Below are 116764 nucleotides of genomic sequence, written 5' to 3'. Positions count from 1 at the left end.
AAGTTTACAAGTCCAACATGACAATTTATATTACAGACCCAAATTAAATAAATATGTCTAACACATGCGAAAATTCTAGGAGTTAATAGAATTACACAAACATTAATAAACAACCTGCGAAGGAGAAAAGCAGGTTAACCACAATAAAAATCCTCTTGTAGCCTGAAAAATAATGAATAGGAGTGAGCGTTCGACTCAGAGAGTAAAATATCAATTTTAACCATAATCTCTATAACTATCTAAAGCTAATGCACCCTGTAGAGTGAAATGCAACATCGACAATATTTTCACATCATAACAGCAAAAAGGTAATTTGGAGCACTCGCATACCCGATAATGTCCAACAATACATATATGGGAGCTGATCCCCTATACAGCTCTCTTAATCCAACCTGTGCCAGCGAAGAACTCAGCTCGGACTTCCACTTAAATAACCAAATCGGGGTCTCAGCGAAGAACTCAAGCCATGTCTACCTCGAAGGACTGGATCCCAGTGAAGATCTCAAGCCGTGTCTACCCGTCCTATCCATAGCCAACACCACACCACACGCATGCCAACGCATGCACACTGCTTCAAATTACCACAACAACATCCATGGCACTTTAACAGTTATGAATGCAATATAAAAAGTGCTTAGGGTTTAACTACATAGATATATACATATAAGATGCATGGGCATGTTTAATGGGCATGCTTAAACATATAATAATATCGAAATTACAATTAAAATTAATATTTAACTCATAGACTCAACCGAAGTCACTGTGGCGGCTGGGTGGAGGAAGAAGGCTATCCCGGCTCACCTGACAATTTTATTACAATCATTTAATAAATTTGACTCAATACAAACAAAGAAAAAGACCAAAGACGTCCTAGTCGTACCAAAAATCTGGCAGAGTCTCCCCTATACCTAGGACCTACCCAACCTGCAAATGGGTTTAAAACAAACTTTTATATCCACCAACCATACACCCACAACTCAATCATATCACGCAGCCCCTCCAAACAGTCATCAATCATAATATGTAAAATTACAGTTTAGTCCTTATAATTGACCCTTTTTGCAAAAACTACCCAAATAAACTCTAAAAATTCTAAAACTCTACCTCGCGGTCCTTAGCAATTTTACTAGGCTAATGCAAAAAGAATCATAATTTTTTGAGCTACCACGAATATTTTACGGATTTTTAATCCCATTTAAGTACTAGAAAATTACGAAAAAGTAAGGTTCGGATTTACCTATGCCGATTCCGGCTCAGGAGACGCACTCAGGATGTCTGACAACGGTGGGGTGGCCAAAATCTCGATCCAATTCTAAGACTTTTTCGATAACTAGTCTGTCTGGCCGGAAATTCACAGACCCGAACAACTGTCGAATTTCTGCGTATTAAAGATACCTACACGAAGCCCACAACACAGGAGTTAGTACATAAATTTTATGAAATTTTCTAAGCTCATTTAATGCTCAGAAAAATACTACGAAATTTTATAGGACCCACTGAAAAACGATGTCAAAAAATTTCAAAATTTATATTGCCTCGAAGCTCTCGACAAGTGGAGCGCTCTGGTATTCTCGGTTTCCTCATGAGGTTCATAGTTTGCGAGAAATCTAGCCCAAAAGTCGAAATAGGCTAAAACTTTTCGGACACAAATTGGACAAATCGCTCAATGGATTTTGGTGTTCATGGTGTCTATGGAAAGCTCTCGAGGTGTAGATGGTGTTTGACACAAGACCCGGCTCAATCGGTGGCCGGATCGGCCGGATTTCGGCTGAGAAGTCGAAACGGCGCATGGGAGCAAAGGGAGCTTCGCGCGTCGTTTCCGGCCGCTTTGAAGGCCGGCCGGCCGGCTGTGGGGAGGCGTCGGGGCGGTGCGCCGGCGAGGTGAGGAGGCTGGGGTGGCGGCTGGCCGGCGAGGGGAGGTGAGAGGAGAGAGAGGAAGAGAAGAAAACGCGTGCTGGAAGAAAAAGAAGAAGAAGAAGAAGCTGGCCCGATTTGGCCAGTTTGATCCGATCCAGTTCGATTTGGAAGGTTTGATTCAGGGTATCCGAAATTAAATTTTTATTCTGCCTTGGGACCGAAAACGACGTCCAAAAATTTCGAAAAAATTGTAGAAAACTCAGAAAAATTAGTAGACTCCAAACATATTTTTAGTTTTACCACGTGGTCTTTAAATTAATTTTTAAAAATCATCAAAGTTTTATATTTTCGGAAAATCGAACCCAATTTCTAAAACCCGAAAAATTTTCAAATAATTTCCTAAAATTTAAATAAAATAAAATATTAATATTTATCCATAAAATAATAAATTTAAAAATTAGGAGTGTTACAAGCTTAATTTTATGTAAAACTGAATTTTATAAATAAATTAAATATTTATATTAAAATTTATAAACAATTTTTTTATGCTTTTATGTGCAATTGATAAAAAGTGCTAAAATAAGTATGGATTTTGTATGAAGTAAAAAAAAAAAACTTTAATTGTTAAATTAAATTGGTAATCACAATATAATTGCGCAATACAAAATTACCATCTATATATTCCTTTTGATTTTATATATTTGATTAGAAAATTTTGAAGTGAATAATAATAATTATTAACAATGAAATATTCAAAAATTGACTTTTCTCTACTTAATGTGTGGGTTATATAAGAATAAATATTTTATTATAATTTTGACAGTGATTTATTTTTATTATTAACCCGTATGTGCGTGTATTCTACATATAAAAAAAATAATGAAATATTAACTATGCAGATAGGATTAATTTTTCTTTTTAAAAAAAAGGTCAAGGTTAGGAACAGAGTACCTAAGCCGTGGCCTTGATCAATAGAGAAATGATGAAAATCAGACCTCAGTAATGGAGCTGTAGAAGGAACAGAGTGGCGTTAATGGATTTGTGTCGATGAAGAGTGAGAGGCGCACATTAGCGTCTTGTTTCTGGAATGGGAGGAGGATCTGGACTCCTAACCTATTATGTAGTGTATCAAGGTATAAATATAATAGTAAAAAAAAAACAATAATGGAAAAAGGTTTATTAATAAATCCAGGACTTTTAGAAATTTGTAGGGATAGGGGATTGACCCATTTGTTAGTTACCATTAGTGCTCTATATAGTATGGAGAAAATTTTTTTTTCGCAAATTTTGCTTTTCTTAAAAAAAAAAAAGTTAGGTTTTAGTTTAGATATTTTATAGTTCATGAATTAAGTGAATTTAATATAAGCTTAATTTTATGTAAAACTGAATTTTATAAATAAATTAAATATTTATATTAAAATTTATAAATAATTTTTTTATGCTTTTACGTGCAATTGATAAAAAGTTCTAAAATAACTATGGATTTTGTATGAGGTAAAACAAAAAAAACTTTAATTGTTAAATTAAATTGGTAATCACAATATAATTGTGCAATACAAAATTACCATCTGTATATTCCTTTTGATTATATATATTTGATTAGAAAATTTTGAAGTGAATAATAATAATTATTAACAATGAAATATTCAAGAATTGACTTTTCTCTACTTAATGTGTGGGTTATATGACAGTGATTTATTTTATTATTAACCCGTATGTGCGTATATTCTACATATAAAAAAAAAAAACAATGAAATATTAACTATGCATATAGGATTAATTTTTTTTTTTTAAAAAAAGGTCAATGTTAGGAACAGAGTACCTAAGCCATGGCCTTGATCAATAGAGAAATGATGGAAATCAGACCTCAGTAATGGAGCTGTAGAAGAAACAGAGTGGCGTTAATGGATTTGCGTCGATAAAGAGTGAGAGGCGCACGTTAGCGTCTTGTTTCTGGAATGGGAGGAGGGTCTGGACTCCTGGCCTATTATGTAGTGTATGAAGGTATAAATATAATAGTAAAAAAAAAAAATAATGGAAAAATGTTTATTAATAAATCCAGAACTTTTAGAAATTGATAGGAATAAGGGATTGGCCCATTTGTTAGTTACTATTAGTGCTCTATATAGTATGGAGAAAAATTCTTTTTTGCAAATTTTGCTTTTCTTAAAAAAAAAAGTTAGTTTTTAGTTTAGATATTTTATAGTTCATGAATTAGGTGAATTTAATATAAGCTTAATTTTATGTAAAACTGAATTTTATAAATAAATTAAATATTTGTATTAAAATTTATAAATAATTTTTTATTCTTTTATGTGCAATTGATAAAAAGTGCTAAAATAAGTATGGATTTTGTATGAGGTAAAAAAAAAAATTTAATTGTTAAATTAAATTGGTAATCACAATATAATTGCTCAATACAAAATTACCATCTATATATTCCTTTTGATTTTATATATTTGATTAGAAAATTTTGAAGTGAATAATAATAATTATTAACAACGAAATATTCAAAAATTGACTTTTCTCTACTTAATGTGTGGGTTATATAAGAATAAATATTTTATTATAATTTTGACAGTGATTTATTTTTATTATTAACCCGTATGTGCGTATATTCTACATATAAAAAAAAACAATGAAATATTAACTATGCAGATAGGATTAATTTTTCTTTTTAAAAAAAGGTCAAGGTTAGGAACAGAGTACCTAAGCCGTGGCCTTGATCAATAGAGAAATGATGAAAATCAGACCTCAGTAATGGAGCTGTAGAAGGAACAGAGTGGCATTAATGGATTTGTGTCGATGAAGAGTGAGAGGCGCACGTTAGCGTCTTGTTTCTGGAATGGGAGGAGGGTCTGGACTCCTGACCTATTATGTAGTGTATCAAAGTATAAATATAATAGTAAAAAAAAACAATAATGGAAAAATGTTTATTAATAAATCCAGAACTTTTAGAAATTGATAGGGATAAGGGATTGGCCCATTTGTTAGTCACTATTAGTGCTCTATATGGTATGGAGAAAAAATCTTTTTTGCAAATTTTCCTTTTCTTAAAAAAAAAAGTTAGTTTTTAGTTTAGATATTTTATAGTTCATGAATTAGGTGAATTTAATATAAGCTTAATTTTATGTAAAACTGAATTTTATAAATAAATTAAATATTTATATTAAAATTTATAAATAATTTTTTTATGCTTTTATGTGCAATTGATAAAAAGTGCTAAAATAAGTATCGATTTTGTATGAGGTAAAAAAAAAACTTTAATTGTTAAATTAAACTGGTAATCACAATATAATTGCGCAATACAAAATTACCATCTATATATTCCTTTTGATTTTATATATTTGATTAGAAATTTTTGAAGTGAATAATAATAATTATTAACAACGAAATATTCAAAAATTGACTTTTCTCTACTTAATGTGTGGGTTATATAAGAATAAATATTTTATTATAATTTTGACAATGATTTATTTTTATTATTAACCCGTATGTGCATATATTCTACATATAAAAAAAACAATGAAATATTAACTTTGCATAGATGATTAATTTTTCTTTTTAAAAAAAGGTCAAGGTTAGAAACAGAGTACCTAAGCCGTGGCCTTGATCAATAGAGAAATGATGAAAATCAGACCCCAGTAATGGAGTTGTAGAAGGAACGGAGTGGCGTTAATGGATTTGCGTCGATGAAAAGTGAGAGGCGTATGTTAGCTTCTTGTTTTTGGAATGGGCGGAGGGTCTGGACTCCTGGCCTATTATATAGTGTATCAAGGTACAAATATAATAATAAAAAAAAACAATAATGGAAAAAGGTTTATTAATAAATCCAAGACTTCTAGAAATTTGTAGGGAAATGGGATTGGCCCATTTGTTAGTTACTATTAGTGCTCTATATAGTATGGAGAAAAATTCTTTTTTGCAAATTTTGCTTTTCTTAAAAAAAAAAAAGTTAGTTTTTAGTTTAGATATTTTATAGTTCATGAATTAGGTGAATTTAATATAAACTTAATTTTATGTAAAACTGAATTTTATAATTAAATTAAATATTTATATTAAAATTTATAAATAATTTTTTTATGCTTTTACGTGCAATTGATAAAAAGTGCTAAAATAAGTACGGTTTTGGTATGAGGTAAAAAAAAACTTTAATCGTTAAATTAAATTGGTAATCAATTAAATTGGTAATCACAATATAATTGTGCAATACAAAATTACCATCTATATATTCCTTTTGATTTTATATATTTGATTAGAAAATTTTGAAGTGAATAATAATAATCATTAACAACGAAATATTAAAAAATTGACTTTTCTCTGCTTAATGTGTGGGTTATATAAGAATAAATATTTTATTATAATTTTAACAGTGATTTATTTTTATTATTAACCCGTATGTGCGTATATTCTACATATAAAAAAAACAATGAAATATTAACTATGCAGATAGTATTAGTTTTTTTTTTTTTTAAATGTCAAGGTTAGTAATAGAGTACCTAAGCTCTGGCCTTGATCAATAGAGAAAGAATAGAAATCAGACCTCAGTAATGGAGTTGTAGAAGGAACAGAGTGGCGCTAATGGATTTGCATCGATAAAGAGCGAGAGGCGCATGTTAGCGTCTTGTTTCTGGAATGGGAGGAGGGTCTGGACTCCTGGTCTATTATGTAGTGTATCAAGTTATAAATATAATAGTAAAAAAAAAAAAAACAATAATGGAAAAATTTTATTAATAAATCTAGGACTTTTAAAAATTTGTAGGGATAAGGGACTGGCCAATTTGTTAGTTACTATTAGTGCTCTATATAGTATGGAGAAAAAAATTTTTTGCAAGTTTTGCTTTTCTTAAAAAAAAAAAAGTTAGTTTTTAGTTTAGATATTTTATAGTTCATGAATTAGGTGAATTTAATAAAGCTTAATTTTATGTAAAACTGAATTTTTTAAATAAATTAAATATTTATATTAAAATTTATAAATAATTTTTTTATGCTTTTATGTGCAATTGATAAAAAGTGCTAAAATAAGTATCGATTTTGTATGAGGTAAAAAAAAAACTTTAATTGTTAAATTAAATTGGTAATCACAATAAAATTGCACAATACAAAATTACCATCTATATATTCCTTTTGATTTTATATATTTGATTAGAAAATTTTGAAGTGAATAATAATAATTATTAACAACGAAATATTCAAAAATTGACTTTTCTCTACTTAATATGTGGGTTATATAAGAATAAATATTTTATTACAATTTTAACAGTGATTTATTTTTATTATTAGCCCGTATGTGCGTATATTCTACGTTTAAAAAAAAATGAAATATTAACTATGCAGATAGGATTAATTTTTTTTTTTTAAAAAGGTCAAGTTTAGGAACAGAGTACCTATGCCCTGGCCTTGATCAATAGAGAAATGATGGAAATCAAACCTCAATAATGGAGCTCTAGAAGGAACAGAGTGACGTTAATGGATTAGCGTCGATAAAAAGTGAGAGGCGCACATTAGCGTCTTGTTTCTGGAATGGGAGGAGGGTCCGGACTCCTAGCCTATTATGTAGTCTATCAAGGTATAAATATAATAATAAAAAAAACAGTAATGGAAAAGGTTTATTAATAAATGCAGGACTTTTGGAAATTGTTAGGGATAAGGGATTGGCCCATTTGTTAGTTACTATTAGTGCTCTATATAGTATGGAGAAAAATTTTTTTTGCAAATTTTGCTTTTCTTAAAAAAAAAGTTAGTTTTTAGTTAGATATTTTATAGTTCATGAATTAGGTGAATTTAATATAATCTTAATTTTATGTAAAACTTAATTTTATAAATAAATTAAATATTTATATTAAAATTTATAAATAATTTTTTTATGCTTTTATGTGCAATTGACAAAAAGTGCTAAAATAAGTACGGATTTTGTATGAGGTAAAAAAAAAAACTTTAATTGTTAAATTAAATTGGTAATCACAATATAATTGCGCAATACAAAATTACCATCTATATATTCCTTTTAATTTTATATATTTGATTATAAAATTTTGAAGTGAATAATAATAATTATTAATAACGAAATATTCAAAAATTGACTTTTCTCTACTTAATATGTGGGTTATATAAGAATAAATATTTTATTACAATTTTAACAGTGATTTATTTTTATTATTAGCCCGTATGTGCGTATATTCTACGTATAAAAAAAAATGAAATATTAACTATGCAGATAGGATTATAAGTATGGATTTTGTATGAGGTAAAAAAAAAACTTTAATTGTTAAATTAAATTGGTAATCACAATATAATTGCGCAATACAAAATTAAGAATAATAATTGTTAAATATTTCGTTGTTATAAAAAAAGGTCAAGTTTAGGAACAGAGTACCTATGCCCTGGCCTTGATCAATAGAGAAATGATGGAAATCAAACCTCAATAATGGAGCTCTAGAAGGAACAGAGTGACGTTAATGGATTAGCGTCGATGAAAAGTGAGAGGCGCACATTAGCGTCTTGTTTGCGCAATACAAAATTAAGAATAATAATTGTTAAATATTTCGTTGTTATAAAAAAAGGTCAAGTTTAGGAACAGAGTACCTATGCCCTGGCCTTGATCAATAGAGAAATGATGGAAATCAAACCTCAATAATGGAGCTCTAAAAGGAACAGAGTGACGTTTTAAATTGGTAATCACAATATAATTGCGCAATACAAAATTACCATCTATCCGGACTCCTGGCCTATTTTGTAGTGTATCAAATTATAAATATAATAGTAAAAATAAACAATAATGAAAAAAGGTTTATTAATAAATCTAGGACTTTTAGAAATTTGTAGGGATAAGGGATTGACCCATTTGTTAGTTACTGTTAGTGCTCTATATAGTATGGAGAAAAATTCTTTTTTGCAAATTTTGCTTTTCTTAAAAAAAAAAAGTTAGTTTTTAGTTTAGATATTTTATAGTTCATGAATTAGGTGAATTTAATATAAGCTTAATTTTAAGTAAAACTTAATTTTGTAAATAAATTAAATATTTATATTAAAATTTATAAATAATTTTTTTATGCTTTTATGTGCAATTGATAAAAAGTGCTAAAATAAGTATTGATTTTGTATGAGGTAAAAAAAAACTTTAATTGTTAAATTAAATTGGTAATCACAACATAATTGTGCAATACAAACCCTTTTGCAACCCTTTTGCAACCCTTTAATTCTGAAACAAACCCTTTAATTCTGAAACAAACCCTTTTGCAACCCTAACTTAACCTGAGAAGTCTTAGAACTCGACAAATCATCACTTTCCGTTTCTCTATCATCAAGAATAAAGCTCATATTTCGAATAAAGCCTCTTATTTCAACAATTTAAATCCGTATCCAGCAAAGTTGTAGCTACAACAAGCATCCCTGAACCTATCCACACCCAACTATCAAAAAACAAAAACAAACGAAAAACAATAATTACTAATACGCCAAAATAGAATCTCTATCAATCAGTAAGCTCTAATGCAAGTATCAACAATGACTCTCCTCTACCTTAGCAATGAAATATTAACTATGCAGATATGATTAAAAAAATTACATAAAAAAAAACGTGGTCAAGGTTAGGAACAGAGTACCTAAGCCCCGGCCTTGATCAATAGAGAAAGGATAGAAAGGATAAAAATCAGAATGGAGCTGTAAAAGGAGAATGGCGTTAATATATTTGTGTTGATGGTAGAGTGAGAGGCGTTTCTGGAATCGGAGGTTTCGGACTCAGGGCCTATATATTAATAAAACCAAAATATAGTGGAAAAAGGTTTATTGATAAATGACTGTTGGACATTGGTAGGGATAAGGGAACCAATTACTATTAATAATTATAGGAAACTAGGAATTGCAGTTCTTAATAATTTTAATATATAACTAATCTTAATTTATATTTTTTTAATTTTAATATATAAAAATATTATTTTATTTATATATATTTATTTTTTATTAATTAAATATTATTTCATATTTTTTATTTTTTTATTTTTTTTATTTTATAATAAACATAATAAAAACATTACTTAAAGATATAATTATTTTTTATATATTTTATTTTTATTAATTAAATATCATTTCATATTTTCTTTTTTGCAATTTTCAGTTGATATTTACTATTTAGTTTTTAGTTTATAAATTTGATAGGTGAATTTAATATAAGCTTAATTTGACGTAAAAATAAATTAAATAATGTTAAATCAAATAGTTATATTAAAATTTATACATAATTTTTTTATGATTTATGTGCAAATTTTGATAAAAAATATTAAAATAAGTGTGAATTTTGTAAAGGTGAAAAAAAAAATTAATTGTTAAATTAAGTTGGTAACTAAAATATAATTGTGCAAGACAAAATTAACATCAATATATTCCTTTTCAATTTTATATATTTGATTACAAAATTTTGAAGTGCATTATAATAATATTATTAAATAATTTTAATAATTAATAAAATAATTATTTATACATACTTTAATTAAGCCGCTCAATGCTTAACAAAATGACCGTGGACATATAATTTAAAAAAAATTAATTAAATTCTTTTAAATTTAAAATAAAGGTTATATATTTTTATCTTTTTAATGTATATATATATATATATATATATATATATATATATATATAATTAGAAAAATAAAAATAATTATTTATATATAGAGAGAGAGCAATTGTTCATTACAAATGAGCCGATTAATCTGTTTTTAATATATTCCTAACGTCTATTATTATTTATTAATTATAAACTGAGAAATTTAAAAAAAGAATTGTCGATTTTGTATTTATAAACAGACAGTTACTTTATTTCTAATATTTCAAGTACTTTAAAAATTAAATAAATCCTAAATTATAAACGGTATATTTTTTCATTTACAACTTTAATAATAAATAATATACATATCATGTAATTAAAATAATAATATTAATTCTACAATGAATTTAAAAGTTGACGCGTTTCTATATTTACTTTTGAATATGATAAAAAAAAACATTTAACTAATTTTTGCATTTATAAATAAAGTTGAAACCCATTTTAAAAGTTTAAACCTTCGCACCATTATTTATTAAGAAATTTTATTAAAAATAAAAATTTATGCATTTGTAATTTATATTTCTCAATTATTTTTAAGGCATTATATATATATATATAATGTGTGGTATAAGAATAAATATTTTATTATAATTTTAACAGGGATTTATTTTTATTATTAGCCCGTATGTGCGTATATTCTACATATAAAGAAAAACAATGAAATATTAACTATGCATATATGATTAATTTTTTTTTTTTAAAAAAGGTCAAGATTAGGAACAGAGTACCTAAGCTCTAGCCTTGATCAATAGAGAAATGATGGAAATCAAACCTCAATAATGGAGCTGTAAAAAGAACAGAGAGACGTTAATGGATTTGCATCGATGAAAAAGTGAGAGGCGAACATTAGCGTCTTGTTTCTGAAATGGGAGGAGTATCCGGACTCCTGACTTATTTTGTAGTGTATCAAGATATAAATATAATAGTAAAAATAAACAATAATGAAAAAAGGTTTATTAATAAATCTAGGACTTTTAGAAATTTGTAGAGATAAGGGATTGACCCATTTGTTAGTTACTATTAGTGCTCTATATAGTATGAAGAAAAATTCTTTTTTGCAAATTTTGCTTTTCTTAAAAAAAAAAGTTAGTTTTTAGTTTAGATATTTCATAGTTCATGAATTAGGTGAATTTAATATAAGCTTAATTTTATGTAAAACTTAATTTTGTAAATAAATTAAATATTTATATTAAAATTTATAAAAAATTTTTTTATGCTTTTATGTGCAATTGACAAAAAGTTCTAAAATAAGTATGGATTTTGTATGAGGTAAAAAAAAAAACTTTAATTGTTAAATTAAATCGGTAATCACAATATAATTGCGCAATACAAAATTACCATCTATATATTCCTTTTGATTTTATATATTTGATTATAAAATTTTGAAGTGAATAATAATAATTATTAACAACGAAATATTCAAAAATTTACTTTTCTCTACTTAATATGTGGGTTATATAAGAATAAATATTTTATTACAATTTTAACAGTGATTTATTTTTATTATTAGCCCGTATGTGCGTATATTCTACGTATAAAAAAAATGAAATATTAACTGTGAAGATAGGATTAATTTTTTTTTTTTTTAAAAAAGTCAAGTTTAGGAACAGAGTACCTATGCCCTGGCCTTGATCAATAGAGAAATGATGGAAATCAAACCTCAATAATGGAGCTCTAGAAGGAACAGAGTGACGTTAATGGATTTGCGTCGATGAAAAGTGAGAGGCGCACATTAGCGTCTTGTTTCTGGAATGGGAGGAGGGTCCGGACTCCTGGCCTATTATGTAGTGTATCAAGGTATAAATATAATAATAAAAAAAACAATAATGGAAAAGGTTTATTAACAAATGCAGGACTTTTGGAAATTGTTAGGGATAAGGGATTGGCCGATTTGTTAGTTACTATTAGTGCTCTATATAGTATGGAGAAAATTTTTTTTTTCAAATTTTGCTTTTCTTAAAAAAAAAAAGTTAGTTTTTAGTTTAGATATTTTATAGTTCATGAATTAGGTGAATTTAATATAAGCTTAATTTTATGTAAAACTGAATTTTATAAATAAATTAAATATTTATATTAAAATTTATAAATAATTTTTTTATGCTTTTATGTGCAATTGACAAAAAGTGCTAAAATAAGTATGGATTTTGTATGAGGTAAAAAAAAAAACTTTAATTGTTAAATTAAATTGGTAATCACAATATAATTGCGCAATACAAAATTACCATCTATATATTCCTTTTGATTTTATATATTTGATTATAAAATTTTGAAGTGAATAATAATAATTATTAACAACGAAATATTCAAAAATTTACTTTTCTCTACTTAATATGTGGGTTATATAAGAATAAATATTTTATTACAATTTTAACAGTGATTTATTTTTATTATTAGCCCGTATGTGCGTATATTCTACATATAAAAAAAATGAAATATTAACTATGCAGATAGGATTAATTTTTTTTTTTTTAAAAAGGTCAAGTTTAGGAACAGAGTACCTATGCCCTGGCCTTGATCAATAGAGAAATGATGGAAATCAAACCTCAATAATGGAGCTCTAGAAGGAACAGAGTGACGTTAATGGATTTGCGTCGATGAAAAGTGAGAGGCGCACATTAGCGTCTTGTTTCTGAAATAGGAGGAGGGTCCGAACTCCTGGCCTATTATGTAGTGTATCAAGGTATAAATATAATAATAAAAAAAACAATAATGGAAAAGGTTTATTAATAAATGCAGGACTTTTGGAAATTGTTAGGGATAAGGGATTGGCCCATTTGTTAGTTACTATTAGTGCTCTATATAGTATGGAGAAAAATTTTTTTTCCAAATTTTGCTTTTCTTAAAAAAAAAGTTAGTTTTTAGTTTAGATATTTTATAGTTCATGAATTAGGTAAATTTAATATAAGCTTAATTTTATGTAAAACTGAATTTTATAAATAAATTAAATATTTATATTAAAATTTATAAATAATTTTTTTATGCTTTTATGTGCAATTGACAAAAAGTGCTAAAATAAGTATGGATTTTGTATGAGGTAAAAAAAAAAACCTTAATTATTAAATTAAATTGGTAATCACAATATAATTGCGCAATACAAAATTACCATCTATATATTCCTTTTAATTTTATATATTTGATTATAAAATTTTGAAGTAAATAATAATAATTATTTACAACGAAATATTCAAAAATTGACTTTTCTCTACTTAATGTGTGGTATAAGAATAAATATTTTATTATAATTTTAACAGTGATTTATTTTTATTATTAGCCCGTATGTGCGTATATTCTACATATAAAGAAAAACAATGAAATATTAACTATGCATATATGATTATATTTTTTTTTTTTTTTAAAGGTCAAGATTAGGAACAGAGTACCTAAGCTCTAGCCTTGATCAATAGAGAAATGATGGAAATCAAACCTCAATAATGGAGCTGTAAAAAGAACAGAGAGACGTTAATGGATTTGCGTCGATGAAAAAGTGAGAGGCGCACATTAGCGTCTTGTTTCTGGAATGGGAGGAGGGTCCGGACTCCTGACCTATTATGTAGTGTATCAAGGTATAAATATAATAATAAAAAAAACAATAATGGAAAAGGTTTATTAATAAATGCAGGACTTTTGGAAATTTGTAGAGATAAGGGATTGGCCCATTTGTTAGTTACTATTAGTGCTGTATATAGTATGGAGAAAAATTTTTTTTGCAAATTTTGCTTTTCTTAAAAAAAAAGTTAGTTTTTAGTTTAGATATTTTATAGTTCATGAATTAGGTGAATTTAATATAAGCTTAATTTTATGTAAAACTTAATTTTATAAATAAATTAAATATTTATATTAAAATTTATAAATAATTTTTTTATGCTTTTATGTGCAATTGACAAAAAGTGCTAAAATAAGTATGGATTTTGTATGAGGTAAAAAAAAATCTTTAATTGTTAAATTAAATTGGTAATCACAATATAATTGTGCAATACAAAATTACCATCTATATATTTCTTTTGATTTTATATATTTGATTATAAAATTTTGAAGTGAATAATAATAATTATTAACAACGAAATATTCAAAAATTGACTTTTCTCTACTTAATATGTGGGTTATATAAGAATAAATATTTTATTACAATTTTAACAGTGATTTATTTTTATTATTAGCCCGTATGTGCGTATATTCTACATATAAAAAAAATGAAATATTAACTATGCAGATAGGATTTTTTTTTTTTTTTTTAAAAAGGTCAAGTTTAGGAACAGAGTACCTATGCCCTGGCCTTGATCAATAGAGAAATGATGGAAATCAAACCTCAATAATGGAGCTCTAGAAGGAACAGAGTGACGTTAATTGATTTGCGTCGATGAAAAGTGAGAGGAGCACATTAGCGTCTTGTTTCTGGAATGGGAGGAGGGTCCGGACTCCTGACCTATTATATAGTGTATCAAGGTATAAATATAATAATAAAAAAAAACAATAATGGAAAAGGTTTATTAATAAATGCAGGACTTTTGGAAATTGTTAGGGATAAGGGATTGGCCCATTTGTTAGTTACTATTAGTGCTCTATATAGTATGGAGAAAAATTTTTTTTGCAAATTTTGCTTTTCTTAAAAAAAAGTTAGTTTTTAGTTTAGATATTTTATAGTTCATGAATTAGGTGAATTTAATATAAGCTTAATTTTATGTAAAACTGAATTTTATAAATAAATTAAATATTTATATTAAAATTTATAAATAATTTTTTTATGCTTTTATGTGCAATTGACAAAAAGTGCTAAAATAAGTATGGATTTTGTATGAGGTAAAAAAAAAACTTTAATTGTTAAATTAAATTAGTAATCACAATATAATTGCGCAATACAAAATTACCATCTATATATTCCTTTTAATTTTATATATTTGATTATAAAATTTTGAAGTAAATAATAATAATTATTTACAACGAAATATTCAAAAATTGACTTTTTCTCTACTTAATGTGTGGTATAAGAATAAATATTTTATTATAATTTTAACAGTAATTTATTTTTATTATTAGCCCGTATGTGCGTATATTCTACGTATAAAGAAAAACAATGAAATATTAACTATGCATATATGATTATATTTTTTTTTTTAAAAAGGTCAAGATTAGGAACAGAGTACCTAAGCTCTAGCCTTGATCAATAGAGAAATGATGGAAATCAAACCTCAATAATGGAGCTGTAAAAAGAACAGAGAGACGTTAATGGATTTGCGTCGATGAAAAAGTGAGAGGCGTACGTTAGCGTCTTGTTTCTGAAATGGGAGGAGTATCCGGACTCCTGGCCTATTTTGTAGTGTATCAAGTTATAAATATAATAGTAAAAATAAACAATAATGAAAAAAGGTTTATTAATAAATCTAGGACTTTTAGAAATTTGTAGAGATAAGGGATTGATCCATTTGTTAGTTACTGTTAGTGCTCTATATAGTATGGAGAAAAATTCTTTTTTGCAAATTTTGCTTTTCTTAAAAAAAAAAGTTAGTTTTTAGTTTAGATATTTTATAGTTCATGAATTAGGTGAATTTAATATAAGCTTAATTTTATGTAAAATTTAATTTTGTAAATAAATTAAATATTTATATTAAAATTTATAAATAATTTTTTTATGCTTTTATGTGCAATTGACAAAAAGTGCTAAAATAAGTATGGATTTTGTATGAGGTAAAAAAAACAACTTTAATTGTTAAATTAAATTGGTAATCACAATATAATTGCGCAATACAAAATTACCATCTATATATTCCTTTTGATTTTATATATTTGATTATAAAATTTTGAAGTGAATAATAATAATTATTAACAACGAAATATTCAAAAATTTACTTTTCTCTACTTAATATGTGGGTTATATAAGAATAAATATTTTATTACAATTTTAACAGTGATTTATTTTTATTATTAGCCCGTATGTGCGTATATTCTACGTATAAAAAAATGAAATATGAACTATGCAGATAGGATTAATTTTTTTTTTTTTTTAAAAAAAGGTCAAGTTTAGGAACAGAGTACCTATGCCCTGGCCTTGATCAATAGAGAAATGATGGAAATCAAACCTCAATAATGGAGCTCTAGAAGGAACAGAGTGACGTTAATGGATTTGCGTCGATGAAAAGTGAGAGGCGCACATTAGCGTCTTGTTTCTGGAATGGGAGGAGGGTCCGGACTCCTGGCCTATTATGTAGTGTATCAAGGTATAAATATAATAATAAAAAAAATAATGGAAAAGGTTTATTAATAAATGCAGGACTTTTGGAAATTGTTAGGGATAAGGGATTGGCCGATTTGTTAGTTACTATTAGTGCTCTATATAGTATGGAGAAAAATTTTTTTTGCAAATTTTGCTTTTCTTAAAAAAAAAAAAGTTAGTTTTTAGTTTAGATATTTTATAGTTCATGAATTAGGTGAATTTAATATAAGCTTAATTTTATGTAAAACAGAATTTTATAAATAAATTAAATATTTATATTAAAATTTATAAATAATTTTTTTATGCTTTTATGTGCAATTGACAAAAAGTGCTAAAATAAGTATGGATTTTGTATGAGGTAAAAAAAAAACATTAATTATTAAATTAAATTGGTAATCACAATATAATTGCGCAATACAAAATTACCATCTATATATTCCTTTTAATTTTATATATTTGATTATAAAATTTTGAAGTAAATAATAATAATTATTTAAAACGAAATATTCAAAAATTGACTTTTCTCTACTTAATGTGTGGTATAAGAATAAATATTTTATTATAATTTTAACAGTGATTTATTTTTATTATTAGCCCGTATGTGCGTATATTCTACATATAAAGAAAAACAATGAAATATTAACCATGCATATATGATTAATTTTTTTTTTTTAAAAAAGGTCAAGATTAGGAACAGAGTACCTAAGCTCTAGCCTTGATCAATAGAGAAATGATGGAAATCAAACCTCAATAATGGAGCTATAAAAAGAACAGAGAAACGTTAATGGATTTGCGTCGATGAAAAAGTGAAAGGCGCACATTAGCGTCTTGTTTCTGGAATGGGAGGAGGGTTCGGACTCCTGACCTATTATGTGGTGTATCAAGGTATAAATATAATAATAAAAAAAACAATAATGGAAAAGATTTATTAATAAATGCAGGACTTTTGGAAATTGTTAGGGATAAGGGATTGGCCTATTTGTTAGTTACTATTAGTGCTCTATATAGTATGGAGAAAAATTTTTTTTGCAAATTTTGCTTTTCTTAAAAAAAAAGTTAGTTTTTAGTTTAGATATTTTATAGTTCATGAATTATGTGAATTTAATATAAGCTTAATTTTATGTAAAACTGAATTTTATAAATAAATTAAATATTTATATTAAAATTTATAAATAATTTTTTTATGCTTTTATGTGCAATTGACAAAAAGTGCTAAAATAAGTATGGATTTTGTATGAGGTAAAAAAAAAACTTTAATTGTTAAATTAAATTGGTAATCACAATATAATTGCGCAATACAAAATTACCATCTGTATATTCCTTTTAATTTTATATATTTGATTATAAAATTTTGAAGTAAATAATAATAATTATTTACAACGAAATATTCAAAAATTGACTTTTCTCTACTTAATGTGTGGTATAAGAATAAATATTTTATTATAATTTTAACAGTGATTTATTTTTATTATTAGCCCGTATGTGCGTATATTCTACATATAAAGAAAAACAATGAAATATTAACTATGCATATATGATTAATTTTTTTTTTTTTAAAAAGGTCAAGATTAGGAACAGAGTACCTAAGCCCTAGCCTTGATCAATAGAGAAATGATGGAAATCAAACTTCAATAATGGAGCTGTAAAAAGAACAGAGAGACGTTAATGGATTTGCGTCGATGAAAAAGTGAGAGGCGTATGTTAGCGTCTTGTTTCTGAAATGGGAGGAGTATCCGGACTCCTGGCCTATTTTATAGTGTATCAAGTTATAAATATAATAGTAAAAATAAACAATAATGAAAAAAGGTTTATTAATAAATCTAGGACTTTTAGAAATTTGTAGGGATAAGGGATTGACCCATTTGTTAGTTACTGTTAGTGCTCTATATAGTATGGAGAAAAATTCTTTTTTGCAAATTTTGCTTTTCTTAAAAAAAAAAAAGTTAGTTTTTAGTTTAGATATTTTATAGTTCATGAATTAGGTGAATTTAATATAAGCTTAATTTTATGTAAAACTTAATTTTGTAAATAAATTAAATATTTATATTAAAATTTATAAATAATTTTTTTATGCTTTTATGTGCAATTGATAAAAAATGCTAAAATAAGTATTGATTTTGTATGAGGTAAAAAAAAACTTTAATTGTTAAATTAAATTGGTAATCACAACATAATTGTGCAATACAAAATTACCATCTATATATTCCTTTTGATTTTATATATTTGATTATAAAATTTTGAAGTGAATAATAATAATTATTAACAACGAAATATTCAAAAATTTACTTTTCTCTACTTAATGTGTGGGTTATATAAGAATAAATATTTTATTACAATTTTAACAGTGATTTATTTTTATTATTAGCTTGTATGTGCGTATATTCTACATATAAAAAAAATGAAATATTAACTATGCAGATAGGATTAATTTTTTTTTTTAAAAAGGTCAAGTTTAGGAACAGAGTACCTAAGCCCTAGCCTTGATCAATAGAAAAATGATGGAAATCAAACCTCAATAATGGAGCTCTAGAAGGAACAGAGTGATGTTAATGGATTTGCGTCGATGAAAAGTGAGTGGCGCACATTAGCGTCTTATTTCTGGAATGGAATGGGAGGAGGGTCCGGACTCTTGGCCTATTATATAGTGTATCAAGGTATAAATATAATAATAAAAAAAAACAATAATGGAACAGGTTTATTAATAAATGCAGGACTTTTGGAAATTGTTAGGGATAAGGGATTGACCCATTTGTTAGTTACTATTAGTGCTCTATACTATAACGGAAATTTTTTCTTGCAATTTTTCCTTTATGGATTTGATAGTTAATAAATTAGTTGAATCTACAATAAATTTAATATAATTGTGCAAGACAAAATTATCTTCTATATATTCCTTTTTTTATTTTATATATTTGATTATAAATTTTTGAAGTGCATAATAATAATAATAATAATAATAATAATAATAATAAATTAATAATTTAATAAAATAATTATTTTTACGTGCTTTAATTAAGCCACCTCAATGCGTAATAGAGTGACACATGATGTATAATTAAAAAATATTAATAATTTTTTTACATTATGTATATATATAATCAAATTCTTTTAAATTTAAAATAAATGGTATATAATTTTATCTTTTTAAATATATATATTTTTTTTCCTTTAAAAAAATACAAATATAATTTACAACAATAACATGAAAGATAACAAAGGATTTTTTTTTAGTTTTTATAATTATAGAAGCTTAGAAAAATAAAAATAATTATTTTTGTATAAATAGAGCAACTTTCTATTATAAATGTTCGGATTAATATTTTTTTTATATGTTCCTAATATGTATGATTTTTTTTTTATTATAAATACACTGAGGAATTGGAAATAGAGTAACTATCATTTTATAATTTATGAACAAATAATTACTTTATTTATAATATTTTAAATAGAAATATAACTTTAAAAACTAAATAAGTATTCGTTCGTAAATTATAAGCAGTCTATTTTTCTATTTATATTTTGATAATAAACAATATAAAATAAAAATAAGTACAATATGAATTTACGACCATATTATCTTTCTATTCATAAATTACAGAACGTCATGCAATGAAAATAATAATATTAATTATATAATGAGTTTAAAAATTGACGCATGTCCATTTATTAATTATCAACACACCGAGGGATTAGAAATAGAGCAACCATCATTTTGTATTTTTGAATGAACAGTTACTTCATTTCTAATATTTCAAATATAAATATGACTTTAAAAACTAAATAAGTGTACATTTGTAAATTACAAACAATCTATTTTCCAATTATCACTTTGATAATAAATAATATAAAATAAAAATAAGTACAATATGAATTTACCAACAAATTACTTTTCCATTCATAAATTATAAATGATCATGCAATCAAAAAAACAATATTAACTAAGGAAAATTACAAAAAAGTACTATTGGTTCTACTCATTTTCACTTTAAGGTTTATGGTTCACTTTGTGACAAAGTAATATCCTGAGATTTGCACGTTAGTAAATGACAACTTTCCATTTTCTCTCCATTAAAATATGTTGATGTGAAACAAAAAGGTGCTAATATGGAATTAAAAAAAAACATAAATTATAAAAAAAAATATTATATGGTTTCACTTATTTTTACTTTAGAATCCGTGGTTCATTTTGTGATAAAGTGGTACTCTAAAATTTGCATCATTAGCAAACTAAGTGAAATATTTGACTCTCGAAAATAATCAGAATTTGAGATCATTCACTTTCGGAATACCATGGAAAAGTTTATGCATATTTTCTTCATTTTTTAATTCTAGTATTCTATGATGCCTAAGTTTATAGGCCAGAAGAATTTGATACAACATCTAGAAGTGCTATGGAGTTCAAGGGGTAGCTTTAGCCACGAACTCCTCAATGCAGTGTTGATAGAAGCTGTGTCTAAAGTAAAGAAAGGTACCAGCCACCTCATAAATGGAGGAACAGGTGGCTAGCCAGCTAAAAGTACTATTTTAATTTAGCCACTTCAATGATAAAATTATTGCTCCTATCCAAATTCTTAATAATATTAATTTAATAACTCACTCGAGAGTTTATGCTACTTCAATCATCCTTGATAATAATTTTGAAAGTGAATGTGCAAACTCCATATTTAAAAATCTATTGATAATAATTCTGAAAGTCAGGGTCTTCATGTAAAACTCCAAATAACATACTTCACTTACGGAATTACCATACCTAAAGTGAATAAAATCTATTTCTTGCAAGGAATATCTTAATTGGCAATGTGTGAATTACTTTTTTTTATTATTAAGAAAATTAAAAATACTATTTTAATGCCACATCAGCAAAAATTAATAGCGTCAGATAAAATATTGTGTGTGCTAATAGAGCGTTACCATAAGGTACTATTTTTTCACAAAGTAAATCTCAGACCCTGAAGTGAAAATAAGTGAAACCACATTATACTTTTTTGTAATTTTTTTTTTTAATTCCACATTAGCAGATTTCTTTTCCACATCAACACCTTTTTGTTCCACGCCAGCATCTTTTAATGGAGAGATGACGGAAAGTCGTCCTTTGTTAAGGTGCGAACCTCAAAATATCATTTTGCTACAAAGTGAATCACAGACTCTAAAGTAAAAAATGAATAAAATTACATGGTACTTTTTTATAATTTCTCCTATTAACTATATAATGAGTTTAAAAATCGACACGCCCACTTCTAAATTTGCTTTGAATATTAAAAAAAAAAATTTTAGCTAATTTTTTGCATTTATAAACAGAGTTCAAATCCATTTTCAAAAGCCTGGTAGTAATCCGTTTGTGTTGATGTAAACTTTGCACCATTATTTAGTGAGAAATTTAATTAAAATTTGAAATTTATTCATTTATAATTTATTTTTCTCCACTATTTTTAATTCATTTCTAATGTCTATAATTTATGTTATTAAAAAATAAAATAGAAAGCCAAATAAGCATGCAATACAACTAGTTACTATTAGTGCTCTATATAGTATGGAGGAAATTTTTTTTTGCAAATTTTGCTTTTCTTAAAAAAAAAAGTTAGTTTTTAGTTTAGATATTTTATAGTTCATGAATTAGGTGAATTTAATATAAGTTTAATTTTATGTAAAACTGAATTTTATAATTAAATTAAATATTTATATTAAAATTTATAAATTATTTTTTTATGCTTTTATGTGCAATTAATAAAAATTGCTAAAATAAGTGTGGATTTTGTATAAGATAAAAAAAAAAACTTTAATTGTTAAATTAAATTGGTAATAACAACATATATAATTGCGCAAGACAAAATTACCATCTACATATTCCTTTTGATTTTATATATTTGATTAGAAAATTTTGAAGTGAATAATAATAATTATTAGCAATGAAATATTCAAAAATTGACTTTCTTCTATTCTAGTGTGTAAATTATATAACAACAAATACTTTATTATGATTTTAATAGTAATTTATTTTTATTTATTAACATGTGTATATATTTTATATATATAAAAAAACAATGAATTATTAACTATGCAAATAGAATTATTATTTTTTTTTTTTAAAAAGGTCAAGATTAGGAATAGAGTACCTAAGCCCGGGCCTTGATTAATAGATAAATGATGGAAATCATACCTCAGCAATGGAGTTGTAGAAGGAACGGAGTAGCGTTAATGGATTTGCGTCGATGGAGAGGGAGGGAGGCGCGCCTTAACGTCTTGTTTCTGGGATGGGAGGGTTGGGACTCCTGGCCTATTATATACTGTATCAAGGTACAAATATAATAGTAAAAAAAAACAATAATGGAAAAATGTTTATTAATAAATCCATGACTTTTGGAAATTAGTAGGGATAAGGGATTGGCCCATTTGCTAATTACTATTAGTGCTCTATACTATAAAGGAAATTTTTTCTTGCAATTTTTCCTTTATGGATTTGATAGTTAATAAATTAGGTGAATTTACTATAAATTTAATATAATTGTGCAAGACAAAATTATCTTCTATATATTCCTTTTTCTATTTTATATATTTAATTATAGATTTTTGAACTTCATAATAGTCGCTAGTTATTTTTTAAATATATATTGTATATTTTTTGTATTCGTTATATGTATTATAATTATATTATTAATGATAATATAAATATTTTTCATTTTTTATGATATATATATTATTAAATTAATAAAAATAAAAATATATTAATAAAAATAAGAAATTAGTTTGGTAAAATTTATTTTGAAAATTTGATTATTATAATATAATTTTATAATTGTGAGTGTTTTATAAAAAAAACAATAATGGAAAAATATTTATTAATAAATCCATGACTTTTGGAAATTGGTAGGGATAAGGGATTGGCCCATTTGCTAATTACTATTAGTGCTCTATACTATAAAGGAAATTTTTTCTTGCAATTTTTCCTTTATGGATTTGATAGTTAATAAATTAGGTGAATTTACTATAAATTTAATATAATTGTGCAAGACAAAATTATCCTCTATATATTCCCTTTTCTATTTTATACATTTAATTATAGATTTTTGAACTTCATAATAGTCGCTAGTTATTTTTTAAATATATATTGTATATTTTTTATATTCGTTATACGTATTATAATTATATTATTAATGATAATATAAATATTTTTCATTTTTTATGATATATATATATTATACGTGCACTTATTATTTTTAGATTAAATTAATAAAAATAAAAATATATTAATAAAAATAAGAAATTAGTTTGGTAAAATTTATTTTGAAAATTTGATTATTATAATATAATTTTATAATTGTGAGTGTTTTATAAAAAAAACAATAATGGAAAAATATTTATTAATAAATCCATGACTTTTGGAAATTGGTAGGGATAAGGGATTGGCCCATTTGCTAATTACTATTAGTGCTCTATACTATAAAGGAAATTTTTTCTTGCAATTTTTCCTTTATGGATTTGATAGTTAATAAATTAGGTGAATTTACTATAAATTTAATATAATTGTGCAAGACAAAATTATCCTCTATATATTCCTTTTTCTATTTTATACATTTAATTATAGATTTTTGAACTTCATAATAGTCGCTAGTTATTTTTTAAATATATATTGTATATTTTTTATATTCGTTATACGTATTATAATTATATTATTAATGATAATATAAATATTTTTCATTTTTTATGATATATATATTATACGTGCACTTATTATTTTTAGATTAAATTAATAAAAATAAAAATATATTAATAAAAATAAGAAATTAGTTTGGTAAAATTTATTTTGAAAATTTGATTATTATAATATAATTTTATAATTGTGAGTGTTTTATAAATATATAAATTTAAATATTTGTTATTTTGTTAGTTTATATATTTTTGTGTTAAATTTCTTCAATAATAAAATTTATGAATTTATCAAGACTAATTAGTTTTAAACATTATATAATTTTTTTATAAACATATATAATTAGCATGAAAATTTTAATTTTTTAATACTATTTAAAAGTTTACACAAGTAATAGAAAAATAAATTCAATTTAACATAATTTCATTTATTGTTGAATTTCTAATTATTTTCAATTTGATTTTTTAATTTTATTTGAAAAAATTATTTATAAACACTCATATTAATAAATATCAATATTATTAAATTTTATTTTATATATAGTATTTTACATAGTTTTATATTTTCTTATGATATGAAGAAAAATTTTAAAAATAAGAATGACAAATATATTAACACTGATAAGTTATTTATAAATAATAAATTAATAATTAAAATTTTCTTTCTATATAAAAAATAAAAAGTTAATACTAATAAAATAAAAAACACTGACATTGGTATATTATTATTTTTAATTTGAATAATTATCTTAAAAAACATATAAATAATTATTTAATTTACAATAAAATATTTTATGAAACTAAATTATAACGTATTTTTAAATTAATTTTTTTTATAATTATTTTTATAAAAGTAAACATCAAATTTTTTAAGTATTGTTGAATACAAATAAATAAAAATTCTATTAAATTATATATGTTTATATTCATATGAAAATTAGACTATCTTTATATCAAAATATCAATTTTAGTTTTTATTTAAATATAAATTTATTTAATTAAAATAATAATTCTATATTAAAAGTGATATTTCTAATTCTTTTCATATGTATTCACTACTTATCATGCTATAATAAGATTATAATATTAAAAAAAATTTGAAAAAATACTATATTTTTCATATATACGCATTTAGCATTTTTTAAACTTTTAATAATGTATCATTTTAAAATAAAAAAATATTATAAATTTGAATCATTTTATTACTTAATTAATTTTATAATTAAACTCAAACTTAATATATTATGATAATTATTATTTTTTAAAATAATATATTTATCTAATTAATTTTTTCTTATATATATAATTTATTTTACAAGCTTTGTATGTAATTACATATTATTTAAAAATTTTATATTCATATAATTTTATTATATATTACATATTAATTAAATATTTTTTTTACAAATCAACAATTATGAAATATATATATATATATATATATATATATATATATATCAACGAAGGTAGTAGTATTTACATAGGATTTATAAATTCAATTTTAATTAGAATTAACTTATATATTAATGCAATAATTAAGAATTTTAGAAGTATTTTTATAATTAAAAAAATATAAATTTATTTTACATGAAATATTTTTGAAATGAACTTACACGAAATTAAATTAAAAAAAAAAACTTCAAAAGTATTAATAAAGGAAATTATATATTTAACTGGAAAAAATTAATTTATTTTCTTCTTCATTTAAGTAAATTCAAATGTAATTGTATTAAAATATTTTTACATAAAAAATTATAAGTTTGAGGTAGAAATATATTAGGATTCATTAAAAAAGTTATTTATATAAATAAAATGCCTTCTTATTTTTGTAAATAATATAAATCATAAAGGTATTTTTATAAAATTTTATTTTAAATTTTATTATAATAAGAATTCAATTAAGTAGAATTTAGATATAAATACAATTAAGAATTTTACATTTATATATACTCTAAAATGATATAGATAATTAAATTTTAAGTAATAAAAATTTTAAATTTATATAAATTATAAAATTAAATTAAATAATAAAAAATATAATTATGAATATTATAAATAACGAGGGAAATTTGGGAAAAGCTAATGTTCTCCCTCCCTTTACACATTTATATATTATATAGATAATATAAATTAAATTAATAATTTAATAAAATAATTATTTTTATGTGCTTTAATTAAGCCACCTCGACGCTTAATAAAATGATACATGACATATAATTAAAAAATATTATTTATTTATTTATTTATATATATATATATATATATATATATATATAATCAAATTCTTTTAAATTAATTTAAAATAAATGGTACATATTTTTATCTTTTTTAAAAATTATATATCTAACTATTAAAAGAATATATAAATGTAATTAACAATATTAACATGAGAAATAACAAAGGATTTGTGTATAAATAGAGCAACTGTCCATTCGAAATTAACGGATTAATATGTATTTAATGTGTTCCTAACGTCTATGACTATCTATTGATTATCAATACATTGAGAAATTAGAAATAGAGCAACTACATTTTGTATGTATGAATTGACGGTTACTTTATTTTTAATATTTCAAAGAAAAATATGACTTTAAAAAATTAAATAAGTGTCCATTCGTAAATTACAAATAGTCTATTTTTTTATTTATAACTTTGATAATAAATAATAAAAAATAAAAGTAAATATGGTGTGAATTTATGATAAGAATATCTTTCTATTCATTAATTAGAGACAGTTATGCAATTAAAGTAATAATATTAATTATATAATGAGTGTCTGTTTCTAAATTTGCTTGGAATATTATAAAAATTTAAATAATTTTTGTATTTATAAACAAAGTTCAAATCATTTTCAAAACTCTGCTAGTAATTTATTTATATTTTGATGTAAACTTTTGCGCCATTATTTAATGAGAAATTTAATTAAAATTTGAAAGTTATCCATTTATAATTTATGTTTCTCAACTATTTTTAATTCTTTTCTAACATCTATAATTATAAATATACTAAATAATCATTAAATTATTTTATTAAAAAAAAAAAGCCAAATGCCCAGAGAATACAATTTGTTACTATCAGTGCTCTATGGTATGGAGAGAATTTCTTTCTTGCAAGTTTTGCTTTTCTTAAAAAAAAAAAGGGGGGGGGGGGTTTAGTTTAGAGATTTTATAATTCATGAATTAGGTGAATTTCATATAAGCTTAATTTTATGTAAAACTAAATTTTATAACTCTTAAATTAAATATTTATATTAAAATTTATTCATTATTTTTTATGCTTTATGTACAAATTTTGATAAAAAAAAAAAGCGCTAAAATAAGTGTGGATTTTGTATGAGATGAAAAAAAAAAAAAAAAAACTTTAATGGTTAAATTAAGTTGGTAATCAAAAATATAATTTGGCAAGACAAAATTTCCATCTATATATTCCCTTTGATTTTATATATTTGATTAAAAAAATTTGAAGTGAATTATTATTATTATTATTATGTAAAATAATTTTAATAATTTAATAAACTAATTATTTTTTACATACTGTAATAAATTTTTTTAGCAAATATTTTTTAAATTTTTTAATTGAAATTATATTTTACCATATCATTAATACTTTGTTAAAAAAAATCATTTATAAGAAAAAAATCAATTTATTTCTCACGTAATCATATTATTTTTTATGTAATTTTTATTTCTTTTAAAATGAAATTTATTAAATTAAAAAAATTTTAATTCTTTCTTTATTATGTTTCAAACATATAATTGATAAAAAAAAAGTAATTAAATTAAATTCTTATAATTTCTAATTTTTAAATAAGGGTAAATTATTCAATTTGGAAGTGTTTATTCAATTGAAACAAATATGATATTCATCACCTTTTAAATTTTCAAACTTCTAAATCTTTCTAAACCTATTTTTGATGTTGCAGTTATAAAAATAAATACATTTTAATATCATATCATCAGTGTGGATGCTTAAAAATAATAATATAAAAATTTTAAATTTTTTATTAGTGATGAATATGCATACAACAAGTTATATAATTGAAAATTTTCAATAAAATTAATTAAAATATATTTATAAATTTAAAAAATTGAAAAGTAAATAAGTAAAAATACATAACAAGTGGAAATGAATAATTTAACATAATTGATATTAGTATTTAGTGGTACGGGGAGCATTCGGTTTAAACCGAATTGAACCGTCAAAACTGAATAATTATATTTTAGAAATTAAATTGAATTAAAATACATAAAAATTTCAAGTAAACTGAATCGCCATAATTTGGTTTGGTTTGGTTTGGTTCAAAGAGATCAGTTTTTTAGTTTTAATGGATTTTTTATTTATACTTGATTTTTAAGATGTTTGATCTAATTTTAACTTTGATTTAAACTTAATAACTATTAATTAATGAAAATAAATAATTTATGTATGTAAAAATATATATAATATATAAATTCTCCATAAAAATAAAGTAATTTGAAAATCAATAAGTAATTCGGTTTGATTTAATTCAATCGATTTTTTCTTTTAAAAACTAAATCAAATTGATATAACTAAAATTTTTAAAATTTAAAATCACACTGAATCAAATACCTTAAAAATCAAACTAAATGACTAAATTAAAGAAAATTAATTTAATTTATTCGATTCAAATCAAATAGAATTCTGCTCTATTTAGTGATAAAGTATTTTAATATATATTTTACATAAATATATTTTTTGCATGTGAACGTGCCCAAAGAAAAAATGGATGTATGAATATGTACACATGGGCCTCAATCTCTCTTTTGTTCTCGTAATCCGATCCTACCCAAAATACAAGAAGCCGGAAAGATAAAGTGAAGCTGATAACGAAACTAACGATTATTAAATTAAATATTTATATTAAAAAATATATAAAATTAATTAAAATATATATAATTAATATATTACTTTTTTAATATAAATATTTAATTTATTGACTATTAATCTATTTTTTATATGATATAGAGTTTACGGTTACCCATGCTTTAAAATTTTAGGCCCTTTTATACTATTTAGAACTTATGAAAAATGGAAGGGTTTTAAAAAAAAAATTATAATAAAATTAAAAAATAAATTTTCATTTTTATATATGTTAATTTTTAAATTGGGAGTTTATAATTTTTTTTTAATTTAATTAAAATTTTTAAAATATTCTTAAATTATTTTTTTATATAACAAATTTTATAACAATTACTTTGAAAAATATTTATTTATAATAATAAAAAAATTAATCATTTGTTATAAAATAAATGAATAACACATGTTTAAAAATTATAAAAATAAAACAAGTTTTTAAATATATTTATAATGTTTTTTTAATTATGAAAGATATGATTTTTTTAATATTTAATTAAAAATTATTTTTAATTATTGACATATTAATGTACTTATTATTTTTTTATTTTCATGAAAAATAAAAATTAATTTTTTTTTTAAATTGAAAATAATTTTTCACACGTAAATGAAATTAAAAAACCACAATAAGACAGTTTCAGTAAAATTTTCTTTTTAACAAAATTCCATTTTTGCATGAGCTACAATTTTTTATCTATATGGAATTTTTAATTAAAAGTTTGTTTGTATTATATGATTATTTTACCATTTTAATATCAATCAAACGCTATTATATATATGCGCATTAAATTAAGGATTCTATTCTATTATAGGAATAAGTAAGGATTAGACTGAAGAATTATGTTCTATTATATCCTCATTCATAAATACCATTTCTATTAATAGCACAATTATTATAGAAATAGAAATTTTTTTCCCTCTCTTTCTCCTTTTTTTTCTTTAGACCTATATTTTTAATCAGTGGCTATCTCTAAATTTTTTTTTAATAAGTTTTTAAAATTGCGTATATTTAAAATAGATCTAAGATTTTTCTCAATATTAAAGAAAATTATTTTATATAATTATTATATATATAATGGATATATTTTAATTATTAATTATAATGTGAAACTATAATAAAATTATTATATATATAACAATTTTATTTTAAAATTTCTCTCATAAAAAATTATTTCACGTAAGTATAATAAATAATTTTTAACTATTAATTATAATGGGACTCAATAACTATAATAATATCATTATACATATAATAGTTATACTTTAAAAATTTGTTCATAAAATTATTTTTTATAATTATTATATATAATAAATAAATTTTAATAATTTATATAATAATTATTAATTACAATAAAATCGTTATATTCTAGACCGTTAAATGTTATGTGAGATGTTGACGTCTATATTGTATTGTGACATCATCAAGCCCAAAGCTAGTGGATTATGTGAGATGTTGACATCTATATTGTATTATGACATCATCAAGCCCAAAGCTAGTGGATTTGGCCCACATCACTGGGTTAGGGGTCGTAAGGCCCCTTGAAGGTTTGACAACTATGCATAAAAAGAAAGTGTCAACGAGTTGTCTCCAGCGAACGAAAACTTTAAGCCTTTGTTTGGATAAGTGGAATGGGGTGAGGAAAGAAAATAAATAATGAAAAATAAAGTGACATTATAATTTTTTTTATTTTTGAAAATAGAAGGAAAATATCGAGAGAGGAAGGAAAATAATATTTATTTTATGTTTTTTATTTTATCTCCAAATTGGAGAGAAAATAAACTAACCAAGACAAAAAAATATATACTTAATTAAGAAAATTACTTACATACCATTTTTCTTATTTCAACTTTTTAAATAATTTATAAAATTGACAGTAAAATAATAAATTTAAAAAGATTACTATTTTCTTTCCTTTCTTCTCTCTTCCTAAACAAGGAAAAATAAATTTTATTTTACTTCTTATTATTTTTCTTTCATTCCCAAATAAGAAGAGAGAAAATAAAGAATAGAAAATAAACAATATTTTTCTTTGTTTATTTTCCTTTCTCCCTCATTTCGTATCCAAACATAGTGTAAGGGGCTCGAAAGTTATGTGGAATATATCGAGTTTGAATTTTAATTAGAATAAAATAAATAAATAAAAAAGTGTGAACAAAATCAATGTAGTAGAAGAAAAATCTCATAAATAACAAATAAATATTGCAGAGTCCCCTTCAATTGAGCTAATAATAAGAGATTATAGTGGCATTGGCAACCATTTGGTTCTAACTCTAATTGCCAAACTCAACTTTAAACCCATAGACCACGTGCTGGCAAATAAGGTTTAAATTATTTTTTTTAAATAGAGTATTATTTTAGATATTAAAAAATAATTAAAAAAAAATCTTTTGTTGTTTTAAATCCCTTATAATTTAAATAGAAAAATATCACACATGATCACTCAACTTTATGGATATTTCATAAAAGTTATTGAATTTTAATTTTTTTCCTATACCTTATTAAATTTTAATTTAATTTTATAAAAGTCATTATGATCGAAAATTAAAAATTTTTGAGTCAATTTACTAATTTGTCAACTATTTTGTAAATAAAATTATTTTATTTTATTAATTTCTTAAGAAAACAAAAATAAAGTGAATAAAACACATTCAACTATTTCTCTTGTCATTAAATTCTTTCGATTTTTTTATTTGTTCTCTACCAACAACCATTAGTTAAGTAATTTTATTTATAAAATAATTAATAAATCAATAAAATAACTAAAAAAATTTTAATTTCTAATATCAATAATTTTTTAAAAATTAAATTAAAATTTAATAAATTTTATGAGTGGCATGTTGCAACTGACTTCCCGGGAAGGGAGGTGCTTGGCCATCATAAAGCCATTAATATATATTTTTTCTTAATTTCTTCGCAATTAATCTGTTTCTTTTAATTAGTGCAAACATCTACCTTTATTTGACATTTTCTAAAAGTTATTTTATTTATAATTTTTAACTCTTTTAATATTAATTACTTTTTTAATTTTACAATTATTTATATTCAAGATAATAATTATTTTTAAAATTTTTTTAAAAATACATTTTACCACCTCTTTTCTCTTCTCATTATTAGAAGATATAAAAAATAATTTAATAAAATTAAGAGATATAAAAAATAATTTAATCTAATTAAAAAATTTGTATGACAGACAAGTAAAATGTGATAAAAAGTGTATGGTACATATTGCAATAAAAATGATCATTTTGAACAAATATATGAAATATTTTTGTATTTCTATACTAGTTCTTTTGTATCTAAATTTATTATATACTTGACAATATCTTTTTTATATTTATTATTATATTATTTATTATTTTATATGTTTATAAATTATTATGAATTTATTAAAAATAAATTTTGATAAAATAAAAACTTATTTCTTTCAATTTTTTAAATAAAACATATAAATGTTAATTTAATTAAAACAATAGCTAAAGTCGATAGAAGTTGACAAAAACCGGTAGGAACAAACACAACTTCGAAATAATCATAAGGTTTTTGGTATGAGGCTTGCGCCTGAGATTAGATATTTAAGCTGCAACATTGGAACCTAATCCCTAGCCCAAATCTCTGCAATTCTCAAATCCCTAATTTAAAATTTTGCCCAGCCGCAGTATGAAAGAGCTTGGCCAGTCCTTCGGAAACTCTTGGAGTCTACAAAGGACCTCCGATTGATTACAGATGTTTTCAACTCCACAATTCGACAATTTTTGCCAAGGTTAGACTACAAAAACAACACTTCCTTCCATGGTTAATTACGCAACAAGCCCTTGAGACGGTACAAAATTAAATAGGAAGCCGATTTAATTAATTGCACACAGAATATTGCAACCGTCCAATAATAAAAATTTGTCAAAGAAAAGAGTCAGGCAAAACATTCGCATTGAAGATATGCGATTTCATAGCGACAAGCAGCTTTGAAGGGCCATCATCCAGAGACAGAAAATTATATTGATTACTATAAGATACTGGTTTCAACAATTCCTTCTCTAACTTCAAATTCTATGAAGAGAAAACCTAAATACTTGAACTAAACAGCAAACACAAGACAAAATACATCTAGGCACGTTCACCACGAATACGCCTAGCCAGCTGAATATCCTTGGGCATTATAGTTACCCGCTTGGCGTGAATGGCGCAGAGATTGGTATCCTCGAACAGACCCACCAAATAGGCCTCCGCAGCCTCCTGAAGTGCAAGCACCGCATGGCTCTGGAACCTCAAATCCGTCTGCCAGAAAACAAACATGTACAATTAGGGATCGGCAATAAGTTTCCCCAAAAATTGATACTACAATTTAAACGGTGATAAAGAATCTAGACCTTGAAATCTTGAGCTATTTCACGAACAAGGCGCTGGAATGGCAACTTGCGGATCAAAAGTTCAGTGCTCTTTTGATACTTTCTGATTTCACTGTTCGATCAATAGACAAATAAAAGTTGGCATTAGAACTAAATCAGAAAGGTGAGTTATGCCCAAAGAAAAAAATCAGACAGTTGAGGATAAGTATAAGAACAGAAATTAGGGCAATTACATACCGGAGAGCCACAGTTCCAGGGCGGTAACGATGAGGCTTCTTGACTCCGCCAGTCGTCGGAGCAGATTTCCTAGCAGCCTATGCGCAATTAAATACCACGAATTAAAGGAATATAAATTCAGCTTACACATTAAAACCGAAAACTGAACATTACAATAAAATCCTGAAACCCTAGATTTAGAAGGAAAACGACGAGAGATATAAAATGATCGCATTAAAATTGGCAAGCGATAAACAAATTTAAGCGAGAACGAGAAAACTATATTAACCCTAGAAAATTTTTAAAATAAATCCTATTCTCCCTCAAATATAACATACAGAAACAATAGAAAGCATAACGAAACATGCCTTTGTGGCGAGCTGCTTCCTGGGGGCCTTTCCACCGGTTGATTTGCGAGCAGTTTGCTTCGTACGAGCCATGACTTGTCCTTGTAAAAGACGATTCTAAATAACGAGAGAGAACAATGACAAAAAAGACGGTAGGAGCACTTTAATATAGAGAGAGAACAGAAGTGGGGCGCTTTTCTAGGTTCGGTTAAATTAGAAGACTATATCGTGCGAGGATAAGGATTTTGAAAAGGCCTTCAATCCGTGTGGTAGGCCTTTGATTGGTTTGCTTTTGCTCCTAACGGATTGCCAGCGTGGACAAATTGTGTTTCTTTCGAGCGAGGCAAGACGGACCGTTTCGCGGCTGCGTAAACTCACCGTATAAAACTCGCCTCCTTTTTATTTTTTTCATTTGTTTTGTATTATATACAACGTAGAAGGCCCTAGAGCATCAAAATTACAGATCCAAGCTTATGAGCAAGCTAAAATTCTATAAAACTCGCTCTTCCCTTCCTTTGGTTAACAACAACATTAAGCGGTTTAACGCAACCAGGAATTGCTAAAAAATTAATTAGTGTTTCGCTCTTTCAACAAGCTCTTAACCATAAACTTAATTTTATACATATATATATATATATATATATATATAGCGAAAGTGAAATCTATAATAATTTAAAAAAATGTAAAAATATATTTTAATATGTCTGTCAAGGATCGAGATTAATCCAAATTGATATTGTAAAACTATAACATCAAAAATTTTTTTTTTTGGAAAACTATAACATCAAAAAATGCAATAAACTCCTCGCTCACATAGTAACTTCCTTTTTTTTCAAAAAATAACCCTTCTTACAAACGTATTAGACGAATTGCCGATAATATAAAAATTGGTCCAAATCTACAAGGTAATCACATCTCACGCGACTATAACCGCTATTAACGATTGAAGAAAAGGACATCAAATCGTAATCACAAGGCATGCTACGCCCAAGGACAACTCGAGTGCTCTCCCCACAAACAATTTCGTTACTCAAGGCGCACCCCAACCCCCCCCCCCCCCCCAAAACCACAACTTCGTGGCCATGGCCTTCCACGAAACGCGCTTTACCCACGCACATGATGCAACAACCAACAACTTCAATCATCTCATCAAACACAGTGCGAGCTTTTAATAGAAGTTAAAACTTCTGAGTAACAGCCAATAATTCCGAGTGCAACATCACATTAAAATACAAGAAACTTGAATGGAATTCAGAGGTTTTATGTTTTCCACAGTTTTATCAAATTTATAAGTTCTTTACAAAGGCCAAATGGAGAAATATAGAAAATTAACTAATTAAAAGGGGACCCTGACCAACAAACAAGTATTAAAAATCTAATTAAGCACGTTCACCACGGATCCGCCTAGCTAGTTGGATATCCTTGGGCATAATCGTAACCCTCTTGGCGTGAATAGCGCAAAGATTGGTGTCCTCGAACAGACCCACCAAGTAAGCCTCAGCGGCCTCCTGAAGTGCAAGGACTGCGTGGCTCTGGAACCTCAAGTCCGTCTGACATAAAACAAAGTAACAACAACCACCCAATTAGCTATGAATTCAACAAAACAACTTGGGTTTGCACCCTTAACCAAACACAGACGAATGAAGGACGTGTACCTTGAAATCCTGAGCAATTTCACGAACAAGACGCTGGAAGGGCAACTTACGGATCAAAAGCTCAGTGCTCTTTTGATACTTGCGAATCTCACTGATTGTTCCATAATAATGTATTAGGGTCTCATAATATAACAATTTAGCCAAAGAAAAAACGTCAATTAGAGGGGAAATGCTTTACCGAAGAGCCACAGTTCCAGGACGATAACGATGAGGCTTCTTCACGCCACCAGTGGTGGGAGCAGATTTCCTAGCGGCCTATGTGAAAACAATTTACCAATTTAGCATGAATCAGAAATTACGATCTCTGAGTCTCGGACTGTATACACCAATAGATGTAAACAAGTCGCAAGAAAAACAATAAGAAGCCATTTCAAACAATCCAATGAGAACAAGAACTAGCTTTACCAATTAAGCTACACAGACAATCCTAATTTCCAAATCACAATTCGGAAGTAGGTTAAACTTAAGAAAAACACAAACGAAACATACCTTTGTGGCAAGCTGCTTCCTCGGAGCCTTTCCACCGGTTGATTTGCGAGCAGTTTGCTTCGTACGAGCCATCTCCCACAAGAAGACAAAAGAAACTTCCACAAATTCTGTAAATCACAAACCGCACGATCTCAATCAGATCAAAATATTGGGCTCGACAATTATCAACACCAAATCCTTGAATAAACAACTGCCAGAATCACCAAGAGAAAACACCAACAATCTCCGCTTACCCTTGACAGATTGCTAAAGCGACCACAAACAGTGAGGAATACCCTTCAAATCCTTCAGAATAAAATCCAAAAAGAGGTGAAAATTTAAGAAGCGGAGGCCTTATATAGAGAGAGAAAGGAAAGGGCCTAGTCGGCGGTTAGGTTGGTTTAATTGGGCGACAATGATGTGGACGAGTTGTGTTTCTTTGGTGAGAGCCAAACCCGGTGAGTCGGGGATTAAACTCAGCAAGTCCGGCATCTGATTGGTTGCTTTTTGTGTATCAGGATTGCCAGCATGGACGATTTGTGTTTCTGTTATTATAAAGATTGCCTCTGATTGGTTACTTTTTCTGTCAGAGAGGATATCCAGCGTGGACTACTTGTGTTTCTTTTGTGAGAGAATGCTTCAACACCATGAAAACTCGATCGAACGAGTCAACGTATGAAATAACAAAAATAAAATTGGCTAACGTAAGATTATTGATTTCTTTTTTTAATTAGTTTCCATGGAGATACATATCCATAGCTTCATCACTAAACTATCTATACAATACCTTGCTGTCCATTATTTATTTATCTTTTATTAAAAAACTAGCCGTAATAATATTTTAATTTATATTTTTTTAATTTTAATATGTAAAAAATACAAAGTGTTAAATTTTTATTAATTATTTTATATTTTATTTTTAATATTTTTTACTTCTCAATTATATTAATAAAAATTTCATAATAAAAATAATTAAAATTTATAATATTAATATAAATATATATAATTAATATTAATTAAATAATTTATAATGTAGAATACAATATTGCCAAAGAAAATAACAAGTGATAATATTTTATGACACTTGTCTGTTATATATATATATATATATATATATATATATATATATATATATATATATATATAGATTAAACTCATTGCCTAAAAAGCTTAATTTGTATAATAGAGAAAGTACATTTTGTTGTAATGCATTTTTTTATTGTAACTTTTATGGCTAATGAGTATTAATAAAATAAATAAATAAATCAGTAATATAGCAAATAATTATATTATTCTCTCCCCCCGTTCTTTAATTATATTATTCTCCAACAGCATGTAGGCTTTTTTTTCCAAAAGATTGCACCATAAAAAAAATAACCATATGAGATTAACTTTAAACTTATTTATCAAAAGGAGTAATATGTACCGAATTAGAGGAGAGAGGCTATTTTAGTAATTTTCTTCACTCTCTCTCATGCACTCACACCCACAAAGTGTGTGTATATATGTATATAAATATATATATTAAAAAATAAAATTAAATATGAATGTAAACCCAAACTCATTTTTTTAAATGAGGGTTAAATTATTTTTCAGGTAGAAAATATAACTAAATTATAATATCCTGAATTTTTAGATAATTATTATATATGAAAATTAATTGATTTGTTAGGCCTATAAGAGCCATTGTGTAGTTATTGTGTTGTAGGCTTAAGACCTTTTGGATTGAAGAGTGCTAGTTGAGTTATTTTGCAGGTTTGGTAAGTTTTAGGTATAGAAAAAATTCTATTGAATTTCCGACATAAACATTGGGTGTCTTAGGCTCTTTAATTTTTAATTTTGAGTTAATATTGATAAGTTTTTTAAATATGATTTTTTAGGTGATCCGAGTCAATTTTTCTCATATTCTCAGCCGCCCCAGTGACATTTAGATAATCTGTGAGTAGATATTGATTTTATTTATAATTTTAATATTATTATTATATATTCAAGATATGCTCATGCATTCACTTATATATATATATGCCAGGCACACCCTTGTGTTGTATATTTTATTGATGAAATTATTGTGGATGTCGCCTTAAGGTAATTTGGAGCTGTGTGTGTGTTGGTGTGCATGTAGTGTGGATATTGATATAGGTAAGATGGGTAGTCACAGCTGGAGCTTGACTCACTAGGGCTTGATCCTTATACGTAGATAAATTGGGGTGAGTACAACTTTAAGCTGATCCCGCTAACCTCTGCACTTGAATTATTAAGAGAAAATTAAGTTTAAATTGATTTCGTTGGCAGATATTTAATTAAGAGAGTTGTATAGGGGATCAGCTCCAATATATATGTATATGTATATATATGTTGATGTAACATACTGATGTGTAAGTGTTCCAAATTATCTTTTGTGCGAATATTATTTGAATTGTTTAAAATTATGTGTAAATGTTGCATTTCATGCGTAAGAATGCATTAGATTTAGATAGTTATAGAAATTATATTTAAAGTCAATATCTTACTTTATGAGTCGAATGCTCACTCCTGTTTAATAATTTTTTTCTCAAGTGATAGGTAGACTTATTGAAAATTATCTTCTTTTTTTTTTTCTCGCAGGTTAAACCAGAAAAATTCAGTTTACTTTTATTATCTTTTGTTAAATTATAGAACCTCGCATATCCTAGTAGTGCATTATCCTTATCTGGAGTTGTATTAACTAAATTTTTGAAATTGTAACCTTATTTATATAGAAATATTTAGATGCATGAGATATTAATTTCTTTGGATGAGAAAGCTGAGTTCCTATTTGATTATTTATCTGCTTTGAAGATTGTGAGGGTGAGCTGAGCTCCCCATATTATTGTTTTATTGGTTTACAGGTCGGGTGAGCTAAGGCTCCCCATTGTATAGTCCAATTTTATGACCAAACCCTGTCCATTTGATTTTTTGAAATTAGACTATATTTTATAGGCTTTATGATTGGGTTAGAAATAATTAGGTTTACTACGAGTTTTAGAGATCTTATGTTGACCAAAGTCTTAGTGCTGGTCCAGCTCAAAAAATGGACTGTAACATAAACACATTTAGTCATTTTTGCAAAATTTAATGGGGAATTAATGGTGATTTTAATTGTAGAAATTAACTTATAGGTTTATTAAAATATCAATGACTAGATTATTTGGTATTAAAACTATAGATATTAAGTTGTAGGTTTTACCAAATTTCAAGAACTAAATTATCGATAAAATAAAATCTCAATGACTAAATTATTTTCAAATTGAAATTAGAGTTAAGGACATTTTATTTATTTTTACTAAAATTAACAGTAATTTAATTGAAATTCTAATAGCATAGAACTAAATTATTTGATTTTAAAATTATATGGACTAAGTTATAAGTCTAAGCAAATCTTAGAGATTAAATGTAGGTAAAACGTAGGGTAATTCGCCAATTATAGCAGACAAACGCACAATGCCACTGCACACGAGAGTTACCATTATCAGGAGAGCCATTCTATACAAAATGAAGCATTGAAGAGGAAAGTTTAGACAGATAAGAACAACCAACGATTCAAGTCCTCACAAAGCTCCGCAATACCATAGCTAACCATCCCAACCTGAACTAAACAAAAATACATGCTTGACTATGAGTAAATAGCCGAAGAAGACACAACCAAAAGAGGGGATGATAGCAAGGCTCACAACATTACGGTAGCTTTAAGGATCATCACAAATACAAAGCACATTTCGTCAGAGCATCACACTGCATGTAATTGTTAGCGAAAACAGCCACACCAGTTGAGCCTTTGCTAAGGTTTGGTGAAATTAACTCACTAACAACCTTTGACATAATATTAAATAAAACACATTTACTATTATCTGGAGGTGAGCAGGGTGAACCCACTATTCGAGCATAGGAAAGCCTTTATCTATAGAGAAGGGCCACAAAGTTGATAAAAGAGAAGGCTTGGTGCCTTAGAAAAACAACAAAAAGAGAGAAAAGTCTTTCTCAACTATTTTTCTTACGACTATGCAGAGAGGTCCTCTCAAAGCAAAGTTTATTTGGTCAGATATAAAAGTCAATATAGGTTTAATATTCTATATTCTCCTTCATTTTGGTGCATAAGGGATGCACTCACATGTGAACTCTATAACAGTATTATGGTCTTGTTTGTCATTTTTTTTTGTGCTTTTTGAGAATTTCAGCTCTTAATCAATGAGTTTGACTCAAATTTCAAGTATTCATAATTTGAATTTCACTCGCAATTTACTTGTTATTTCAAAATGCATTCACCATTAGCTAGAAAATCATGCATACCCCAGTTATTTTGGCGTCTCAGCCACTAGTTATAGATTTGTCATTTGATCTACCCATTCATTGGTCAATTTTTTAATTTTCACATTCGTTCTTTTCTCGAGCTTTCCAAGGGTTGAAGACCTTCATAGCTTAGACTATGGTGCTTGCAACGGCAAGGAAAGCTAAATTGAGACTCTGATGTGTCTTTTCTGGTGGGTCTTGGACGTTTTGTTGGTGAGGCTATAGGGAACAGATACCAAAAGCCCAAATTGGAGGTACATGAAAACCTAGACAACAGTCTATTTCTGATTGATCTGAATTTAAGAGTTCAAGTTAATTAAGTTCATATCGAAAATTCATCTATAATTGTATAAATTTTTTTAATTTTTTTTATAAATAATTTATTTCAAAAAAACTCATTATGATTTTAATTTTAATTCAGTGTGAGTTTTATAAAATTCGGCCATTAAAATTATCTTAAATATTTTTTTTAAATAAAAAATTGATTTTAATTAAAACTATATCAATCGATTCCTAATTAATTTTGATATAATTTAAAGATAATTTTAATTAATTCACAGCTCATTGCAGAAATAAAATGAGTGAATTAAATTACAAAAATTTCAATCAAATTCGTGAAAGAAATCTTCATTTTTTATGATATTCGAAATTTTAAATTTAAAAATAATTTTAATACCAATTATTAAGCTAAAATTTATTTTTCAATAACTCATCTTCTTTGATGCAGTGATATAATAAGTTGGAGTCTTCTCCGCCGTTAATATGATTGGCGATTGTGGAAAAGTCCAAATAAATCAGAAGACGCGCATTTCGAGGGTTTTCCGCGCTGGAAACGGCAGAAAGTACGGCCCATGGGCCCTTTCTAACGCGGTCATTTGGCGATCTACTATTAATGACCCCGCCTCAGTAACTTGCCAGGGCATGTATTCTGGTGGAGAGATTGTTGTAATATTTTTTCACTTAGGTAAATTTTATAGTGTGCTTTTGAATTTTGCCCTATGTTTTATTTAATTTTTTTTATTTTAATTTATTATTAAAAACTCTTTAAAATTTTATTTTTTTTAAAAAATTCCTTTAATTTATAATAATAAGTTTATAAATTAAAAGAAGCTTTTAAATTACAGTGTAATATTTAAAAATATATTTTTAATATTTTGTTATAAAGAATAAATCATCAATTTTTTTTAGAAAATAGGTTATTATAATGATATTAATATTTTTATATTAAATTCAGTAATTAAAACAGTCAATTGTTTTGAGTGTAAAAGAAGTAAAAGGTTTTATTTTTTTTTAACTTAAAACTTGCTATAATATGTTGAAGAGATATCTATGAAATAAAATTAAAGTCGATAAATTTTTTATTAATAAATTAAAATTAAAAGATTGAAGTTAAAATACTAATAAAGTTTAAGGAAATGTTATAAAAATTATTTTTTTCTACTTATATAAATGAAAATGTATATTTTTTTTTAAAAAAATGTATTTTTTATAATTTATAAAGATATTTACACATATATCCCCTAAAAAAATCCCTTTGTATATGCTTAAAATATATTTTAATAAAAATATAATATTTAAATATAATTAAAAAATTAATTTAAAATATTGTATAATTATTTAAAATTTTAATTATTAAATTATTATCATTTTCATAAAAATACTTTTAATAAATTCTTTAACTTTCCTACAAATTTAACGAATATAAAATAGTGAAGATTTTATTTGGAATATATATATATATATATTAAAATATAAAATTTTTAATAAATTGTAAAAATATCTCATATTTACTTTCAAAGTACCAATGAAAAAGCAATAACTAATAAATATTTTTAATATTTCACTAATTTATAGTTATTTCAATAAATTAAATTTTATTTTTATAAATAATAATAATAATTATTATTATTTATTTAAAGGGAATTTGGTTGAATTTTTTTTTAAATTATTTTTAAAAATAAATTAGGGAAAAAAAAACAAATATTTTTATTTCTAAGACAAAGAAAGGTAAAACCCTCCCTCACCTATTGAAGGAAAAAGAACGTAGTAAGCAAAAATTCTTTTGCGTCTCTTCTTCTACTGTTCCTTCCACAGATTTCCCATCCTCTTCTGTAAATTAGGGTTTTTCAATCTCTCTTTCACCGTCTGGGCTCTTCTAATGTAAGCTTCGATTTCTCTCACTTTTAAATTTGCTATATTAGTTCTTTCTTTGTTTGATTGATTGTTTGTTTTTCTCTGTACTCTCTGCTAGTTCTTCTCTTTGTGCCTATCATATTCGCGAGTAGCATTTTCATTTATTGTTACTTTAAGTTGATTTTTTTTTAGCGATTGAAGCTTGCTTTGATGTTCACTTTGTTTAATTTTGGTCTTGATTTCTGGTTTTTCAATGCGTGCTAGTGAAGTCTTGCTTCTTCGGACCTCGTGGGTTTAGATTCCTAGGGGTTCTAGTGGTTTGCGTTTTAGTGATACTGTATAGGTTGGTTCAGAGATGGATTTTGAATGCTTGATTTTGTATTTGGTTTGAGGTTTGGAGAGGATTATGGATTCGTTTCCTTTGTTTGACTAGGGGGAAAATTGAATCTTTAGTTTGTTGTTGGAGTTAATTGAGTCTACAAATGCTGATTTGTGCTTGGCAACTTGGTTTATGTACAATTGATGTATTATCGCAGGACGATATTTATTTGAGAGGGATACGAGTTACGCAGATAATTGAATATTTTATGGATGAATTCATTTGATAAATACAAGGATTTTTCCTCATTCCAACTATATTTGGTGTCATATTTGCTGTGCTTGTCTTTGATCTATCAAGGCCCCTGAGATTTGGTGTTTTGCATGGTTGGCTTTCGTTGAAATTTTGGATCATAGATTAGCTAATGGGTTGATTGTAATGTAATATGCTTAGAACAAAAATGTCCATTTGGACTGAGAAAGATCATTTTTAGATTGTTCATAGTCTATTCTCTCAACCTTTTCATTCTCATATTTTCATATGGTAATACTTAAGTGAAGTGGGGCCATTAGGGTTAGAATTTGATTCTACCAATCATAATTGTATCAGCATTTTAACACATGCTGATTTTGAAGTGCAAAATCCTGAGACTCTTTGTTTTTCTCTTTCATTTTATCCCCTAAAATGTTCATTTGATATGTCAAATTTAATTAGGCATTGTTCTACCCAAGTGTAATATCCATATACTACTCTCCAGTCATAGATTTTGGAGCAGCTAGACATAGGCTTTTGCACAAACAGATGCATATGCATTTCTACTAACACATTCTGGTCATGCCTTTTCCCTCCCATTTTTGAATCTTTGGACACAGAGTTGAAGAGTGCCATTTAAGATTTTTACTCCTATTAAATGTTGGAAATTTCTTCTTGTGATGTAGGATAAATAATGTATTTCTTATGCAGGAAAGTTTGCAAAGGAAGCGCTCTTACTTCATTCTGAATGCCCATGGTAATGTTTTGGCATAGTAGAGGAATTACTTGCTCCTTTCTTCTTGTGATATTCTGTAGAAGAATTTTTGAATAAATTTTTTTTTTCTATCCTTTAAGATGCAGGATTTATAGAAGTAACTGTCCAATATTCAATTGACTCAGCACTGCACTTGAGGTAGAGGTTGTAGCAATTGTTGCCACTTGTGGGCTGCAATGGATGATGGTGGGCATCGTGAAAATGGAAGGCATAAAGCAGATCAGTATAAAACAGCACAGGGTCAGGTATATAGAAGTAGTCTTCTGCAGGCAACAAGTATTTGTTTTAACCTAGGGAGTGAGGTGGTTAGTCGGAGTGAAGGTTTGAGTAGAGGCTATGGATTTGACCAATAGTGCTTTATTCCTTTATCAAAGAGAGAGATAGACTTAACATAGATGCATTGTAAATTGCTGCTTCTGATTGTTGTTATTCTCTTTTTTCATTGCAGTGGTTGATCCAAGCTCAGCCTTCAATGAAACAGATCATGGCCATCATGGCTGAAAGAGATGCTGCTATTCATGAGAGAAATATGGCTATTTCGGAAAAGAAAGCAGCTATTGCGGAGCGTGATATGGCATTCCTTCAGCGAGACTCAGCCATTGCTGAGAGAAATAATGCCATAATGGAACGAGATAATGCTATAGCCGCTCTTCAATATCGAGAGAACTCCATGGCAAGTGCTAATGTGTCCTCTTGTCCGCCAGGATTCTCACGTGGGGTGAAGCATATGCACCACCCACAGCAGCATGCTCATCATGTGCCCCACTCAAATGAAGCTTCATATGGTACTAGGGAAATGCAGACAAACGACACTCTCCCAATGTCACCTGTTGGTTCTGAGGCTGCAAAGTCACGGCGTGGTAAACGATCCAAAGATGCCAAAGATGCCAAGGTGATGCCACCTAACAAAAAGACTTCCAAATCTCCAAGGAAAGTTAAGAGGGAGAATGAAGACTTGGACAAAATCATGTTTGGCAAATCACATGAGTGGAAGAATGAGCAGGATATGGCTGGTGAGGGTGATGATTTGAATAAGCAGTTGGTTGCCTCTAAGTCTGATTGGAAAGGTCAAGATTTGGGGTTGAACCAGATTGCATTTGATGAGTCGACCATGCCTGCACCAGTATGCTCTTGCACTGGAGTGTTTAGGCAGTGCTATAAATGGGGAAGTGGTGGATGGCAGTCTTCATGTTGCACAACCGCTCTATCCATGTATCCATTGCCTGCTGTGCCAAATAAGCGGCACGCCCGTGTGGGTGGAAGAAAGATGAGTGGAAGTGCTTTCAGCAAACTACTTAGCCGGCTTGCCGCTGAAGGCTATGACCTCTCAAATCCAGTTGATCTCAAGGACCACTGGGCCAAGCATGGGACTAATCGCTACATCACAATCAAGTAGAAGAATTTCGAATTGAGTGGATAGAAAATATAGAAATGGCATGTAGTCTTAAGATATGCTGTATGTATCCTCAATTTTTCATATTTGCTGTCGGATAAAATAATAATAATTTGATAACAGGCACAAGCAACGGTATCAGGTAGTTGTATTGAAGTGGGGTGTATTTGAGTAGTTTATCCTTGTAACACTAGTTAATTGTGAGGGGTCTCGTTAGTGTTGGGCAATTAGAAGTGTTAATTTACAATAGAATGGCGCCATGTAGGCATACGAAAGTTTTGATCATGTTTCAGATCATTTTTTTTATTGTTTTTTCTTTAAATCATTCAGATAACTTCAGATTCTAGGATATACGGGACATTATTGATGCATATTATTAGAGGACAAAGTAATTACACCTGACAAGAGTAATGGGGACGATACAATGATCGATTCTTCGTCTGTTCTTCAGAATCTCTACGACTAGAGATCCTTTATCAAGATTGCATGCTCACAGTTGCCTGGACTAGATTAACCATGCAGCATTAAGAGATAAATGATGTTAGGAACAACTGAATGTAAAATCAAATAGTGAATTTGAATAACTGAAACTGTATTGCAATGAGAATGGCAAAATAGCGGTTTACAATTAAGCTTTCTCCATACAATTATCTATCTCCCTCGCCTTCTTAATTCATAGCAAAGAAAATAACGAACAAGAGATCCCGGAGACTACTCCCATACTAGCAGAGCTAGTCCAAGCAGATAGCCGACTTCAAAATAAAAATTCCCTACTTTTTTCTGCTATGCAAGTTCCCGTTAACGCAGGTCTCTCATCCCACCATTCTGTTGGTCCATTCCATGTGGCACTGCCCCTGCAGAACCCTTTAACTGAATAAGTTCCCTTGTGTCCAAAACTTTCATCTCTATTTCCCATTCCTAGTTCATCCCTTTTTCTTCTGTGATATACTCTTAATGTTTTTGGCCATGAATCTCATCTTCTAAAGGCCTTTAGCTGAATTCCTATCACAAAACCTGTGAGATCACAATCAAAATAGGTGGATTTCATACTACATCATACCTCTTGATCATGGATCAGGTTTAATCATGAATCAGGTTTAGATAAAAAATTTTCAACAGCTCCTATAAATAATTTCACAATTTAAAGCAGACCTTATTATTGTTTCAAGTCCCCTAATACAGTATGTATGCTGGAGCAATCTGGTCTGACCAACTGTAGCATCATAAACAACAATCACTTGCAGCCAGCATTCTGCAGCTGAGCCCAGAGTAGAAACAATTGTCCAAAGGGAAATTAACCAATCTATTTAGGTTATCATTTACAGTAGAAAAATTAAGATTTACCAAAATCCAAAAAAAAACTACTAACCTGCAAATATTATTAAATTTAAAAATTTAATCAAAACCAATAGCATTAAAAGGAAAATTCTTTTGAGAGTTTGCGATGAAAACCAACAGTGTTTGTGTCAGATAACATGTAATCAGCACAAAAATGTATCAGACAGGGATAACTGTGTGATAATTTACATTTCTCATCACACACAACACTGTATAGACCAACGAGAGGACATCCCCAAATTAGAGAAAATAGTAAATAAAGAAAAGCAAAACACGAAAAAGCCTCAGACCGTCCTAGTTCATAAAATTATTTCAACATTTATGCAAGCTTGTTGACTTGCATTTCGATTGAACTACAAAGAGTCATCAATGGCTTCAGGACTGAAATCCACGATTAAATTACAAACCCAGAAAAAAAGGCAAAAATTAAAGCAAAATTAGCAAGGCATCGGATCTTCCTATTAAAGAATAAGAATCATAATACTCAAATCAAATGTCTGAGCATTCAACGTATCGGCATATGATTCGTCATTTGCCCTCTCTTCAATTATAAATCTAAAGCAAGAAATTGAAAACCAAATGAAGTGTTCAAGAAAGGAAAAGCTTCAAGAACGACTGTTTTTCGAAAGTAGATCAGTAAAGGAACGCTTTGTGTAGATTCAAGAGACGCCAATCCGTAGCGAGCTAGGGTTTTAGCTCCAGGAACGAAAAAGACCGGAGGTCTCCTCAATATAAGGGATTGGTTGCTGTTGATCCAACGGCTAGGATTTTAGACGTGGAATGGATTTTTAATTTTTGAGATGGGCCCATTAATTCCCTGATGGCCCAAAGAACCTGATATGGGCTTGTGAGCGGCATCATCAAGCCCAATTTCTTTTTTCCATGGTGAAATAAAGAAAGAAGCTACGTCATCACGTGGTATTTACGTGCCGTGAGACAGACGACTTAAAATATTTCAGGTTTGTTTTGTTGTGTCCCATGCTGTGCGTCTGGACAATAACTTTGTGAACGTCCTGTGTAATTACCGCCACGGACACAATCTATTTATCCAACATCTTCTTCGTTACTAAGATTCATTGTACCCTTTTTTTTTTGGGTTTTTGCAAATCACTGTATCGATTAAAGCGGAAATTTTGTAGGATTTCAGTTCATCTACAAGTTGTTTTGCTGCTTTTTGAGCTCCAGAGGTTTTCTCCTGGTGTGCTGAAATGAAGGGTGGCAGTGAAAGTGGATACGGTATACAAATACTTCAATCAACATTTGGTGTTTCTCGAATGGGTGGCTCTGCTATGCGTCAATCTTCGTCTAATCTTGGTCCTGATACCAGCAAGAGAATCGGTGTGCCTCCTTCTCACCCAAATAATCCACAGATTATGGCCTCTCGTTCGGGTTCGCAGAATTTGTGCCGAGGGCCTTCCCATTCGAGGTCCTTGTCTCAATCGGCTGTGTTTTCGCTCGATTGCTTGCCTCCATTGAGTCCTTTGCCTTGCGTGTCATCTGGGTCCAATCAATCTCACCCTGTTTTGACTGATATTTTAATGGAAGATAAAGGTGCTGGGGATTCTCATGGGATGATATCGATTCCTTCTCCACTTACCAGAACTAATGGTTTACGGGTCAATGAGAGCTTGCCCTCTCGCAGAGGACATAGGCGGTCAATGAGTGATAGTATCCCCTTAGGATTCTCTGCAATGATCCAATCTTCCCCCCAGTTGATGCCTATTGGGAGAAGAGGAGCTTTGGATCGTTCTTCTTCTAGAAGGGAAAATTCAGGGATGGAAAAGTCGAGCGAGTTGGTGAAGCGGGAATTGGAGTGGAGTAGGGATGGAAATGACAATGGAGATGGGAAATATGAGGGAGAGGCTGTAATTGACTTCTTAAATGCTTGCGTGAATGTTGATAATATGGATACATTGAACTCGTCTGGGATTGAGCATAAGGATTTGGATAGCATAGTAAGTGGCACAAAGACAAATGGAGCTGAAAGCAGTGATAATGAAGTGGAAAGTAGAATAAAAGAAGGGCTTAAGAGAAGTGCCGATGGAGATATTGCACGGGCTTCCCGGCATTATAGAAGTGTTTCAATGGATAGCTACATGGGAAATTTGCAGTTTGATGGTGAGTCTTTGAAATTTCCTCCCCTCGGGGCTCAAAGGAGCCAGCAGTCGCCAACAAATTTAATGGATGGGAAGTTGGCCAAGTTCAATTTGGAACTTGGAAATGCCGAATTCACTGAAGAAGAGCTGAAAAAGATAATGGCAAACGAGAAACTTGCAGAGATTGCGATGGCTGACCCCAAACGTGCCAAAAGGTATTTTTGCCTCAACTTTTTTCCACTCATTGTGTATATTTACCAAAATTTGTTTTGTTCGTTTCAGGATTTTAGCCAATCGTCTGTCAGCAGCCCGCTCCAAAGAGCGGAAAACGCGGTACATTTCAGAATTAGAGCACAAGGTGCAAACTTTACAGGCAGAAGCAACTACGTTGTCTGCTCAGGTTACGGCACTACAGGTATTAGAATTTATCTAAATATTCCCAAAATTTCTTTTTAGTCTTTTCGTTATGTTCATCATATTGTTACTTCTGTACACTCCAGCGAGATTCTGCAGCTCTTACAAGCCAGAACAATGAATTGAAATTCTGTCTTCAGGCAATGGAACAGCAAGCCAAACTCAAAGATGGTAGGTTTTCTTTTCTGTATTGCCAGCTTCTTATGCAAACTATTATCTTTTCATTACTATTTTGTTAAAAAATGTTTTCATATCAATGTTTTGTTAGATTTATCACATTTGAGTGCAAACACATAGTTCCTTCATGTCTCTTTTTTGGCTCCTCGCAATACTTTGAGTTAGCTTACTAGATTGCTTTCAGTAGCATTTTCTTTTGCCTTAGGTGGTCACAAGGTATTATTGTATTGCTTGACTTCTATAATTGCTGATTTAATCTCACCTGAAGGATGATTTTCTTTTGCATGTTTATCCCCAAAAGTTTGTGTCTTACAAGTAGGAAAAATAAAACACGGAGGTAAGCTGTTTCTGATTTTGTAAGTTAGTAGTCTATGATTCAAATTGTTTGGAAAATGAGTAGAGAACAACCTTTCCTTTTGTTTGACAATGAATGGCCTTATGCAACCATTGTGGTCAAAGAAAGATGACTACTCTTGTCATGGTTCATGCTGATGGCCTTGTCAATCTTTTACTTGTGTTGAGAATGATATACAATCAATGCAGCCTGATTTGTTAAATATTTAGAGCTGGTAAGAGGAGGAACCATGTGTTGAGTTTTCTACTATTAGAATGGCTAAAAGAAGAATAATGGTTAAAATAAGTCCTGCACCCCAAGATGGTCTTGGATTATGATTAACACTTGCACTATGGCAATGTGGAGGAATATACACTGGCTGATTCTTTGAAGCCAAAGAGAACATCCTGAAAATTCTCTTATTGGTATTGATTTTGCATTTTCATCTCAATGCAGTTGTGAATAATTTTTCATCTCATATTTTTATGTATGTATATTTTTTCTTCTATTGGTTCTTGGGGAGTGATTCTGGGTATTGATGCCATGATCCCCACCTTAGTACCTTGGGTGACCCAATCGCGTCAGTCCCTGCAACTCTAACTTATCAAACTTCGTTGTGATGTATTAGAATCCTTTGGATGTCATAGGCTGCTTGGGATTACCAGATTTATTTATTGTATCTGGCCTGTCTGATATGGCAGCTTTAAATGAAACATTAGTTGCAGAGGTTCAGCACCTAAGGCTTGCAGCTGCAGAGCTCAAGGGAGACACCTATCAGCAAGTTTCCATTGATCATCTTCAGCAACCCACTCAACTCAACAGATATCATTTCCAGCAACAGCAGAAAGAATTGCAACTGAGACAGCAACATCGGCATTAACCATTGGCTGTTTGCTCATTCCAATTGCACAGTGTCTTATCCTGATTAGAGATCAGCATAGTCTAAAGTCATATAGAAATTCAAATTCCTGTATTTCATTAGCATTTTTCTCTTTTTTCTTTTTGTGGGGAATTTTTGTTGGGGGGATATTATCACACCATTAATCTGTTCATTGGGGTTTGTAATTTGTATGTTTTGCATTTGCCAAACGCATCCTCTCCTTTTTTTTTCTGGCCTGTTTAGTATGACTATTGGAATTGCTATTGAGAAAATCACTTTTTTAGATATACTAATTAGGGAGTATTAAAAAATAATTTAAAAATAAATTTGATAAGTTTTAGTTATAAAAACATTAAAATAACAAAACATTTTTTTTCAAACTATTTTTTTCAACAGTATATAAAATGATATTTTTATTCAGAAAAACAATTTAGAACTTCCAAACGCAATGTCAAACAGGCACTACATTGACCTCCCTTCTTTGTTTATTCTGGCATCCACCTTTACCACATGACTAGTGAAATTGGGAACTATTGCGGATTGAGTTTCGTCTTTACAGAATGAATGTAATTAATTTCTTGAGTTAAGCCTTTTTTAGCTAAAATTTACTTGTCTTAGAAAATTGTTTTTCAAAGAGAATATTATTTGAAAAATGATTTAATGTTTGGTTGCAATACTTAGACATAAAGAGACATTATAATCAATAATAGTAAGGAAAAAGGAGAGGAAAATGGTGGAGAAAATGAAAGAAAAAAAAAAGATAATTATCTTATTTTGTCAAAAGAAGAAAATCAAGAAATAAAATTTAAAAATTTAATTGTAAAATGGGGAAGGGTAAAATTTAAAAAAAAAAAGTTATGAGTATTTGTGCGAAAAATGTTAAAGATCATATTGAGTCAATTTATTTTACGTCCAAATTGGATGAAAAATAGTGAAAACAATGTTAAATTTTATATTTTCCCTCTATACATTTATTTCCATCCAACAACTATTTTTTAATATAATCTTTTTATTTAATATCAGTATAATAGTAAAAATGCAATAATTTCATCTCATCTCTTTTTTCCTTTATCAAAATATGAAAATATAAAAATAACTTTCTTTCCTTTATTTTACCTATGGAAAAGCTAAGGAAAGAAAATAATAATTTTTATTTTCATAGAATTTTAATTTTCTTATAATTTCACATACTTTTTCTTGTTCAGTTTTCCTTAAGCTTGTTTTCTAAAGAGGAAAGTCAAAAAAAAAATGAGTGAAATTATAAGAAAAGTAAAATCTTTATAAAGAGTTATTAATTTTCTTAATTTTTTTTTCATAACAAAAGTAAAATGAAAAGAAATAAAGTAATTTATTTAATTTTATGGAAAGAAAAATAAGCAAAAAAATTATTACATTTTTACTATTACATTTATATTGAATAAATAAAATTATATTAAAAAAATAACTATTAAAGGAAAAAAATGACATAAAAAGAAAATAGAAAATTAAAGGAAAAAAAAAATGACATAAAGAGAAAACAGGAAATTAGAAGAAAAAAAAAATGGCATAAAGAGAAAACAGAAAATTAATGTTTTGAACCATTTTGAGCCACAATTTAGAAATGGCTCAAAATGCTTAAATTTTCCTTAAAAATATTTACAATTTTTTTGTTCATTTTCTTTTTCTTCATGTAAAATAAGGAATTTTTTTTTTTGCTTTTAACAAAATAAGAAAATTATTTATTTATTTATTTTTAATTTCCCTTACCATTTTCTACTCTTTTTACTCACTACAAAATAAGCCCTAAGATTTAGTTATGATATTTTTCTAATACTAATTAACTAAATATTACCATCTATATATATTTATATGTAGACATATAAAAGGGAGAAGTTATGGTATTGGTGGGGGCTGTAGAAGGCATGATAAAGTTTTTTTTTTTATGATTTTTATAATATTTGTTATTTAAATAAATAAAAATTTTAAAATATTTAAAGTTAAAAAAAAATCCTAAATCATTGGTTGATAAAATAATTATAGAAATAATAGTATAATTTTAAATTTAAATTATTACCCCCAATGTCTATAATTTGCAATGCTTATAATTTCTACCTCCTAATCTTAACACTAATTTGGTATTATACTTTTTTAGGCTTCCCATTATAGTTATCTATTAAAAAAAAAAAATCTTATTACAATTAATTTAAAAAAAATCTAAATTTTAGACCTCCATTACAATAATAATATAATAATTTACTTATTTAAATTACAAATTTCATTTATTCATTATAATTTGTTAAAAATTCAAGGAAAATAATTTTTTCCATTACATAAAGTTAATAAAAAAAATATAAAAAGTTAATGATTTTAAATAGAATTTTTTAAATAAAATTTTAAGAACAATTATTCAATCAATTAGCTCATTAAATTAAATATTCTAGTTCTTCCACTGTAAAAATTTATGTTTTTAAAATCTAAAAAATTTATTTTATTATTTTACAAAATTATATCCCAAAAAAATATTAAGAAAAAAAAAACTGAATATATTTCACATAAATAAGCTTTTTTATTCTAAGCCTTAAAAGAAAAGCAAAGCTGATTGGTAAAAATTTAATTTTTAATTAAAATTAAATTGAATGTTAATATATTTTTAATAGACTCTTATATATGATTCTAAAAAAAAATAATCAAAGTTTAAGATGATGATTTTTTTTTTAATTTATCAAATAAAATATAAAATTAGAAATACTTTTTCATCATTTTGGTATGCCATAATTAATACTTAGCCAATTTATTTGGAAAAATAGATGACAACGTCGCTAAATTTTGATATTGTTATGTATTTTTTTATCCCCTACTTATTTTCTTAACTTTTAAATACTTTTATTCATGAGTTTTTAACATTATAAATATTTTCGTTCTAAGTTTTTATCATTATTAACACTTTTGTTCTTATTCACTCAACTCAACTCAACTCAACTAAGCCTTTATCCCAAAAATTTGGGGTCGGCTATATGGATTCGCTTTTTCCACTCTGAACGATTTTGGATTAAATCCTCATAAATGTGTAATACTTCTAAGTCATGTTGTACTACTCTCCTCCAAGTCAATTTAGGTCTACCTCTTTTTTTCTTTCTATCCTCTAACCTAATGTGCTCTACTTGTCTAACTGGAGCCTCCGTATGTCTACGCTTCACATGACCAAACCACCTTAATCTCCCTTCTCTCAACTTATCTTCAATTGGCACAACTCCTACCTTTTCTCTAATACTTTCATTACGGACTTTATCTAGTCTAGTATAGCCACTCATCCACCTTAACATTCTCATCTCTGCAACTCTTAACTTAGATGCATACGACTCTTTCAGTGCCCAACACTCACTACCATATAATATAGCCGGTCGTATGGCTATACGGTAAAATTTTCCTTTTAATTTATTGGGAATCTTACGATCACATAAAACTCCCGTGACACGTCTCCACTTCAACTATCCGGCTTTAATTCTATGACTAACATCCTCCTCACATCCCCCATCTACTTGAAGGATTGAGCCTAGATATTTAAAGTGATTACTTTGGAACAGTACCACTCCATTCAAACTAACTCCTTCCCTATCATTAGTTTGGCCTTCACTGAACCTGCAATGCATGTATTCTGTCTTCGTTCTACTTAACTTAAAACCCTTTGACTCTAGAGTACTTCTCCAAAGTTCTAGCTTCCTATTGACTCCTTCTCGTGTCTCATCTATCAGAACAATATCATCCGCAAACATCATGCACCAAGGAATACTCTCTTGTATATGTTTCGTCAGTTCATCTAAAGCTAATGTAAAAAGGTAAGGGCTTATGGCTGATCCTTGGTGTAATCCAATTGAGATCGGAAAATCTCTTGTGTCCCCTCCCACTGTGCGCATAATAGTAGTTACTCTTTCATACATATCTTTCAATACTTGTATGTACCTAATAGATACCTTCTTTTGTTCTAACACATTGCATAAGACCTCTCTTGGAACACTATCATAAGCCTTCTCAAAATCAATAAAAATCATGTGTAGATCTTTCTTCACATCTCTATATTTCTCCATCAAGCTTCTAATGAGAAAGATCGCTTCCATAGTTGAACGACCAGGCATGAAACCAAATTGATTGAGAGAGATAGAAGTATCATGACGTAGTCGATGCTCCACAACTCTCTCCCACAACTTCATAGTATGGCTCATGAGTTTAATTCCCCTATAGTTTGAGCAACTCTGTATGTCTCCCTTATTTTTAAAAATAGGTACTAAAATACTCTTCCTCCATTCATCAGGCATTTTCTTTGAGTTTAGAATCTTATTAAATAATTTAGTTAACCATGCCACTCCCATATCTCCCAAATACTTCCACACTTCAATTGGTATTTCATCGGGTCCACAGGCTTTACCCACTTTCATTCTCTTAAGTGCTTCCTTTACTTCTAAAGATCTAATCCTTCTAGTATAATTTACATTCTTTTCTATTGTTCTAAAATCTATATTCACGCTATTTCCATTTTGACTATTATTAAAGAGATCATTAAAATAATTTCTCCATCTTTCTTTAATGTCCTCATCTTTCACAAACACTTTTCCTTCTTTATCCTTAATGCACCTAACTTGATTGAGATCTTGACATTTCCTTTCTCTACTCCTTGCTAATCTATAAATATCTTTCTCCCCTTCTTTAGTTCCAAGTTTCTCATATAACTTTTCAAAGGCCTGTGCTCTTGCTTGACTAACTGCCTTTTTTACCTCTTTCTTTGCTATCTTGTACTGTTCATATGCCTTATTATTATCACATTTAGGTAATTTCTTATACCATTCCCTTTTTCTCTTCACTGCCTTTTGTACTTCCTCATTCCACCACCATCTCTCTTTTGAGGGTGGTCCATGTCCTTTAGACTCTCCAAGTAATTTTCTAGCTACTTCTCTAATCTTTGATGCCATCTGTGTCCACATATCATTGGCCTCCATATCTAGCTTCCATACTTCGGACTCGAGAAGCTCATTTTTGAACTTCATTTGCTTTACTCCTTTGAACTCCCACCACTTTGTTCGAGCTACACTATTTCTTCTGACCTTACTTGAATTGTTCCTAAACTTGACATCCAAGACCACCAACCTATGTTGACTTGTTAAAGCCTCTCTTGGAATGACCTTGCAATCATTGCATAGAGCTCTATTTGTCTTCCTGGTTAAGAGGAAGTCGATTTGGCTTCTATGTTGCCCACTTTTGAAAGTCACTAAATGTGACTCTCTTTTTATAAAGTAGGTATTTGCTAGTATTAGGTCGTATGCCATAGCAAAATCCATGACGCTTTTTCCCTCCTCATTTCGATTGCCAAAACCAAAACCTCTATGAATATTTTCATAACCTTGCCTATCACTTCCTACATGTCCATTCAAATCTCCACTAATGAAAACATTCTCTTCATTCGGTATGCTTTGCATTAAATCATCCATATCTTCCCAAAACCTTTGTTTACTCTCACTGTCTAGTCCTATTTGTGGGGCATAAGCACTAACTATATTTATTGTTTCTCCTTCTAGTACTAGCTTTACTAGTATAATTCTATCTCCTACTCTTTTCACAGCTACTACTGCGTCTTTCAATGTTCTGTCTATGATTATACCCACTTCGTTCTTGTTTCTCTCCTTTCCGGTAAACCACAGTTTGTACCCTGAATTACCCACTTCCTTACTTTTCTCTCCTACCCATTTAGTCTCCTGAATGCAAGCAATATTCACCCTTCTCCTTTCCAAGGTATCCACAAGCTCCATTAATTTTCCTGTAAGTGATCCAACAGTCCAAGTACCAGCCATAATCCTCCTCCTATCCTGCTCCTTCCTAATTGGTCTCTTTCTATGATATATTCTATTGTTTTCTATGTCTATCTTGTGTTATGTTCCACTATTTATTCTACTATCTGTCCTATGGACTAACTTCTTTACCCACACCCGTCCATGATGTGGGAACCCTTGCTCACTTAACACCACACCCGGGCGCTGGCATGGCGCGTCGCTTTCGGTGAACGCCCTACACCCTTGCATATTTATCACTACACCCGGGCTCCGATGTAGCGCGTCGTTAGTAGAGGACGCCCAAACGTTTATATCTTTTGAATCCATATCATAGGGTGTGACGAAATTTTTACGCTGGTTGTCACCTACCGCAACCCTCCTCCTTTATTCGGGCTTGGGACCGGCTAAGTGCAAACTACTTAGGCGGAGTTTTTTGTTCTTATTCACTATAGTTAATTATTTGACTAATGATTAAATTAAAAAAAATAAAGGAGCCAAATAATTAATAAAATCAGATATAAGGAATTAAATCATATATTTTTAAAAATATGAGGACTATGTGATTAATTTGGACATAATTAATAAATTAAATAATAATTTGAGTACACATTTTAAAAATTATATTATTATTATTATAAATCTCACTTTGTATGAGAATAAAATTAATAATGTTAGATTAATATTTATATATATACTCGTATACTTATTATATATTTTTTAATTAATTTTATATAAATATTGAAGTAAATTTTTAATTTAAGTTTTTCTTTTATGAGGCTAAATTTTTATTGTATTAGATGTATGTTTTTAAATTTTTTATATTGATTTAATTAAATCAAAAATTAGTATTTTATATTTTAAAAATTTTAAATAATAAAATAAAATTTAAAAAAATTTAAATTATAAACAAAGCACATTAAAAATCTAAATTTAAATGTTAGCCACTAATCTCTTTAAATTTAAATGCAAGATACATTGTAGACATCATTGCCCCCTAAATCTAATAAAAGAAGGCAATTTAATTTTAAATCCAAAAACACATGTAAAAGAGAAATTGGGAAGAAAAGTATAAATAATTTAATTAAAAATAATATATATATATATATATATATATATATATATATATATATATATATATATATATATATATATATATATATATAAAAGGGCCACAAGCAAAACAAATGAGCAACAGGTCTCACTCTGCTCTCTCTCTCTCCACAATACATTTCCTTTATTAATATAAAGAAGCTATTCTTGGAAAACTCAAACAAAACAATCCCTTTTTATCCTTTTTCTCATTTCTCATGCTTCCATTTTGGATTAGGGTTTCGCTGTGCTCTTCTTTCACTTTGAAGCTTAAACCCCAGTCGTCCCGATCCTTCTCAACTAGCCGTTAGATCCTGTTTCCCGCCAATTTCTATGTTATCCCAGCCGTTGATTCACCTTATTTCAAATCTTAGCAGTTAGATCTGTCCTATTCGGTACCATTTTCTTTTTTCTCGTACCATTTCAGTGGAAATGTCGGCGGTTGAAGCGGAGAAGAAGGTCGATGACGAGAAAAAGGGAGGGGAAGTCTTGTTTTGTGGTGCCACTTGTTGGAATATGATTGGTCGCAAGAAAGGTTCTCAGGAAGGCAACTTGGTCTCTCCTACTCGTCTCCGTCCTCTCGTCGGCGTCGACATTCGCTTTGTTGCCTCCGGCTGCGGTGAGTTTAACTTCCACGTTATTTTAATGCACATAAACATGGTTAATTTTGAGATTTCTTAGTCATTTTTAGGCAAAATTTGTTATTTTGAGACCTTGCATTCTCTCGTTGGTCTTTGGTTTCATCTGGGTGTTTTACAGCTGGTGGTTGTTTTGATTGTTACTATCATTTCCATTTAACGCACATATGAACATTCGCTCATTTTAGTGCAGCGGGTTTTTGATTTTTATCTTGTAATGCTTGATGCAGCATCATGTCATTGTGTGGCCCTGGACGTGGAAGGGCGTTGCTATACATGGGGGCGTAATGAGGCATGACTAAACTCGGTTTTGAAGTTCTTTGGTACATTTAGTTTCTCGTAGTTTGATATGTCAAGGTCAACTCATGAACTTAGCTTGTGTGCGCAGAAGGGGCAACTTGGTCATGGAGACAGAGCTCGGCGTGATAGACCTACAATTGTTTCAGAACTTTCAAAGTAAATTGTTTGAGCTTATGTCTTGTTTATAGAATGTTGAGAAAGTTAATGCTTTATCTTCTTTTATCTGTTGTTCATTTTGGTTTTTTCTTCTATATGAGTTACCTTTTTTGTACTCATGCTTTCTATTGATTATGTGTAGAAACGAGAGTTTATCAAGGTAGATGGTTTTAAATATAGTAACTGCCGTTACTGAAAAGAAAATAAGCTCAACCTTACCATTACAACCGATATAACGGATTTTTAAAATTGTAGATGTAAAGGCCATTGCGGCTGTCATGTAAAGATAACGGCTGTCATGTAAAGGTAACGGCTCCTACCAACTGTTAGGTAAAAGGCGGCGAAGGCTATTTTTTTTTAAATTTTTTTTGGCATAGAATCTTTGACTTTTCTTTTTTTTTTATTAATACTAACTATGTCTAAGAACGATGTATTTAATGCCTTTATATGATATATTTATGCTTATTATTTAGTTCTATATCTTAGTTTTAATTATATCTTTAAATACCTATTTATTTAATAAACTTTGAAACTTTTCAAAAAAATTTGCATAGCGACAAGCCGTTATTGTTATATTACAAGTTTACAACCATTACAACGTAGTTATTAAAGGCTCACTAAGGCTCTAAGGAGTCTGGAGCCTAGGTGCAAGGTGCATGTATGCGCCTGAGCGAGCTGAGTGCCAAAAAAAAAAAAAGTCAAATAAATGTGAATATTCCATCAAATTTTAAATAACATAAAATTAAAAATAATAATAACTAATAAGAATTCAAGTACTAATATATTAAAGCTTGAATAGTCTTTTAATATTTCAAAACTAAAGTCAAGCAATTATAAAATAACTACTCTTCAATCTTTATCAGGAGTAGCATTATAATCTTCTTCATCATCTGCTATATCTTCATTCTCTTAATACTTATCTTTAAAATCAATATCTTCATAATTTTCCTCATTTTTAAGAATTAAAGGAGTATTATTTAGTTCTTAAGTCAGTGGATGATGTTTTTCTTTTGGCTTAAATCTTGAAATAGGTGTAAATGTAATAAATTTTTTTTCTTAAAAAAGATAATAAGAGAGTGTTAGTGTTGAAAATGGAAATGTGAGAGGTTTGCAATCCTAGGTGTGGTGGTTTGATAAGATTTTAGCAACTAGTTATCCTAGCGATACTAATTTCAAAAACTCTTTGGTGCTTCAATATTTGATTCTGATAGATGGACAAATTTTGAGTTTAGTGTTAGCGCTTTTTGTCAATGGAAGTGCTTGGCAATGGTAGAAATAAAGAAGACATGCCTTTCTAGAACTTTGTGCTTGGAACAAGGCGCATACCTAGGCGCAAAAAACAAGGGTCTGGTGAATATCGCCCGCCTTTCTCCTATAGAGGCACCAAGGATGGAGCCTGGTGAGGCTTGAGCTTGAGGCGCGTCTTTAATAACTAAGTGTTACTGGATTGTTTTTGTTTTTGACTTTTTGTTACTTATGGCACTTGTGTACATGACCGCGAAAGTTGGCCATGACCGCAAGTAACGAGTTTTAGTGCTGTATCCAATATTTTTTTTTTTTAAATTTTGTATAAATAACTAAGTGTTACTGGATTGTTTTTGTTTTTGACTTTTGGTTACTTATGGCACTTGTGACCATGACCGCGAAAGTTGGCCACGACCGCAAGTAACGAGTTTTAGTGCTGTATCCAATATTTATTTTTTTTATAAATTTTGTATAAAATTGAACGTGTATTATATAGAAATAAAGATTAGGGTTCCAATAGCAATAATGAAATAGAGGTTCATATGGCAGCGTAGACCTTCAATTGTGTCTAAAACTTCCAGGAGCTTTAGCTGAGTTGCTACACATTGTCTTTGTTTCACAATTTGGTAATGGCAGAAGAGTCTGCAATGTATCTGGTTAAGAGTTCCTGGCTTTGAAATGTTGGGAACTGGATATAGATGATCATATGAAATGTTACAGGAGTATTTAACTAAAAAATTCAAATGAATTTTTGTAGAGAAAGACAGTGAAGCGATTCTGGTTTGTGACAGAAAAGTCTGCTAGATTTATTTCTTCATTAATTTTGGCTTGGGTATGAAATTGGAGGTTTAAAGTGTGATAGTGCCAAGCAGCAAGAACTCCCTTACCTTTATGTTTGACACTTGTTTAGCAAGTTTTTTCCACTTAAAGAGTAAGGTAGCCGCTCTTTGTCTTGAGAATATAGAATGTCCGCTGTCCAATGAACTTTCTCCTTTTATGTTATGCAAGTTGCTTTTTTTGGCATTTTTGTTTGTTGCTTATTTTGAATCAAAGAGTGTTCTTAGACTTTAAGTTAGTATTTTTAATGTTGGTAATATTTTGTGGTTGGCATCATTATAGTTGGCATCTAATGTGCTATTGGTTGTTTTGAAGTTATAAAATTATTAGAGCTGGTTCGGGGAGGAGCCACACAGTGGTGGTCACAGAGGATGGTCAATCCCTAGCATTTGGCTGGAATAAACATGGGCAGCTAGGTTCTGGTTCGGCAAAAAATGGTAAATTTAGTTTTGAATAAAATTTTAATGCCCATGTACCTCTCTTGATTGTGAAAATGAAATCAAATTTTACTTTTGCTGGAAAAGTATGCATTTCTATGTTTTTATAGAAGTAATATGTAGTTTCTATCCATGAGTTGTGTTGCATTTGCAAATTGAGCAGCAAAAAAATCTTTGTATTCTTCAGATTAGTCTTATTTGCAGACATGAATTGATCTGTTCTGTTTCTGTACTTCACCATGAATATGTTTATTTCTAGATATCAACCTTCTGGATTATACTTTTGCTCTATTGCTTTATAGAAATCGAGTCATCTCCTGTTCGCTGTCTCGTGTCTGACGTCAAGAATACTGCTTGTGGAGCTGATTTTACTGTCTGGTTGTCATCTGTTGAAGGAGCTTCTATACTGTATGGTTTGTGGATCGTATTAGTTCTGTTTTTCTTGGTCTTCATCCAATGAATTTCATGGCCTATGGTTCTTAGTTTACTCGGACACTCTCTGATTTGCAAAATATTTGCTGGTTTGTAGAACTGCGGGCCTTCCACAGTATGGTCAGCTTGGACATGGAACGGACAATGAGGTGTGTTGAAAGGTCTTTTGCTTTAATGGTTTTCTCAGTAAATAAATTTCAATTCATCAATTGTGTATGAGTTTTACTAAATTTTGTGATCTGATGTGCTAAGCACAACAATTACTGGAAATTATAGTAAAAAAGTTACAAGAACACAGATCCACATTCCACGCACATTTGTTCTTCATTTCTTCTGGTTTCAAATGAAGCACACTTGAGGGATTAGCCCAACATGTGAAAGACAGTAAAATCATATGGATTTGAACTTTTGAGAGCAATAAACTTTGCATACAAATGCAGCAAAGCAGAGATTTACAATTCTGAAATGGAAAATTGGAGAAAAAGTGTGCAGGATTTTTGGAATAAAATGAATTTCATAAAGTGGGGAATAGGACAGTAAGGTTTTATTAAGGTTTATATACAAACCTCTAAATAGTGTTTCATTTCAATAGAGTGGCATCACATCTTTAGGCCAGGTCAGTTTATACTGGAAATTTTCATGTAATACCAACACCAAACCTGAAAATTAGTTATTAGATGTTTTGCTTCCCACTACCAGTCCAAAATAATTGAAACCCATGTGTTTGTGTTGGTTATAGTTAGGCTTTTGGGTGTGGAAGTTAAATGAGCAGCATTAAAGGAGTAGTGCTAGGGAGTAGATATGATAAGAGGGAATTGAGTTTTTTATTTTCAAAACATGCTATTTTGGGGATTGGATTAGCCCTTCAGCTACATTAGTTTATGTTTTGATTTTTGAGTTGTGATGGGCATGGATCCTCATGAAATATTGTCTGTGCTTGCAGTACAATACTAAAGATAGCTCAGTCAGGCTTGCTTATGAGGCACAGCCACGGCCTAGAGCAATTGCTTCTCTTGCTGGGGAAACTATTGTAAAAGTTGCGTGTGGAACTAATCATACAGGTTATTAGTAGCAAATGCCCTTTATCTGTCCACACACACAGACACATCCCTGCTTCTCCTATGGATGTATATCTTTTGCTGTTGTTTCCTGAATTTACTAGTTTGTTATGGGCATGCAGTGGCTGTGGATTCAAATGGCTATGTTTATACGTAAGCTTCAAATTTAATAGCCCTTTTTCTTCATGTGCATCTAATATTCATCAACAATTGACAATGGTTCATTGTGTGTATGTTTAGGTGGGGCTTTGGTGGTTATGGAAGGTTTGTTCCTGCTTTTTGATGTTGGCCTTTACGAGGCATGGAATTAAATCATATTGGATAAACTTAGAAGAATTTAAGAGCTTTGCACAATGCCAAATTCTTGTTTGCTTTTTTGTCAATCATGCATGTAATTTTTTAAAATGCTGATTTATAGGCTTGGACATAGAGAGCAGAAGGATGAATGGGCTCCTCGTCGTGTGGAAGCCTTTTCGAAGCACAATGTTCTGCCTGCTGATGCAGTGATTTCTGCTGGTTCTCTGAACTCTGCATGTACTGCAGGTATTATCTGTTCATTGATCTTGTCTTAGTAAAAGTACTTTTTCTAAAAAATCTATGTATAATTACATGTTTCCTTGGGATATTATTTGATAATTTATTGTCTTCCTGTTAGTGATCTGATTTTGTTTGCTTATTGGTGGGTTATGAATTGGTATAATCAGAATAGCTATTTTGAAGGTTGCTAAAACAACTCTAAGTTAGCAGATGCAAATAGTTATTGACCATAACTTTGGTTTTAGAGAATTGGTTTGTTGTGTTGTGTCACCTGGTCGGATTTTCTTGTATCATGTTGTAATAGGGTCAACATTGTTATCGTGCACAAAGCTGTGCATTCAAGGAAATACATATGGATAGCATTTATAAATTGGCCATCTAGGTGTGCTATACTGCGAAGCATGGAAACACCAGTCACTGGCATTTCCTTGTCTCGGAATCGTTTCTGAGACAGAAACAGCAGGACACAGCCATGACACGTTCTAGGGCTATGTCTGGAAAATTCAAAGGATGGAAATGCGTTTTCGACGGCTGTAGATGGCTTCTAGCTTACAATCAGCATTTGTTAATCTCCCGGCAAAACCCATCGTGAAGCTATCCAAAGCCATCGTTAATCCCATCTTCTCTCGTGCTTGAGCTTGCTGGATGAATCAACTGCTTCACTGGAATTGGAGAGTGGTCTGAGTCTCGTCGGTGATGTTTAGAGTGGGTAGGGGAGTTGCTGAGTAGAGGGAGACGTGAGAGAGAGAAGAGTGGTGCCATGTACTTTCTTGGTTTTTGATTGGTCCTTAGCTTGTTTCCTTTTTGATTTCTTTTCTTTTGTTGTTCTTTTTATTTTCAAAACAATAAAATATAATAGATTGTAATAAAATAACAAGTTCTAGAACAATTGTCCTATCTACTTGTACTATACTCATTTTAAATTTCTTTCTTAATAATTGAGCAAAATAAATTAAATAATACTATTAATATTAACAGTAAAAATAAAGGAAAATGCTAACAATGATAAGTTAAACGTAATTAAATTATCAATATTATAGCTTTATTAGTTCTAAATTAATTCCCTATGTTTATTTTATTTATGTATTTTTTATTCAATATTTATAAATATATCCCTAAATTTTTTGTATTTACCTGTTTCCCTCACGTTTCCATTTCCTGTTTTTGAAAATGCCGTTTCCTCGTGTCTGTTTCCACGTTTACCTGTGTATGCTTTTCCGTTTGCTTTCTATATGGGACCTTTTGCCTTTGCAACTGAAGTTTGCATGAACACATGCCTACTCTTACTGCCTTGAGGCCTATTTTATGTCTCTGGTTTGTTTTTTCAATTGAAGAAGAGTAGCTGACCACATCTGTTTTTATGGTCATTCGTTGACATGTGATTCCTGCATCTTTCCTTTTAATTCCTAAAATAATAATTCCTTTAATTAAACTTCATTTGCTTATTTCCATTTTCATGGCATGCTGGTTTTTGAAGTTTTCTTCTCCTTGCTTTTGGTCACACACACAAATGCAATTGCATGTGGCACACTATATCTCCACATTGGTGGGTCTTGGCTTTTCTTAGACAATCATGCATCCAGCTGTCAGTACACTTTGCCTCATCCCAAAGACTATATAGGTGCACACTTTATGGAAATATGTTTTTCATATGATTAACCCTTAAATGTGTTCACAGCTGCATGCACATAGCAACTTATAGTTGTTGACTTTTTTATTTGAGGGGAATTCTAATTATTGATTTTGATTAAGCAGTTGGCTGCCCAATTCCGTCTTCCTGACAATCTGTTGCTTATTAAAACAAGTGCTGATATTTTCCAGTTATATTTGTTTTCCAGGAGGTGGACAGTTGTACATGTGGGGCAAAATAAAGAACACTGGTGATGACTGGATGTATCCTAAACCTCTAATGGATTTAAGGTTCTTCACTGCCATTTTTAATTTAACTTTGTGATGTTCTCCTTGTTCATATGTTAGCTCTATGTGCTTTTGGTTTTGATTCTTTATGTTTATTATTTGAGTTGTTTTTAGTTAATGCTCCTTGTTGAAATATGTTTGACTGTGTTTATCTTATGATAATCCTATCATGTCATTTTGTTTAAGTGCTGTAATTGAGGTATTTTTCATATTTACAAAGGTGTTAATACACAGATATATATATATATATATATATATATATATATATATATAGATACACACACACACACACACGATCTTCTCCTATTCTATATGGATTAGAACTCTAATTCTACATGAATTAGGAATCCTATCCTATAGGAGTCAATCTCCTAATTGGAGTAGACTTCCTTATTAAGAAGACTTCTATAACACTCCCCCTCAAGTTGGAGCATAGATGTTAATCATGCCCAACTTGTTACACATGTAGTCAACCTAAGCTCTACTTAGAGTTTTTGTAAACAAATCTCCTAGTTGGTCTCCAGTTTTGATGTGTTGTGTTGAGATAATCCCTTGTTGAAGCTTTTCCCGGACAAAATGATAATCAGTTTCAATATGCTTGGTCCGTTCATGGAACACAGGATTATAAGCAATATGGATAGCGATTTGATTATCACACCATAACCGCACAGGCAAAGAGGTCTTAATAAGGTCAACCTCATCTAATAATTGAAGTATCCATATTATTTCACACACTGATTGTGCTATAGCTCTGTATTCCGATTCAACACTAGATCGCGAGACTACGCTCTATTTCTTACTTCTCCATGTCACTAAATTATCTCTAACAAAGACATAATATCTAGTAGTTGATCTTTTATCAGCCTTAGAACTTGTCCAATCTGCATCTGAAAAGCATTTAACATTCAAATGCCCATGATTACTATATAATAAGCCTCGTCCTGGAGCTCCCTTTAAATAATACAAAATTTGTCCCAAAGCTTTCCAATAAGCAGAAGTTGGAGAAGACATAAATTGACTTACCACATTGACTATGCAATATTAGAACGAGTTATTGTAAGGTAGTTCAATTTGCCTACCAACCTCCTGTATTTTTCTGGATCTTCAAATAGTTTACCATCCACTGCTCCAAGTTGGAGACTCGGGGTCATTGGTGTATTGCAAGGCTTAGCGCCTAATTTTTTAGTTTCTGTCAGTAGATCAAGAACATACTTCCGCTGAGACAAGAAGATATCTTACTTTTCATAATTTCAATACCCAAGAAATATTTGAGTGGGCATAAATCTTTTATTTGAAACCGGGTCTGAAGAAAGTGTTTAAGAGATGAAATGCCTACAGAATCACTTTCAGTGATAACAATATCATCGGCATACACTACCAGTAGAATTAAGCTAGTCTTAGACTGCCTATAGAACACCGAATGATGGCACTTACTCTTTTGCATACCATAATCTTATACTACTTCACTGAATCTCCCAAATCAAGCTCGAGGACTTTGTTTCAAGTCATATAGAGACTTTCAAAGTTTGCAAACTTTACCCAACTCCCCCTGAGCAACAAACCCTGGTAGTTGCTCCATATATTCCTCCTCTTGGAGATCACTATGAAGGAAAACATTCTTTATATCTAGTTGGTGCAAAGGCTAATAATGTGTAGTTGCTGGGGAGATGAACAATCGAACTAAAGCTAGTTTAGCTACAGGAGAAAAAATATCAGAGTAATCTATCTCATGTGTTTGAGCATATCCTTTGGCTGCAAGACGCGCTTTTAATCTGGCTATAGAATCATCAGGATTCGTCTTTATCGAGAAAACTTATTTGCACCCAATAACCTTTTTACTAGTGGGTAAAGGCACCAGCTCTTATGTATCATTTGTATCTAAGGCCTCCATCTCTTCTTTCATAGCGGCGCACTAATCAGGATGAGATAATACCTCAATGACTGTTTTAGTGATTTTTATAGAATTTAAAGAGGTAACAAAACATTGAGAAGGAGAAGACAAATGATTAAAGAAACAAAAGAAGAAATAAGGTAAGTATATGTACGTTTACCTTTGCGAAGAGCAATGGCAAGATCTAAAGTAGGATCATGATCATTGGTAGTAATCGGATCTTCTGACGACGAAGATGTTGGAGGCTCTAAGTATGGAGTCTGCAATCTCCTTGAATAAACATGAATAACAGGGGGTCGGACTGAGACAGGGACAGGGACAGGGACAGAAGTAGTAGGAAGAGGAGATTGTGTTTGTTTAGTATTGTAGACTAAAAGGTTATCATCCTCCCCCTGATTCTCATATATAGATGTTTGAGGAAATAATGGATTAGACTAAAAAAATGTAACATCAGCAGAAACAATGTAACGATTAAGAGTTGGAGAAAAATACCTGTATCCTTTTTGGAGCTGCGAGTATCCAAGGAAAATATATTTAAGAGACTTTGGATCGAATTTAGAAACTTGTGAACGAACATCTCGCACAAAGCAAGTACAACCAAAGATCCGGGGTTCAACGGGAAACAATGATTTAGATGAAAAGAAAATAGCATAAGGAATATCCCCATCAAAGTCAAAAGATGACATTCAATTGATAAAAAAACATGCTGTAGAAACTGTATCGGCCCAAAAATGTTTAGGTATTTTCATTTGGAAAAGAAGTGCCCTAGCTACCTCAAGAAGATGTCGATTTTTTTTTTTCGGTAACACCATTTTGAGATGGTGTATCAACACAAGAAGACTAATGAAGAGTATCATTCTGAGTCATATAGTTCTGAAAGTGCTCAGAAAAATACTCTTTAGCATTATCACTTCTTAGCATATATACAGAAGTATTAAACTGAGTTTTAATTTCAACACAAAAAGCATTAAAGATAGAAAATAGCCCAGAACGATTCTTCATTAAATATAACCATGTAACACGAGAGTAATCATCCACAAAAGTAACAAAATATCTAAATCCAAGTTTGGAAGTAATGGAACATGGACCCCAAATATCAGAATGAATTAATTCAAAAGGGGACGAAGTCCGTTTATTGACTCTAGACGCAGAAGGTAAACCATGATGTTTAGCAAACTGACATGACTCACATTCTAGTATTGACAAAGACTGAAACTGAGGACATAATTTCTTCAAGGTAGATAAAGAAGGATGACCTAATCTACAATAAACTTCAAGAGGAGTTAAGGTACTGGAGCAAGCAATAGATCACGGTTCACATATATCAAGGATGTAGAGACCTCCTGACTCATGCCCTTTACCAATAATCTTCTTTGTTGTAAGATCCTGAAACAAACAATGATCAAGAAAAAAGGAAATAGACAATTTAAGTTTCGAGTGAGTTTACTAACAGATAGTAAATTAAAAGAGAAGTAAGGTAGACATAAAACAGATGATAAAGATATGGATGTGGTTGGATTCATAGTTCCAGAACTAATGACACACGAAGTAGATCCATCAGCTAGCGTGACTGTGGAAGGAGTGGTAAAAGACTGAAAATCAGATAAAAGAGCAGAATTACTTGTTATATGATCTGTAGCACCAGAATCAATGACCCATTTGGACTAGGAGGACATAAGGCATGTAGTGAATTTACCTGACTCGGCGATAGCAATGACTGAGCAGTTGGTAGGCTTTAGAGATGCTTGATGCTGGGAGCTGTGCAAATTCTTCTGCAGACACTGAGAAAGTTTTCTCAGTAGAGGAAGACACTGTAGAATTTTTTGTTACCATATGTGCCACTTGGGATTGCTGATTTTTCCTCTGAAGTTTTAAGCAGTTGCATTTTGTGTGTCCATGCTCATGGCAATAATAACAAATGACTCCTCCCAAGTTCTGATTAGAACTAGCCTCCATATTATGTTGATTGTTTCTGTGGTTAGTAACCCCTCCTCTATATCCCTGTTGTCCACTTATATTTCTACTAATAAGAGCACCGTTAGTAGGTTGTGAAGAATAAGTGCTTTCTGTACGAATGACACGTGTAAATGTATCATGAAGGGAGGAAATCTCAAAACTAGAGAGAATAGGAGATTTAACAGTTTCATATTCTGAGGGTAAACCAGCAAGAAAACTCATAATAGCCATTTGCTCACGTTGAGCTTGTTGCTCCTTTATATCAGGACTAAATGGTAACAGAACATTAAGCTCTTCATAAACACGTTTAAATTCCATAAAATATGCTGTAAGAGTCTTGTCTTGTTTTTCAAGTCGATAAAATGCTTTGCAAATATCATATATGCGAGCCTTTGCCAGAGTATAAAAATTCTAAGTATTCCATCAGTTCTTTAACATACTCACAGTGATTAATAAGGCTCATTACTTCACTATAAATTGAATTCCGAAGTTGTAGAAACAAACGGGCATTTTCCCTCAACCATGTTTGTTTAGTATCATCATTCGGTGGATCTTTTGTGAGATGTTCATCTTTGTCAATGCTCCTTAAATAAATCCGAACAGTTTTGCTCCACTCCAAGTAGTTTAAGCCATTAAGTTTGTTTTCAGTGATTTTAGTCATCACTGGGACTACATGTGATTATAGAATTGGTCTCACTCTTAGCCATTGCACCTCAAAGTCCACAAATAGCCCAAGCTATCGAACACTGGCAGATCCAGTGACCCGAGAGAAGCGATTCTTCAAACACTGCCAAGAACGCAGCACCAAAACCAAACACGGCCTGCAGGGATGGGATCACCTCATCGGGGCGACGCTGGGGAAGAATGTTTGGCTGTCAGGAGTCGCCGGAAAACACCACACATGCGGACACGCGCCGGTGCGTGGAACAGTAGCCGAAACACATAAGTGGCACGTGGAGGCCACTCTCTCCACGTCTGGTCACCAGACTTTGAGGGGCGGCCGATCGGTACCTGGGCCTCCTTTTGAGGCTGGCTGTGAGGTACCTTGATAGTCCTAGGGAGTCCTCCTAGGTTATAGTGTGCCGATGAACTGGAACAGGGAATGGTAGAAAATTTTCAACGGAAAAAAAAACTTAGGAACTAGGTACCTGTTGCTCTGATACCATGTAATTGAGGTATTTTTCATATTTACAAAGGTGTTAATACACAGATATATATATATATATATATATATATATATACAATCTTCTCCTATTCTATATGGATTAGAACTCTAATTCTACATGAATTAGGAATCCTATCCTATAGGAGTGATAGGAGTCAAACTCCTAATTGGAGTAGACTTCCTCATTAAGAAGACTTCTATAACAAATGCTATCTGTTTGACATGGTGTTTTGTCTTCTGATTATATTTGATTAAGCCTGAACATGAACTATGCTTGAGGATCTATAATATAGGTATTCATTTTTAATAATAGTTTCACTAGGGGATTGGTTGTATATGTAGTCTTTAACTTTATATTCATGTAAGAAAGCTGTATTAGTTTCTAGTAACCGGGCTGCGTATGTTAAGAGTACTTTCTAGTTACCAGACACTTTTATTAATAGGTTCACCAGGGGATTGGCTGCATATTTTGTTGAGCAAGTTCTATAATCGTGTTGGTAAGCTGTATCATTTTCCAGTTACCATGCCGCAAACGTCAGAATGGTTTTGAATCTACACAGCTTTTCTGAATAATATATTCCCAAACTTTAGATGCAACTATAGGAGTCCTGCATTCATATTGGACTTTAGAAGTTGAGCTCCTTATATGGTCGTGGATTATAAAATCTATAGGATCTGGGTCAATTTTGGACTTTTTGTTGAAGTATATGAGGTGCTGTGTCGTGTGATAATTTTACTTGTATAGTGCTAATGTCTTGTAGAGTTGTTACTCGAGTCTTGAGGGATGAACCTAATGTTTGAATACAAATACCGGACATCTATAGTTGTTTTTCTTTCTGTCTCTAACTCTCACTGCCCTCCTCTTCTTCTCCTTCTCTTCCTCCTCCTCCTTATCCATCTTCTTGCTGAACATATAGTTCAAGATCTGTTTAAAATAGTTTAGCCATCTGACTTGGATGATATTCCTATTGCCACTCTTGGTCGACTGATGGTCTGTGGCCCTTATCATGAACCATTACTGTGATGCTTGAGTGCCCAGCCTCTCATTCATGCATTGGCAGCACAAAACATATTAAAGAGAGACTCTTTCTAGCCTGATTCTGCATGGTTTCCTGTGTCTGCTACATGATATGAAGGTATCCATTGGCCTCCAACCTTACTGCTGAGTGCTGACTCTTCCTATACATAAAACGATGTTATGTTCTTTTCAGTTCTGAAAGCATCTGCATCAGACTGCCTCTATGATTAAATCTGTCTTCTTCTGTGCCTGTTTTCTTCCTGGTGACATAATGCTGCTACATCAAGAATAAGAAACACTCTTGATATTTTGTTCAATAAGCCTATACCATTTTCATTACCTATCTGTCCATATATTTCCCCCGTTTGATGGTCAAGAGAGTTCTGTATCTTGACTGGTTCTCACTTGATTAAAATATGAATCTGCCGAACCTAATGAGGTAGCTGATACATGCTTACCATTTGCACACTTTGTAGTCTTATACCATGGCAATGGGATTTGCACATCATTGGTCAAGGTTCAAAATGCAATTACTGAATGCATTTGTTTCCTTCACTTTGCTAAATACATGGTTTATATATGTTTTGTTCACTTTGCAATATGTTGCTGCTTTGTTTATGATCTTTTGATTTTTAGGGCCTTGTGTGAAGTTCAGAATTATCCTACAAGGAGTTCAATTAATTGATTTTAATATGCAAATAACAATTCTAAGATAATTGTTGCTTTTCATTTTGGTGTACAGTGGTTGGAATTTACGATGTATGGACTCTGGCAACATGCACCATTTTGTTGGTGCTGATAACTCCTGCATAAGTTGGGGTCATGCTCAGTATGGTGAACTAGGATATGGTCCTTCCGGACAGAAGTATGTAATTTTATGCTTGTGATCTTTATTTTTGTGGTGCTTCACTCTTTATATTTATTTTTCACTTTTGTCCTTGCTTCTGCATGTCAGGTCTTCAGCAGTACCCAAGAAGGTAGATATTCTCGAGGGCATGCATGTTATTGGGTGAGAAATATATTATATTTATTCTATTTCAAAATATCCATGCATTGCCATATACTACAATTTTATCTGTGGAATTTGATGATGCATACTTCTGTTTCAGTGTTGCATGTGGTATGGGACAATCCATGGTTATAGTTGATAGAACAAATGTTGGTGATCGGCTTGAGCAGGTAATTCTTTTTGTAGCGCATGCCCAGTTGTCCTGCTATTGAAAGTCAGACTCTTTTTGTGCTGCGTGCATAGTCTGTGTTTTTAGATTTATGGTTTGCTGGTAGTACCTAATTGCCATTTATTGTTAATGTAATTGCAGCAAAACTAGTGTCATGATTTATTGATATTGAGGTGGACTTGGTATCTAATAGAGCTGATTGGTGAAAAATGATTCATATAGCCGATCCCAACTAGTTTAGGATTAAGACTTAGTTGTTGTTTTCCAAGCAAGCAAGTACTTGTTGCCACCTTAGATTTAATCATTTATATTTACTTGGTGGAAATGTCGGGTACCTGTTTTCTAAAACATTGATTTCAATTATTTTTGCTGTAAAATAAAATAAATTTGTTGATCTTCTCTCTAATTCCTATTTAACTATCGGTACTTTTTTAGGATTAAGATCTATTTCTTCACCCCAATTACACGTTTAATGCATGGTTTTTGTTAATCTGTCTCTCTCTCTCTCTTCTTTTTTTTTTTTTTTCTTTTTTCCCCCCCACAGCTGGATATCTATGATGGCAAGGCTTCTGGTGAAGGTATGGTGACAAAATTCATTGAAATATTCTTTGATTTCATTTTTTGTTTGCTGCATTCCTTGGCATTTGTAAGTTTTGAGCAGGCGTACATTCCTTGATTTCTTTTCTTGTTTGCTAAATTCCTTGGCATTCATTGATATATTCATCAGTTCATTTTTATTTCGTTTTATGCATCTGAAATGCAGTCATGAACAATTATTATTGCCATAATCTAAAATGTGTTAAATCTAGCGGAGGCCTAAAGTTGGAATTGAAGCTAGTAATTGATTATTTTTCCTGCAGGATGTGAGGAACCAGAGATGAAATCTCCAGCTCCAGCTGCTAAGCAAAGTACCAGAAAAGGTGCGTCTAAAGCTTCTGACAAATCCAAGAAAAGGAAGAAACCCAAAGATTCATCAGAATCAGAAGATGAAGGCATCACTGATGATGAAAGTGAAAGTAGTGAAGAACAGGTCAATGGCCATAAACAGGGTAGAAAGGTTTCTGGTAGAGCTCGAGGAAAATCAGCAGCAGAAGGGAAAGTTGGTGGGCGTGGACAGGTTCACACTTCGGTGGCAAATAAAACTACCAATTCTTCTCAGGTGAAAGCTGTCAAGAGAGGAAGGCCACGGAAGGCATAAGTTGCATACTCAGTGGGTGAATATGGAAATTTTGCTGTGTAGAGAACTGTGCTATCTAATACAATTGAATACTGAATCTGAATTTGCGATTCTTTCAATTGATCAAGCATTTTCAAATTGCATTTCCCTTGGCACCTTTTTGTGTTTCCATTTGTAAGGGAAGCAATTTATGTTGATTAACGTCTAGATTATTTGGATATCTAAGAGAACTGAAGCATTTCGTGCAACAGCTTGTACCATTTTGGTATCAAAAGATGAAAAACCTTCATTCTAACGTGTGAATTGATGTTGGTGTATTAGCCCTTGTCATTTTATCTTTTGAATTTTGTTTAATCTATATTTTTAGGAATAAAATTAAATTGTTTTTAATTTTTTAATTTAGATATTTAAAAAATAAAATTTAACAATATTTTTAATAATAATATTAAATGGATTCATAATGACGGTAGCCTTTGCTTTGTGAGCACCAAGCACAAGGACCCAACTTCCTTCTTTTCTGTCAGTGGCCTTTCAGTAGGGCAATAATCGGTGCAAATAGAAAAATTAAATTGAATTGTATTAAATCGGTTTGATTTTTAATCTACATAATTAGGTTTAGTATTAAGTTTTAAATATTTTTATTTTTCAGGTTTAGTTTGATTATTAGAATGAAAAATTTATAAAAATCGAAGTGAACTGATTTTTTTTCTTCTCTTTAAAATATTGTGTTCTGGGGCAGTATATCTAGAACATTTTAATAAACTTTAATTAACTTCTTTTTCTTTTCTATTTCGACCTCCTCTGCACTTCTTCTCTTTGTAAAACACAATACCATCAATATCACCTCCTTTATTTTTCTTATCACGCCATCGCCGTCACCATTACCAAGTGACGCGATAATCTCACACTTCTTTTTCTTCTTTTTCTTCGCATGTAGCACTACGACCATGTGACAATACCATTCGGTCTTCATGCATAAGCTTCATCTTCAATTTCATTCTCAAATCCCAAAAGGGCAAAATCAAAATGTCTTTTGAATTTGATCATTTGCATATTCAAAGGACATTCTTGATTTTACTTTTTTGGATTTTGAACATCGATCTGTATACAATTTAATTCTTCAACAAATTTTTTGGATATATTTAGGGATTGTTGATTTGAATTTTTAATTGTTATGTTTAGAGTTTGTTTATTGAAATTTGGCATTAATTTTTTTTTGTTTATTTAGATTCAATTTGTATGTTGATTGTATTATGAAATTGCAAATGTAAATATGTATGGTTGTTATTTGTTAAAATTTCTTATTCTTGAAACTGTAAATTTGAGAATAAATTGAATCTATATAATTGGTATTTGTGTTTGTGATGCCTGTGATGTTGAATGTGAAAATTGAAATTGTAGAATGAGAAACTTACTGAATCAAATCAAACCGAATCAAATTAGTGCTGTTCGGTTTAGATCAGTTTCCTTAGTTGTTCTGCTTGGTTCGGTTTGAAAAAATCATAATTTCGATTAATTTAATTTTAGCAGTTCGGTCTAGTTCAATTTGGTTTGAATTGAATACTCACCCCTAGTCTTCAGGGTGACATGCCCTTTCCAATGCCGGCCAAGATGATTTGGTCTACTCTTGTAGTGTAGAAAAGAAGTTCAATTGGTCTTCCAAGTAGGTTAGATTTTGAGGATTTTTCTTTCAATGGATGGGTCTACAATGGAAATGGGTTTCCTCCTTTTTAATTTTTATTCGGTGAAATTGATGTTATATTGTATCGGTTGATACAGTAAAAATTTATGTGGGATCCATCATAATTAATTCTGATTATGCGTTGTGCTTCTCCAGGATAAGTTGTTTTAGAATTATAATAAAAACCACTTTTAGTGACGCTAATTAAAATCATTTGGTGACGCTAATGAGCATTGCTAAAAAATTTTCCCAGCATATTTAATTTAAGCTTTTCCATTGCATGATCAATTTGTCATACTGAGAGTGATGTGTTTTATCATTATTAGTTCAATGTCTAAAAGCTATTTCTTTCAATTGAAAGCAATTTTATATATTTTAAGTATCATTGTTGTATATTTAAAAGTATCACAAACTAGAAATTTATTAAAAATATCTAATAAGAAATGAATAAGTCTAATATTTCACATTAATTATATCATTACAAAATAATATAAATTATTTTTTGAGGCCAATAATTAATATAAAATAATTTTTTTCCCAAGTGGGTGGAAGGGGGAGACTAAATAGGTTAATTTTCATACTTTTAATCGAGGGCTAAATAAGTTTAAAATTAAGTTTTGAATTAAATAAAACTTTGTATTTTTTAATTAAGGTCAAATAAATCTTCACTTAATAAAATATTATTTTTTAATAATAAATATATAAATTTTAATTTTTAAATATTAAAAATTATTTATTATTTTTAATTAAAAAAAGAAATTAGAGAGCATTATGAACAAAAATTATTTAATATTAAAATTACTATTTTTAATATTTTATTATTAAGAAATAGAGGAAATAATTTTATTATTAAAAAATACATAAATTTATTTAATTTGAAACTTGATTTTAAATTTATTTAACCCTCAATAAAAATATAGAGGCTTATTTTATTTTATTTTATTTTTTAAATTTAATTCAGCTCAAACTTTTGAAAGATTTAGGTGAGAATTTTAATATTTTAAAAATTACTTTGAATTAATCAAGATAAGAGTTAAAAAGAGGAAAAAAATAAGGGTAGTTAACACCAACAAAATTGAATTAAAACGTGAGAAAAAGGCATTAAGAAATCAATAAGTCAGCAGTGTGAAGGTCATCCAAACTATAAAATTAACATTATAAAATTTTTGGAAATGAGTTCTCTCTCTGTCTGTTTGAACCAAGCAGTCAAGCACAACAGAACATGTGAATTAGATCCAGTAGGAGCAGTTCAATTATTGATATCAGTTGCCCATACTTCTACTGAGCAATAGATAAGTGTGTGTCTATGTAGAAAATTAACGTGGAAAATAATTAGTGTATGAAAAATATATTCTTTAAAAATTTATTTTTGAAAATAAAGTCTCATGAAAAAATAATTTTAAATTAATGATATTTATTTATATTATGTATATATATATATATATTTTTTATATTGTAATAAAATTATCAAAATCTAAAAAATAATTATATATTTTTTAAAATGAGTGATGCTGTCACTAAAATTTTTATGGGTATAGATCTACGAGATAAGAGAGCCCTATGGGTTAGTTGACCAGTGTTGGGAATTTGGAGAATGAGAGTAGAGTTGAGAGACCTTGTTGGTCTAAGAGTTATCTTTGTAGTAGAATTCTAACTCCGTATTTCAAAATCATGTCAAGGAGGGAGATCTCTCATTTATGGGCTAAGTGTCCGAACGACCTTTATACCTATTAGGCAATAGGTGGATCGCCGTCTTAGGCAAGCATGGTTTGGACGGACGCCCCTCGGGCGAGCGTCTTTTGGACGAATAGCATCAATAAGAAGTAATTTTCCTTAAATATAGTTTAATTTTCACTTTGACCAAAATTTTTTTTATTTATCTATTTTTTTAATGTCTTAAACGCTAAAAAATATAAAAACTTTTTTTTCCAACAAACAGAGCCCAAGATTTACCTATTTTACATAAAGTTGTAGCTAAATTTTACATTAGTTGTATCTTAGATGATGAAAGAAATAGAGTTACCCTTTGACCATTTGTTGCTAGAATATATACTTTAGAAAGGAAAAAAATGTACGAAAATTTAATTTATTATAAATTTAAAATATAAATATATGAGTTTTATTTATTTTATATATGAGTCTTATTATACACATTATATTTTAAATCTATGATATACTAAATTTAGGTAAAAAATTCTGCTATTTTATTTCATTTATTTGAATATAAATAATTTCTGCTTTTTACTTAATTTGTTTGAATATAAATTAAAAAGATTAAATAATTTATTTCTCAAAATTTAAGAATTAAAGTGTAATATAGTTTAAAATTCAGGGATTAAATAAATAATTTTTTAAAATTTAGAGACTAAATTGTAATATAGAGTAAAATCTAAAGGCTAAATTAGAAATTTCGTTTTTATTTTTTTGAAATTCACGCTCATAAAAGGAGGAAAAATTAGGGATCCGTGTCAACTTAATTAGTGAAGGAAATTTGAGCTTGGGGGGTTTTGGATTGCTTACTTACAATGGTGTTGGGATGAAGGGAACAGACAAAGACAATTACGTTTAGTTTATCACTTGCACTGTATTTCTTGTATGTAGTCTCGTTCGAGTGCAAGGGTTTTGAAAAGCAATTGCTCATGATTCGATCATTTTTGGAGGAAACAGGAAGCTTTTTCTCCTCCCCCCCCAAAAAAAAAAAAAATCTCTCTACAAGAATTCTCTCAATTTATGATCAATCCCTCCCTCCTCTTGTCCTATTTTTTTTTTTTCTGTGTTTTTATGGTGGTCCCTTCTTTTTATGAGGATTTTGTATTAATTTTTCTAAATAGAAATATGATAACTGATTTCATCTGGCTGGAGATTTTAGATCTTGATTTGCGGATGTAAATCTTTTAAAGCATACTAGTGTGGCATGATCCTCCGTTAAGTATAGTGACTTGAACTATATGCATAAGTTTATGAAAAATTAGTTCAAATATGAACGACCGAGAGTTGCTATTTTAACGTTCAAATCAAATGAAATATCAATGACTACTCAGAATATTTATATCTATTATCAAAATCATCTTTAAGCAGAAAGATTTAATATCACAAGTTTTACATTCATTCTATAGGATTAAGATTATGTGTCTCTTATGATTATTTATAATATCTGAAGTTTTGATATTATTAATAAATTTATATTAAAAAAAAAGGAACTTCTTGCAGGATTGGCTTAAAAAGGGATGAAGCAGAAGCACACAGATTTCGGCCGAGGGACTACCATAGTGTTTGACAAAAACCCAGCAAGACGACACTGGTCCCAAATTTGCGAAGAAATTCAAGGTGTCGCCACATTGTCTATAGGTAGGATTGTGCAATTAATCTTAAACCATTCAATTTTTAATTAAACTGAATAAAATTAAAAATAATTAAAATTTTAAATTACAAAAATGTTAATAAAATTAAACTGAAGTAAGAATTGAACCAAATTAAAAATTTATGTTCAATTTAATTTGATTTATTAGTTTAAATTTATTTATCGAATCTTTTTATTTTTTAAGCTATTACAAATTTCATAAATTATGTATTATATTTCATAAAAATCCATAAAATCAATAAAAATTGATCATAAATCGAATAAATCGTAATGAAAATAACCAAACTAAAAATCAAAGTTTTTAAAATTACTAACCAAATTAATTGAATCAATAAAAAAAATCAAATTGATGAAAATTAATTTTTAATTATAATTGATAATTCAAAGCAAATCAAATCATTATAACTAAAATATTTTAATTTGATTTGATTTAGTTTTAATTTTAATTTAATTAATATTACTTCTTAATTTAATTTTTTAATCAAAGAACCATTGTGCAAAATTTTAAATTTTTGTTCTCTGACAGAAACTATGCAAACTATTAGCTCAAGGAGTAATAAGGACGAGTCCGCCTCTCAGGAGAAATAAGGATGCCGTGTTTTTAGGCTTGAGTAAAGGAGTGATAAGGTGAATTCTGTAAATATTGTATATTTGAATGAGTCTTTGTGGTTGAGATTCTTTGGGTAATTCGTTCCCTTCCAAGTGATAGTCTTCATTATTTTTCTCCTCTTTTTCAACAACCTCTGTTATTATTCTTTTTATTTAAGCTGAATGTATACTGTCAATTGGATTATTGAGGTTTCACATTAATAAAATTACATCTTCTTCACTTTGTTATCTTGGTATCAGAGCCTCAACGATCTGCTCACCATGGCTTCTTCTCTGAATGTAGCCAATTTTGTTACCTTAAAGCTCAAACAATCAAACTATCCTCTGTGGAGAGAACAACTTTTGAGTTTAGTGAAAGTCGAGAATTGTCGGATCATTTGGTTAATGGCTTTCACGAAGATCGAAATCGTTACCCCTCCCAATCCAATTCCAGAAAACTATCAACCACAGCAATCAGACATCTTCAAGGCGTGGCAAAAGTCTGATAGATTACTTCGTGGGTGGATCTATGGCACCCTTAGTGAGGAATCACTCGGACTTGTCATCGGACTAGAAACAGTTCATACTGTTTGGAGTGCATTAAAAGATGCATATGCACAAGATTCTCAAGAGAGGGAATTTACCCTCAGACAGCAATTGACCTATTTTCGCAAAGATGAAAATCGGTCCATCACTGAACATCTGCGTTTGTTTAAAGAACTCTGCGACAGTTTAGCGCTATCGGGAAAAAAGTACCCGATGAAGAAAAAGTCTTTTGTCTCCTTACCAGTCTGGGACCCCAGTACGAAACGTTTACTACGACGATGCTTAAACCACCGCGACCCAATTTTAATGAACTGGTCTCTCAACTTAAGAATTTAGACCAGCGACGAGTGTGGTTTTCCACACAGAACGAATCTGGTCTTGATCAAATTTCGCATGTGGCTTTTTATGGAAATCAACAGAATTCATCCAGTAATTCCTCGAATCGGCGTCCTAGATTTAATTCCCAAGGGCGTGGTTTTCAAGCCCAGCAAACGCAAAACCCTTTTCCAAACAAAGAGTCGTATTCTTCCCAACGGCGACCTCCCGGTGGTCGTAGAAGAATGACACCAGGTGAGCAGTGTATAAGAACGAAGTGTGTCAATACTGTAATAGAGATGGTCACATCGCGAAGATTTGCTGGTGGATTCCACAAGAAAAACAAAGCAGCCCTGCTCAAGCTCTTTCGGCACTCACATTGGATACTGATGTTGTAGATACTGACTGGGTTGCAGACTCTGGTGCATCGAATCATATGACAGGTAACAAAAATCTATTCCATAAACTTACTGACTATTATGGACCTGATTCCATAACCATCGGCGATGGAACGTTTCTATCCATCGATGGTGTTGGAATGACGTCTATAGAACAGAAGCAAAAATTATCACTTTCAAATGTCTTTTCTGTTCCTGCTCTAAAAAAGAATTTACTTTCTGTAGGCCAATTAACAGATGATTATCCTGTGAATTGTGAATTTTCTAATGTTTCTATTTACATTAGATCGGCAGACGGAATGCATCGCTACAAGGGCCACGGAAAAATAACCTTTATATCTTGTCGGGAATCGAAAGCATATTTTTCAATCGATTTAGGTCTGGAACAGCAGACATATGGCATCAACGATTAGGACACCCTCAACCTTCTGCGATTTCTATTTTGTTTAATAAGAACCTTATTGATGTTAAAGGTTCCTTGCATTCTAAATTTTTATGTGATAGCTGCAATTAGGCAAATTGAGCAAATTTCCATTTAGTTTGTCTTCCAATAAAAGTACCACTGTATTTGAAAAAGTTCATTGTGATTTATGGGGACCAGCCCCTGTTTTATCTTTTGCCAAATTTAAATATTATGCTTGCTTGGTAGATGACTATTCTAAATACTCTTGGCTTATACCACTAAAGAAAAAATCGGATTTCTTTGTTGCTTATAAAGCTTTTGAACAGTTTGTGCTAAGACAATTTGGGAAGACCATCAAGGTTTTCCATTCCGATGGAGGAGGTGAGTTTTTGAATAATGCTTTATCTTCACATTTTCTTTCACAAGGTATTAAACATCAAGTGTCGTGTCCTCATACACCCGAGCAAACAGGTGCTGTCGAACGACGACACCGTTTTATTCGTGAATTAGGATTGACGATGATGTATCATAGTCATGTGCCATTGTCTATGTGGGTCGATGCTTTTCAAACTGCTGTTTTTTTAATAAATAGGTTGCCTACTTCTGTGCTAGGGAATGAAACACCATATTTTAAATTGCATGGAACTCATTTTGATTATAGCTCCCTACGTGTCTTTGGTTCTAAGTGTTTTCCATATATATGGGACACAAGAGGTCATAAGTTTGATCCTAAGTCTTGTTTATGTGTTTTTATAGGGTATAGTGAAAAACACAAAGGTTACAAATGTTTCAATCCCAAAACTAAGAAAATAATAATATCTCGACATGTGAGCTTTGATGAAAATGTTTTTCCGTATAAATCTGCATCTCCTAATAAAATGTTTGTTGACAAGCTTATGGATTCTTGGTTACCATCTGCTGAGATTACTGATTTTCCACTAAGTTCTGAAGAAAGTGCAGGTCCAGATGTATTACCAGTTCCTATACCAGCAACACATGACAATCGGACTATAGGAGATCATGAAACAGAATCTGATCCTACAAGTGAGTCTCCACTAGCAGCTCATCATTCACACTCTGATGCTGTTCAAGATGACGGGATGCATCTAGAACAGGCTGAACAGGAGCAGCTGTCTCCACCTCCATTGTTTTTGTCAAATAGAGTTGAAGACACAGTTCAAAATTCCTTAGCAGCAGAGGACGTTGTTGGTAAACAAGTTGCTGCAATTGAATCAGACTCGGTGTTTTTGTCATCTCCAACTAATACTCATGTACCTGGTACTTCTATGATTGATGGTACTGTCAGAATCTACCAACGATTCATACGGATCAAGAAGAGTTGCTTCACGAAGTCTGTTCATCATCTTTGGCTGAAATATCAGCTGAACAAGTTCAGGACGAAGCATTGCAGCCTCGACATTCGATGGTCACCAGGTCACAGTCCGAAATAGTTAAGCCAAACCCAAAGTATGCTTTACATGTGTCTATATCTCCTGATATACCTCCTGAGCCTAAAACTGTTAAGAGTGCTCTTGCACATCCAGGTTGGAAACAGGCTATGATAGAGGAGTATCAAGCTTTACAGTCAAACCACACTTGGGAACTTGTTCCTAGACCAGCGCATGTAAATATAATAGGGTGTAAGTGGGTTTTTAAAGCTAAAATAAATTCTGATGGGCATTTGGATAGATTGAAAGCTAGACTAGTTGCCAAGGGGTTTCATCAACTAGATGGTGTTGATTACACCGAAACCTACTCCCCTGTTATTAAACCAGGAACCATACGCTTAGTTCTTTCTGTGGCTTTAGTGAAAAATTGGCCAATTCGCCAATTAGACGTGAAAAATGCATTTTTGCATGGATTTATAATGAAGATTTATATATGGATCAACCAATTTGGAATGAAAGATCCTAATTATCCTAATCATGTTTGCAAATTACATGAGCATTGTATGGTTTAAAGCAGCTCAGAGCCCGGTTTAATAGGTTGAGTATGTTTTTAATTGATTATGGTTTTTTTGCGCTTTAGTGATCCATCCTTGTTTGTCATGCATACATCGACAGGTGTATTGGTTTTATTAATTTACGTGGATGATATGTTGTTAACAGGATCGTCTATGGCTCTAGTTCAGAATTTTTTGCAGGTCTTAAGCAAGGAGTTTTCAATGAAAGACCTTGGGCCATTGCATCATTTTCTAGGCATTCAAATTCAATCGACTGACTCTGGGTTACAATTGAATCAAACCCGTTATGCCTATTCAATTTTGGAAAGAGCTCAGATGGTGGATTGTCAACCGATGCCCACTCCACTTGTTCAATGACACGATGTCGCATGCACCGACACCACGATGGTGATCCCACCTTTTTTCGAGGGCTTGTGGGTTCGTTACAGTATTTAACACTAACCCGACCGGATTTGTCCTATAGTGTCAACTATATTTCTCAATTCATGCACAGTCCAACTTTGTCTCACTTAAAATATGTTCGTCGTATATTACGATATCTCAAAGGAACAATACATTTTGGCTTATTTTTTAAAAAAGATACCTCACTTGTTCTTAGTGCATTTTCTGATGCAGACTGGGCCGGATGTCCAACCACACGACGGTCTACTACAAAGCATCAGTACTTTTCTTGGTTGCAATATCATTTCTGGTGTGCCAAGAAACAACATCGCTATGCTGCGTTCTAGCACCGAGGCCGAGTATCGTTCCATGGCTCACATCGCAATGAGCTTACTTGGCTTGGATATCTCTTACAGACTTGCAAATATATCCCAAGCAGCGCCTATTTTATATGGTGATAATCTTAGTGCACTACATTTAATATCCAATCGATTATTACATTCACGCAAAGAAGCATGTTGCTCTTGACTATCACTATGTTAGAGAGCGTGTTGCTCAAGGGGTTTTGATCACAAGATACATTCCTCAAAGATATCAAATCGCTGATATATTTACGAAGTCCATGACAAAGGCTCGCCTAGCACAATTTCGACGCAAACTATGTCTCCACCCTGGACATAGTTTGAGGGGGGATATTAGCTCAAGGAGTAATAAGGACGAGTCCGCCTCTCAGGAGAAATAAGGATGCCGTGTTTTTAGGCTTGAGTAAAGGAGTGATAAGGTGAATTCTGTAAATATTGTATATTTGAATGAGTCTTTGTGGTTGAGATTCTTTGGGTAATTCGTTCCCTTCCAAGTGATAGTCTTCATTATTTTTCTCCTCTTTTTCAGCAACCTCTGTTATTATTCTTTTTATTTAAGCTGAATGTATACTGTCAATTGGATTATTGAGGTTTCACATTAATAAAATTACATCTTCTTCACTTTGTTATCTCAAACCAACACCAAATAATTATATACTTTTAGAACTCCTCAACAAATGCCACTTCTAAATAAAAACATTTTACCTAATACATAAATTAACCCTAAAATTAAAACATTTTACACCCTTAATTTGTATTTTTTAATCAATAAGTAAATTTACTTATTTAAAAAATAATATATAAATTATCAAATTTAATTCATTATAAAGAGAGCGACATATTTAATTATTTTTTACATTAAATTGAAAATTATGTATTTTTATTACAAAAATAAAACTAAAAATGTAATAGATAAAAAAAAATTGTTAGGCATGTAATAAATCAAAATAGAAGGTCATAGATGCAATAAATTTTTTTTAAATAATTTAAAGATTAATTTATATATTCAGTTAAAAATACTTCTGTGAAGTAGACATGTGTGATCTAGTAAATGTAGCCTTTATTTTCATTGTGCCCTAAGATCTTGCGGTTATTACAAATACAATGAAAATTCTTATATTTAATGAATAGATCTAACCATATATCTTATATTTTAGTTCATGATAAACCAAGTGTAAATACGAAAAATCCAACGATACCACTAGACTTGAGGTATGTTACATTGATCACATATATGGTGACATTTCTTTTTTTTTTTTTATTGAATTTTGACTGGAGGCTGAACTTGCAATTCTACTGAAAATCATGAACTAGCATCACCTAATCTATGCATAACCTTAGACATATTTCTCAGCCATTAGCCAGAGATGCTCCCTCTTGTGAACGCCGATCCCTGGAAGCACATTATGAGTGTCTATGTCTTTCCTTTTCATCCCAGCAGGCATTTCCCAATCAAATTTGTAGAGAAGATTAGCAAGTGAAAGCTCCACATTAGCAATTCCCATAAATATTCCAGGACAAATCCTTCTACCAGCGCCAAATGGTATTAACTCGTAATCCTGTCCCTTCATGTCAATAGGATTATCCAAAAATCTTTCTGGATAGAACTCCAATGGGTTTTCCCAAGCTTCAGGATCCCTCCCAACTGCCCATGCGTTCACATAAACTAGGGTTTTTTTAGGTATATCATACCCACCTAAAGTGCACTTGTGAACTGTTTCTCTTGGGACTAGTAATGGAACTGTTGGTTGCAGTCTCATCATCTCTTTCGCCACAGCCTTAAGGTAAGGCAATTGGTGAATATCGTCTTCATCAACAAAACCCTTTTTTCCAATTAAGCTTCTAATTTCTTCTTGAACTTTTTTTCATAGTTTTAGGATTTTTCATTAGAAAACTCATGGCCCAAATCACTGCAGCAGCACTTGTGTCTGTTCCAGCAACAAATACAATCTACATGGAAATAAAAATAAAATATAAATGATCTGATAATAATAATAATAATAATAATAATAATAATATTGAGATTAGCTTGCATTACCATGAGAATTGCTTTGATGTGTTCAAAGGTTAGTTGAACTTTAAAAGAACGATCCTTCCAAAGTTGAAGTAAAACATCAAGAATGTTCTCATACTGGAGCTTTTCCCTCTTTGGATCGAGGTGTTCATCGATGAGCTCTTGTAGAAAACATCAAATTCATGGAAATTCTTTTCGAGTCGGGAGAGCAACCCAGAGAGTTTATCAACAATCCAGCACGATGTAAGGAAAATAGTCTGAAAAGAAGAAGCCCACAAACATGGCCTGAGTTTCATTAAGCAACTCATGAAACCTTTTAGCTTCATTTCCTCCTTCCACGAACCTCTTCCCAAAGGCAACTCTGCATATTGCAGCACTTGTAAGAGCCATCATGGCTTCAGTCAAGTTGACAGGGTTAGAATCATCAGCTAATTTCGATATATTTTCAAGCATACGGGAAACTTCATCTTCTCTAATGGGACGAAAGTCTTGGACTGGGTTTGAGTTGAAGAGATAGACGACACAAATTTTTCTCATCTCCCTCCAATAAGCATCATAGGGTGCAAAAGCCAAATCTAAACCATTGTAGGATAATCTTTGTAAACCAAGCAAGGGAGGCCTACTAGAAAATTCCAGATCTTGGGTTTTCAATACCTCTTTTGCCATTTTGGCGGAAGAGACTGTTAGAGTTGGCTTCAAACCTAGCCTTAAGGACATGAGGGGGCCATATTGATTGGATAGTTGCCATAAATACTTCTGAACGTTGGAGTTGTCAAGCTGGAATAGGTTTCCTACTAAGGGAAGACCCTTGGGACCAGTAGGGAGACGAAGGTTTCTTCTGTGTATTTTGAGAAGAAAAAAGAGGAAGATAGGGAGAAGAAGAAGGAAGATTGATGGTTGTCGATTCCACCATAAATTAAATTAACTGAAATTACTAGCTATAAAATATTTTCTGCAGTAAGTGGTAAATCCAGGTCGAACCCTATAGACTGAATTATTAAATTTCATGCAATTGTGTAATGAAAAAAGAAGCAAAGGTTGGGGGGGAGGGGTTCATTCGCAATCTAAAGAAGAAATAAAAAATCAGAAATTAAAAACTAAAATTAAATATAAAACTCTCAAATTAAACAGACTTTAGTCCAAGTTAATTCACATTCTAATGCATGATTCGATCATCGACAAAAGAAGTACAATTATCTCTTATCGAATACTTAACGTAGATTTACCAAACAGCAAGGTAAACTCCTGACTTCCATATACTCATCAATTCGAGCCCAACACTCTTGTTGACTCTAATTATTAACTGAATTGGTATTAAGCAATCTTCATCAAATTAATAACTGCTTTAAGAATAGGAAGTAGTTAAGCTGAACAACAATTTGTGAAGCATAAATCATTTAATTCACCCTAGTGTTTTCTTAGGTTGTTATCGAAAATTTAGATCGTAATCAATAAAACCTAATTGCTACTCACGTTCAATCTTACACAATAATTACGGATTATGAAGATGAACTAGCAATTGATCTCATCAAACATTTAACTAACAGGCCTTTTTGGCAAATCATTCAATATATCAAAGTCAATGAAATCAGAAAATAATAGATATTCAAAAAGACATAAATTAAATTAAGAACCTGGTCTTATAAATCACGCATAAGAACTAGAATCCCTTGAACTGAATTAAGAACTTAGCCACTCATGTTCATGACTTACAAAAGAAAAATAAAATGAAGAAATCTAAAATTATGGATGTGAATGGAGAATGAAGATGTTAGACACATGTTGAAGGTCTAAATGGTTGTGTTTTAGCTGCTGCCCAAAGACGCATTTATAATCAAAAACCTAATCCCAAAGATAGAAACCAAATTAGGAAAAGTTTTGAAATTTAAAAGACAGATTTTTAGCCTGCACTCATGTCTTTGCAATCAAGGCCATTTTTCAGCCACTTTCCTTTCGAATCTGTTTCTGCCGTCTTTATGAAAGTTGTAGCCCTTTTTTTTAGCTTTCCAACGGGTACTCATTTGCCCAAATCTGAGCTTTACAGCCCAAGTTATGGCTTAAAAATCGAGTCTGGTTCTGCCAGAGTATCCAGCCCATAATGATGACTTCATTGCCATTTTTGACCATTAAAACGGCCTCATATCCCTTCTAGCCCTTCATAGAAGTTGTAGAGGTAGCTCTTAAGGATCAATTGGGCCTAGGCTTGCTTCATTTGGACCTATGAAACTCCAGATATAAAATAAAAATTGAAACTGGTCGTGACACATCAAGTCTGGGCTTTTGTATTAGATTCACAACTAACTTTGACAACTTTAGAGACTGATCTGGGCTTTGGTCCATTTTGTTATTTGTAATGCTCTGAATTTGCTTTTCAACTAATTAAATAGCATTGGATTTTGAGACCCACAACTTCAAAAACACCTGAAAAATACAGCAAAGGTTACTTTAATACAAATGCTGAAAATTTCTCCATTTAACACAATTATTCCAACAACTATCTAAAAATATGCCTAATTGATATGAAATGCCTAACCAACTGAATTAAACATAAATACACACTAAAAATACTAAATGTGATGGAAGTAAAATTAATAAATTATGCACTTATCAAAGATGAGCAACTCCGTTGTGATCTATGGAGGTATAATGACAAAGAAAATGGTCTTTATAAATTGAAAAATTACATTTGGAAGTATTAGGGTAAAGACTCAATTATATGTGAAATATATCATTATAAATTTTATAAAATATTTAATTATATAATAATTTTTTTAATTAAATAATAATTCGGATCACAAAATTATATTCGGATATCAATGAGAGTGACATCATCACATGCCTCGCAAAGTCTAATAGGTCTCCAAGAAATTGCAGATACTCCCAACATTAGTTTGGCTGTTCTTCTAGCAAAGTGGGTGGTGCAGGCTAAACGATGTACAATTTTGAATATTTTAGAACAAAAACAAAACCCAACTCGTTTGAATATTTCAGAATAAATAAAGGTAGAGTTCTTGTGAAACACCAGAGACTAAGAAATCAAGAATAGCTTTGATTATCTCCAATATTCTTTGTATCTAAATAAAAAAAAAAAAATATTTCTCATCTATATATCAAAAAAAATTATTATTCTTGTCTTGAGGCACAAAGCCTATAATTATAGAAAAAAATTGATGTAGAAGTTGGTTCACCCTAATATTCAAACTCAATTCAACTAAACCTTTGTCTCAAAAATTTAATGGGGTCAGCTATATAGATTCTCTTTCTCCATTCTAAACGATTTTTGGTTAAATCCTCAGAAATATGTAATGTTTCTCGGTCATGTTGTACTACTCTCCTCAAAGTTAGTTCAGGTTTACTCCTTCTTTTCTTTCTATCCTCTAATCCAATGTGCTCTACTTGTCTAATTGGAGCCTCCGTATATCTATGTTTCACATGACCAAACCACCTCAATCTCCCTTCTCTCAACTTATCCTCGATTGATACCACTCCTACCTTTTCTCTAATACTCTCATTACAGATTTTATCTAGTCTAGTATGGCCACTCATCCACCTTAACAATCTCATCTTCGCAACTCTTATCTTAGACACATATGACTCCTTCATTGCCCAACACTCACTACCATATAACATGGCCGGTCGTATGGTTGTAAGGTAAAATTTTTCTTTCAACTTATTGGGAATCTTGCGATCACATAAAACTTCTATGGCACGTCTTCACTTTAACTATCCGGCTTTAATCTTATGACTAACATCCTCCTCACATCCCCCATCTACTTGAAGGATTGAGTCGAGATATTTAAGTGATTACTTTGGGGCAATACCACTCCATCCAAACTAACTCCTTCCCTATCACCAGTTCGGCCTTCACTGAACTTGCAATGCATGTGTTCTGTCTTCGTTCTACTTAAATTAAAGCCCTTTGACTCTAGATTACTTCTCCAAAGCTCTAGCTTTCTATTGACTCCTTCTCATGTCTCATCTATTAGAACTATATCATCCGCAAACATCATACACTAAGGGATATCCTCTTGTATATGTTTTGTCAATTCATTTAGGACTAATGTAAAAAGGAAAGGGCTTACAGCTGAACCTTGGTGTAATTCAACTGAGATAGGAAAATCTCTTGTGTCCCTTCCCATTGTGCACTCAATAGTAGTTGCTCTTTTATGCATATTTTTAACACTTGTATGCACCTACTAGATACCCTCTTTTGTTCTAACACTCTCCATAAGATATCTCTTGAAACACTATCGTAAGGCTTCTCCAAATCGATAAAAACCATGTGTAGATCTTTCTTCACATCTCTATATTTCTCCATCAAGCTTCTAATGAGAAAGATTGCTTCCATAGTTGAATGACCGGATATGAAGCCAAATTGATTGAGAGAGATAGAAGTGTCATAACGTAGTTGATGTTCCACAACTCTCTCCCACAACTTCATAGTATGGCTCATGAGTTTAATTCTCCTATAGTTTGAGCAACTCTGTATGTCTTTCTTAGTTTTAAAAATAGGTAGTAAAATACTCTTCCTCTATTCATTAGGCATTTTCTTTGAGTTTAGAATCTTATTAAATAATTTAGTTAACCATGCCACTTCCATATCTCCCAAACACTTTCACACTTTAATTGGTCTTTCATCGGGTCCACAGGCCTTACCTACTTTCATTCTCTTAAGTGCTTCCTTTACTTCTGAAGATCTAATACTTCTAGTATAATTTACATTCTTTTCTATTGCTCTGTAGTCTATATTCACTCTATTACCACTTTGACTATTATTAAAGAGATCATCAAAATAATTTCTCTATCTTTCTTTAATGTCCTCATCTTTCACCAATACTTTTCCTTCTTTATCCTTAATGCACCTAACTTGATTGAGATCTTGACATTTCTTTTCTCTTTTCCTTGCTAATCTATAAATATCGTTCTCCCCTTTTTTAGTTCCAAGTTTCTCATATAACTTTTCAAAGGTTTGCGCTCTTGCTTGATTAACTGTCTTTTTTGCCTCTTTCTTTGCTATCTTGTATTGTTCATACACTTCATTATTATCATACTTAGGTAATTTCTTATACTATTCTCTCTTTCTTTTTCACTGCCTTTTGTACTTTCTCATTCCACCACCATCTCTCTTTTGAGGGTGGTCCATGTCCTCTAGACTCTCCAAGTACTTTTCTAGCTACTTTTCTAATATTTGATGCCATCTGTACAGATACCATTGGCCTCAACATCCAACTTTCATACTTCAGACTCGAGAAGCTTATTTTTGAACTTTACTTGCTTTACTCCTTTGAACTCTCACCACATTGTTCGAGCTATAATATTTCTTCTAGCCTTACTTGATTTGTTCCTAAACTTGACATCCAAGACCACTAACCGATATTGATTTGTTAAAGCCTCTCTCAAAATGACCTTGCAATCCTTGCATAGAGCTTTATTGGTCTTCCTGGTTAAGAGGAAGTTAATTTGGCTTCTATGTTGCCCACTTTTGAAAGTTACTAAATGTGACTCCCTTTTTATAAAGTAGGTATTTGCTAGTGTTAGATCGTACGCCATAGTGAAATCCAGGATGCTTTTTCCCTCCTCATTTGGGCTACCAAAATCAAAACCTCCATGAACATTCTCATAACCTTGCTTATCACTTCCTACATGTCCATTCAAATCTCTACCGATGAAAACATTCTCTTCATTCGGTATGCTTTGCATTAGATCACCCATATCTTCCCAAAATCTTTGTTTACTCTCACTATCTAGTCCTATTTATGGGGCATAAGCACTAATTACATTTATTATTTCTTCTTCTAGTACTAACTTTAATAGTATAATTCTATCTCCTACTCTTTTCACAGCTATTACGGCAACTTTCAATGTCCTGTCTATGATTATGCCCACTCCATCTTATTCCTCTCCTTTTCAGTAAATCACAGTTTGTATCATGAATTACCTACTTTCTTGCTTTTCTCTCCTACCCATTTAGTCTCCTGAATGCAAGCAATATTTACCCTTCTCCTTTCCAAGGTATCCACAAGCTCCATTAATTTTTCTGTAAGTGATCCAACATTCCAAGTACTAACCCTGATTCATCTCCTATCCTGTTCCTTCCTAATTGATCTTCTTCTATGATATCTTCTATTGTTCTCTATGCTATCTTGTATTCTGTTCCACTATCTGTTCTACTATCTATCCTATGGACTAACTTCTTTACCCACACCCGTCCATGGTGTGGGAGCCCTTGCTCATTTAACACTAATGGCCCGCCCCACTAGTGATATTGTTCGCTCTAGACTGAAGCTCTCACGGTTTTAAAATGCATCACTAGGGGTTACGAACCACCAACTTATAAACCCAGCATCTCTCCCGTGTTTTGTCGATGTGGGATTTGCCTAGGGTGTTATAGTTAGAATTGATAACAAATTCATTGAAATGAGTTTAACGAGACTAAAAATGAGATATGTGCATAGATAAGATCCTGATAAATATATGGATTCCAAAGTGCTATAAAATATGCAATTGACCTAGAATTATGAAATTTCACATCTTATTGTTATTTTAAATCATTTAGTTATTCTGCTTTAAGATTATGCACCACTAAGCAATTTGCTTAGCGCGTTGGATTTTCCTTCGCGTAGGTACTGGAGATCAGCAGTCGCCACAGCACCAGCCGCTACAATAGTGTTCTGACCACAGTTGTCCAGATCTGTATATAGTTTAGAGTTCACCTCATTAGTCTTTTGTATTTTGGTAGGGCCCATGTACTAGACTTAGTATTTTGGTTTATTGTATATTGATGGGCCGAATCCGCAAGTATACGGGTCGTCTCAAGTAATAAAGTGATGAATCAAGTATCGTTCCCACGAGGATTTGCAGTTTGAGTACCAAACTATGAATGAAGCGATTATTTGGGCTAATGATTAATGAATGAATGGTAAATGTAAATGAGCGGAGTAAATTGATTAATCTAATTGGAATATGTAAAGAGCAAGCAAATAAATTCTAAATCTAGTTTGCAATTAAACTAAATTAATAATGGGTAATTTAAATGAAAGTCTAATTATGTTAAAAGTGATTCCAGAGTTGGGGGTTTATGCATAAATTAATTGGGATTTGTCTTGGGCATTCCAATTTTTAGGGAAAAATAGAGTTTGAAGGTGATTAATTCTAAATTCCTTTGATTTCTTTTTCAAGCAAACCAAAATATGTTCTAAAATAACCAAACCTACTTTCGTATGTTATTTGATTAATTTAAAACCCATTAAGTTTTGTAACCAATCATTAATTCCTCTTAAAATCCTAGTTTATTTCTAAATCTAGGTGATTTTATGTTCCAATTCTTGATTATCTATCAATGACTTTCACCTTTTGGTCCTTCAATCAAAGATTAACACAATACCCAATGGGTACCAGCATTAGGCAAGTAAATCAAGCACACAAGGAAGGAATCAAAACTCATATTTATGTAAAATAAGGAAATACCTAGTCCAAATCCACAAATTAATCTAAAACATATTTCCCAACTCTGAAATCTAAAGAGTTTACTCACTTATGATGGTATTTACAAGAAAGATTGATGGAAAAGTAAAGAAAAACATGATAAGAGGACTAAAATAGAAAAACTCAGGTAGAAGAACCCAAAACTCTAGTTTCTGGAGCTCCAAAAATGGTTGCAGCAGCTCCTCCCCCAAAAGAAATGGCGTCTCCTTCTCTCTCTCTTATATTTTCTTTCCTTTTTATTTCTCCCTCTTTTCCTCTTATCGCAAAAACTAGGAAATGATGAATTTATATCGTCCCAAAAAGTTACCCTAAAGTAAATAAGAGCCAAGGAGTGCATAGGAAATGAGGTGTAAAATTATCCAAGTCAGCAGCATTATTCACGTTCTGGGCAGTCTGCTTAGGGTACGGCTTAACCCTAAGCAGCTTCTTAGCAAATTTCAGCTGTCGTGACCGTCTGCGCTAAGGTTGCGGACCCTCAAAGAAATCTCGGCAGACTTAGAGTAAAATAGATTTTTCTGCTCATGCTTGACTTCTGCTGCACCTTAAGCACTACCGCTTTACCCTAAGCAGGATCTTAAGCAAAGTCTTAAGCAAATTTCGGCTAACTTGCTCTTTCAAGGCTTGATTTCTTCAACTTTCCTCTATGCTTAAAGAACTCCAAATTTCTTCAAATCACTTCCTAATGCACTCATTGATCTTCGATTTGCCACAAAATCCTATCAAAAACAACAAAATTACAAAAATAAAATATAAAGTATCTAAAGTTAACAAATAAGCTAAAATAAAGCTAAAAACATAAAATATACTAAAATATAAGAGCAAAATGGATGCAAAACTATCTTAAAATGCCTATATTAAATGAGTGTAACATATATAAACATCATGTAGTTATATTTTGTGTTGTAAATAAATGAAATTTACGTTTTGGGATTGTAAATAAGCTTGTAAGCTTTTTTATATAAATTTCCATCAGAATGAATGAATGAGTTCATTTCTTGAAATGATATGATATTATATGGCTATGGATATATAAGATAAATATGGAATTGTTTTTAATAGGTAACTAGTGAAACCCGCCAGACGCTAATAAAACAGAGGAGGCTTTGTTCGGGTATCCACAGAAATAAATTGTTATAAAAAAAAAATTTTCACATATGGAATATCTATTTTTAAATGATATTAAATGTTTACAATAGACATGATAAGACAAGATAGGGTGCTTCGGCACCAAATGTGACACTCCTTGTTTGGCTACACTGTAGACGGGTGAGAGGCATCATAGTTAGTGCATGCATCATATAAAGAAACTAAAGAAAGAATTTCTCCTTGATAATGCAGCATTGGTAAACAAATAGAAACTAAATTTTGCATAAATGTGGTAATTACCATAAGCACAGCTTTGATGTGATCGAAGGTGAGATCAACTTTAAAAGAATGATTCTTATATAATTGAAGTAAGATATCAAGAATATCCTCTTCCCCAGGCTTTGATCTACTAGGATCAAGGTGTTCTTAGATTATCTATTCATAAAAAATGTCAAATTCCTTGGAAGTTTTTCTCTAGGTGATGGAGTAATCCAGTGAACTTATCAATAAAGTAATCTGAAATAAAGAAACTTGTAAACATAGCCTAAGTTTCCTTCAGCAACTCATGAAATCTACTGCTTTCAACCCCATCTTCCTCATACCTCTTTCCAAAAGCAACGCGGTTAATTATAGTACTTGTAAGTGACATCATGACCTCAGACAAGTTTACAGGTTTCAAGGCTGTGGCTGATTTGGAGATCTTTTCAAGCATATGGGAATCCTTGTATTCTCTGATGGGACGGAAACTTTGCACCCTCTTAGAATTGAAGAGATAAACCATACAAATTTTCCTTATCTCTCTCTAATAAGCATTATAAGGTGAAAAGGCCAAGTCTAAACCATTATAGGACAACTTTTGCTAGCCAACTAAGGGAGGCTTGGTATAAAAAATAAGATTATGGGTTTTCAAGATTTCCTTTGTCACACCTTACCCCTATGTAAGGCATAACATGATCTCGTAGTATACCTAATGAATTACCGAACTTCACTTACCGATAACCCATTAAATACACTACAAGGGATTTTAAAACAATTTTATTACTTTTTGAAGGTTGTGAGCATTTTTAGCGGGTATTAAAACGTTTAATTGAAGTTTCAAAGTTAGGTAAAAATTTTGACCTTTTGGATTTTTCTGTAAATTTTGTAAAAATTTCGGCAGAGTGCCGGCTGTAATTGAGAAAAACAAAAAATTTAGACCTATAGAAAAGCACTTCCAAAGGTTTTTTAATCACACCCCAACCTCCAAATATCTCAAACCAACATCAATAGCAACAATTCAATTCAAAATCCACAATTTCAACATTAAAAATTATCATCTCAAAACATTTCATAAATTCATGCACATTGCATTTTAAATATTTAATTTACATTCACAAGTTTAATTTACAAATATAAAATCTCAAAAAAAAATAGTATGATTACACATTTAATGTACAACTGCTCAAACTACATATATACACATAAACTGTTAGTAGTATGCCCTAGAGCATATCATTTAGTATGTATCTTGTACATATTTTTAATAATAAAAGGCATTTCCACTTTTCCGTTTACATAATATATTTATGTGTAATAGAAAAGGTCCATTGATATTTTGTTAGAAATATTATTCTTAAGTTGTTAAGAATATGAGTGACAATATTTCTAGCACAAAGTATCATAAATAGGTTCACAATCGAGGATACTTCATAATAAGGACATGACTTATCCAGAAAGATTGTATTCATGTTTGTTCCCAAGTTATTTATATGAGATATAAATAAGATGGAATGGTGAGTCTCATGCCATATAACAAACATGATAGGCACTTATAAATGATAAGTAGGCCGAACCAGTGACACTTATGACAAGCACATGGAGTTTACTCTTGTCAATGTTTTGTCATAAATCATATCAGTGCATATAATCTTTAGACTGAGATAGCACGCTTATCTTGTATATAGGTAGTTTGAGTTTGATATCGCTTTCATACTTGTACTATGTATGGGTATATGGGCATGTGTTGGCTCTGCTAGTTATATATGGAGGTAGGTGTTGATCAAGAAGGAATCTGTTCCTCTAAGTAAATAGAGATAAAATCCTATGTTCATTTAATTGTTCTTGATGTTTCAAGTTCTGCCAGACAGATAGATTTATTCGTAAAAGAGTTTACGATGAGAAAATCTTTTAATCAAGAACTGGAATTAAAAGAGAACATAATATTCATAGCAAATGGAGTTTGACATAAACCATGACTCAAATTGAGTTGGGATTTTGTAACAGAGAGATTCTAGTGCATGGTAACATATGATTATAGGTTCATTTAAGGTAAATCTTATTACTAATTGGGTGGCCATGGCATGCTATGCTAGGTGTTAACCATGGTCTATGAGGTTCATAAAATGATTTAGAGAAATCATTTATGGTAAGAAAGAGTTCTGATGATATTAAGAGTTGATATCATGTCTCATTGCCAATTAGTGATGAGCCTAGTAAGTCACACACATACACAAGTTATCACCTATTTAAATATGATTTAATTAATTAATTAAAGAGTTTAATTGATTAATTAAATAGATTTGGTTTGCAATAAAATTGCAAAGTCCCTAGCATGACTTGAAACCAAATCTAGATTATTGGATGTGTAGTATAAATTAAATTTGTATTTAAAGTGTTTAAATATGAATTTAATTGATGAGAAATTAATTAATAGAGATTAATTAATTAATTTATATTTGATATAAATTAATTAGAAGAAGAAAATAATTATTTTGGGTTAAGAACTCAAAATTAAGACACAGGGGCATTTTGGTCATTTTGCAGTGTGACACGTGGCACCATGAGATGGTGACACATGGCATAACACATAAGCTTGCCAAATATTTTTAATCATGTAAGATGATTAAAATCAAGATTAAATATAGGTTTGACACTTGGCACAATGTGATTGGGTCACTTAAACCTAGAGCTAATCAAAAGGTGACATGTGGCTAGGGTTTAATGTGTTAACCTAGCTATTTAAGTGGGGTTATGAAAAGAAAACACAACCAGCAGCCTCTCCTCTCATATGTCACGCCACTTTTAGCCTCTCCAGCTATTTCTCTTCATCTCTCATCAATTCAAAGAGATTAGCCATCAATCTCTTGAATTAAGAACACTAGAAATTGTTTCTAGTGTCCTGTTTACATCTCTAATCTTTTAAAAGGCAGAACTTGAATTTTTAATTAATAGAAAAAGCTTTAGAAGCTGTTCAAGGGCTGCCATAGGTGTTCTTGGTGTGGACAAGCTAGAGGGACAACATCTGGTGTCCTGAAGACGAATCTCAAAGGCGCAGACATGCTACAGCACATCAAGAGGTTAGTGTAATCGTTCTTGATTTAATCTAGGGTTCTAAAATTAATCTGATTAATTTTAAAATCTTAAATGGCAAATACAGATCCAAAAACATATTAAAAGAGTTTTAATATGTTGTTTATCATTGAAATCAAATAGATAAAAATAAATCTTGCATGGTGCATGTGACCCTAGGTGAAAATTTTTGAATTCAATGGTATAATCTTGTGTTTTTCACGCCTGCCTTCAATTGGTATCAGAGCCACTATATTTGCCATTTAGATTGTTGATTATATGATTTAATTGTGTGATTTGATCATAAGATGATTGATTCATTGCTGGTTGGATTAAGAGGTGTGGCGTCACACATGGTGAAGCCACCAATGGTGGCGGCAACAATGGTTCCATGGGTGATTCAAGGTTTGGCTTTTAATTCTGCAATTGTTGTATGATCTAAGGCCTATTCTTTGACTAATTAAAGTGTTTAATTAGTTGTTTTAATCACACAATTAAATTATGATTCAAATCAGAATTTTAAAAAAATGTTTGAATGTGATTCAAATCTGAATTTTAAAAGTTGTTTGAATGTGATTCAAATCTGAATTTTTAAAGTTGTTTGAATCATATTTAAATCTGATTTTTTAAAATTGATTCAATAAAATTCAGATCTGATTTTTTAAAAAATATTTGAATGTGATTCAAATCTGATTTTTTAAAAAATATTTGAATGTGATTCAAATCTGAATTTTTGAAGTTGTTTGAATGTGATTCAAATCTGAATTTTTAAATTTGTTTGAATGAGATTCAAATCTGAATTTTTAAATTTATTTGAATCATATTCAAATCTGATTTTTAAGTTGAATATGAGATATTCAATTTAATATAAGTATGTATGTTTTATTTAATTGTTAAATAGTGATATGCATGATGGATGATCATGGACTATAAAAGACCAATGTGATTGGATTTATTTCTTTTATGTTTCTTTGGGATTGTAAATTAATTTATTTTAATTTATTTTGGGCATATATTATTAAGTTTGTAATATTTTTGGGTTGCAATTTCATTTATTTAAGTTCTTGTAAATTCGCCTTGGTATGCCAAGGATTACTATGTAATATTGGATTGCAAGAAGTTCAAGGAGGTAAAGAGCAATTGTGGCACCATATAGATGAATTAAATATCAAGTGTTAATTATGTAATCCTTCAGCAACTAATGTAAAATGAATGAATGAAAAGCACCTAGGAATGCCCCGATTCAATTCTTGGTGGCTCAATTGAATCCCTTAGAAAGTCCATGATCATACCATATTTATCGCTTATCCATGAATGCATGAGATGTATGGGAATGTATGCAATTATATGATATATGCATGCTAAATGGATAATGTGCAAAGTGAGACCTTAATAGTAATTAGGATGGCTATAAAATCTTCCAAACAAATGATTAAGTTGGAAATGCTATAATTAAAGTAATTATAACATAAGCCCTCCATTGGGGTAATTATTTTAAGAAATTTTAAATAGTTGCATGAGATGCAATTAATTTAAGAGATTTTCTTAAGAATAATTGTTAAGCATGAGATGTTGTAAATATGTAAATGGTTTGGTGGCCAATATTGGATGTACCTGAGGACATTAAAATTATTTGCATAATTACTGGCTCAATGGGATCAACTTAACTAATGCAAGATAAGTCAATATTGGATGTACCTGAGATTTTGAGCATTAGGGGCTAGTAAAAGGATTGAACCTCACATGAGATGTGATGGGCAAGGAGTTGCTCACTTATAGTTTATTGTAATTCCAATAATGGATGTACCTGAGGATGATCAATAGAATTATAAGAATTCAATCACTCACTAGAAATCCATCCAACTAGGATTTCCGTTTTCTACTTTGGAAGTGTAGGATTCGCTAAGTTAGTGGGAGGACCAATTTGATTAAAAGATCATAATCATTTTGGTTAATTACATGATACATTTACTAATTAATCTGGTTATTTTCTGCAGTTAATTTTCTGATAAAAATGAGCACAAAACAACCACCACCATCCAATATCCTTGCAAGCATACTTGATCACAACAGGTTGACAGGACCTAATCTGTCTGATTGGCTATGAAATTTGAAACTTGTCCTGAACCTTGAACATATAGGATATGTTCTATATTCAAATGTTCCTGGTCCCTTACCTCCAGAGGCCACACAAGAGGAACATGATACTTTGGACAAGTGGAAGGAGCATGATATGAGAGCTAAGTGTTACATGCTTGCTTCCATGAGTAATGAGTTACAGAAGCAACATGAGAACATGCAGAGTGCTAGTGAGATCCTCCTTCACCTACAAGAGTTGTATGGTGAGCACAGCAGGAATGCTAGGTATGAGATATCTAAACAGCTTATTCCGTATGAGGATGTCCGAGGGATGTAATGTTGGGGATCATGTCCACAAGATGATTCGGTGATTGAGCAGCTTGGAACATCTTGACTTCAACATGGATTTCCAACTACAAACGGATTTGATCCTTCATCCCTTCCCGAGTCTTTTGGGAATTTTGTGACAAATTTCCATATGACTAAACAGAATGCACCTTAGCTGAATTACTCAACATGCTGGTTATTGCCCAAAAGAATATGCCAGTGCAATAAAGAAAAAGAGGTAGCTTTGGTTGCATCTTCTTCACTGGAAAGTCCAACAAGAAGAAAGGCAATAAGAAAAAGAAACCTCGATTCTGGTCCTTCCAAGAAAATAGCTAAACAGAAAAGTAAGACTAAAGCTGATGGAGGCAAAGGAAAGTGTTTCCACTGCCAACAGGAAAGTGTTTCCATTGCCAGTAAGAAAGTGTTTCCACTGTCCAGATTGTAGCAATCTAAATGAAAGCAATTCAATGGTGAAAACCAACTCAAGTTAAAAATATACTTGGCACTTAAGGTTAGGTCATGTTGCGAAGATAGGATTGCAAAATTGGAGAAAATGGGGATTCTATCCTCATTGGGCTCTGAGCCTACTCCAACTTGTGAATCTTGCCTTGTGGCAAAATGACTAGATCACCCTTTGTTGGACAAGGGCTAAGAGTGAAAATATTTTGGAGCTAATACATAGTGATGTATGTGGTCCATTTAAAGAAATGGCTAGAGGGGCTTTCATTATTTTATTACCTTTACTGATGATAAATCAAGGTTTTGGGTATTTGTATTTGATGAAATACAAACATGAATCCTTTGAAAAGTTTAAGGAATTTAAATCTGAAGTAGTAAATCAAACAGGAAAAAATATTAAAGCTCTTCGATCGATCGTGGAGGTGAATATTTGAGTACCGAATTTGATGAATACTTGAGAGAGCATGGCATTGTTTCTCACCGACTCTCCAGAACGCCACAACCGAATGGTGTATCTAAAGGAGAAATCGTACCTATTGGATATGGTACGTAGTATGATGAGCTATACCGATATGCCAATCTCCTTTGGGGATTTGCATTAGAATCACTTTGTATATTCTGAATAGGATTCCATCAAAATCGGTTTCTTCCACACCTTATGAGATATGGCATGGAAGAAAACCAAGTCTTAAGCATGTTAAGATTTGGGGTTGTCCAAATTATATCAAAAGTCAACACCGATAAATTGGAGACCAGATCGTAAAAGGTCGATTTGTTGGATATCCAAAAGATAGTTTTGGATATTATTTTTATTTGCCTACTTCACAAAAGGTTGTGATAAGTAGAGATGCCACATTTCTTGAACAACGGTTTGTTCAAGAAGGAGGCAAAGGAAGGCAAATAGAGTTAGAATTGGAGAATTCGACCAACCAATGCATCGATGGATATAGATCCATCTAGTCAACCTATACCCATTGATGAAACATCTACACTGCTTCCTCGTAGAACAACTGTGGTATCTCACCCACGGTGAGATATGGTTTTCTTCATGAAGAAGAACAAGAGTTGTCTACTCATGAAGAAGTAGATCATGGAGATGATCCACTTACCTATGAAGAAGCTATATCGATATAGACTCTTCAAAATGGATTAATGCTATGAAAACCGAGATTGATTCCATGTATAAGAATCAAGTTTGGGATCTTGTTGACCCACCTGAAGGTATTGTACCTATAGGGAACAAATGGGTTTTCAAGAAGAAAATTGGTTATGATGGAAAGGTAGAGACCTATAAGGCAAGGCTAGTAGCGAAAGGGTTTCGCCAAAGGCAAGGAATAGACTATGAGGAGACTTTCTCGCCTGTTGCCATGCTTAAATCAATTAGGATTTTATTAGCAATAGCTGCATACTATGATTATGAGATTTGGCAGATGGATGTCAAAACAGCCTTTCTCAATGGATACATTGAAGAAAACATTTTCATGGAACAACCTAGGGGATTTGAATCCCAAGATGGTTCCAAGGTATGCAAGCTAAAGCGATCCATTTATGGGTTGAAACAAGCTTCGAGGAGTTGGAACATCCGTTTTGATGAAGCCATTAAATCTTTTGGTTTTATCAAAAATGAGGATGAGCCATGTGTATATAAGAAGGTTAGTGACAGTGCTATCACTTTCCTTGTCTTATATGTGGATGACATACTGTTGATGGGTAATGATACAGGTATGTTGATGACTATAAAGGTATGGTTGTCAAATACATTCTCCATGAAAGACTTAGGGGAGGCAACCTATATTCTTGGGATTCGCATCTATAGAGATAGAGCGAAAAGAATAATTGGTTTATCCCAAAGTCTATACTTGGAAAAGGTGTTAAAGAGGTTTAACATGCTTGATTCCAAGAGAGGATTGTTACCAGTGAGACATGGTATCCACCTTTCTAAAGAGATGTCTCCAAAGACACCTGAAGAAAGAGATAAGATGGCCAGGATTCCATATGCTTCGGCTATTGGAAGTTTAATGTATGCAATGTTATGTACTAGGCTGGATATCACATATGCTGTTAGTTTGACTAGCAGGTATCAATCCAATCCAGGTTTGGAACACTGGATAGCTGTCAAGAATATCCTTAAGTACTTGAGAAGAGCTAAGGATTTATTCTTGATTTATGGAGGTGGAGACTTGCAATTGGATGGTTATACTGATTCTGATTTCCAATCAGATATCGATGATAGAAAGTCTACCTCTGGATATGTGTTCATTTGTAATGGAGGTGCGATCGGTTGGAAGAGTTCCAAACAGAGCACATCGCAGATTCCACTCATCGAGGTCGAGTATATTGCTGCATCGATGTCGCAAAGGAAGTCGCTTTGGATAAAGAAGTTCGTGATGTAACTTACATGAGTTCCTTCCATTGAGTCAACAGTTCCATTACATCGTGACAACAATGGAGCAACATACAAAGCTAAGGAACCAAGGTCTCACCGTAAATCCAAACACATAGAAAGGCGCTACCACATTATCGGAGAAATAGTTGGGCGGCGATGTAGCCATGCAGAAAATAGCATCACGGTGAAAATCCACCGATCCATTCACTAAGCCTATGTCACAGACTCGCTTAGACCGACATCTTGAGAAGATAGGTCTAAGATATTGTAATGAATGACTCTAGTGCTAGTGGGAGATTGTTAGTAGTATGCCCTAGAGTATATCATTTAGTATGTATCTTGTACATATTTTTAATAATAAAAGGCATTTCCACTTTTCCGTTTACATAATATATTTATGTGTAATAGAAAAGGTCCATTGATATTTTGTTAGAAATATTATTCTTAAGTTGTTAAGAATATGAGTGACAATATTTCTAGCACAAAGTATCATAAATAGGTTCACAATCGAGGATACTTCATAATAAGGACATGACTTATCCGTAAAGATTGTATTCATGTTTGTTACCAAGTTATTTATATGAGATATAAATAAGATGGAATGGTGAGCCTCATGCCATATAACAAACATGATAGGCACTTATAAATGATAAGTAGGTCGAACCAGTGACACTTATGACAAGCACATGGAGGTTACTCTTGTCAATGTTTTGTCATAAATCATATCGATGCATATAATCTTTAGACACGAGATAGCACTTATCTTGTATATAGGTAGTTTGAGTTTGATATCTGCTTTCATACTTGTACTATGTATGGGTATATGGGCATGTGTTGGCTCACGCTAGTTATATATGGAGGTAGGTGTTGATCAAGAAGGAATCTGTTCCTCTAAGTAAATAGAGATAAAATCCTATGTTCATTTAATTGTTCTTGATGTTTCAAGTTCTGGCCAGACAGATAGATTTATTCGTAAAAGAGTTTCGATGAGAAAATCTTTTAATCAAGAACTGGAATTAAAAGAGAACATAATATTCATAGCAAATGGAGTTTGACATAAACCATGACTCAAATTGAGTTGGGATTTTGTAACAGAGAGATTCTAGTGCATGGTAACATATGATTATAGGTTCATTTAAGGTAAATCTTATTACTAATTGGGTGGCCATGGCATGCTATGCTAGGTGTTAACCATGGTCTATGAGGTTCATAAAATGATTTAGAGAAATCATTTATGGTAAGAAAGAGTTCGATGATATTAAGAGTTGATATCATGTCTCATTGCCAATTAGTGATGAGCCTAGTAAGTCACACACATACACAAGTTATCACCTATTTAAATATGATTTAATTAATTAATTAAAGAGTTTAATTGATTAATTAAATAGATTTGGTTTGCAATAAAATTGCAAAGTCCCTAGAATAACTTGAAACCAAATCTAGATTATATGATGTGAAGAATAAATTAAATTTGTATTTAAAGTGTTTAAATATGAATTTAATTGATGAGAAATTAATTAATAGAGATTAATTAATTAATTTATATTTGATATAAATTAATTAGAAGAAGAAAATAATTATTTTGGGTTAAGAACTCAAAATTAAGACACAGGGGCATTTTGGTCATTTTGCAGTGTGACACGTGGCACCATGAGATGGTGACACATGGCATAACACATAAGCTTACAAATATTTTTAATCATGTAAGATGATTAAAATCAAGATTAAATATAGGTTTGACACTTGGCACAATGTGATTGGGTCACTTAAACCTAGAGCTAATCAAAAGGTGACATGTGGCTAGGGTTTAATGTGTTAACCTAGCTATTTAAGTGGGGTTATGAAAAGAAAACACAACCAGCAGCCTCTCCTCTCATATGTCACGCCACTTTTAGCCTCTCCAGCTATTTCTCTTCATCTCTCATCAATTCAAAGAGATTAGCCATCAATCTCTTGAATTAAGAACACTAGAAATTGTTTCTAGTGTCCTGTTTACATCTCTAATCTCTTAAAAGGCAGAACTTGAATTTTTAATTAATAGAAAAAGCTTTAGAAGCTGTTCAAGGGCTGCCATAGGTGTTCTTGGTGTGGACAAGCTAGAGGGACAACATCTGGTGTCCTGAAGACGAATCTCAAAGGCGCAGACATGCTACAGCACATCAAGAGGTTAGTGTAATCGTTCTTGATTTAATCTAGGGTTCTAAAATTAATCTGATTAATTTTAAAATCTTAAATGGCAAATACAGATCCAAAAACATATTAAAAGAGTTTTAATATGTTGTTTATCATTGAAATCAAATAGATAAAAATAAATCTTGCATGGTGCATGTGACCCTAGGTGAAAATTTTTGAATTCAATGGTATAATCTTGTGTTTTTCACGCTTCCGTTCCTTCATAAACAATATCATATTTACATCAACCAAATCACAAGGGGTATAAATAATATACCCGTATAAAAATCTTCAAACTATGCTCTCCTATTACTGTAGCAGCTCACTTTGTTGCTATGTCCTTTTCCCTATCTGCGATAGCAAAATAAAGCCATCGCTGAGTAAATTTTAATAAAAATTTAAAGATATTGTACATAAAATATTCATTAACAAATCATAATTTAAATATTTCATAATTTCATTTCACAATTTCCAAAGCTCATTATAACACAAATTTTAGTCAAACAATTTAATAAACATAGTGTTGCCAATCAATAACACAACTTAAGCCATGGCACAATTTCCAAACTATGCCGTGTTGTACACCACGACAATATAAACTCACCCTACTAATCGAAATCAATGAGGGAGGTGGCTAGCCAGCTAATGAGTATTCATCCAAACTCACCTCAGGCTGGCAAGCAAAGAGGGAGGAAAATGATCAAATATCAAACTTAACCCCACAAATGGAGGAGGAACATAGTAAGGGACTGTCATGCCAAGCGTGAATAAAAAACAATTTCAAATCACAATATTTAAATATTTCATACAAACCACAAATCACATTTTATCTCAAAATTTCCATTTACAAAGTAGGCAACACAATAATTTCCAAATAAAATTCCCAAAGCTGAAAAATTAAAAACTATTCATATTACATACTAAATGAAATTTCAATAAGAAATACTTAAATAAGTTTATTATGCACAAACCTCGTAATTAGTCTTTCTGTATTTCACTCATATCGATTCCTTTTCTCGGAAGGCTCTTTTTCCACTGAAGCACATAATTAAGATGTTTCAATATTTATCCAAATTATATTTAACAATAATTTTAGCAGTTAAAATTTTTATTTAAACTTTATTTATATAATCCCATAAATTGAGTTCTTTGTGTTATTGATTATGGTGGTTACTATTCATTTGACCATTGGGTCAAAATATTGACTTTTCCACACTAAATAGGTATACTAATTCTCATTACACCCTCATACCATATTTTGAGTGCCTAATTTGTTGGTCTTGGTTGCCATTTCAATTTCTAAGTCTCCTAAGAGAAAATTCAAATTTTCAGTTTTGGTGACCTGGATTACATTGTTCCATTGGTCTAGTTACTATGGAAATTTGGCTAAGTATTCTTCATAAAAGTTGTTCCTTATTATCTTAAATTTAATTCACCTTTTGAATCACTTCATTTGGAGTTTTTTAGCCCAAGATATGGGCATTTTACTAAGGCTGGCCGGATTGGTGTTACCCAGAATTTTTGGGCACTTTATTGGTTCTGGCAGTTTTGGACAACTAATTTTGGGTGATAATGTCACTTGGTTATGGGCAGAATTTGGATTGGTATTCTTCATGAAAGTTGTAGTGCTATGTCATACCTTTCCAATGCCACAAAAATCAGATCATTTGGACCTGCCTATGCCAAGTTATGGCTAAATGAACAAATACTGTTTATTTGGTCATTTTTGTACGGTGACAGTGCACAATATCCGGATTTGACCTAATTGTTCACTATGTTAATGTCATTTTCTGAGCATGGTTTCTAAATGAAAAATGTGTCATTATGTGTTTATTTTCATTCTCAATTTGCCTCACACCAATTGAGTTGGTAAAATTTCAATTTTAATCCCTGAAAGGGACCTAGGTCAAACTGCTAGATTGGGACCCCTAACCAATCCGAATTGCACTTCTTTTTCACTCATTCAAACACATCACAATTGGTCCCAATTGACCATTTCTAACCTCAATTAAGGTCATTTGCATCAATTGACCATTTCCTCCAATTTTTCTTCTAACTTGAAGAACCCTAATTCACACAAATTGTTTCAAACCATAAAATTAAAGTATATAAACATTGTTTACACATTAAATCCACCTTATCTACATGTTTAAGTGCATCAAAATCATGCAATTTCTACTCCCTTAAGGGCTAGCCAAAATTCACTACTAGTCCCCCATAATAGTTTTGTTTGCATTTTCACTTTAATTCTAAGTTAAGTTAACTACAAACATAGGAATTCAACTAAAAATTTCAAGTTTCATCACTAACCTTTCTTTGATTTTCACTTCTTCACTTTCTTCTCTTTTCTTCCTTTCTTTTCTTCTTCAATCTCCTTCTCAAGTTGAAATAACAAGATTTATCACAATTTAGTGGGAACTTTATGGGGGATGCTAGGGTTTATGAAGCTTGGTTGCAAGCTTCAATGGAGGATTTAGAGAGAGATGAAAGAGAGGGGGTGAGGGATGGCATGACTATGGGAAGAAGAAGAGTGAAATTCTTTTTAATTTTTATGTGTTTTTATTTCTTATTTGACTTAGTCAAATTTTCAACAAATTTTTAAATCCATTTATGATGTCATGGGTGCGATAATCTTGATGATGTGATAAGTCCTTTTTCTTTTCTTTTTCTTTTTCTTTTTTATTTTTCCATTCTTCTTTAATTTAATTCTATATTCTGAAATTTTTATTTCTCCGATTTTATTGGAAAGTTAGGTCAAGAGTCACCTCTAGGGGTGAATTGACCAATTTTCCCCTCACCGGATTGATCCGGTTTGCAAATAATCTATTATTTCTTCCGGAGTCCTGACCTACTTATCAACTCTTTTATGTGATTTTCTCCTTTCCACTAGGTTCGCAATAGTCCTTAGGACCACGGTGTCATAATTTCCCGTTCAAAATTAGGGTTAGGACTGACCTCGCAGTCACTTCCCGGTAAGGTCACCCATCGCTGTGACCATCGGCTCATTTAACTTTTTATGCTTTGTTTTTCTTGTTTATACTTAACTAACTAGTAATCATTATTAATTTTCATTCAAGGTTTTTTTAGGTGTCTTAATTGTGATCCTAATTCCCTTAATTGTCCGGACCGACATCGGTCACCAGAACAGTAAATTATACATAGCTATGCATATAGGGCTGTTACATCCTTAGCCATTTTGGCAGAGGAAACTACCAAGATTGGTACGAAACCTAGACGTATGGACATTAAAGGTCCATATTTTTGAGAAAGTTGCCACAAAAAGGAATGAGGGTTTAAGCTATCAAATTAATGTAAGTTGCCTATTAATGGAAGACCCTTGGGACCTGGTGGCAAATGACGATTTTTAGATTTTTGTTTGCGGAGAAGAAATAAAAGAAGTAGCGGAAGAGCTAATAGGAAAAAGATAAACAAAAACATTATGTATGTTCCAATTGCTACTTGAAATAACAAAATAGAAAGAGACCATTAGTTATATATATATATATATATATATATATATATATATATATATATATAGATGTTGGAAAATTCTTGTCCAGTCACCGAATTATTATATATTCAAGATATAAATATGTGAGATCTATATATTTAAATAAATTTATCCTATCATATATCTTATATTTAAATCTATGATAGATCGAATCTGAATGAAAAATCATATGCATTAATTAAGTTCGTACAAAAATAATTAAAGTATCAAATTACTATACATTACATAGTTATATAATCATAATAATCTCAGTAGAATCTTGGATTTGCTCAAGCAACATGTGCTAGCTATAAATTAATTTATATTACAGATATGGGTGCACCGGAAGGCTACTTATTAGATGCACCAGGAGCACTAAAAATAGTGCTTAATTTCTCATAGAAAAGTGAGCCCATTCTAGAAGGAAAAAAATGGGTCCCACATGATTGTGAGAGATGGTGCATCTGCACCGAGTGCACCTAATAATTTCTTGCACTAGAATAGTAGCAAGTGATGAAAACTAAGCCTTAAACTAATTTTAATGCATTAAAAATAAAATTTAACTTATTAAAATAAACATTTAATTAATTAATAGGTGACTTCACGTTTTAAAATTTTTTTTTAATCTTTACAAGATTCGAATATTATGTAACATTGACATAGTTAATTTGGTAACTCAATTTTAATTTATTTTATAAAATTTATTGAATTTTAATTTAATTTTATAAAAGTTATTATTACTAGGTTAACTTATTAATCTGTTAATTATTAGATAAATAAAATTATCATATTGTACTAATTTCTTAAAAAACATAATAAGATACATAAAATGCATCCAATTACACTATTACTGTTAAACCCCTCCCCTTTTTCTGTTTCTTCTCTATTAACAATCACTAGATAGGTTTTATTTGTAAAATAGTTGACAAATCAACAAATTAATCTGAAAAATTTTAATTTCTTGTTATAGTGATTTTTATAAAATCAAATTAAAATATAATGAGTTTATAAAAAAAATTAAAATTAAATAACTTTCATAAAATTATTTGTAAAGTTAAGTAATAGCATGTGATAATTACATATAAATTTTTTATTTTTAGTTCATAATATTTTAAATTATTTTAATAGCAAATCAACTAGAGTTTAAAGAAAAGTTGGAAGTGAAAGAGTGGATGAAGATTGATTAGCAATAAAACAAATTTAAAATTGGCAAAGAAAATTATTAGGTTGTGGAATAATTGAATTGACATTATATATATATATATATATATATATATATATATATATGTGAGTGTGTGTGTGTGTGACGCCCCTTACCCGTCTACTATATAGCCGAGCAAGAAGTACCACATTCGGTGCCGGAGTACCCTATCTTGTTTTATAATATTTATTGTAAACTTTTGATGTCATTTAAAACATGTATTCTATGTGTAGAAATTTATTTATTTATTTATTTTATATCTTATATCTGTGGAGACTAGGACAGAGCCTCCCCTGTTTTATTAACATCTGGCGGGTTTCCACTAATCACCTATTAACATGTCCATATTCATTTCACACATTTCCATATCATATTCTCTTTTATCATATCATTCACAACTATTTATGAGATCTCAAAATGAAGTATCATTTATTGCATTCATATGGAAATTCATAGATAATAAATTACAAGTTTTCATTTCAATCTCAAGTTTAATTACAAGTCCAAAATGAAATACATAATGACTAGACATAATGAACCAAAATACTAGTCTATACATGGGCCCTACCAAAATACAAAAGACTGGTGAGGTGACTCTGGTCGGTGGCAGATCTGGTCAGAACTCTGTCTGAACACTACTGTGGCGGCTGCTAATCTTCAGTATCTACACGATGGAAAACCAACGCGCTAAGCATAACGCTTAGTGGTGCATAATTTATAATAACAATAATTAAACAATTGAATTTATATCTGCAAATCATAATTTATGGGTCTTTTACATTGTTATTACTCTTTGAAAACAATTAACATTATCGGGATCTTTTATGATTACTTATTATATTTTAAATCTTAATTAATTTTTATCAGTGCTCAAGAAACCTATAACAAATTATAAAAGCTGGATGCATGGGTGTATACTGGTTAGACAACCATATGTCTATCCAGTATATGTCTGTCAGGCACGGGGCCAGCTGTCGGGCACGAGACTCGCTGTCAAACTTGTAAAGCCAGAAATAAAGTTAGGCACAATGGCCAATGGGTAGGCATATAGCCTGTAGAACAATCATATCAGACATATATTATCAGTTCATGATTTGCTCTGTAAGCAGTACTGCTATCTGTGGTCACTAATTGGTATACCAATCGATCCAACTATATACATATGAGCCTAGGCATACTTTGGGCAAATTAGTACTATTAAGCACTTATAGTTTTATTATTTCATACTATGTACTATTAAGGGTTCATAACATATTTTTATTTCACTTCATGTACTACCCATGCTTTATACCATTTCCATGTTATTATAATGGGAACATAGGTCTCAAGAACTTATTCGTATAACTTATGTATTTATCACTCTTATTATTTTATGCCATGTATTATACATATTAATAGTATTGTTATTTCATATATGATGGAAACATAGTTTCCAAGTGTATTTTCCTATGACTTATGTGTTTAGCAAACCATTTAGGTAAATTTATATTTTATGTATCAACTAATTTCATGTCACTTTGTATTGGAAAAGTAGGTCCTACATACCTATTTCATGTAATTTAGCATGTAGAGACTTATTAGGGATAAGTCCTTACTAAAAACAATTTAATTCAAGAACCTTTCTTTAGGTTCAGTTTCACTGTTTTGACTTTACATATCACGTTGAGCAATTACACATTATTACTTATTTCATTGAAATGTACATATCATTTTATAGTGGAAAATAGGTCCCATATACCCTTTTATGTGGTTTAGTGTTTAATGGCTTGTTAGGGTTAAATTCCTACCATAAGATAATTTATCTCATGGACCTTTCTTTGGTTTCAGTTTTTGTGTCTTACTTTTACCTATCCATATGATCAGTTTGTAGCCACTGTTTGGCCACTATTCCTTCATGGAAGTTGTTCTTCTATGTCTTATCTTTATTTTACCTTTTGAATCATGTCAATTTGATTTTTAGAACTCAAGTTATTGTCGGATGACCATAACTGACTCATTCCCAGATTCTGGTTCCTTAACTAGGCAGCTTTTGGACTTAAATTTTACCTAATTAATGGAACAGGTTGCAGTCACTTTTAGGCATGGTGATCTTCATAAAAATTGTTTTCCTATGTCTTATGATCATTAAGAAATTTGTATCATAATTTTTCAAGTTTTTTGGAATTATTTATGGCCAATTAACTAACTTGGGTTCATGTACCCTATGCCAAGAGGGGCTCAGTTCAGGACAGTGAATATAGGTCACTTTTTGAGATTCTTAAATTCATAATTTGAGGATGGTACATGAAACAAAGTTGTAGCCCTATTTCTTAGGTTTCTGGAAAGGTATAGCTCATCTCAATTGGATTTTTCTAGTGGGAGTTATGACTAAAAGACTGTTTTGGGATCAAGTGAAGTTTAGTCAGATTACAGGTTTTGATGCAGTGATTTATTCTAACTGTTTGACCTAGTTCTCTTATTTTCTGGGTTTTGGTCAAAACACTAATTTTGTAGGTCTGTGTCTTATGGACATTTTGCCACTAGTTTCATTACATTTGAGTTCTTGTAGACCAAGTTATGATTATTTTACCAAAACTGGTCGGGTGAGGTTAGGTCCAGCAGGTTCTGGGTAACCTAATTCTGGGCAGTTTTGTGACCCAACTTTAGCTAACAATTTGGTTTGGTTTTTGGCATTTCTAGGTTCAATGGTCTTCATTAAAATTATATCCCTATATCTAAGCTTTCCAATGGTATTAAATTCAGATCATTTGGACTAGTGTCGAGGGAGTTATGACCAAATGAACATGTACAGTTCATTTGGTCATTTTCTAGGTTTGGTGCATTTGGATAGTATTTAGGTCAAGTTTTGGACAGAATTTGGGCATAGTTTCTTTATAGAAAATAGGCTATTTTGGGTCTAGTTTCACCTCTAATTGGCCTCATACCAATTGGAATCACATATTTTCAGTTATGGTTCAAAACTCATACTAGACTCATTGAGTCCCAAAACCTGCAGAAAATAAGCACTCTCAATTTCCTCCATCTTCCTTACTTTAATTGGCATGCATAGCACTTCTATAAGCAACAATCTTAACTCAACCAAGTTAATTTCAAGCATTTACATAAAGTCCTTACATCATATACATAAACCCTAATTCCAATCACCCAATTTACACAAACTCAACTCTTTTACACTTCTTATCATATCAACTATTCAAACATCCTTATGGAACCTTTTTTCATCATTTAAAAATAGCAAATCTCACAAGATTCATGGCTACCAAAATTAGGGTTCGTCAATTCCTTTTTATTTGTTTTCATTTTCATGGAATACTCACTCATCTAATCATTCTTACAAGATTTAAAGAAGAGAGGGAGTGGTATTTTTGCACTTACCTTGTGACCCAACTTGCAAACTTCAATTTCTCTTCTTCAAACGGGTATCTAAAGCTTCCTTATGGAGTGGGGAGAATTATTTGCGAAGAGAGCTATCGGTTTTGATGGGTAAATGAAAAGGAAATCAAGCTTTAAGCTTGATAACAATGGTGGGGAGGGAGAGACCAAGGGAGATGGCAAGGAGAGAGAGAGAAGAGGAAGAAGAAGTGAGTTGGTGGCTTTTGTCATCTTATGAGTATTTATATATTTTTTATAATTATTGTACTTTATTATTTTTAAATTTCATAAGTCTATTTCCTTTCTTTTCTTTCCTTTCCTTTTCTTTTCTTCTTCTTTCTCTTCTCATTTTCCAAATTAAAATTCATAAATTTAATTTATATTAATTATTTTATTTCCTAATTTTAATTTGACATTTTGATCAAAATTCACCTCTGGGAATGAAATGACCAAAATGCCCTTCATAATGCATATCGGGTTATTTTTATTATTTTTGTATCAATTAATAAATTTTCTAAATTTTATTTTATTTTCTCTAACTTTTCTTTAACATCTTTAATGTAATTTTTACCTAAATAAACCTTAAAATTGGGTCCCAAAATTATTTCCTATATTTGTTAAATTTTTCTTTACATTTATTTCATTAATTTAGTTCTCTTCACTATAGTTTAAGGGTAGTTCTAGACATCCTGATTGTCAGAACAGACATTAGTCATCGGAACAGTAAAATGTACGGACTACCTACGGTGAGGGCTTTACAATATGTCTTATTCATGATTTTGAACTTATATTTATAAAAGGCTTTTGCTTACAACTGAATGACGTAGTTTTTTTTTTTAATGTATATAAGCAAAACAATTTTATTAAGATTAAATCAAAAGAAGGATGGGCTGGAGAAGTTCCGTAAGGAACTAAACCACACTCACAACAAAGCCATGACAGAAATAATTCACAGGAAAGGAATAAAATTTGATACATGATTTAGATAAAGAGTGTAACACCCCTATTTGTATAGCCTGATATATTTCACTATTTCGGTGACCGGTGTCGGTCCGGACAATTAAGGGGATTAGAACCATACTTAAGACAACTAGATAAACCATAAACACAAATAATTAGTAATGTCCAATTAGTTAAGTATAAACAAGAAAAACTGAACATAAGAAGTTAAACGCGCTGAGAGTAACAGTGATGGTGATCGTATCGGGAACGACTGCGAAGTCGATTTAAACTCAAATTTCGAACCGTAAAATGTGACGCCGCGGTCCTTAGGACCCTTATAAACACAGTGGAAAAGAGAAAATCATGAAAAAGAACTATTAAGTCAGTCAAATAATTAGGTCAGGGAGCCGGAAGAAATATTGAATTATTTGCAAACCAGGATGAACCGGCGAGGGGCAATTTGGTCAATTGACCCCGAGAGCTGACTCCTGACCTAACTGTCAAATAAAATCGAAGAAAAGAAAATTTCAGAATTGAGAATTAAATTAAAGAACTAATAGAAAAATAAATAGAAAAAAAAATGGAAAAGTCAAAAGGTAATGACATCATGCATGACCTCATGCATGATGCCATAAAACAATACTTAATATATTTATTTAATTGGGATTTTTGGGTCTTCCATAAGGATAAAAACAAAACAAAAGAAAAAAAAAAAAACTAAAAGCCTCATCTTTCTCACCATTTCCCTCTCTCTCTCACTCTCTCCCTTACTCTCACTTTACCTCCATGGAAGCTTATTTTTAAGCTTGAAGAAATTAAAATCCCACCATAGAAAATTTATTTACCATAATTAAACCTTGCTAACTCAAGTAGAAAAGAAGATTGGAGGACAAAAGAAAGAGGAAAAGTGAAGGAAAATCAAGCTTGGAAATTCAAGAAAATTTGACAAGTGAGGTTAGTATTTGTTTCCCTTTCTTTCCTTCTTTAAGCTTTGAAATTAAGTTGAGATGAGTGTAAATTGTATGAAAATTTAAAGAAAATGATAAGTTATGAAGGGACAAACAATTCAGCAGCCATGAGGGTTTGGGGAAAGTGATATGTTTCACTTCAATAAATCATGCATGCAAGTCAATCTAAGTGAGTAGGTGTTAGTGCTACACTTTAAATTGCATGAATGAAACAAATATGTGAATTAGGGTTTTAAACATTAGGGTTTAGAGACCAAAAATGTAAAAAACTTGTAAATGGTGTTTTTGACCTAATGTGAAGTGAGAAATGGTCATTTGTGACCTAATTAAGTGTGTTAGAAGTGTTTAAATCAAAGCCAAATTCGGATTGGGTATGAAGCATGACCAAAAATCAACTTTGAAGGACCAAAATGAAATTTTACAAGTCCAATTGGTATGGGACCAATTGGGACTGAAAATAGGCACTAAATAACACAATTTTCATTTAGGAAGCATGCTCAAAAAGTGACCAAAACCTAGTGAATAAACTGACCAAACTTGAAAATCAGTGATGAACAAAGACACATGAACGATGAATCGTGTTTGAGTCATAACTCGAGCTAGGCAGGTCAAAATGACCTGAAATTTTACTAGTGGTTAGATGAAATATATACTTAAAACTTTCATGAAGAACACTTGATGTGGCGAATCCACAAGTATACGGGTTGTTTCAAGTAATAAAGTGATGAATCAAGTATCGTTCCCACGAGGATTTGCAGTTTGAGTACCAAACTATGAATGAAGCGATTATTTGGGGTAATGATTAATGAATGAATGGTAAATGTAAATGACTGAAGTAAATTGATTAATCTAATTGAAATATTTAAAGAGCAAGCAAATAAATTCTAAATCTAGTTTGCAATTAAACTAAATTGATAGTGCGTAATTTAAATGAAAGTCTAATTATGTTAAAAGTGATTCCAGAGTTGGGGGTTTATGCATAAATTAATTGGGATTTGTCTTGGGCATTCCAATTTTTAGGGAAAAATAGAGTTTGAAGATGATTAATTCTAAATTCCTTTGATTTCTTTTTCAAGCAAACCAAAGTTTGTTCTAAAATAACCAAACCTACTTTCGTATGTTATTTGATTAATTTAAAACCCATTAAGTTTTGTAACCAATCATTAATTCCTCTTAAAATCCTAGTTTATTTCTAAATCTAGGTGATTTTAAGTTTCAATCCTTGATTATATATCAATGACTTTCACCTTTCGGTCCTTCAATCAAAGATTAACACAATACCCAATGGGTACCAACATTAGGCAAGTAAATCAAGCACACAAGGAAGGAATTAAAACTCATATTTATGTAAAATAAGGAAATACCTAGTCCAAATCCACAAATTAATCTAAAACATATTTCCCAACTCTGAAATCTAAAGAGTTCATTCACTCATGATGGTATTTACAAGAAAGATTGATGGAAAAGTAAAGAAAGACATGATAAGAGAACTAAAATAGAAAAACCCAGGTAGAAGAACCCAAAACTCTGGTTTCTGGAGCTCCAAAAATAGTTGCAGTAGCTCCTCCCCAAAAAGTGGCGTCTTCTTCTCTTTCTATTCTATTTTTCTTTCCTTTTTGTTTTTCCTTCCTTTCCTCTTGTGGCAAAAATTAGGAAATGATGAATTTATATCGTCCCAAAAAGTTTCCCTAAAAGTAAATAAGAGTCAAGGAGTGGATAGGAAATAAGGTGTAAAATTATCCAAGTCAGCAGCATTATTCATGTTTTGGGCAGTCTGCTTAGGGTTCGGCTTAACCCTAAGCAGCTTCTTAGCAAATTTCAGCTTCTGGTCGCACTGTCTGCTTAAGGTTAAGCAGACCCTCAGCAAATCTCGGCAGACTTAGAGTAAAATAGACTTTTCTGCTCATGCTTGACTTGTGCTGCACCTTAAGCACTGCCGCTTTACCCTAAGCAGGATGTTAAGCAAAGTCTCAAACAAATTTCGGCTAACTTGC

The 116764-nt window shown here is 30.7% G+C and overlaps 5 protein-coding genes, 1 long non-coding RNA gene, 3 other non-coding genes and 2 pseudogenes across 17 annotated transcripts; 3 read left to right on the top strand and 8 right to left on the bottom strand.

Moving 5' to 3' along the window:
• Positions 1–33163: 33163 nt before the first annotated feature.
• On the bottom strand, positions 33164–34535 carry LOC110673745 (histone H3.3). Its single transcript, XM_021836928.2, has 4 exons — positions 34118–34535; positions 33771–33847; positions 33555–33645; positions 33164–33462 (listed from the first exon to the last, which is right to left on the bottom strand). Exons 1-4 carry the CDS (start codon positions 34187–34189, stop codon positions 33292–33294), a joined length of 411 nt encoding a protein of 136 aa, XP_021692620.1. The 5' UTR covers positions 34190–34535; the 3' UTR covers positions 33164–33291.
• A 727-nt stretch (positions 34536–35262) lies between these two features.
• On the bottom strand, positions 35263–36637 carry LOC110673743 (histone H3.3). 2 transcript variants are annotated; one of them, XM_021836926.2, is made up of 5 exons: positions 36474–36637; positions 36241–36347; positions 35930–36006; positions 35752–35842; positions 35263–35646 (listed from the first exon to the last, which is right to left on the bottom strand). In XM_021836926.2, exons 2-5 carry the CDS (start codon positions 36310–36312, stop codon positions 35476–35478), a joined length of 411 nt encoding a protein of 136 aa, XP_021692618.1. In that variant the 5' UTR covers positions 36313–36347; positions 36474–36637; the 3' UTR covers positions 35263–35475. The 2 variants fall into 2 exon arrangements, with proteins under 2 accessions (XP_021692618.1, XP_021692619.1); XM_021836927.2 differs by having other exon boundaries at positions 36241–36558.
• A 5891-nt stretch (positions 36638–42528) lies between these two features.
• On the top strand, positions 42529–45681 carry LOC110673742 (protein BASIC PENTACYSTEINE6). 7 transcript variants are annotated; one of them, XM_021836922.2, is made up of 4 exons: positions 42529–42684; positions 43915–43985; positions 44090–44248; positions 44452–45681. In XM_021836922.2, the coding sequence occupies exons 3-4, from the start codon at positions 44180–44182 to the stop codon at positions 45397–45399; spliced, it is 1017 nt and encodes a 338-aa protein (XP_021692614.1). In that variant the 5' UTR covers positions 42529–42684; positions 43915–43985; positions 44090–44179; the 3' UTR covers positions 45400–45681. The 7 variants fall into 7 exon arrangements, with proteins under 7 accessions (XP_021692614.1, XP_021692610.1, XP_021692616.1 ...); XM_021836918.2 differs by having other exon boundaries at positions 44084–44248; XM_021836924.2 differs by having other exon boundaries at positions 42530–42684; positions 43945–43985.
• A 286-nt stretch (positions 45682–45967) lies between these two features.
• On the bottom strand, positions 45968–47655 carry LOC131171909 (uncharacterized). The gene is made up of 2 exons (XR_009142567.1): positions 46549–47655; positions 45968–46410 (listed from the first exon to the last, which is right to left on the bottom strand). It is a non-coding gene; the product is annotated as an uncharacterized LOC131171909 (long non-coding RNA).
• LOC131178242 (small nucleolar RNA R38) lies at positions 46856–46943 on the bottom strand. Its single transcript, XR_009147375.1, has one exon. It is a non-coding gene; the product is annotated as a small nucleolar RNA R38 (small nucleolar RNA).
• On the bottom strand, positions 47016–47108 carry LOC131178251 (small nucleolar RNA snoR20a). Its single transcript, XR_009147385.1, has one exon. It is a non-coding gene; the product is annotated as a small nucleolar RNA snoR20a (small nucleolar RNA).
• Positions 47180–47259, bottom strand: LOC131178250 (small nucleolar RNA snoR64a). The gene has a single exon (XR_009147384.1). It is a non-coding gene; the product is annotated as a small nucleolar RNA snoR64a (small nucleolar RNA).
• Positions 47656–47714: 59 nt separating the features above from the next.
• Positions 47715–50863, top strand: LOC110673758 (bZIP transcription factor 29). 2 transcript variants are annotated; one of them, XM_021836941.2, is made up of 4 exons: positions 47715–49045; positions 49113–49245; positions 49331–49415; positions 50475–50863. In XM_021836941.2, exons 1-4 carry the CDS (start codon positions 47943–47945, stop codon positions 50633–50635), a joined length of 1482 nt encoding a protein of 493 aa, XP_021692633.2. In that variant the 5' UTR covers positions 47715–47942; the 3' UTR covers positions 50636–50863. The 2 variants fall into 2 exon arrangements, with proteins under 2 accessions (XP_021692633.2, XP_021692632.2); XM_021836940.2 differs by having other exon boundaries at positions 47716–49045; positions 50457–50863.
• A 6763-nt stretch (positions 50864–57626) lies between these two features.
• Positions 57627–73759, top strand: LOC110673754 (uncharacterized). Its single transcript, XM_021836936.2, has 16 exons — positions 57627–58141; positions 58391–58452; positions 58549–58616; positions 61014–61135; positions 61438–61543; positions 61665–61716; positions 62511–62628; positions 62748–62778; positions 62866–62889; positions 63044–63168; positions 65001–65082; positions 71852–71974; positions 72065–72118; positions 72219–72288; positions 72832–72865; positions 73148–73759. The coding sequence occupies exons 1-16, from the start codon at positions 57955–57957 to the stop codon at positions 73483–73485; spliced, it is 1596 nt and encodes a 531-aa protein (XP_021692628.2). The 5' UTR covers positions 57627–57954; the 3' UTR covers positions 73486–73759.
• An 11040-nt stretch (positions 73760–84799) lies between these two features.
• On the bottom strand, positions 84800–86361 carry LOC110654469 (cytochrome P450 83B1-like; annotated as a pseudogene).
• Positions 86362–91143: 4782 nt separating this feature from the next.
• On the bottom strand, positions 91144–108235 carry LOC110654468 (6,7,8-trihydroxycoumarin synthase-like; annotated as a pseudogene).
• Between the last annotated feature and the right edge of the window lie 8529 nt (positions 108236–116764).

Source organism: Hevea brasiliensis, chromosome 2, assembly GCF_030052815.1.
Source record: "Hevea brasiliensis isolate MT/VB/25A 57/8 chromosome 2, ASM3005281v1, whole genome shotgun sequence".
Lineage (NCBI taxonomy): Eukaryota > Viridiplantae > Streptophyta > Magnoliopsida > Malpighiales > Euphorbiaceae > Hevea > Hevea brasiliensis.
This window is presented reverse-complemented; position numbering and strand designations above follow the sequence as displayed.

Coding starts and splice junctions, on each gene's coding strand:
- LOC110673745 (XM_021836928.2), bottom strand. CDS start 34,189: ATGGCTCGTACGAAGCAAACTGCTCGCAAATCAACCGGTGGAAAGGCC. Junction 33,646..33,770: donor CCTGGAACTGTGGCTCTCCG/GTATGTAATTGC, acceptor TTGATCGAACAG/TGAAATCAGAAAGTATCAAA. Junction 33,463..33,554: donor AAATAGCTCAAGATTTCAAG/GTCTAGATTCTT, acceptor GTTTTCTGGCAG/ACGGATTTGAGGTTCCAGAG.
- LOC110673743 (XM_021836926.2), bottom strand. CDS start 36,312: ATGGCTCGTACGAAGCAAACTGCTCGCAAATCAACCGGTGGAAAGGCT. Junction 35,843..35,929: donor CCTGGAACTGTGGCTCTTCG/GTAAAGCATTTC, acceptor TGGAACAATCAG/TGAGATTCGCAAGTATCAAA. Junction 35,647..35,751: donor AAATTGCTCAGGATTTCAAG/GTACACGTCCTT, acceptor GTTTTATGTCAG/ACGGACTTGAGGTTCCAGAG.
- LOC110673742 (XM_021836922.2), top strand. CDS start 44,180: ATGGATGATGGTGGGCATCGTGAAAATGGAAGGCATAAAGCAGATCAG. Junction 44,249..44,451: donor ATAAAACAGCACAGGGTCAG/GTATATAGAAGT, acceptor TTTTCATTGCAG/TGGTTGATCCAAGCTCAGCC.
- LOC110673758 (XM_021836940.2), top strand. CDS start 47,943: ATGAAGGGTGGCAGTGAAAGTGGATACGGTATACAAATACTTCAATCA. Junction 49,046..49,112: donor GACCCCAAACGTGCCAAAAG/GTATTTTTGCCT, acceptor TGTTCGTTTCAG/GATTTTAGCCAATCGTCTGT. Junction 49,416..50,456: donor GCAAGCCAAACTCAAAGATG/GTAGGTTTTCTT, acceptor CTGATATGGCAG/CTTTAAATGAAACATTAGTT.
- LOC110673754 (XM_021836936.2), top strand. CDS start 57,955: ATGTCGGCGGTTGAAGCGGAGAAGAAGGTCGATGACGAGAAAAAGGGA. Junction 61,544..61,664: donor GTTGAAGGAGCTTCTATACT/GTATGGTTTGTG, acceptor GCTGGTTTGTAG/AACTGCGGGCCTTCCACAGT. Junction 72,119..72,218: donor GAGGGCATGCATGTTATTGG/GTGAGAAATATA, acceptor CTTCTGTTTCAG/TGTTGCATGTGGTATGGGAC.